This window comes from Ictidomys tridecemlineatus, chromosome 5, assembly GCF_052094955.1.
Source record: "Ictidomys tridecemlineatus isolate mIctTri1 chromosome 5, mIctTri1.hap1, whole genome shotgun sequence".
Taxonomy (NCBI): domain Eukaryota; kingdom Metazoa; phylum Chordata; class Mammalia; order Rodentia; family Sciuridae; genus Ictidomys; species Ictidomys tridecemlineatus.
The window spans coordinates 186943176-187086764 of record NC_135481.1 but is presented as its reverse complement, the minus strand read 5'-3'; the positions used below and the strand labels follow the sequence as shown (position 1 = coordinate 187086764).

Sequence of the window (143589 nt, the reverse complement as noted above, 5' to 3'; positions counted from 1 at the left end):
TCATTGCTAAACGTTTCCTTTGATGCACTGAGAATAAAGGGCACAGGCACAGATAGCCAGGACCTATGAGTCGGAGCAGTATGTCCTTATCCGCCATCTCTGTTTACGCCTCTCCTATTGTGCAGATGTGGATATGTGCCTGTCTTTTCTGCTATGCTTTTTTAGAGCTCTTGATTCTGTGCAGGGCTTCTGTGGTCCCATTCACCCTGGTTATTGAATGCTATCGTGTTCAGGATGCTGGGGCCGGTTGCAGATATTCAATTTGTGGTTGTGTAGATAAGGCAGTGCAGAGGGTGCTTTTCATCTGGGGTTTGAAGAAATTATGAACTTTAAATGAATCTGGAGATCTGCATGTCTCCACTGCCTGTTTCATCTCCCTCTTCATCCCTAGTCGACTGGTTTTGACTTTCAATGCCAGTCATGTCAAACTGTCCTTGTATGGTTACCAAGAACTCCTAACTGGAAATTCAATGGACAGTTTTCAACCTTTGTCTCGTTGACCTCTTAGGAGGCCATGTGTTGTGGGATAAGAGTAACAGCAAAATTTTATACAGCACTTACCAAAGCAGTCTTTCTTCTTGGCACTTGGAGTATAATTATATATTTAATTCTCCCAACAATTCCAGCAATGGATATTATTCTCATTCCCGTTTTATAGCAAGAGTTTGGGGCACAGGGATGTTAAGTAACTGGTCTGATTTAGTAAGCACTGGAGCCAGGCTGCCACCTGGGGACTTGCACTACCATTGTACTCCATTGCACAGGGTGCTCCTTGAGGTGGCTAGCATGGTACCAGTTCTCCATGGACACTTGGCTACTGTTGCCAGCCAGCTGGACTACAGTGAAGGTATGGGCCTGATGGCCTGGAGCCGACCATCCCCTAGCCACAGGCGGCTACTACATACTGAATGTTAGCTGGTTTAAGCTGACATGTGCTTATGTTTTGAAACACACACAAATACAAAATTCCATGATAATTCAAAAATATTTTGGATACAGTAGATTAAATAAAGTACATCATTAAAATCCATTTTGCATTTTATTTTTTACCTTTAAAACATATTTAAAATTATAACCTTGGCTTGTGTTGACCAGGCACTGGTGGGCATGCCCCTGCAAGCTTCCTTGGGCAGATGCCACATGGCAGTGTTGCCGTAAGGTCCACAGGTGTCTGCGGGACAGGACTTGTAGCTCCTGACTTCTCCTTGATTCTTCAATCTCATTACTCACCCCTCTCCCCTTCCCACTTTACAGTCTGGCCATCTGAGTCTTTTGCTTTTCTGCCCGAAATTCATCAACGGATTGAACTCAGGGGGCCCTTAACAACTGAGCCACACCCTCAGCCCTTTTAAAATATTTTATTTAGAGACAAGATTTTGCTAAGTTGCTTAGGGCCTTGCTAAGTTGTTGAGGCTGACTTTGAACTTGTCATCCTCCTGCCTCAGCCTCCAGAGAAGCTGGGATTATAGGCCTGGGCCACTGCACCTGGCTTTAAACTTTTTTTTTTTTTTTTTTCTTTTTAAAAGTGCGGTCAGGCTAAACTTGTATGAAGTTTAGGTAAGACTGGGCAGAAATTGGGCAGAAATGATTTCTGTTTAGCAACAGAGAGTGAAGTTACTTCGAAATTGTCAGCCACTCTGTACTTCTCACCAGCTTACTCTTTTCAAGTATTATTCTCAAATTAAATTTGAGTCATTTGGGGAATCCAAAATATCCTCTGAATTATTGGATGTGGCTGTCAAATGTGTTCTCAAGGAGCCCCTTGTAAATTTCCATGAGCGGCTGTTACCCTAAGTCATATGGAGGCAGTAATCCATCAGAGCTACCCCATGTACACAAGGAAGGACTGTCTAGAATCTAATTTTATCTCTAACTCTATAAACAGCCAAGTGGCACCATTTATTATTTTACATAAATCAGTCCTGAGACCCAATTCTCCTTTAAATGTGTCCTTCAGTCTTTTCCAACGCTGCTCCAAAGACCTCGGTAGCTTGAAACAGCACTAGGGCCCCTGCTTGTGGGAGGGAGACGGGGTCCTGGAGGGGAAAAGGAAACCCCTGTTTGGCACAACTATCCAACAAGGCTTTGGCCTCATGAACCAGAACATCTGGGTGAAAAGCAAAGAACAAAGTTCATGGTGGGCCTCTTCTCAGCTTGGCCAGGTGCCCTTTTCTGTTCTCATTAAAAATGTCTTTTGGCAAGTTAAAAATTGCAGGTCTGCATTAGTCACTGTTAGGAAAACTCGTACAGGAATTCACTCTCTAGTGACTTGGCTTGGAGAACGGCTGGTATCCGTGAGTCCATAATAAATGTGAGTGAGAGATGAGGCCCTAAATGGGCCATATGCTTCCTGAGGCGCTGATGGGAACAACACTGCATTGAGCATAATGGCAATATGGAAAATCCACTTCCTTCTCCCAGCCATATTGTCACTAATATAATACTATAATATAATTCTCTCCTGTTTATCCCCTTATTTTTTATAGTTAAAATTTTAATTTGGGGTTTAAATGTAATTTGAATACTGCCTAGAGCTCTCCAGAGACAAGGTGTGATATCAATTCTGCAGAATGGAATAATTGTAACTTCCACATGGTGTTGGATGGCAGCTGGGGACATCTATGCCTCATGCCTGGGTATTGAAAAGCCCCCCACCATCAGGTTCAAGAGCACCACCAGGAGCAAATGAGAAACCAATAAAAAAACGAATGTTTCTCTCCTCCCAATGTCAGTTACCGGAGTGGAAAATCACTCTGTTATCTTTTCTTGCCATATTTTATAGAATGAAAATCTGGCCTTTAAAAAAACATTTAAGAGTAAATATCCCAGTTTTTTTCTTTCTCTTCAGCTCTGGGCTGAATTTTGGGGCAGGTAAGTGAACTGTGAAGCTTCAATCCTTCCCTGTCTGGGTTGGTTGCCGAGCTCGAGGGCAGATTATATCCTTGCTGTTGTTTTTGTCTGTTTGTCATCCTCAGTCCAGTGAATTCTCCTCTCTGACTCCAATCCACATTTAATTTACATTCCCAGCATTTGACGTCCTTGGATGAGATCAGAAATGGCAAACAACTTTGAGGACTTTATGCTCATATGGTTATAGATGTTTGCCGGCTGGATATTTGGTTTTGGTTCATTTATAAGCTGATATTGGTTTTTTAAAAAATGGGCTTGATTTTTTTTTTTTTAGAGCTGTTTTTGACTCACAACAAAATGGAGCAGAAAGTGTACTTCTCATACCCTCATATTCCTGCATCTGAACAGCTGTCCCCATTAGCAAAACCTCCAGCCCGAGTGACATGTGAGTTACCACTGAGGACCCTGGGCACCTCGTCATCACCCCAGTTTCATAATCTGCATTGGGATTACTCTTGGTATATACCCTGTGGGTCTGGATACAAGTACATGCATCCACCATTGTGGTGTCATTCATACAGAGTACTTCCACTGTCCTAAGCTCCTGGTGCACTGTTAGTCATCGTACCTCCTGCCTAACCTCTGGCTCACACTCATCTTTTGCTGTCTCCATGGTCTGACCTTTCCAGAATGCCATAGCTTGGAGTTGTACCATAAGCAGCCTTTCACGTTGGCTTCTTCCATGTCCTTTCATGGCTTGGCAGCACATTTCTTTTTCGCACGGAATAATATTCCATTATCCGGATATACCACAGTTCCTTTTATCCTACTGAGGGGCATCTTGGTTTGGGCAATAAAACTACTTTTTTTTGTGTATGGCCAAAAGTTTTCAACTCATGGGTGAACACCCAGGTCTGTGACTGCTGGAGCATACAGTTTGTTGTTTTGTAAGAAGTTGCCAAATTGTCTTACCAAGGAGGCTTCGCCATTTTGCTTTCCCACCAGTGGAAAGGAGAGGTCCTGTTGCTGCATATCCGCAGCGGCGTGTGGTTTCACCAGTCCTGAACTGGCCATGCTGACAGGGGTGGAGTGTCACGTTGTGGTCGTTTCAACTCGCCTCTCCCTAACTACACTAGGTGGGGAGCATCTACTCATGGGCTTCTTTGCCATCTGTATGTCTCCTTTAGTGAGGCATTTGTAAAGTCTTCAGCCCATTTTTAAATCAGATTGTTTTCTTATTGTTGACTTTTAAGAGTTCTTTGTATATTTCAATGTATATTTCATTTGTATATTTAAGTTTTATTAAGGTTTACTTGACAAACGAGAAAGTATGTATACAGTGTAACGCTTTGTATATATAAACATGGTGCAATGAATAAATCAACATAATTTGCATATTTATCACCTCACGTACTCAGAATCTTTTTTTTTATGGTGAGAGTATTTAGGATCTATTCTCTTAACATGTTCAGGTATATGTTACACTATTATCACTTAGAGTCACCCCGTTGAACTGTAGATCTCTTTAACTTAAAAATTTTTTTTTTTAAATATTCACTTTTTAGTTGTAACTGAACACGAAATCTTTATTTTATTTATTTATTTTTTTATGTGGTGCTGGGGATGGAACCCAGGGCCTTGCATGTGCTAGGCGAGTGCTCTACCACTGAGCCACAACCCCAGCCCAGTTCTCTTTAACTTATTCCTCCTTTTTAACTGGAATCTAGTACAATTTGACCAACGTGGAGCTTCCCATGGGTTAGGGCTGTCATGCAAATATCACTGATATCTGGGTTGATGGACCCTTGGATTGTGAAGGCAGCAGTTTGCTGAGAAGAGGATGGTGGCCCCTTTTAGGACAAAGTGAGACCAGGAGGCATGAAACATGCTTTCCTGTAGAAGGGACAGGAAGGGACCGTTTGGCTGGAGGGATGAGGGAGAGGGGAGGAGCCTGGGGCTGTTCAGATTCTGGCTCAGGTGCTGTGAGAGGTGGGTACTCTCTTACTTCTGTATGGAGGGGGCTGCCTGGGGTGATGGCCGAACTTCACAGCCCCCGTCTGCCACTCGAGAAGTGAGTGGAACACTCACATCTGGGGAAGAGACTCCCTTCTTCTTCTCCCTAAAAGACTTGCTTAATAAGATTATGATTTCAAAGGATCTTAAGAGACCAGGAAGCAAGAGGCCCTTCTCCACTGGCGAGGCTCAGTGTGTCGTCTTCACATAGAAACTCCCAGGCTCCTCTCCTGTTATGCAGACCCCTATATATGCAGGGTGACATCTGGCTCTCATGTGGTCTCTGTGGGGTGCCGGGCACAGGGAACCAGCACAGTTCTGATGCAGTAATAAGTTGAGCTCTGCTACAGAGACTTATGTTTCCTTCCAGGATAGAGATGAATAACTGTAGAGAGTAGAAACTTTCCAGGTAGTGGGTGGTAGAACTCCCGTAGCCTCTGTGGACATGGCCCTTTAGATGTGAATGACTGTGTTTGACCTTCTTCAAAGTCCAGAGCCAGCAGGGCAGCTCTGGGGCTTTTTTTTTTTTTTTTTTTCCCAAATGGGGAAAGTGAGGTGAAAGGGTTTGCTCAAGGTCAGACTGGCTTCTAGACCAATGCTCCTGCACTGGCAAAGTCTGCCCTCAGGGGACAGCTGGCAGTGTCTAGGAGCATTGTCTCAGCTCTGGGGAGGCTGCCATTGACATCTGGTGGGTAGAGGTCAGGGGTGCTACTCAATACCCTGGGGTGCCCAGCTCACCCTGTGACACATGTCAATGTCACCGAGGCTGAAGGATGGTTCTAGGTCCCTTGTTGCTGGAGTCCCATGCCTTTCTCAAAAACCAATGTGCCAATCATATACGACTGAGAGTACCTGTCGCTGTGAACGTAACCTTTGTGAAGTTTTCCTTTTCCCATAAATGACCCAGCCTTTAGTATAATGTTCTGTGGGATAACGTCTAACTCAGACCTAACTGGGCATGTTCCATCTGTGTGTTTTCTTAAGAGCCTATGGTATAAAATAAAAGGACTGGGAAACTTACTGGGAAAACAGCAGGCTGGGCTGCCAGCTCCTTGGGAAGTGTTCCCAGGAGGGAAGGCTCCTTGTCTCCCCGCTCCCCAGCGCCATTCCCAGTGACGCTGCTGTGGGGAAGCAATGGTCGCCTCCAGTTCTCTTCCCCAGGGCCCTTGGGATCTGGCTGCCACTGTGGGCCTTTCCTCCTGGGTACCGACAACCTCTTGATCCCAGCAGGGTGAAGGTGGACGTCCTTTGGCCCCAACTCAGGACTGCCAAGTCAGGTCCTGCAGAGTTTTTCTCTGTGGACAGCCTGGAGCTCCGGCCTGGTGGCTGGTCAAGGGTCTTGGACAGATGTGAACAAGTGGCATTTTAGGATGTGCCAATGGTTTTTGGCTTCATCCTGGCCTCAGCTTCTCTGGGTCTTACCACAAACCTGCGGTTATGGTTTCATTTGGTTTGTTGGCTTCGTTTTTTCTTCCCTTTTGGTTTTTGTTATGATTCTGGGGTTTTGAGGCTCATAGTAAGAGGGACTAGGGAGCCAAGCGATGGCTCAGAACTTCAGAGGCGGTGGAAGGAGACCCTGGGCCTGGTGTGTGTAGGTTTTTTTGTGTGTGTGTGCTGGCTCCTGCCTCCTCTTTCCTCAGCTCAGGGAGATAGCAGGCACTTCCAAGGAGACAGCGTCCTTCCATAGGATCCTCCCGACTCCTTCTTCTCAAGAGAAGATGCTTTCCCTGGTCCTTGCCCTGGACCCGTTCCCTCCCACAGTCATCCAGCTCCACTCACAAAGCATGGATCCAAATTTATCCTGAAGTCCCCAGGCTTTCTGTTAAGGTCCAAGTGACAATGCTCAAGCGTGCAGTCTAGGTCTGGGCTCTCCCTCCCTGGATGGAGAAGACAGGTCTGAGGCTGGGGGGCCGGGCGGAGTGCCCACAGTCATCCCAGGTGAGGAGATGAGGCCCTTCTGGGTCAGCAGCTGACCTCCTGGGGCCTAGCCTTGCTGCCCTCGCTGGCCACAGCCACCCTTTCATCCTCTCTTGCCATCCAAACACTGTGGATGAATAGTCCAGGCTCTTCTCCGGACCAGGACTCAGCCCAGGATTCTCCTTTCTCTCCTGAACCCGGCACTCATGTATCTGTTGGGGGCACGTGGTTAGGGGTTGAGGTGGTTGTGCAACAGCAATGCCAGCTAGGAGCTGCCCGGCAGGACAGGGCTTCACCTTCCTGCACAAGAAGCCCAAGCCTGGACAGTTCAGGATAGAGTGAAAGCTCAAGACCCAAGGTCCCTGCAGCACTTGTGACCTTTCCCTCCCGCTGTGTTGCATGATGTCTTTTGAAGGGGTACGGGGGATCAAACCCCTGAATACTCTAACACCCGTCCCCCCAGCCCTTTTTAAAAACTCTTTATTTTGAGACAGGTTCTCGCTCAGTTGCTTAGGGCCTCTATATGTTGCTAGGTCCTATCCACAGGTTTCAGCTGAATTGCCCCCTCCCCCACCTTCTCAAAACCATGCCAGCTGTCCCTCTTAGGAGTCCCTATGCATCCTGTCCTTCCTAGCATGGGCACTCTACAGTAATTGCCCATTTACTTGTCTGGATTTCTCGCAGATCACAGGACAGAGGATTCTACTTTGATCCGATTCCTGACCCTAACTTCTGGGGTTAAATCTTAGTCAATGTTGCTTCCCTCTAATTTTTAAGTACCAGTAAACCTTGGCCTCGGATGAGGAGTAAGATGGCAGCTCAGCTCTAGGTAAGTGTTTCCCAAAGGGGTACTTCCCAGGGATGGGTTGTGTATTACCCAGTCGCTGTAAGGCCTGGCTTCAGACCCTTAGGGGTCTCTGGGTGTTGGGGACTCAACCAAGACCCTTTACCTATGAATGCACGTGCTCCTGTTGCTTTGCTGAGCCTGGGACAACGCCCTGTCCACGTGGCCTCTGGATTGTGTAGTGACCTTGAAAGCTCCCAAGGCCCAGCTGAAAGCCCCGGAGACGGTGCACAGGATCATGAGAACCAGGGGAAACGCATTTTCCTCTGGCTGGGCCAGCTCTCCTCAGGACTGCTCCTCATGCCAGCGCCCACGGAGGTCAGCCGAGGGGACAACTGGATGCTTGTCCTTGGCGGGAACCTCCTTCTTTCTTGGAAAGTTACGTGTTCCTGAGCCGGAGCTGCACAGCTGCTCTGAGGTCAGGGCTGTGGGTGAACAGGCTCTGCTGAGGGTCTGGTTGGATGTGCCTTGGCCTGGAAGCAAGTCAGGGGACAGAAGCTGCCCTCATTAACCCAGGATTTTGGCTGTGGTCCGTCAGCCAAAGAAGGGGTGGAGGACTGGAGGTGACCGGTGGCTTCTGTAGGCCAAGAAACTGCAGGGCAAGGACAATCTTTATTTAGCCCCAGTGCTGCAGGAAGAAAGAAAAAGTTGATGATTCTACTTCCAAAATGAGAGCAGAAAGGAGAAATGGCTTCTGGGAGCACGTACCATGAGTGTCCTGTCATTACAACTCCTGGGCTCATCCAGCTAGTGCGGGGTGAGGTGTGGACCCTGTCTGTCCACATGTGTCTCCACATCCTGCTCGCTGCATCCCCCCGCGTAATTGCTGCCACCCTGGCTTTTCAGTTCAAAAATCGTTTTCTGACTTTCCCCACGTAAGCACCCTGTGGTCTGATTCCACTTGTCAGGCTACTGAGAGGTGAATAGAGTGGCACGTGGATGTGCATTTGTCCCCTTGAGCACTGCAGGTTGGGATGCTGGAACTCAGCACTTGCTTGAAAGCCGATTGTTCTTGAGTGGTTGCTTAGAGGCCACAGTGCTTCTGGTAAGCGCATCTCGTGGGAGTGGTGCAGAGGACATCCTTAGGTAACAAAACTAAATGGCAGCAGTGCAAAATCTGTGGACACAGAACATTAAAATTTACAAGTCCATACTTCATAAGCTGTTGTACATTTTCTCAAGTATTTTGACTATAACACACAAACCAATAACAACTGATGTATTAACTTTTTTTGAGGGGTGAGGGTACCAGGGATTGAATTCAGGTGCACTCGACTACTGAGCCACCTCTCCAGGCTTATTATTATTATTTATTTATTTTGGTATTTTATTAGAGACAGGCTGTCACATAGTTGCTTAGCACTTTGCTTTTGCTGAGGCTGGATCTGAACTCATGATCCTCTTGCCTCAGACTCCTGAGCTACTGGGATTATAGGTGTGCGCCACTGAGCCTGGCTTAACTTTTTTAGAAAAATCAGAAGACTGTTTGCTAAACTGTCACAAAAAATGATGTGTGTTGATTTGGACTATTTAATTTTAGTGTATATTCATGAATATTCTGTGTATCCCAATCTTGCACCAATACAGTTTACTAATAAATGATTTTTAAGTAATATTGGTGCAGTTTTTATTAAAGGTTCACATGGTTGTAGCAGCTCAATTCACAACAGCCAAAGCTAAGGAACCAACATAGGAGCCCTTCAACAAATGAGTAGATAAAGAAAATGTGGTATATGTACACAATGGAACATTACTCAGCCATAAAGAGGAATGAAATTATGGCATTTGCTGGTAAACTAGAGACTATCATGCTAACTGAAATATGCCCATCCCCAAAAAACCAAAGACCAAATGTTCTCTCTGATATGCTGATGCTAACACACAATAAAGGTGGCGGTGAAAATTGAAGTTCATTGGATTTGATGAAGGGGAATGAAGGGAAGAGGGAAGGATGGGAATAGCAAAGGCAGTGGAACAAATCCGTCATAACTGTCCTGTGTTCATATATGAGTATACATCATGTACAACCACAGGAATGGGGTCCTAATTACAATACGTTATACTCTATGTATGTATAAGACGTCAAAATACATCTACTATCATGTATAACTAAAAAGAACATACAAAATAACATAAATAAATAAAAAAGAATGAGGAATGGAATCAGAGGTCATCAATCCTTAGATGGCTTGTTAGAGTTTTGAATTCTAAAGAATCACTGTGGTGGATGAAATAAAGCCTATTTAAACCCAGAAAAGAAAGAAAGAAAAAAAAGCTTCACGTGGACTGGAAAAGCCTTTCTTAAAGCTTCATATGGGGACGTGGCTCAGTGATGAAGTAATTGAACTGGGTTTGATCTCCAGCACAGGAAAAAAAAAAAAACAACAACTTCATATAAGGGTTGCACCCCATTTTTTTGAAAAAAATTTGACATAAAGTCTGCAATGATTATATGGCTAAATACTATAAAGCAACTTCTTTGTTGGTCTGGGATCTCTTTGTTCTGTGATAAAAGATTTAAAAATTAAAAAATGCTGAAGACAATTTGTCAAACACTTCCATGGTGAGGGGTGCATGCAGAACACCTCACTTAACTCAACAGAAAGTCCCGCATCACCATGAGGCAGGAGGTCCACAACCCTCCACCTCAGTTGCTACCCTTGAGGCTGGGAGCAGACAGGCCACTTGTTCAGGGTCCCATGAACCGGGACATGGTGACTCTGGGGTCTCTACAAAGTCTGAGCTCTTGCCTCTTAATGCCACCCCAACCCCAGAATTCTTTTGTCACATCTCTAATTTGTCCAAACTGTAACATTTTTTACAGTAAACATCAGACTAGTTCTTGCCATTGGTCTCCTTCAGTTCAACCATGGGTTGAGCAATAAAAAGGTGCATTTTTCTCGGGAGGCACAACAAGTTTCAAAGTGTTATTTTGAAAGAGAAGAAGGCTTGAAACGATCAGGTGTCTGTCCATAGTGGACACGCTGAGCAAGCCACGGTCAGAGTACTGTGCTCTTGAAAAGATGAGATGAATATCTGTAAGTATCGCTGCACGGGGGTCCCAGTGTGCATGGTTGAGCAGAAAAAGCCCCAAGGTGCAGAACAGCGGTGTTCTCTTTGTGTAAGAAAGGAAAGTGTATACGTGTGGTGTAGGAGTTTTTTTAAAAAAGAGTAAAAAAAATAAGAAGATAAGAAAAAAATAAACAAACTGCTTTATATAGCTATCTACATAGGGAGGGAGGGAGGGAATAGAGTAAAAAGGAGATTTGTGAGAATATATCTTATTTTATAGAATTGACCCTGACCTTTACATATTTTGAATAATTAAAAATAAAAATTAAAAAATAGCAACTGCTAAAAACTGTAGTAAATAAATCTAAGTAAATATGAAATTGATGCCAATACACACACACACACACACACACACACACACACACAGTATTTGAATGCTCATCCCTAGTGAAATAATATGCTAAGATTAAAAGAAACTCTAAAAAAATATTAACTTGTGTTCACAAGTCTTATTGCAATAATAATATTAGTACTACTACTACTTGGAAACTATTATATGATAATGTAGGTTAAAGGTAATGAAAATGATGTTAATATCTTTAGGACCAAAAAATTCGGTAAAAATATAGATATATCTATATCTCTACTATATGCATGTGTATCTATCTTACCTATATCTAAAATACAAAGAAGTTAAATAAAACCCTACAGTCTTGGGGCTGGGGTTGTGGCTCAGTGGTAGAGTGCTCACCCAGCATTCACAAAGCTCTGGGTTCTATCCTCAGCACCACATAAAGATATTGTGTCCACCTAAAACTTAAAAATAAATAAATATTTTTTTAAAAAAACTCTGCAGTCTTAAAATTGGTATAAAATGTCAGTATGAACTCATTTTTTTTTCCTCCTTTCAAAAACAAAAACAAATGACCTCTCACCTATTTCTTAACTTTGTCCATGGAGACGTGGTGGAAATAATGACTAACACAGTGCCACTGAGCGTCACAACATCCAGTCTGTGGTCTCTAATTACCATTTCTCACCCAAAATGAACTAGAGTTCCTCAGAGAAATGCACACGTTGGACGTGAGAGGTTTTGTTATGCTAGGGAGCAAGAAAGCTGTGAGTGGTGACTGGGAAGCATGGCAGAAGGCAGGAGCCAACAAAGTGGTGCTTCCACTGCGGACGGTAGGTCAAAGCAAAAAGAATGAGGCAGCTGATGGAAACAAACCAGTTAGTGTCCAGAACCAATCAACCAACCAAACACGACTTATTGGTCACTCTCGAAAGTTGACAGGTACCAACTTATTCTGGAAGTGGAAAAACGAAGGACAAGAAATGAGCATTTCTACTGCCTTTCTGCGCCAGCTGCATTTCATGGCGAAAGGCTGATGAGGGAGGGATCTTTACAGGAGAACTTTAGTTAACGGATGGAGAAGGCACAGGAGAAGCAGAGCATCATTATTTTGCTACCCTGATGAACTAACACCTCTGGGCCACAGTCCTTGTGCTGTTGATGCTGTTAAGATCATTCGGTAGGGGGTTAATGGGGAGTGTACATGGAATGACACAAGTGACAGTGCTTCAACCCACTGGGCCACTTGAGCATCTCAGAAAGCGAGGTGCTGAATGTGACGACACAATACAATGGCAAGTGCCCAGTACCACCTGTATCCCTGCCCCTGCAATTGAACTGGAAGGCCCCGTGCCTGGATGTCATGTGACACTCTTGCTGATTTTGTTATGTGTGACAATAGTGTTGTGGTTATATAACAAAAATCTTCAATTGATATCTAATCTAATAGTGCTGATGGGAGTTGCCTTAACAATGTCAGAGAACCTGTTGGGGGGGCATTGGACAAAACAGATTGGCCAAATCTTGAAGATCTCTGAAGGAGGGTGGGGGGGGGTCATAGGGATTTATCACTCTCTACCTTAGTGTAGGCTTGATCATTTCTATAATGAAAAGTTAAAAACAACAAAATAAAATGGAGGAGTTTTTATAATTTAAAAAATGTCATGACTCATTTCTGTATTCCCTTCATTTGGTGTTCTCTGCTCTAGGGCCTGGCCAATGTGGCCGTCCATGTGGAAAGGAAATGATTTATTAGAGAACTGCTATACCCAAGCCCTGCCAGCCCATCTGAGAGAAAGCCTGGAATGTAGTTCCATGTGAGCTGATCCCCAGCTGAACCTGAGGCCAAGAACTCCTGGACTCTGGACATCGAGGTGGGGCCCTGGGTGCAGTCCCAGAGGGATGTCTTGGGGACTCCCAAGTCTCCGTGCCCATGTTGCTGTCAAGCCAAGCCTCTGGGGCAGCTTCCTTAACTGAGTTCTTTCTGGTGGTACTGGCAGCAGTGGGGCTGACAGGTCCACCTGGGGACCTCTACTTCCTGGGTCCTTTCTAACTTCCTAACTTCTCAGGGCCCTGGAGTGGCCCAGGAAGTAGCTAGAGGGGTCACTACTGGCTACGGAGTTCTCAGGGCAGGAGTGCTGTGGAAAACAGGCCTGGGCCGGGGGAGCAGGTTTCTTGGTGCTCATGGTTGGCTGTGGCCATCAGCCACAGTCCTGTCCCTGAAAGTTTCAGCAGACCAGTCTGTTACCTTGAAGAACTAGGGATTTTCGTAACTATGGAAACATAAATCTAGGCATTAAGGAGTCAGAGAGAAAACTGCTATTGTTGCCTTGACAACGGATGAAACCCCAGGTCTTTGTTGTTAGGAGTCAAGATACTGCACCTTCAAGCTTCTAAATTAATTTGCTTGTGGGAAGGAGAAGTTGAAGTGGGCTTGGGCACCCTCTAGAAGCAGATGATGGGTGACAGCTTTGACAGGGGGTGTGGGGGGTCTTTCTAAGGTCTGCCCTGCTAAGTAGAGGGGCCCAGCTCTGCAGAGATATTCCTGAAAGCCCATACCAGGTGGCATGTCCCAGGAAGGCCTGCTTCTTCTTCAGGTTCTCGTGGTGAACTGTCACCTTCAAGTTGGCTTTGAGGGGACCTGGCTATCCAGGGGAGCTGACACCTTATTGTGATAGGGACAGATACTTCAACAGCCTTTCCCCCTCCATGTTCCTGTTCCTCAGTGTTTACGAGAAAGGGCGAGATGTCAAGATGTGCCGCTTCCAGTGAAGAAAACTGCTCTGAGCTCACCCCACAGCTTCTGTAGTGAGGACATAGCTGCCTCCAGCCTGCTGATCAGTGGTCACAAATAGCCATAGCTCCAGGCCACACAGGGGGTTAACTTCCATGTTCCACTAAGAGATTGTTTTTCTTCCTTAATATCCTCAGAGGATATTGTTCCCCAGTGTGGCATGAAGCTTTCTGAGTTGATGTCCAGATAAAATCTGCAGGAGTGTGTCCCCAAGCTGACTCCAGGGGATGGTGACAGGCTTCCTGCTCTCGCTGGGAACAACGATGGTGTGTCTTTTCAGTGCTGGACTGCTAGCGCTCTTGGTGGGGAAGATGACCCGAGAGATGAAAGGAAAATGGGAGAAGATGCTTTTAGAAACCAATACTTGCCCAGTGTAGGCTTCTGGGCCCCATTTAGAGAGGGGACGTGGGGTGGAGTAGCATAGAAGCACACCCAATGGTGCTGCAGGCTGGGGAGCCAAGCAGGTGGAGCTAAGTCTGCATCCAAAGAATGCACACCTCTGCACAGTGACTGATGTGATCTGTTGACCTGTAGAGAATGACGAGTTGAGAAATACAGAGAAAGTACCCAAAGGGCTGTGCCTTGTGTCCAGGCTTTATCTCCAGACCCCAGGCCTAGATTTCCCCCACAATCTCAGGAATTGCTCCCTCTCTGGGGGCTAATTTAGGGTAGCTCAACATGGTGAATGTGGGGTACACACATTCAGCAGCTCAGGGACTACTTGCTATGACATCAAAGGAGCCTTCTAAGATAGGTTTATCCATTTAGCACTCTGGCAACATCTCCTTCATGCTGAGTGGAACCCGGGATGCAGTAGCCCTTGCCCAGGGGCTTCGACATGGAGAATGAGCCCTGCCTGCAAATCCCCCCACAGCCATTTATCCATAATCCCCTGGGAATTTTCTCAGAGCACTGTGGAACACAAGACAAGGGGACCCCAAGCAAAGCAAACAGAGCCCTAAGGAGCTTTAAACTTGGCCAGAAGTGACCATCATCAAGCAGCTGGTGAAATGCCCCCTGACCATGGGGTGACCAGGCCTCCTACTTTCTTTTATCGACTCAATTTCTTTCTTTCTTTTTTTCTTTTTTAACTTTTTTGTAGTTGTAGATGGACAGAATGCCTTTATTTTATTTGTTTATGTTTATGTGGTGCTGAGGATCGAACTCAGCGCCTCACTCATGCTAGAGAAGGGCTCTGCCGCTGAGCTACAGCCCCAGCCCCTATCAGTTCAATTTCTTCTTATTAAATTTTGACAAAAATGGAGCATCGTCACGGAAAACCAGCAGGTCTGTGAATTAGAAAGTGATCCGAGAGTGTTAAAATCACAGGCGATGGATCAATTTTGACATATTGCTTTTTCGTCAACTTGGTACCCATTGAACTCGCTGCTGATCTGAAGCCTGTTTCAGAAAAAGCTGCTTTATTAACACAGGCCGGATGAGCTTTCTCTCATTAAGTCTTGGCTAAGAGGCGAAGCTGTGCAGGGGTTACACCAGGTGGCAATTTCCAGCCCCTGTTTTTTCACAAATGAGTGAGATAACGTAAATCAATCGTCACTGTCCTGGTGCATCTTACAAGTTGCCTTAAACTAATACAAAGGAAGCTGCGGAGCCTCTGTCCTGGGTGTCCTCCTCTGCAGGCCTCTCGACTTTGCTGGGAGAATCTTTTTTGTCTCTGTTTAAAACATAAAACAATAGGGGTTGGGGACTTGGTGGTGCGGTGCCAGGTGCCTGACATTTCCAGCAGTGGTAGGAGAGCGGGAATTTTGAAGTGGATGAATCACCGGGATTAGCGAGGGGGCCAGAGCAGCAGCAGGTGCAGGGTTCACAGGGATCAGGCGGCTTGTTCCGAAACTCGATACTGGGGTTCTGCTTTCTGAAGGCCAAACAGTGAAGAATAACTGACTCCTGTTGACGCACAGGGAGTGGGGAGCGGGGCGGTGGGTGGCAGGTGCAGATGGTGGCCACCAGCAGATCCTGCTCTCTGGGGGGTTAACCCTTTCCTGGTCTCCGAGGGGACTGCTAGCCTCTGGCCCAGGCCCTCTCTGGTCTTTTCCTGCTGGAACCAATGGCACAGACTGGCTCTCAAGTTCTCAAGTGGGGATGCTGCGCCTCCCCCAAAGCTCTGACACGGAAGAAGCCCATTTGTCACAATCTTTCATTTCCTAGCTTTGCGTATACCCAGCATGCACCAGGCCCTAGGCACAACTGTAGACGCTTGGGGGATCTCTGTGGTGGGGCCAGGACATTCCACTATGAACTGGGATTTTGTTCATATTGGAGGGAAAGAGAAAGATAGGGCTGGTGCCCCAGGACCTCCTATCCGGCCACATGTGCACTCACCTACGGGAGCCTCACCCCAGGTTTCTGAGTCCATCAATTCCTCTTGGAAATAAGCCAGTCTAGACTGGATCTCTGTCACTTGCCACCAAAACCATCGTGAGCAACAGGAAGCTAATGTGTGCTAAGTGAGGCATCCCCTGGCAGAGCACTGGAGAGGGTGCAGCTGTGGGGTTCTGCCAACATCATTGGGCTGCTGGCAGACCCTGCCTGGGCAGTGGTGCTCCATGCGATGCTGTGGAGCTCAATACCTGTCTCCTTGCTCAGGAAGCCCGTGGTCCTGGGACCAAGAGGAAAGCTGCTTCTGCTTCCTGGTCTAGGACTAGGGCAGCTGAGATTTCTCAAATTTGTTTTTAAAAATAGTTTTATAGAATTCTGACAGTTGCCAGTGGTTCACAGAAGGAGGAAGTCTATCTGATAAAGAAATCCCCTCGTTCCTCTTGCTGAAGGGCCGACTGTTGACCAGCGTGGGCTCCTGCTTCTTGGCTGGTGGCGGGGAGGGGAGGACTGCCATATCATCTGTCATTTTGGGCTGCCCAGCACACAACGTCCCTTTTCCTGGTGATGGAATCTCCGTTTTCCTGTGGAGCTCACTGTGTTCTCAGTTTGTGTGGCTCAAGTGGACCGACCAACAGATGCAGACAGAAGCAGAACCCGAGAAAGAGGGAGCCCAGAATACTTCATGGAGGGGGCAGGGGACCTGAGGCTTCTGAAGCCTGTGTTTCATCTCTTCCAAGGCTACTTGGTGGCTACTAAAGCTCAGATCCCAGGAGTTTCCATGGTACAGTATGGGTACATGGAGGGACAGTAGGCTGAACTATTTATAAAAATGGCTGCCAGCCTCTGTCCCTCCTGGTCTTGTGCTCTTAGCAATGTGACTTTCAGCTCTTCCCATCAAGAGGAGACGTCTATTTCCTGGCCACCTGCTGTGTGGGTCTTGGCCATGGGATATAGTGCAGGTGATGCCAGGACAGTGGCAGACCTATGTCTGCTTGCTCATCCTGCTCCTTAGAAACCTACTGCTTCCATGTGGAGAGTCTGGGAACCCTGTAGAGGAAACCCTGATCATTCCTGGTGAGGCTATCCCAATCCAGTCCATAGCTCCAGATACCTGAGAGCTTGGTCAGGATGGGAAGCTTGCTATAGACAGATCAAGTCCTGCTGAGACCTGAAGAACCCAACTTAACTTCAGAGCCATGTGAAGTGCTTACTGTATAATCTTGCCAAGTTTTGGGATTGTTTGTTACTCAGCAAAAGCTGACTGTTACAAACATCACCAGTTAGGCTTATTGGGCACTAAAAAGTTGTCCAAACATAATTTAACTCCACAAGTCCCAGGCTTTGGGAGGTCACTGACTTTGAAAGCACGAGGTATTCTTGTTGCCATGGATACCCCCATTGAGACACTGGAGTGCAAAGAGAGAAACCTAGTGTTGCCTTGACAACAGGCTTGCAAATCCAAGTCTGGGAAAGCAAAGAACTATAAAAAATAGGAAGACTCAGGAGGAGGGGGAAATTAACTTTAAAAAGCACCCCCCCACCACCAACAACAACTTGCCTCCATGCAGTTGACAGTCTATTAGAAGCAAGCGCTGCCTGAATTGGGAGCTATAAAGTGAGCAACAGGAAGCTCTTCCCTTTTCACGGCCCATCCCCACAGCAGGAGAAAATCACACAGCCAGAGAGCAGCGTGAAACGGGAGTCATTAAGTGCTTCCTCTAAGAGTTTGCAATTTGCTCTCCACCAAGTTCCATTCCGAGGATCAGAGCGTGCCCCAGCTGGAGGGGGCTTAACGGCATCCCGCTCCTTGCTCCTTCCCTCTTTCCATGGGGAGGGAAACCAAGGCCCAAGGAAGGAGCAGATTGCTGAAGGTCAGACAGGACGAGAGGATTTGGGTCCAGTCTAGTGGGTCACACTCAGCCTCAGAGTCAGTCAGACCGAGTAAAAGTCCCAGTACATGTCCAGTGCCACTGTCTGGCTCTGTGATGTTATGCAAGCCCCTGGCCTCCCAGACTGTCTGGAAGATGGGGCCGCCGTCACGTCAGCCTTGAGGGTGCCGAGAGCTCCCTGAGCGGCACAGGGCTCGGTGAGCTGAGGTTTGCAGCAGATTGCTCACGATGATTCCCATTGTCATCATGTCATTCTGCCTCTGCTCTTTAGGGTCATTGAAGTCATACTGGGGAGGCCCAACGGATCCCGCATCTTCAGGGAGAGGCTTGATGGCACATTTTAAGGTGCATTTTATGGTTGGATGCAGCAGTTTATAACTTTCAAAGAAGTCACAGCTTCCAAGTCCTCCTCCCTGCAACCTGGCTGGACAGGCAGGAGGGGACACCAGCCTCATGTTTTTCACTTTGTCCGGGGGGAAGCCGAGCCATAGGCCGACGATTTGCCCAAAGTCCCCAGGAAGTGCCTGGCTCTGCTGGAGGGCGCCCGCTCAGCTCCCTGGACTGCATCTGCCCCCGGGGGTGGCACATCCACACAGATGCCAGATGTTGGGTTTCAGGATGCCTGGGGTGTCTGTTTATGAGAAGGTCACCAGTCGTGCAGGGTGTTCCTGCTCATGGTGATGAGCAAATACCCACTTGCATATTCAGAGACACATCTCAGACACAAACAGCTCCAGCTGAAAGGCTTGGGGAGGGGGGTGGAGGAGGTTTTGCCAAGCCTTCATGTGATCAAGGCCTGGTGATGATGAGGAGGAAGGGGCCACAGGCCTCAGGAGGTACCACACTGAGCCAGCAGTGAGGCAGGGCCTGGGAATGCCATCTGGGGAAGCAGAGGTGGGCTCATAGGTCCAGCTGGCATCACCGGGGTTTAATCTGTTCAGCAAGGAGGAAGAAGGATGCAGAAGGGTGTGTGGAAGTGAATTCCTAGAGCAGGGGGTCTTCCCAGTATTGGCCAGAAGCTGTCGAGGGCGCTCACCTTCTGATAAAAGCCTGAGGTGGGCATGTGCTAAGAGCAGCATCTGTGGGTTCTGGTCCCGTTTCTTATTTGCACGCATGAGGTGAACCCCAGGCAGAGCTTATGCATAGTGCATCTGAAGGGGTGCAGGTGAAAGACCATCAAAGCCTCTACTGGAGGGCTCCCTCCTGCTGGGATGCACAGGCCTTTGCCTTGCTATTGTTCACAGAAGGTGAACAGTGTTGGTTCAGGTGTGGGGAGTGGGGAGGGAGGGAGGAAGGGTGTCCGGTGCAAAATAATCTGTGTTGGTGGCAACGTCAGGTGAACTTCCAGCAGCTCGAGAAAAATAAACTCTCCTCCTATGGCTGCTTCCTTCCAGGAGGTTGAGGGAGACAGTGGGCCGGCTGTCTGTTCTCTAACTTCAGCCTCCAGGGTCGTTCCTTAGGCCCCACTGGCAAAGAAAAATGGTTGTTGTGTTGGTGGCCTTGTCTGGCCTCGTGTTAGTACAGGCTGGCTACAGGCACAGCTGGGTATGGATTCTGATTCTGAATAAAATTGTTGCCTCTTTTGTCCCTTGGCAACATCCCCCAGTGCCACGTAGGGTTTGTTTTTGTGTACCCGACTGGCCATCTGTCTCAGGGTTAGCCATCCAAGTCTGTGTTAAGCCAGGCTCCGCAGCCACAGTTGGCTGTGGATCTGGCTTTATCGACCCTGAACCCTCCAGTGGGGACTACAGATGCGGGGAAGCAGGCTCCACAGGGGGGTCGGTCGCCTCTGTGGGTACAGCATGTTCAGGAGTGTCCCCTCTGCCCCTGGATGCACCATCCTGACAAGGAGGCCGTACAGAGGACACGGAGATTAGAGCCAGTCAACAAGGCTCAGATAAGTCACAGAACCTCACCTGAGATAAGTCTGAGAACCTCACCTCCCCCGTGGAAAGGGCTGGCCCTGGGGGTTCTCATTCCTGGCCACTCTTTGTCCTTGCAGGTGGGTGACCTGCCTCCCTCAAGCCATGAATGCATGGAGGGTGAAGCCTCCCAGGCAGGGGGCTCTAGTTAGACGCAGTAGTCCTGGCCATCTCCCTGCTCTGACCGGGGCCAGGGGCTTTTGGAAAATCAACTCTTGAGGAGGGGCTCAGGGCAGAGGTGGCTGTTTCCCTGGGGTGCAGGTTGTTGGGACTGACCCTGCAATGGCTTCAGCCATCTTGGGTCTTTGATAGCCTAGGGGCAAAGCTTGCAGGCTGGGGTACTGGTCTGAAGAGAGAAAGGCCAAGGGTCTCTGCAAGGAACTGTGAAGCCCCTGAATTTGCTATTCCTGGCCCTGCCCTGCGGCCCGACCTCTTGGTATATGAGATAATGAGAAGTCCTTGCTGGTTCCACCTTCGTGGAGCGTTGACTTCGGCTGCAGATCCTTCCGTTCTTTCTAGTGACACTCTTAATCTTGTTAGAAATGTAGCTCTGAAGCCAGGCGCAGGTGGCCTACTCTCGTCATCCCAGAGACTGGGAAGCTGAGGCAGGAGAGTCACAGGTTCCAGACAGTCTTAGGCCACTTAGCAAGACTCCATCTCAAAATTTAAAAAAATAAAATAAAATAAAAAAAGACCTCGAGATATAGCTTGGTGGTAGAGCACCCCCAAATTGAACCCCCAATACTGGAGAAAAAAGAAAAGAACAGAAAAGAAAAAGAAATGCAGATCTGGGTATCAACCCTAGACTTGCAGCCCAGACCATTCCTGCCTTAGATGGGGGTGCCTAGTAGTTTGAGAAGTCTGGTGGGATGTTTTTTTGTTCAATAAGCCTTACTGAGGAGAACCTGGTTTTGACAGTGATGGGCTTCTCTTCCTTCAAGATGAGTAGATGCTGGCGATGAAGGCCCTGGAATCTCATCTATTGCCAAAGAGTTGGGGAGAAGCTCAGAGGGATGGGGGGCTGGCCGGCGTGGCAAAGGAGAATAGGAGAGAGCTGTTTATTAGTTTCTGCTGTCCCCAACTATTGTTCATCGACTGGCATTTGGGTACAGCATTGATTTTCATCTGGAGCCATGAAGACACTGACATCTCATTAATTCAGGCCTCACCAATTTTGAAGTGATAATTGAAACCAAGGCCAGGCTGAGGGCTGGCTGGAGTGAGCAAGCGGTGTTGAAGGGCCTCCGCTCTCCAGGAGATGCAACAAGACCTTCCCATCACAGATGAACCTCGCAGAGACCTGCTTCAGCGGGAACCACACTTGAAAATCAATCCATCAACAGATATTTATTGAGTGTCTCTTATGCTCACATCCCTGGTCTGCACAACACACTTCGTGAGAAGACTTTTAATCACTGGCCATGCTGGAAACCAATATGGATTTCTTTAGGAAGCGCAGTTTTTCCCACCACCTATGTCCCCGTCTTCTGCCAGCTTCTCCACTGCCCCTCCTGCTCCATCTCCAGTGTCAGTCCTCCTCCCAAGGTGTTTAGAACTCACTGTTATTCCCATCAGCTTACAAGAAGCTCTCGAGTTTTGATTCCATATCTTCTCTGCCCCTCCACCCATTCCCTGGATCAACTCTTCACAGGGTTGAGTGTTCCCTTGTGTCCAATAGTCCTCCATTTCCATCTATATCTGAGGCCACTCCTCATCCCTGGAGGATGCTCTTTCCTGGGCTGAGGGTACATGGAACCCTGGGTGTGGTGGAGCTGCAGACTTGTCCTGGCAGGTGGTGATGCTCTTAAGCAGAGACATCATGGTAATATATCCACTGCCATCCCTAACCCTGTACCATGAACAGCCCCTCCCTCTTTATGATTTGTCATTTTGAGTAAGTCACAGACATTGAATGGCACTGTGTGCAAGGCCTCTCTTTCCACTCTGGGTGAAGTCCTTGAGGTGGTCTGCATGTTCACCATGCTTGAGTGCACAGCTCACTGCTCCTTATTGATGACTGTCTGGTACCCTGAGATATGAATGTACCCCATTTAACCATTCCCCTGTGGAGGGACATTTATACTATTTACATTATTAACTAGACTTGGACCTTATGCAGATTTCAGGATGCCTGATGTATGGGGACCTTGAGCCAATGGCCCGCGTACTGGGAGTGTGCATAGAGAGAAAAACAAACCACACAGCCTTGTTTACCCCATTAGTCATTGAGGACCAGAAGAGTCCTTTCTACCTAACATTGTTGTTAACAAGAAAGGGCTGCTAACATGCGGGGGCAGGTGCTAGGAGAAGGTGGTCTTGGGTTTTCCAAGTGGCATGGCATTTACTCGGGGCCTGGACACACAACTCTGTCTCAGCCTTGCTTTCTGCCCTCCCTGTGTTTTTTCCAGTGGGCAGTGAACCATCGTAGCCCTGAGATGATGTGGATCTCCCCAATATGGAGGCCACAGTTTCCAGGGTGTACTGGCTGGTGCTGGTGTCTGGCCCAAGACTGAGCAAACAGCCCCCAGACGCACCTCCTTCCATCCCACATGTTGCTGAGCGAGCGCCAGAAAAATATGTTTGGGGCCTTTGGCTCATTTCCCTCCTAATGAATAAATCGGGCTTTATAATCGGGCTGGTGGAGGCTGTGTGCTTTGGCTCTTTTGAATGCACAAGGGCACTTTTGAAATGCAAGTTGCTTTCTCTTGTGCTGGGAGCTGTTGCAGATGAAATGCCCCAAACTCTTGATTGGTATGAGTCTCTCATACCTTTGGAGTCTAAAGGGGATTATAAATGGCTCTTTGAGGCCCAGGTTTTCTGGTCTCTGCTCCGGGACTTGGGAATCCTGCATCTGAGTGGCATACCTGGCTCTTACATTGGCCCTGTGGCTTCAGTAGTCATCTACCTCGGTGAGCCCCAGTTTTCTCTTCTGAAGCAAGGGTTGGTAATACCTTCACCACAAATTGTGGTGAGCCCTCCCCCCTGAAGAAAACAACAACAACAGGTGTGGACATGCATTGTGCACAATAGGTGCTCAGAAACATGACACCTCATGTGTGGGCAAGGGGAAGGAAATGCCAGGCTCTTGCACTGACCTAGCGGCTCTGGGGGTGCACTGCTTGGTTGGGGTTCAGGACAGACATTCCCTCTGCTCCTCCAACTCTTGCCATCCCCTCCTTCCAGATACAGTGCAGATCCCTGACCACCAGTACCCAAGGTCATCATTTCTATACTTAAAATTCTCCTCTAGAGAGAGTGCTGATGTTCATGAGGGGCAGGACCACAAATTTAGAGATGGTGGTGACTTGTGCCAATTGTCTGCTATGAAGCCCAGGCCTCAGCGGGGACATGGATGTTCACAGGCACTGGCTCAGGTTCCTTGGGAGAGCTGGTCATTAAATCTCACCCCACAGAAGAGGGGTGGCACCAGAAGCCTTGGCCCAGAGGGACTTCAAGCGAACCCTCTCTGCCCTGCACACAGTGGTGGCCCATGGCCCCTCCTTCTTCAATTCACAGGCCTCTGTTCCATGGGTGTCCCTCTGGGGAGGGCTCTAGGTTGGATCAGGGAGGCTGCTTCTCTGCACCAGCAGGAGCTTACTGGGAAATGTGGGATGGAAGGTGCAAGGCAGCACCAGCCGGGGCCTTGCTGCTATACAGAGCCCTCCTCTCCATCCCGCAGGTGGCTTATCTCCTAGCCAGGCGAGGCGAGTTCATCAGACTCGCATTCTTTGTGCCTCATTAATTTCTCTCTCTTCTTAAAATGGAAACTGTTTTTATTGTACTTTTTCTGATTATAAAAATGATACAAGATCATTGTAAAGGATTCAAAGCACACAGGAAAGCATAAAGATGAAAATTAAGATCCCTTTGGTTCTCTCCATGTGGGGGTACCATTCTGGTTACTTCTTCTCAGTGTCTTGCTGCGCGGACACACGCACACCCCATTGTATGAGCAATTTTGCATAAATGGGAACATCATCCTGTGCTGTTCTATAACTCGCTATTTTTCTGCCCAATAATGTGATAGAGACATCTTTCTAAGTCAAAAAACTGTGGTGTCGTATTGGTATTTAAAGTGACTCATTTCTTCTCATTGTGTGGATGTCCATCACTTACCTGGCCATGCTTCTTTTGTTGGAGATTTGACATTTTTTTTTTGGTCATTGTCTGGCTTCAACAGACTACCCTGTACATATATAGTGTGAATTTGTCTGATTATGTTGTCAGGGAAAATTCCTAGGTGATTAATCGCCGTGTGCCAGTATTGCCAAGTTGTTCTCCACAAAGTTCACCATCCGACAGGCTCAGCAGCGGGGCAGGAGCATCCTGCTCCCCAACCCCAGGACCCGGGCCTTGGCAACACCCACGTCATTGTCAGTCTGGTAGAGAGAAACACCGTCCTGATTTTACCTGTTTTCCTTGTGCTCAGAGATATGAAGCATCTTTTCATTTGCCACTTGGACTTTGGCACATCTTCTGGAAACATCTTTGTCCATTTTTCCCCCAACTGGGGTTTGTCTTTTTTATACTCATTTGAAACCCTTGGGTCCCTAAATGGGGAGTTGAGTCCTCTGCATACTTCAACCTGATCTCCAGCAGCCCACAATGGAAGGAGGTGCGCCGAGTGGGTCTAACAGGCTATTTCTCTGGCCTCGCTGGCCCACGAGGGGACTGCCTCTTCTAAGGCCAGACAGCAGCCCCTTATGCTGCTGACCACAGCTGGAAGTGTCTCAACTGATCTGTTAGGGCCTATTCAACCTCTGGTGCCGCATGACTTCCATGGGGTCGCCTCCGGCAGCTGCTATGCTTGTTTTTCCAGTAAGAAAACACACCTCACCTGTCAAACTCTCACCCAAAGTCAATTTTCCAGGTGATTTAAAGCAGCGTATGTTAATGCTGATCTGTGCCTAGGCACTTCCATGCAGTCAGACAGCCCTGCCTGTGGGCGGGCCGGGTGGCCCCACGAGTGCCTCGATTTGACAGTTTCCAAGAAGAAAGAGGGAAGAGAAAGAGTCGATTTACAGTTATGAATGCAGGGCTGGCACACAGCAAGCGGCAGGTGAAGGCTGGCTGAAAGAGAGCAGTTAGCACCCCGTCCAAGCCAGTGGACACTAGGGAGCTCTGCTTCCTGCTTTCTCTCACTCCCCAGCCTGGGGGACAGGGTGGGGCTCATAGCGGGCGATGCAGATTCAATGCAAGGACTTGCTGAAGCCTGCTCCCTGGCTCCTCCTCCTTTATCCCACACTCTTCCATTCTGCCCGCTCTCAGGTCCCAGAGCCACGAGGTATGGCCCTAGCCACTGCAGGATGAGTGGCACTCTGGCATGCAGATAGCTCACATCCCAGAGTTACCTTCATAGTCCCTAGGAAATGTCTCGGGCATGTTGGAAGTCACCTCCCTGCCAGCTTCTCAGTGGCATCCACACTGTCCCAGAGCCCTCTAGTAAAGGTGACAATGCCCAGAATCCTCCCTGACCTTCTCCTGACCCAGATCTAAAAGGTCCTGCCATGACTTAGATATGGTTTGAGTGTCCCCTAAGTGGTTAGAAGTGGGGTCCCCAGGGTGGTGATATCACCTTTACTAGATGAGGCCTGGTTGGAAGAAATTAAATAAATGAGGTCTTGTGGGACCCCCGTTAGTTCTTTCTGAGGATTGTCATAAAGAGCAGCCTGGCCCCTCCTTGGTCTCACCAACTGATCCCTCTTGCAAGTGCTCCTGTCATTGAGATGCCATCCTCTTCAAGGTCCTCATCAGAGCCAGGCCAATGCTGGCAGAAGGCCCTTGGACCTTCAACTTGTGATCTAAAGAAACCTCTCTTCTTCACATTACCCAGCTTTAGGTATTTTGTTACGCAACAGAGAATGGACTAACACAGCCCCCTTCTATCCAGTTGGTCTTGTGTGCTTATTTTGTTACTTTCTCACTCCTTGTCTGTATCTCCTTGCAGGCACCTGATCCATCTTGTTCATCACTATGACCCAGCACCAAGGACAGGGCTGGCATGTAGAGGGAGCCTCAGCTGCTTCCCTGCTTCGACTCTCAGAAAGTTGAAGTGAAGAAGCCGTCAGGCTGTGTGCTCTCTTCAGAGGCTCTGGGAAAGTCTTCCTCCAATATGTTCAGGTTACCGGCAGAATCCGCCTCCATGTGATTGGGGCTTTTGTTTTCTTACTAGCTGGGGCTGGGGGTCATGCTCCGCTACTAGAGGCTATAACCTTGACTCACAGCCCCCTTAAGGCCGGCAGTGGTGGTCAGGTCCTCATGAAGTGGCCCTGTCTTCCCTCCTGTTCTGGCTTGTCTCCTGCCCACTCTTCTGCTTTGAAGGGCTCATGTGGTTACACTGACTCCACCTCGTTGATCCAGAATAACTTTCTTATCTGAAACTCAGCTGATTAGTGACCCCAATTCATCTGCAATGTCCCTTTGCAGCAATGCTTAAAGTTTGGAGGTCCAAAATTATGGGGGGAAATGTGAAGAATTCTGCCTTCCACATTTGCCCAGAAGTAAATGGCAGGGCAGAACCCCAACTCTGTCTTCTGACCCTGAAGCCCAGGGTTCTCTCTGCTGCCCAGATCCTTGGGATGTGTGCAAGTTTACCCTTTAACCTGGAAGGATGTTTTGTGGTAGATACTGTAGCTCCCTTTTGATTTCTTGATTTTTCCAATCTCTCCTTTCCTCCAAGCTTTCATCCTGACAGGTGTTTAGCTCATTCTAAAATGAAATGTTGAGTTGAATCATGTTCTTTTTGACCCACCAGGCTCCAGGTTCCTGGGGTGAACCAGGCTTGGGCTATGAGTTGACCCACACCACTTCCTTTCAGTCTCACAGTGAGCATACCTAGCTGCACAACGTCATGAAGAACAGGCAGCACTTTTATCTTTTGGTGTTGCTGGGATGGAACCCAGGGGCTTGAGCATTCTAGGCAAGTGCTCTACCACTGATCTTACAGAAAAGAAAAAACTTTCCAACTTTTCTTGCAGTTGCATGTGATCTGATGGCTAAAATCTGGCTAAAGAGCCTTGTGCAGAAATGAATTGTGCTGTTTCCGTGTCCAGCCTTTGAGGGATGTGCACACATCCCACTCCTTGTCCATTCTGGGAGACTGTGCGTGCCATCCTTGACCATGTGGCTGGGGCTTTGCTAGAGGGAGCACAGCCAGCCAGAAGTGGCCTGGGTCCTGTGTGGCTCCATAGCCATCCCTGGGACTGCCTGTGTTGTGACCGTAGCATAAAGAGAAGGTAAGCACCCTTCTTGCTTAAGCCACTGTTGTTTTAAGTCTTCATTACAAAGCCAAAACTTTTATCCCAAGATGGGCAGTTACAGGTGGTTGACACATTACACATGCAGCATGCCTTTGATATGTTTTTTTTTTTCCTGAAGGCTCAATGAAGTATTGTGCATAAGATAAAAATGCCTGGAATTTCCCAATATTGTGTGCAACCCGTCTCTCTTTACTGCCATTCACCAGTGAAGTCTGTGTGGGGAACTGTGAGTTCTGAGATGTTCCTTGATGACCCTGGGTCCAAAAAGTGGGTCAACCTCAGATTCCAGCCTTAAATTTCTCAAGCTTTCTAGGGATTTCAAAGCTGAGATGCTACCAGGTAAGCATTTCCTTTCCCTCCCTCTCAGTTAAGTTCATGCAGGGGCTGGGATTCCTGTGCAGAGTGGCAGTTTGAAGCCGCAGTCAACCTGAAGCCTTCCAAGTGGGAATAGTGCCAACAGAGCATTCATAGCAAATGGCACCAGGCAGGGAGCCTGGTACTGCCCATATGTTCTGGGCACAGTTGTATTACTCTAACCATGCTAGGCCCCCTCTGACAAACCCAGCCCTTCATTTTAATGACTAAGTCCTGTCTGTCCCACCCCTCAGTATCAAGGCCCTAGCCCCCTTCTCTCAGGTCATCTCAGAGAAAATCTCAAAGGTCCTTTGGACTTTACTGTTGGTTACCTGTGTTCAGAGAGGCATTATTTTCAAAATCCAAACACCAGGTGATAAATGTGTATCATTTATTCAATGTATTGAATTGCAGGATTAATGCTGTGACACAGTCATGTATTTAAGGACACATTAAATGTATTATTTTAAAACTGTGATTAGCACCGATTTTGGAGCATTTTGGAAGACTAATTAAATGATTGAAAGCCACATTCTGGTATTGTGATGTTTGCTCAACAAAAGCATTTGTGGAAATTAGGTGTCATTCAACCACCTCATTATACAATTAGTTGTTTAATTCTGCCTGCAGACATTTAAGGTCGTAGTTAGGATGAAACTGTTGCTTCCAGGGTGCACCTGGCCTTGGGGGTGGGCCTCCCCACTTTAGAGTGCTATCTCCTCTGCCCACTGTCCTCCCTGTGCACCTATTATGCCCTTGTTTGCCCTCCCGCTGGGCCTCATTTGGACCCAGAGGCTCCTGTGGGCCACTCTTCTCTCTGCCTGTGTGGTCATCATTGCCGCTGTTCTCCGAATATTTTTGGTTCTGCTCACAAGCACGTGGGGTGCACTCAGCTCCCCACCCGCAAAGAAGTTCCGTGTCCTTAGTAACGAAGGCATCGTAGGCAGAAGGGACAGGTGCTGTTTCTTGGCAGAAGGTTCCAGAACCCTGAGGAATATCCCCCTTTCCTTTTCCTTTGCCATGGCAACTGGAGAGCTTCCAGACAGTGGCTTCTCCATCAACCTTGGGTCTTGACGTGAGGAAATGCTTCCTCCCACTTACAGACACGAAGCAGAACTTAGAAACAAACCTTTATGGTCTTAAGCCACCGGGACTTGGGGATTGTTTGTTCTGAATGATCTACCAGCCCTGATGGACAGTCAGGGTCACTTTCCCTGACCTTCCTGTGGCTGATGCTTCTGGAAGGCATTTCCTCTTCAGAAAGTCCTCTTGTCCCTGCCCTACCCCTCCTCACTTGTATGTCCTGCCTTAGGTTCTTTGAAGCACTTGTTCCCTTCTGACATTATTTTATTTGTCCATCTTACTCGCCTTCATTAACTCTAAGATACATTTCCCGTGTTTGCATTTCTGGAATCAGAAAGGGTCTTAGGGGCATGATGTCAATCAGGCCAGGGCATGGTTGGATGCCTGTGTATGTGGACATGCCAGTGATCTGCACCCAGACCTGAAGTTCCATTCGGCAGCGAATGTGTCACTAACATGTCGCAGGGCCCTGTCAGCACACGGGAGGAGAATGCGGGATTGGAGAGTGTGTTAGCTCCTCCAGACATCATGGCTGTGGATCACACGTTTAGCCACTTTGCTGAAAGATGACACAAAGCAGAAAACCTGGACACGATTTTAAAGCCTGCTCAAGAGCCTAGTGCTCACGACCCCTCATCCTTTTTTGGGTTCTGGGAAGAAATGCCACATCGTTGGTGTGCACGGATGAATGCAGGGATGACAGAGCGTGGAAAAAACCCAGTCATTGATGAGTCGGAGCTGAGCAAGCAGCTCGGAGGAGTTGGCCTGGGTGTGAAGTAATTTGAGGAATAACAACCAATTTATTTCACTTGTATTTTCATTTTTATGTATGCACAATAGTAATATGTGATAAAAATCTGTCTAATTAAGTCTCAAAGAACTCTTTCAATAAGTAAAATTAAAAACTCTAAGTGATAAGAAAGCATTGTGTCACGGTTTAATTGGCTGCATATTTTTCTTTCATAGCGGAACAAAAAATAATGGTTCTTCTTGCAAGTGTGCATCTTAGGGCTGATGAAATGTGGCATTTTCGTCTGAGGCTGCCCTGTCACGAAGACATCTGCTGTGTCATTCAATTTAGTTTCAGTTGAGTTTAAACAAGGCCTCCGGCAGGTTAGAGAATTGGCTCGTTTAGACCCAGAGGCTCCTGTGGTTTTAAATTTGATCTAACCTGGACAGGAGAAGAGCTGGTGTTCTGCCTCCAGGACCCATTAGGTGCCTAAGGCTTGGCTGTCCAGAGACTGTGCTCCTGGCTGCACCAGGTCCCCAGCACCTAAAGAAACAGCAATCCCAGACCTCAGGTCTATCACCATCACAATTTTTTCTGTATTCACAAATCACTTGTAGTATTATTTAATATTCTCCTTTTATGAAACTTTTATTTTTCAAAAGTTATAGACCCACAGGAATTTCCAGTACAGAGAGGTCCCATGGATCCTCATCTGGCTTGCCCAATGATAAGGTCCTTATGGAACTAGAGTGTAGTATTTAAGCAGGAAACCAATACGGGTTTAGAACAGTGAGCTGTGGTGCAGAACTTATTCAGACCTGCGTGTGTGTGTGTGTGTGTGTGTGTGTGTGTGTGTGTGTGTGTAGTTCTACAGCACTTTATCATATGTATAGGGTTGCGTGACCCTGGACATTGTCTGGTTGCAGACTTGTCCCTGGGCATAAAGTTGCTCATAAGGCCCCTTTGTTGTGGTACCCCATTTCCATCCCTAACCCTGGCAAGCATACTTATTTCTTTTGTTCTAATTCTATCTTCTGGAGAATGTGGCACACATTGAATTGTGCAGTATACATGATGTTATTTCTCCACTCTGCTCTTGAGATTCACCCAAGTTGTTGAGTTTACCATGGCTGATTGCTTTCTGTGGTGTCCCATGGTCTGGATGCACTGCAGTTTACTTTGTCACCTACCTGTGGAAGGGCGTTTGGGTTGTTTTCAGTTTTGGGTACCAATGGCACCTATAAACATTTCTGTGCATTTTGTATGTGAAAATACATTTTTATTTATCTGGGATATATGCTCAAGAGTTCAGTTGGTGGATTGTCTGGTACGTACATATTTAATTTTATAAGAAACCACCAAATTGTTTCTCAGAGTGACTGTCCCATTTTACTTTCACACCAGCAAAGTGTGGGTAATTGGTTTATCTACAACTTTGCCAGCATTGAGTGTTGTTGGCATTTTCACTTTTAGTTCACCTAATGGGTATGCTGTGATATTTCAGCATGGTTTTTAGTTTGCATTTTTCTGATGGTCAAAGATGTTGAACATTTTTCATGTGCTTTTTGGCCATCTGTGTGTCCCTTTTGGGGACTGTCCTTTCATATCTGCTGCCCATTTTCAAATTGGATACAGTGGGTGTGTTTACCATGGAGTCTTGAGAGTTCTTGATGTATTCTGAATATTAGTTGGATATGTGGTTGCAAATATTTTCTCCCAATTTAAAGTTTTTGTTTTAGTCTTCTTAACAGACTTTGCAGAGCAAAGGTTTTTAGTTTTAATGAAAGCTAATTCAATGATTTTTTTCTTTTATGATTTTTTTTATATATTATGTTGAAGGTCTCCTTGAATCCTAAATCTGAAAACTTTTCTCCTATCTTTTTCTCTTAAATTATTATGGTTTTACATTCAAATGTACGATCCATTTGACTCACGCTCTGTATAAGGAGTGAGGTTTACTACAGCTTTTCTCTTTCTCTTGTAACCTTCCAAGTCCAATGGTTTCAGCATCAATGAAAGGTTACCCTTCCTCCACGGAAGTAACTCTGTCCCTTTGCTAATCAGTCCAGCATCTCTGTGAGGGTCTATTTCCAGGTCCTTTATTCGGTTCTATTGATGCCAGTGTTTAATCTCTTGATTACTGTTGCTACATAGTAAATCTTAAAGTTTGGTAATGTCATTCCTCCAAATTTATTATTTTTAAAAATTATTTTAGCTATTCTAGTTCCTTTACTCTTTTTCTGTAAGTTTTCGAGTAAAATCAATGCTTTAAATTGATGCTTAAAATTTTTACTTAAAAAGGAAACACATGAGTTAGATATATTAGATCTGTACTGTCAAAAGCACATTAACATGAAAATATAATTAAAAACTTCATCTATGAACCATGTTTAATGATTTCATGAATCAGCAACTGGTCTGCTCTTCATCTCCCAGCATCCCAGCTCTGGAAGGTCCTGAGAACTGGCTGTGCCTCTCTGGGGAGGCTCACTTGGCCCTGACCCTTGGCTAGAGGGTCAGTGGTGGCTGGTGCTCCCCCCCCCCCAGCAGTCATCTATAGTCTGGTGGCAGCTACACAGTTGGCTCTAGGAGCCTCTGCCTAACTGTGAGGCTCCATGTGGACTAAGGGAACTGTCAGGCCCTCATTCAGCACAGCTGAGTGTTGGGTAAGAAAGTCAGTGGTTGGCAGTGGGCATGGGGCAGAAGCCACGTGGAAGAAGGACCAAGAGGGAGCCCAACAAGCAGAAAGTAGGTAACTCGCGTGGAGGGAGCAGCCAGTCCTGTGGGTGGGAACAGGAGCAGGGAGTGGCACACTCTTCTGCCCTGGCAGAGGCCTGGGAAGAATGAGGAAGTAGACTACCAGGCTCCGGAGCTGTCCTAGGTCCTGACAGCCTCCTCTCAGGAGGCCTGACGCCCAGGGTTGAGCTGGCTGTGTCCCCTCCCTGTGGACAACTCCCACCTCCTACAAAAAGTGTTGTAGAACAGAAGACCTAGCTCTCCAATGGTGTTAGCCAAGACCAAGAGCAGGTCGTTGGGAACTGGCCCTTCCCTAGTCCTTTAGAAAAAGAGGTGGCCTTGGCCTTAGGACTCTGGGTGAGCCACACCCTTAAGGCTAGAGTATGTTATGTTATGTTATAGTATGTTATGTTTTCATGGTGGGTTTTGATGGTGATTCACCTACCTACGTTTTCCTTCATTGGACAGCACCTAGTATGTGGTAGAGCTTCAAATCACCACCCAGTGAGTGGCGGAATTGGATATTTTTTTGTCGTTATCACTCTTTGATTTTTGACTTTTCATCCTGATTGTGAACTCTGCGAAGGCAGCGACTGTGCTGTCGCTTCTTCTTTACTGACTTGTTCCTAGGGCTCCCTAAAGTGTTGGTCCAGGAGGCCTGCTGGCGTTTTTTCAACTTGCCCTCTTCCTTCCCTCCTGGGCTGGGCCTTGTCCTCACCCCACCATGTTCCCATCTACCAGGGACCTCTCCCACCCAGGAGGGAGCCAGAGTGAAATGCGGCCAGATGGTCCACTCTGGAACGGGGTCATCTGCTGTCACCTGCACCTCAACTCCAGCTTCACGTTCTCTCTTCATTTTCCTCTGATAATTTGCTGTGGGCCGAGGGCTGTGGTGCAGCTGGCTGAGGACTTCCTTAAAAGAAAAAGCCCACCCAGGCTGGCTGCATTAGCGTGGTCAGCGTGACCGTCCGCCTCCTTCAGAGAGAAGGTCAACAAATAATTTTCAGCTTTGTTTAAAACCTCTTTAGTGGATTCTATAAAACGCTCTAATTACAAGTGATTACCTGCCTGAGTGCTGGCAAGCTTCTAGAGCTTTCTTTCCTACACCCTTTCCACTCTGTTCACCCAGAGTTCAAGTTATCTGATGTACTTAAGCAAGAAGAGGCATTTCTCTTTTTCCTTCTCATCCTCCTCCTCCTTTTCTTCATTTATTATTTCCACCCCCTCCCCCACAAAATTATACAGCTTAGAGCATCTATTGGTCAGGCCAGTTCTTTCTCTCCCTGTCTAAAGCAGGGAGTTCTTGTTCTACTTTGTTTCTGTCTTATCACTCAAAAAGAAAGCAAAGGCCATTTAAAGGATATGGAAGTCTCTTTCTTACCAAATAGAAAGTTATTGGTCTTTGTTTTGCATAGAATTCTTGCATGTTGTCTCATATAGGCTCCACGGGTGGAGAAGGGAGCAGACACTTTAGTCTGGGCTTCTCTACCTCAGCACTGGGGACAGTGGGGCTGGATCCTCGTCTCTGGCCGGGCTGTCCTGTGCAAAGAGGAATGGTCAGCAGCATCCCTGACTCTGCCCAAAAGATACCTCTACCTAGCACCATCTGGAGTTATGACAACTAAAATGTCTTCAGACACTGCCCAGTATTCCCTAGGGGGCAAAATCACCTTTGGGTGACAATAGTTGACTTAAGTCATTTTCAGAGGAGATCAAGTCTCATGTGAAGGGGCCATAGCCAAGGGCCCAGAGATGGTGTACTGTAGGACTGGGGTCTGCCAGTCTCTTACCTTGCTTGTGTGGATGGCCCGTGGAAGCCCCAAACCCAGGAGGGGGCCTCTCTGTCTTCACCTCTCCTAGTCTGCTTCCTGCTTCCTTCCTGATAGTCATCTCAGTATGAATGCCACTGTTCAGTAGCTCCCCGTTGCAGCGCTGGTGTCTTGTGTGTCTGCCTCACACTGGAAGACCTCTCTTCTCATCTTCATAGTACCAGGGAGGCCCTTCCTGCTCTCCGTCACAGGATGTCCTATCCCTGGAGGCCCACTGGGGTGGAGAGGAGGCAGAGTGACAGCTGCTGTAACAATGAGAGATATAAACTCCCACATCTTGGTCCAGTCCATGTTCTGTTCATGAACCAGGACCAAAAGTCTCAAGTTCATTGATAACTCCATGTGGCAACCAGTGTTGATGCAAGTGGAGAGTGCCCTGAGGTGTGAAGCTTGCCTCGTTCCCATTCTTAGCAATGAGCTTTTCCTGCCCTCTCTGGGTCACGCTAACATTGGTTGGTGTGTGTTGTGCTCTAATCATTGGTAAGAGGGGACCCTTTCATCTAAGGTCTCCCACATTGTGAGAAAGTTGCATTAAACCAAGGAGAACAAGATTCTGTATTGCAGGACTTCTACCAGTCTTTCTTGGCTGAGTGCTATGTGATGACCCAGAGCAGAAATTGAGGAATTTGACCACAGACTGCTTTTCTGCTATCCATGGGGTACTTCCTTCCACTGTTCACAGAACATTCTTTGGGGAAAGCGCCACATCCAGAAATGAAGGTACACCTCACCCTAGTCATGTTGGCTGGTTCTCAGGTAGCTTTGACACTAGGAAACCTGAAAGAACATCAACTACGGACACCCAAAACCTCTTTGGGTTGGCTGGTGCTCAGTAGCTGGACTCTGGGAGATCCCAGAGGAAAGGGTATCTTCCTCAAATGACTGGACGTTCTCAAAGCAGTGGGCACAGATCTTCAGAACTGACCTACCTATGCATTTTGGTGGCCACAGGGATGGTGTGGCTGGAAAACATGGGCTTGGGGGTCCCTGCAGGGGAAGTGACCACCTTCACTCTCCTCCTCAGAAACTCAAGAAGAGAGGTGAAGTGGAGAGAGTGAAGAGAGAGGAAGGGAAGCAGAAGTTTCCATTTGTACCCAATGGTTTTTTGTTTTTTTTTTTTTTTTTTTTTTATCTGTTTGCAAATGTTCAGTGCAATGGTTTGAAACCCAGCCGTGTAGCTGCTGCCGCCCACACAGAGCTGCCGTGGCGCTCAGCTCCAGCAGGAAAACCATCTCACCAGCGTCGGCCATTACCCCCGAACCCACACCAGGGCAGGCTGCTCACCTACCCCCCGGTGTCCCCCTGCCGCCCCCCAGCGCCCCGGCACCCCCGACACCCACCACCCTCCACACACACGGTTCTTCTTTTTTTAAACCTCCAGCACTCTGTTTTCTCTAGAGGAGGCATAAAGAGAAGGCAGAGATGGGACGAGCAGGGAGAGCACTCCTGCCTCATCGGAGCCACCGGCTTTCGGGAGAGAGCAGCAGCCCCCCCTGCTTGTGGACTGACCACTGAAAGGTGAGAGAGGACTTTGTGATTTCTTTGTGCACCTGGAGGTCTGGGATGCAAGGCCAGGTGAAGGGGTCTTGACCACTGAGCCCGGTTTGCTGCCTCCGAGTGAGTCTATGAGGCAAGCGTGGTGGATGCCCCCTCCCGACACTCGCCCTTGTCTCTGACACAAGCCCCCATGCAGGGCCCGCAGAGCTTCCCACCCGGGGGCGTCCGAACCCCCTCCACCTTCCAGCACAGCCCCCGACACCCAAGTGGGATTGAGGTGTGACCCCGCCTTCGGTTGGACCTGTTGATTCCCAACCAAGGCTGCTGGCTCTTCCTCTCTGGAGTGTGTGGTGACCCACGCCGTGGGGGCCATATGGAATGCTTCTCCATCCAAGGGGCTTTGGGAAACCTGTTTCCCTAGTGGCCCCAAGCCCGGTAATCAGAAGCAATCAGACCCAGCTGTCCAGCTAATCTGTATGAAATAGGCTTCCTTCCTTGTAGAAATCAACAAAGTTTAAAATAGAAGGGACTGTAATCGGAAACGAAGCTATAGAGCTCTCTGTGTGATGCCACGGGCAGAGACATCCGCATGGAAAATATTAAGTACAGATGACATGGCTTACAACCCTGGGAGCCAGGAAAGAAGTGATTTCCTTGCTTATTAAGCATGTTTATGGGTCGGAGGGTAGCTGAGTGGGGACATCACTTCCGGAAGGTTGAAACCTTTCAACAAGAAGGACAGAAAGAAAAGGAAGAACAACAAAGATGGAGAGAAAGGAAAAAGGCCATAACGTAACGTTCATGTAGAAGAGAAGCAGAGAAAAAGGCTCCGAGTTCTGTGCAGTCGGGGGATGAATCAGTTGGCAAAGATCTATTTTTAGTTTCCAAGATCTGCTGCTACATTTTGCCTGGCATTAATTAATGTCACAGGCATGTTCCAAACACGGTTCTGAAGGGCCCTAGCATGTCACCAAAACTGGAGGTGTCCGTCCTGAGCACAGGCATTCCCTGGCCCTTCGGGATCTGGTCTCTGATACAAACACGTGTCCAGGCTGTTCTGCCCTCTGACCTTGTCCTCTCCGGGTGTATCCGTTAATCTCCTGGCTCCAGCCCTTGGATGTCTGGCCACTGGCCAAGGGAGAATTGCAATTGTTATGCTTTGTTTTTCAAAAAGGAGAGGCTGTATAAGCTGAAATTTGAAAAAAAAAAAAAAGACATCAGATCATGGCTTGGAATTAAAAAAATAATTAAAAAAAAAAGGTTTTGGGGGCAACTCTACCACTGCTAGGAAGAAGAATGAGGTCCCCAATCTCCAATCTCCAAACGAGGTTGACTTTGACAAAGTAGATTTCATAACCAGGGAGCATCTTCCAACATAGCTTAGACAAAGAGCAATAGGCTGTTAGCAGGAACTAACTATGTGACTGGGGTTGGGTGGAGGTTGGCTGAAACTGTGTGTGGGGCACCCCCCCAATCTGTTCTTATTCAGAGATTAGGCCGTCAGTCTGAAAAGCAATGTCCAAGAAAGAGGGATCCTAAGCATGGTGCTTTGCTCTGAGGTGAGGACAGAGGTAGTGGCCAGCTTGAGCAGAGAGGACAGTGAAAAGCCAATTGGAAGTCCACACTGGGGCCACTGCTTTGTGCACTTGCATGGGTGTCAGGCCAGTGGCACCATTAGAGGTGACCTCCATACACTAAGATCATTCAAAATAGTCTCCGACTCTTCTAGAGTTACCCGAAGCCACGAGGGTCCCTGGTTCAGTGCCACCCGTCAAGGGCTGACCACAGTCTCATTAGTTCATATGTCACCTCTGTTTGGCCCCTCCAACACGCAGCCTGGACAGGGTTCTGCTCTTCAGAGTGAGCTGGGAGAGTTCCCGAAGAGTCTTGAACCCTTTGTTGGGTACAGAGGAGCTCTGACGACCATTGGTAGAGTTGATTTTCAGGTCCTTGAGAAGAATTAACTCCCCAAATTTAAAAAGTTCTTGAGAATAAGGAACAGAACAGAGGCTGTGACCCAGGCAGGGCACTGACCTTGGGTCTCAGGTCACAATGTGATTCGAGCCTAGCACTCAGATAGCTCGATCTGGGATCCTGAGCCCACCCATCTCAGGCCATGGATCTGAGGTGCACCCTGCCCTTCTGACTGTCCCCAAGTGCCTTGGCCATGGCTCACAGCCTCCGTCACTGGGTGGCTTCATCTGGTGAATGGGCACAGTGTGTGTGGGGTCCTGAAACAGGAGCACTCTGTCCACGAAGGGCAGGGCTGGTAGTTGGGGGTCTCGCCCCCTTTCAGGCTGGTCACATCTGTGGCCACAGATGTGCAGGAGGGGTTCCCATCTTGGAAGACCACACAGGCAAATGGCTTTTAGGCCACTGTCTTTTGTTGGAGGTCTGATGCCTGGAGGCCACTAGGAAGTCAACAGAATATCCATCACTTTCCTCTGTGCCCCAGATCGAGACTCCCTTTTCTGCTTCCTGGTTTCTTCATGCATACGGGAGTCTGATGAACGGGACCTCAAGAAGGAAACCTAATCGCTGGGTCTGGTCTCTGTGGGAATTAGTGTCCCCACAGAAGGTCATACTTGGCCTGCTGTGGCTGTGCAGGGTCTTTCCTCAAGTCCCTGCACTGTCTTTGCAAAAGTTCTTTGGGACTGCCCTCTCCATCACCACTATATAGAACAGAAAATGGAGTCGTACACACTTTACTTTTTGTATTTTATCTTAAAAATACAAATCTGTTGCATTATACTCCACAGTAAAAAGTCCACTGACCTTACTGTAAGACAAGATTTCCCTCTCAAAAAGCTCGCACGGGAAAGCAGTCCCCCCTGGATTAGGTTCAGGTTCTCTGCTGGGGTCATCAACTGCAGCACATCAATATTCAGAAGTACCTGTTCCCCAGAGTGCAGAGCCTGGCAAGGCAGGGCCCTGGAGTGCAGAGCAGATCATCCCCAGAGGTCTCTCACCCCACACCATCTAACACCTATGCTTGGTGCCCTCAGTATTGGTTCCAAATGAGTGGCAGAGCTGGGACTTGAACCCTGGTGCCCAGCTCTGTCCAGCCTCACAGGCCCCCAGTGCAGGCAAAGAATCTGGCAAGGCCCGTTTGCCCCAGTGCACTCTGGGAAAGGTCCCAGTGGACCTGTTATGGCAGGAAGTTGGGCGGTGGGCTGGTGCAGGCCCTCAGGCTGTGGGGCCAAGGCTCTCCAGGTAGACCCTGGCTCCAGCCCCAGGACTGCAGCCGCCTGGCCCACGGGCCCCCCTGTGTGCTCGCCTCTTCCTCTGCGACCCACCGTGAGCCTCACATCCTGAGAGGAACCCTAGAAACGAGCTCTGTTGATGAAAACACACATACCCTTCACCACAGGAAGCGTGGCCTCACGTTCGCAGCGATAACACTGCTCCTCACAGAGACCGGAGGGGAACAGATTTGAGATCTTTAACTAAATTAGGAAACACATGTTCTCTCTGGTCTCCCTCTCCCTCTTTCTCCCCTCGGCAATTTTCAATGTACCTCGCAGGGACCCCCGCCCTCCCTTCCTACCCTGGACTGGGATGTGGACGTGTAGGTAGCAGAGACGTGCCCTCTGAGCGGAGGTACACTCTGCGAGAAAACAGGATGTGCGTGATAACAGAAGCCTCCGGGCCTTGGGTCCAGGTAGTGTGGTTGGACGTGCTCTGGGACTCCCAGTTAGAACTGGACTTTCAGGTAAACAGCAGACACCTTCTCACTGTGGGAGGACTGCACAGGACAGACTTCCCCTGAAAGTTCACTGTTCCCTTGAAATTCACATCCAGCCCTGCGTCCTATAGTTTTATATACTTGCTGCCACTAGTTACCAGAGCACAGGGGACCCTCCCTGTGAGCCTCAAGCATCATCGGGGCATAGTGCTAGGGAGAATTTCTCTGTCTAGCCTTGCTTCCTGCCCTCTGATAGGAATAAACAGCCTACTGTGTGCCAGCAACTGCTCAGCTCCGGCCATGAGCTGGGTTTTGAGCATGAGAAGCTCTCTTTGGGTCTGCCCAGTAGAGGTGTGTTGTTGTTTTTAGTCGATGGGGAGAAACAGGCCCGGGAGGTCCCTGTGAGTCTCTGAAGCTCCACCATCTCTGGGCCTGTCTCCTGGCATAGTATTGCTGGTGGTGGGTGGGGATGCAGCGTGAGCTCGGAGGAGCAGTAATAACAGGTTAGCTTGGAAGTGCTCTGCGCAGAGATGGGAAGGGCTGTGTCAACACATGCAAATTATATGCAAATACACTTGGCCTCCTGGCAAGCTCCCTTACCTGGATGAGAGACCCAGGAGCATAGCTTCCAGCCCAGCCGTCCACGGGCTTCCTGCAGGGGCAGGGGAGGAGGCAGGGAGAGAAGCTGAGGGATGCTGGACCCAGGAGGCCCACGTTTCCCCGTGCACGTGGGCTGGGGCAAATGCACACACGTGTGTTCTCTCGGCGTGGATGTGGAGGTGGATGCAGGAGGCTGTGGGGCGTGTTGATGTGTGCGTGACCTGCCACTGCGATCTGTGTATTCCCAGCAAGCCACAGGGTTTCTGTCTCCTGGGATAACCCCTCCTGAGCTTCTGGCATCTCTCTCTGAAGAGAAGGAAGCATCCTTTTTTTCTGGGCATCCTCCTGATGAGATGCCCCAGGACAGGAGAACTTTGTGAATAATCCTGCCACAATAAAGGCCTTGTCAGCAGTGGCTGGGTATTTAAGCACCTTGTACTTCTTGTACTTAATTCTTCAAGTGTGGGGTTTGGGTTTCCCAGACTTCATGGTTGAATATGCTAAGGTTTGGAAGGTGAAGGCCCTTGCCCTTGACTAGTGAGACTCAGAGCCAAGATGTGCTCCTAGCTGCCACTAACTCCTCGCTCTTCCGTTTGGTCAGTAGATTCGGCGGGAAGAGGCAGGATGAGGTAGGATAGCATGAAGATCAGGTCCTGGGCCTGGGCTTCCTAAAATGGGAGAACCATTTTGAAAAGTCCTCTATGGAGATTTGTAGCAGTTGCAACTGAGAGAGTTCGGGATTTGGCCTATGGGAGTTAGCTGGCCTCCAGCATTGGTGCTGAGGTATAGGGAGATATTCTCCATGCCAGGGGACACCTTGGAGAGGAGCTGCCTTGCCTTCCCTCTTTCACATGCTGCTAAAGGACAGCATGGTTCACTGGTAGAACATGCTGGTGGGGCAAGGTGATCTCCAGTTGAGTGATCTCCTGATGGTCACCTCCACCAGCTTCTTTCCTCATCTGTTAAATGGGGTATTTGAAAGGTGTCTTTCTCTCACATGGCTTGGAGGTCTCACTGGCCAACAAGTATGATTATTATTTGAATAATAATAATTAATAATAATGGTGTTAGCTCTCAGCTTTGATAATCTTACAGTTCAGTGAATCAAGCTAAATCCATTCTAGTGAGGAAGGTAAAGATTCACTCAGAAAGTGTAGCAGAGACTGTGATGCTAGGGTTCAGGACAAGGGGAGATCATATCTAGCTGGGAAGTGCACCCTGAGGCCTTTGCTGAGGAGGCAATCTTTGGGATCCACTTTGATGGATGGGTAGGCTGTGGATATATGGATCAAGGAAGGAAGGAAATGCCACGCTGAACAGCCCACAGATTCTCCTTCATGCTATGTTTATATCATGAAGGAGAATCTGTGGGCTGTTCAGTTTGACTGGGAGGTCCATTCACCATCCATCCATCCACCCACCCACCCACCCACCCATTCATTCATTCATCCATCCACCCATCTACCCACCCATCCATCTATTCATCCACCCATCCATCCACGCACACCTGAGCATGGATGTGAGGCATAGAAGAAGATAGAAAGGCTCCTGACCTTATGGAGACTGCATCATTAAACAACATTAAACAAGCAATGCTGTATCTGATAGTTTACTCGTGATTGTGATGGGCTGGTGGGCTTCTGAGCTGGTCAGGGCATGGTGTCTAGAAGCTTCCCTGAGGACTCGATCACTGAAGTTTCATTAAGAGGTAATGAGAATGCAAAGAGCACTTAGGGCCATGAGTGGGGCTCTCTGGGGACCCTGACATGCACAGGAGTTCAAGGACCTAAAAGGCCAGTGCGCGACTGGGCTGTGTGTGACAAGAAGTGGCTGGGGGGTAGAGTGAGGTTGGTGCACATGAGACCAGTGGGGCCAGGGGACATTGCTTTATGCCAAGAGTAGCGGGTTGCTGCAAGGCTTTAACCGGAGGGGGGACGTGTGCATGTAATCCTGTGTTTGAAAATGTCCCTCTGGCAATGGTAGAAATGGCTTTGCTTAGAGCATGGGTTAAAGTAGGTAACCGCGGCCTGTACACTTTGACCTAAATCCTACTTGGCTACCAGCACTGTCCTCAGCACAACACTCTCAGGGCCTCACTGGTGTCTTGTTTAGACCCTGTTCCTGAGGTCAACATCCCGCTTGGCTTTCCACCACCCTTGCTTCAGAGAACATGTGCACTGGCTCCCGCCCCTGGGCTCTGAGTTCTTTCCATCAGAGCCAAATCCTGAGGAACTGGGCCCAAAGAGAACAGGAAGGAGTCAACAAGATATTAAGCATGCTTAAGACACACTGCCTGACTTTTGAGAAGGTCAGGGCCTGATTTCTGTTTGGCCCTCCTCACTGGGCTGGGCGCATCCTCGTGGGGTGGATCCCTGGGGAGCCGAGGGCTTGGCAGGAGCAGCGGATTGCTTCACTGAGCAGCAAGTGCCAAGGCATACAAGGTGAAGTGCTTAATTGTGCTGGACCCTGCCCAGGCCACCCGGGCCTCCCGCTGCCAAGACCTGATTGCGAGGCTGGAGAGCATGTTTGACTGTCCCAAGGGCCACCAGCACCCGCTAGGAAGGGTGAGACAGTGGGGCAGGGGGCATCAGGAGGAACCCCAGAAGGTCAAAGACAGGGCGGATGAGGCTTTGGCCTTGAGGTCTTGAGAGAGAACCACTGCCCCACTACTTCTTCTACAATCGTAGACTCTTTCTTTGAAAAAGCCACAATCGATTTTTGCTCTCCCAGCAGAGAAGAGATCTCTTTTGGTAATTACTTACCAAGTGCTTACTCAGAGCCAGGCTAAGAAAGTTAGATTTTTGTCTCCTTTGTCAGAGAATACATAGTCTGGTGGGAGAGACTGACACGTAAACCAGTCAGGACAATACACTGTCCTAAGGGCCCCAGTGGTGGAGCATGGGACTTTGGGACCCGAGAGGTGTCTGTGGTTCCCAACACCTGGTGGCTGGGTCATACCCTATAGAGGGTGGAACATTTGAGTAAGGCCTGGGTCTGTTTTTCCCACTTCAGGGCTGGGGAAACAGATGCATCCAGAGCCTGGCACTTCTCCAAGGATGCACACACTGTGTCTCCATGCAGCTCTCGGTAAGCCCCTAGAATGCATACTTCGCCTCTTGGCCAAGTCTCTGAGCAGTTTTCTGTACATTAGATTTGAAGCAGTAAACAGAAAGCCATTTGATAACTCAAGCACTTGACTTGCTTGTATTTCTTGAGCTCTATGAAGAAGCATGATCCACATCAAATATTCCTTAGAGTCTCTTCATCTTAATTTCTTCTTTCTTTCTCCACCCCCTTTTCTCTCTTCTCATAGAATTATGTGGAAAGTTCTTTGGCTATGACCCCTGGATTTCTCTCATGCACTGCCCCACCTCTCTGTCAGGTCCCATGCACTTGGAATCTGATTTCTGTTACTTGTCCCCGGCATCCCCTCTGGCTTCCCTGTCTGCGCTGTCCTCTTTGCTGTGGCCCTACAGACCCACTGACCTTGTGGCCAGTGAGCGCCTGAGACCTCTGTTCTCACTGCTCCGTCCACCTCTCCCCTCTACCCTCAGACATCCCCATGCTGGGTCTTCCTGGTCTGCCAGGGTGGAGAAGGTGCTCTCTCAGACCCCTGCTCAGTGCTTGTCACAGTCTAATTTTCCTCTTGTGCCATCTTTATATAAAATGGAGGGAGTGTCAGCCCAGGAGGGCAGTGACCTCATCATCCCCTTCCTCTTGGTCCTGTGGCCTCAAGCAGAGCAGGGACCTGGGTTGGTAGTTCATCAATATTTGTCCAACAAGTAACTGTTGGACGCAGTTTCCCTGTCACCTGGGAGGTATTGTGACTTCTGTCACTATTTTTTTTTTTTGCTTAGAATCTGCCTGTTTGGCTTTTGTCATTGTTTTTCTCTCCAATTATCTTGATTATGCGTTACACAAAGGATGACAGAACAGTCTGTAAAGACAAAATCCTCTCAGAGGAAGGAAGCAACGGATTGGATAGAGCTGGGCCGTTTCGTCTGCCGGGAGAGCGGGCGAGGCCAGGCACATGATGCTCTGCTGCTCTCGTCCACGTGCACCTGCGCGCATGTGTCCTCGTTTGCTTGCCTCTGCTTGGAACGTGGTGCTGTGAAGAGCAGCAGCTGCACCTTGGTGTTCTGGTGATGGGTTGGTTCCCATCTCGCCCACGAGCTGGTCAGCTTTCCCTGCTCCATAGACTTCAGAACAAAGAGTGGCAAACTGGTTTCAGCTCAGGTGCTAAGCCTCCTAGGGAATGATGGCCCTGGAGGCCCCGGGTGAGGCAGGTCTTGGATGAGCAACTGTGGGAAGAGGACTGTGGCCAAGCAGCCATGTCCACCCTGAGTGTGGGAGGAGGGAGGGCACCACAGTGCACCTGGCCTTGCTCAATTCGATGATCCCTGAAGCAACCTTGGCTGGGATTTCAGGAATGTCTCCAATCTCTGGACACTGGTAAGAGATCAGCTGGGGGCCCAGAGGGAAGAGGAGAATTCTCCCCATCAGGAAGTCTTCATTCAGGGTCTAGTCTTGGAAGACTCGATAGGGAAGCCCCTGCCTGGTGGTGTGAGGTGGATAGACCTGGAGGGTGTGCAGATAAACTTCATCCTTTCCTTGGTGCCAAAGACTTAAATCCTAGCACTGAAAATGGAGTCCTGTGAGAAGTTGTACATATGTAACTGTGGGCAGCTTCATCAAGTCCGTGGGCATCCCCGTCACCCTGGTAACCCCAGCATCCTTTATGAAGATGTGTGGTAAGAACATTTTACATGAGATCTGCTCTCCTAGAAGACTCTAAGTGGTCTACACTATGGCCAGCTCCTGGTATTTGCCTCATAGTAGGTCTCCAGAGCTAATTCGTCTTGAGTCCTGAGATTCTGGCCTTTGACCACCATCCCCTTGCTCCTTGCACTCTTCAGCTCCTGGCCAACACCAGGTTCCTCCGTGTCATCTTGGATTCCACAGGCAACTGAGACCTTCTGAGTCCAGCTTCCCTCACCTAGCACGACCCCCTCGGGGTCCAGCTCTGCTGCTGAGAAGGCAGGTTTCCTTCTGTTTTTTAAAAAGTTGAATAAATACTTCAATGAAGTAGTTTTCAAAGAGAGAGGGAAATAATAAAAATAAAAACAAGTGTGGTTGGGAGGGGGAACTAGTGTCCCTGCGCTCAAGGAAAAGTAGGACGTAGGTCATGCTGGCTCTCTCCTTAGGGTGTGGGTGGGATTCGGGACTCTGCTCTTGGAGGCTTATTATTGGAGCTCTGCCTATTTCCGAGAAGAATTTGAGAGGACTTACGGAAGAAAGTACCCAGAGGACAGACAGCTGGAAATGAAGCTAGGCTGAGAGTCAGAGGACATGCAGAAGAAGAGCAAAGCTCAGGAAGGGCCAGGGTCTTGGGCCAGCCCTTGGATTCGAGGAACAGCCATCATTCGGGTCCACAAGGAAAGAAGCATCCTTGGCTCAGGAAGGCAACTGGCAGAGGCTAATATACAAATCTGGGTTTTAGTTTGTTTATTGAAATGTTCAAACATATTGTTTTCCTGATTAAAAATACATCTAATGGTTGCGGCCGATGTGCCAGCCCCGCAAGCTTCGGGTGGGGCAGGCTTTTCACTTACTGTGTCGTTCCCCATCAGGTCTAGATTTATTTTTTCTTTAAAAAAAATTTTTTTTTTTAAACAGAGAGAGAGAGAGAGAGAGAGAGAGAGAGAGAGAATTTTTTAAAAATTTATTTTTCAGCTTTCGGTGGACACAACATCTTTATTTTATTTGTATGTGGTGCTGAGGATCGAACCCAGCGCCCCGCACATGCCAGGCGAGCGTGTTACCGCTTGAGCCACATCCCCTAGCCCAAGATTCTTTTTTCCTTAAAAAAAAAAAAAAAATAAGAATTGCTTTAGCTATTCTGGGTCTCTTATTTTTCCAAGTAAATTTCATGATTGCTTTTTCTATTTCTATGAAGAATGTCATTGGGATTCTAATAGGAATTGCATTAAATCTGTATAACGCTTTTGGTAGTATGGCCATTGTGACAATGTTGATTCTGCCTGTCCAGGAGCAAGGGAGATCTTTCCATCTTGTGAGGTATCTTCAATTTCTCTCTTTAGTGTTCTGTAGTTTTCATTGTAGAGGTCTTTCACCTCTTTTGTTAGATTGATTCCCATGTATTTTATTAATTTTTTTGAGGCTGTTATGAATGGAGTAATTTTCCTAATTTCTCTTTCAGTGGATTTATTGCTGATGTATAGGAACGTGGTTGTTTTATGGGTGTTGATTTTATGTCCTGCCACTTTGCTGAATTCATTTATTAGTTCTAGAAGTTTTCTGGTGGAATTTTTTGGATATGGAATCATGTCATCAGCAAATAGGGATAGTATGAGTTCTTCTTTACCTATTTGTATCCCTTTAATTTCTTTCTTTTGTCTAATTGCTCTGGCTAGAGTTTCAAGGATGATGTTGAATAAATGTTGTGAAAGAGGACTACCAGACCTTAAACTATACTATAGAGCTATAGTAACAAAAAATGGCCTGGTATTGGCACCAAAATAGACTTGTAGACCAATGGAACAGAATAGAGGACACAGAGACAAACCCACATAAATATAGTTATCTCATACTAGACAAGGTTGCCAAAAACATTCACTGGAGAAAAGATAGCCTATTCAACAAATGGTGCTGACAAAACTGGAAATTCATATGTAGCAAAATGAAATTAAACTTCTATTTCTCACCCTGCACAAAAATTAACTCAAACTGATTCAAAGACTTAGGCACTAGAACAGAGACCCTGTGCCTAATAGAAGAAAAAATAGGCCCAAATTTTCACCATGTGAGCCTAGGATCTGACTTTCTTAAGAAAACCCCTAAAGCACAAGAAGTAAAATCAAGAATCGATAAATGGGATCAATTCAAATTAGAAAGCTTCTCAGCAAAGGAAACAATTAATAACGTGAGGAGAGAGCCTATAGATTAGGAGAAAATCTTTACCACATGCACCTCCAATAAAGCATTAATCTCTAGAATATATAAAGAACTCAAAAAACTTAACACCAAATAATAATAATAATAATAATAATAACAACAACCACCCAATCAATAAATGGGCTAAGGAACTGAACAGACACTTCATAGAAGAAGAAATACAATTAATCAACAAATATATGAAAAAGTGTTCAACATCTCTAGCAATTAGAGAAATGCAAATCAAAACTCCTTTAAGATTTCATCTCACTCCTGTCAGAATGGCAATCATCAAGAATACAGTAAGCAACAATAAATGTTGGTGAGAATGTGGGGGAAAAGGCACACTCATACATTGCTGGTAGGACTGCAAATTGGTGTATCAACTATGGAAAACAATATGGAGATTCCTCAGAAAACTTGGAATGGAACCACCATTTGACCCAGGTATCCCTCAGTAGATGAAGGGATAAAGAAAATGTGGTATATATACTCAATGGAATATTACTCAGCTTTAAAGAAGAGTAAAATTATGGCATTTGCCAGTAAATGGTTGGAGTTGGAGAATATCATGGTAAGGGAAATAAGCCCATCCCACAGAACCATAGGTAAAAAGTTTTCCCTAATATGCAGATGTTAATTTACAATAAGGCAGGGGTGGGTATGGGTGGGTGGGTACTAGGGAAGAATAGTGTTACCTTAGATTAGGTAGAGGGAAGTGATGGGAGAGGAGGGGAGGGGATGTTGGGATAGGAAAGACAGTAGAATGAAACAGACATTATTACTGTATGTATATATGTGACTGCATGACCAATGTGATTCTGCAACATGTACCCTCAGAAAAATGAGAAATTATATCCCATCTATGTATGATACATCAAAGTGCATAAATGCATTCTACTGTCACATGTAACTAATTAAAACAAATTAAAAATTAAAAAAAAAAAGAAAGAAAACAAACTCCTTACTTAGGGCACTTCTGGGGGAGGAGATAGCAGAGCCAGCCTTGGTCATTATAGTTAAAATACGACTTGTTCCTCTGGACTGAAGAATGGACCTACAGAGCAGCGGGCGGCAGCAACGAGCTCAGGCCAGGTGGCAGCAAGGGCTTTGGTTTTAACTCTGGGGTTAAAGGTCGTGTGGTCATGAGCTCAGGAGCCACATCGTGTGTCCATTTTAGGGACACATAATGCCCGGCCTGCCACTGGCTTTCCCGGGGTCACCTGGGCACTGTCAGCACAGGGTGTGCTGTGAGAGCTGGACCCACAGCGGTCACTCAGGAATGCATTGAAGGGGCCCTTCCCAGAGCGGGATGACTGTCAGGCACAAGAAACCCCATCCATTCCCAAGAGTGCCGTGGCCAGGCCTGCTGCCCCCCATAGCCAGCTTGATAGAGCCAGCTCTGTGGCCTGACGTGACAGGAACTGATCCAAAAGGGCCCTGGGGTATTTATTTCCCAAATGGCCTTTGATGTTTTGGGAGAGGAGTGGAGGCAGCAGGGCAAAGAAGGTGAGAGTGGTCAGCTTGGGGGATGCTGTCTTGCAGTCGCAAGGACAGCATCTTGGCAGAGTCCTGTTCGTCCTGTGCCCACTGAGTCATTGGTAAAGGCCACATGGAGCACCGTTACTCAGCTTCCTCCCAGCCTGTCCCATTGCTTAACCTGTCGGAAAATTCAGAGTGCAATCTGGTCCCGAGACTGGTGTGCAAACCCCAGGAGGGCTTTTGTGTTATTGTTTCCTTTTCACTTTTTACCTTCTTTCTTTAACTTGAGGAGGCACTGTTTTTTTTTTTTTTTTTTTTGTCCTCCTTGTGGTCAACTTTATTTTGGAATTCTTTTAGATTTACAGGAAAGCTGCAAAGTGTGTGAGGAGCTCCCACATCCCTTTCACCCCGTGACCCTCGAGGGGCATCTGTCATGGCTGAGAAGTGTAGGGGTCAGCGGCCGCCAGGCTGGAGCGCGTCTCTGTCTTTCATGCATGCTGCCCTTCTCCAGGAGGCAAGCTGGGCTCCCCGATGCCTTTTGATATAGCCCTTTTAAAAGAAGTGCAATACTTACCGAGGTATTTTAATGGATACCACAAAAATATATTATTATCATATCAACTAGTACTACAGCTTGGGGCAAATTAAACGATAAAAGCAAGTCAATTCGAAGGAATGTGTCATAAATATGAATGGAGATGGCACACAGCTGGGCTAAGAGCAAAGCCACAGGGAGCGGAGGGCTCACTTATCACCCCTGCCCCCGCAAGTTAGAAGCAAAGTCCTGGGGGTGTGTAGGGATGGGACGTACAGCCCAGGACCCCTTGTGCCCCTCTAGTGACCCTCTTCTGGCCTGGGAGCTTGAGGGTAAGGCAAGAGGTGGAGAGGAGAGAAACCTCAGTGGGAATGAAGTTTCCATTTCAATTATTCAGCTGATCCTTGACCCCCATTACCATAGACAATCAAAACGTGGCTGGATGCGCGAAGCTTTAAGTAAAAACAAGCATCAGCTGAGTGGCCCCAAGGATGGAAAGTGCAGACAGATAATCGCAGGGGTGCTCATCCAGTTCCACATTTCCATATGCACAGAAGGAGAAGGACAGCCACCATCCGGCTGTCACACCTCTGTGGAGTGCTCCTTCCTGAAGGGGCTCCACAGGTACAACCCCGTTTTTCCTCCTGCAGGGGTGATGGGGAGCCTCTTCTGACAATGGAGGGACCTGTGCAGAGGCCATTAGGGGAACCAGACCCCCAGAGGGAACCAGCTGAAGGTGAAGCTGAGTGAATGTACGTGTGCAAGCAGACCAGCACTCCTCCGTGGAGTGTAGACCAGGGCCTGGAGCCTTCCTGGCCTCTCTCCACAGGCAGGCAGGTTCCACCTGCTGTGTAGGTTCGCAAGGCTCCCCAGGCCTGGTCAGTGAACGCAGGGGCCTGGCCAGGGCTGACTGTGCCTGGCAGAGGTGCGGGGGTTCCTTCAGTGGAATGTGCTGCAGGGCACACGGGTGTGTGCTGGGCAGAGACAGGCGCTCACGCTGCTGGTGAGAGGGTAAAGGGCAAGGGCAGGGACCCAGCAGCAGAGCCATGTGTTGAGCATGGAAACAATGGTTATCTGTCCCGAGAGACTTGGGAGGTCTCAATTCCTCTAATTGTGGCCGTGGCCCCTAGGCACATGCTGAAATGAATAAGGACATTCATCCTCCCCCACCCTGCTCATTTATTTAACACAAACTTTTGAGTCCAGTCTCTGGGGAGAGCATGGTCAGCAGCAGGCTGTGGCGACAGGGCTGAGCCCTGGAGATGTGTCTGACCATTGTCACCCACATGGCTGCCCAGGCAGCAAGAGGTGATACACAGTTCCCTGCTTGCTTGTGAGGCTGTGCTGGGCCCCTTGTCCCAGCTGTCCTTTCAGACATGCCAGGTGGCTCCGTTTGACAAGGCTCTGCTGGTGACTTTCTGCCCCCTGGTTGCACATGTGGCACTGGGGAGGGTCCTGGGACGGAGCCCTGAACTCCCCCCAAAGACAAGGGAGTATCCTGCATCTGCCTGCTGGCTTCCTGCTAGCACGTGGTGTGAGGGCGCGAGGCCTCTGTGGCCTGCCTGAGTGCGCCTTCTTCCCACCCGTGTGCTTCCCAACAGTGTCTGGTGTCCTCTCTTGTTTGGCTGCTTGTCCACTTAGCTGCATCAGAGTTTTGTCTTAACACAGACTGCAATTTGCCAAAGAGCCTTGCTCTTGGCAAGAAAATTATTTATCTTTTTTTGTTTGTTTCCTTAGAAAAAGAGGCCTGAGAAAGCGAGTTGATTCTTTGAAAGTCATTTTTTTCTTCTTTTTTTCTGGTGATTGCATCGTGGTGCTTAGAGACATCGAGGGTGCATTTGTTTAATACTCAGCTGCAACTCACAAGACCATTCGAAAGTGCACCATGTGAGAGTGCAGTCAGTGGTTAGCGAGGCCACACATCCTCATGGTGATCTGCTCCAGAGCCCTTTCTAGAGTCCGGAGGAAACCTGTGCCCTCCAGCACATGCTTCGGCTTACCCCCCCCCCAATGCCCAGACCCTGGCAACCACTGCTCTACCTTCTGTTGCTACAGATCTGCCTCTTGTGACATTTCATCGAAATAGAATCACAAGGTATGACTCTGGTGTCACTTTCTCAAGGTTTCCCTGTTATTGCCTCAAGATTGTCCCCCTCTTATTGCCTCAAGATTTTCCTGCCTACCAGAAGCCCACATTCTTCTTTTCTGGTCCATATTTGATTCTTTGTTTTTAATCAGACCACTCCAAAGTCTTTGTTTATAAAGTAGCTTTGTGCAGGAAACCTTTCCATTAATTCATTTCAATGAAGTACATTCCCAGTGAAACTTAGAAGGAGAGGCAAACGGAAGTCTTTTAAAGTTCTGGAGACAGATTCTTTCCTGAGGATGTCCTTGGTAAAGGCCAGGGAACAACTGGCCAGGCCCTGGGGGGAGTGGGCTTGGCAGCTGCTTGGGAGACCCTGTCCCCACTTTCTGGTCTCATCTCCCTTTTCATAACTCTCTGACTCTGTCCTTTGCGTCTTCAGTCCTTCCAAGGTCGGCAAGTAGAGCCCAGCCTGCAGCAGAAGCAGAGACTCCCCTTGAGAGCCCAATTAAAGGCAGAGGCTCATCCTTCAGATCATAACTCAGTACAAAGTTTTAAAACAGAAATCAATGCAAATAAATTTATATTGAGCACAACATCAAAATTATTAATAAAGCCAGCATCCCAGTGACCATGGCTGCTCCCCATCCCCTGCCTAGCCACCTGCAATGGAAATGCTCATTCTGGGCCCTTGGGAACCTCCAGGGTTACAGTGGAGGCTCTGCTAACCCCATCTCCAGGAAAATGCACACCCTGGCTCTCCTTCTTACTAACCTGTGCAGAACAGTCTCGTCTCTAATGCAATATCTTGTACACCTACCTTCCTGGGAAGCAGCCTCCATTCATAGGTTGTTAGATCAATAGCCACACTTCTAAAGATCTGAGCTGTGTCTGTACTTTTTTTTTTTTTTTTTTTTTTTTTTTTTTTAGGTCTCTGCTTCTCTCTCTTCCTGTTTTCTAAGGGTTGCTACTGTCACATAAAGTAACGTATAGACAATAATTGACTTCCTTTTTCTGAACCCGACAAGTTTCATCTCTGCTCGAGTCTCTTCCAGGTTACCCAAAATGGTGCTTTTCTCAGTTAAACATGGAGTTGACTCAAAGGACAAGCACTGGGAGGCCCTTCTCTTTTATTTTACTTTCTAAGGCTCTTGGAACCTCTCTGTGCTCTGAGATGCTGCCCATGGAGCAGGAACTGGTAGAGAACACCAGATACCTTCTCAGCAAAGAGGAGCAAGTCCCCTGCAGAGTGTGGCAAGGCGCCTGGAGCTCAGTTCTCCTCTGCGCAGCCAGCCTGGGGTCCTTTCTGGATCTGTGGATGTTGTCTCCAGACTGGGCCAGGCCGTCTGGATCTGAATGGGTGTGTCTCTGGTTGGAAATGCACCTCTCTTTATGAAGGTAGGTGACTGCCCCAGGGCACAGATACAGAAGGGGCCAGTTATTTATTTATTTATTTATTTATTTATAACCAACCAGCTCTTTTACCCTGTGTTCTTAATGATATATTTGTCTCCAAACCCGCAGTTAAAAAGAAATGCTACGTGAAACTGGGTCTGACCCAGTTCAGTAATTCTCCTGTGTGCCTACCACCACTGTTGTGTTTGTCAAAATATTTACTGCAATTTATAATGGCTGTCAGAAACCAGGCTCACAATCCATGTTCTACTAAACTCGAAAACATTTGTAAGGAAATTTAGTGCTTTATAAGCTGTATTTTTTTTCCCCCAATGATGGACCTAATTACATTGAAGATGTGAATTGGTTAAAAACATACATTATATTAGCACAAGAGTTTTAAACAGAGTATAATCTGACTATCAAGGTATTTGATAGACATGCTATTTATAGCAGCTGCGCTAATCAGTCACCCAAGGGTAGCATTTTTTAGTGAGATTTACAGGGGCCAAGGAACCATGTATTTATACACATATTTGGCTTCCCAGACTCCAAAATAGCTGAGGGCTGGAGAGAATCTCAGATAAGCCATGGAAGCCAGGTTCTGAGTGGCAACATGTCTCTCCTTTCCCGTAGCAAATCTTTCTGTAAGAGTGACACCAGAGATCTTATCTGCTGAAATGCAGCGAGGACAGGATTCAACCTAGAGGATGATGGGTGGCTGGTGGGGAGACGCAGCGTCAGCGTCAGGGCCAGTCTGAAAGAATGTGCCTGGAACCACACACACTCTGTATTCAGGACCACAGGCTCATACCAGCCGCAGACCCCAGAAGCCAGGCCACGAGGATGGGCTGGGAAACTGGGGATGGGGCCAGTCATGGGGGAGGAGATGCTCCACATGAGCAGCGCAACCTGAAAGGACCTAATTGACCGCAGCACAGCTGCCTGGGGAAATGAGCTCACTGCGAGGGGCCAGGGGTCAGCAGCCAGAGAGACCTTTCTCCTGGCAGGCAGCGCAGCAGCATGTCCACAGAGACCAAAGCTGGAAAAGGGGGTTGATGAGGGGGCAGACTCACGGGGAGCCCGCCCTGTGCCAACAGTCACATCTGTGACTCTTCTGATCTTCAACAAAGGAACGAGAGCCCACTGTGAGAAAAGGGAAACAGCAGGGCGCATAGAAGTGACTTGTTCAAGGTCACAGGGGTTGTAGGTAGCCAAGGGGCAAAGGTGGGTCCTGTCTCCCAGGCCGTCCTTCCAAGGGTGGTGCAGCCGAGGGGCCGAACCATTCTGGAACTTCACGCTGAGAAAATTCTGCAGCTGTGGCTTGGGCCTGGGGCGGGGGCCCTGACCTGAGGGCTGGCTGGCCCCCGTGTGCTGGCTCCTCATGTGCGTCTCTTTAGCTGTGCCTTCTTTGTGATGACTTCTGGTTGGCAGCCGCTCTGAAGCTTTTCCATGTATGGTAGCAACGCAAGCTGCCTTTGAACATAAGTGTATGTGGACAAAAAGTGACTTGGTACAAAGAAAATGGGGTGGAGGAAAATGGCCTGTGAGAGCCGGTATTTCTTCCAGAGGGGCCAGGTGCCCATGGCTAGGGCAGGGTTTTAGGTCTTATGCATCAAATAACATTAACTCACACTGAGAATGTTTTTCTGATTCTGTTTGTTTATGATTTAAAAAAAAATAGCCTCTTTGTTTTGAGATAATTGTAGATTCACGTAGAGGAGGAAGGAAAAAAGCAAAGTCCCCGCGTGTGGGTTTTACACGATTTCCCTCCCTGATGGCATCTTCAAGTTGTAGTCTGATGTTGACAGAGGCCGAGTTAAGGTACAGAACGTTTCCATCACTGCCAGGACCCCAGGGCCACACTGACTTTCTCCTGCTCTTCCCATCTATTCCATCCCCCTAACCTGTGGCAACCACTTACCCATCTGGTCTGCAGTTCTGGAATTGGTCATCTTAAGAATGTTATGTGAGAGCATTGTTTCGTGCGCAGCCCTTGGGCATTGGCTTTTTTCACTGAGCATAATTCCTCTAGAAATCCATTCAAATCCATGTCAACAGCTTGTTCTTTTTTCACTGCTGAGTAGTATTTCACTGTAGGAAAGTTCCGCAGTATTTCAGTGTAGGAAAGTTCTGTTGAAGGACGTCTGGACCGACTCCCACCTTGGACCATCATAAAGCCAGTGCTCTGAGCATTCACAAACAGGTGTTCCTGTGTCCATGTTTCCTTGGCTCTGGGGCAAATTTCCAGGAGCACCGATGTTGGGTGAAGGCGGGCTGCATGTTTAGCTGCACCCTCTTGGGATGGCTGTGCTACTTTACTTCTAGCAGGAACATACCCAGCATGTCCGCATCCTCACTGCCATTCTTTATGGTTGCTTTCTGAAAGGAGCACAGAGATGTCTCGTCTCGTCGTGGTTTTCAGTTGCATTTCCTTGGTAGATAACGATGGTGAATGTTTTTTGGTGTGTCATTTGCTATCAGTTTATCTTCTCGGGTGATTTGTCGCTTATGTCTTTTGTTCATTTCCTAACTGGACTGTAATTGGATTTTTTTTTTTTTTAACTCTTAGTCTTTACTCTTACTCTTAGTTCTTTCTACATTCTAGATTTGCGTCCTTTGACAGATCTGTTGCTGCAAATATCTTCTCCAGGTCTACGGCCAGTGTTCTCTCTTCTCTTATTACAAGCAGGGACTTTTACATAGTAAAAAAGTTTTCATTTTAATGAGGTGAGACTTATCAATTTTTCTTGTGTGGCTCATGCAAGTCTAGAAACTCCTTCTCGTGTCCTAGATTTGGAGCATCTTCTCCTACGGGTTTCCCCTAAAGCTGTGTAGTTTTGCATTTCATATTCAAGCCTGTTTTGCATCTGAGTTAAGTTTTGTGCCTGTGAGGTGTGAGGTTTAGGTGTCAACTCTCAGTTTTGCTTTTGGCAATGGAAGTCACTTGCCCTGGTGCCTTTGTTGAAAGGCTGCACTTTTGCTACAAAAATTGCTTTGAACCTTTGTCAAAAAATCAGTCGGGCATATTTACGCAGCTCAATTTCTCTTTCATTATTATTATTCTTATTCTGCTCTGCTGATCTATTCCTATGTCTATTCCTCTGACAATACCATCTTGATTACTGTAGCTCTATAATAAATTTTCAATCAGGTAGACTGGTTCTCCCACTTTATTATCCTTCTTCAAAATTGTTTGAGTTATTCTAGTTCCTTTCCCTTTCTATATAAATTTTAGCTTTTTAGAAAATCTTACTGGGATTTTGATGGGAATTGCAAGAAGTCTGTATATCAATTTGGGGAAAATAGACATTTTTACTATGTTGAATCTCCTCTTCTGTGAACACAATATGCCTTTCTATTATTTAGGGTTTATTTATTTATTTATTTTTAGTTCATTCATCAGTGTTTTATGGGTTTCAAGATATAAGTCCTGCACATGTTTGGCTAGATTTACACCTAAGTATTTTATTTATTTTTTTGAGTGAGTGGAAATGGCATTGTGTTTTTAATTTGGGTTTCCAATGATTCACAGCTAGCTCTAGACATGCAATTGATTTTTGAGTGTTGATCTTGTACCCTGCTGACCTCACTTATTAGTTCTAGGAGGGCTTCTTGGGGGGGAGGGGGTGGGGATTCCTTAGGACTCTCTACAGGAACAATCAAGTCATCTGCCAGCCGGAGCAGGTTTGCTGGTCCTCTGCTGTCCTGTCTTCCCTGTAGTCTGCATTTCTCCCCACCCTACTGCACTGTCTAGAATTCCAGGGACCGGCTGGATCAGAGCAGGGAGAATGGGTGTCTCTGTCTTGCTGTCATCTCACGGGAGAAGACAGTGTGTGATTTAGCTCCACGGTCATGTCAATGCTCTTTATCACATTAAGAGGATCCCTGTTGCTATTTTTTTCTTTCCTTCTTTCTTTTTTTCTTTTTTTTTAAGTACCAGGGATTAAACTCAGGGGCTCTGAGCTACATCCTCAGCCCAGTTTTTAAGACAGGGTCTTGTTAATTTGCTTGGGGCCTTGCTCACTTGCTGAGGCTGGCCTCAAACTTGCCATCCTCCTGCCTCAGCCTGTGCTTATGGCTATTTTTCAGAGATATTTATTCAGGAAGGGTGCCAATTTGTCAGAGGCGTTCCCTTGTTGATTGTTGCTCTTCACTGGGCTGGTGTGGTGGTTTGTACTGCACACACCCCTGCAGCCCCCCGTCACGGTGTGCAACTCTTTCATATCACAGAATATGAATCCTATGGCTAGTACCTTCTGAAAGCTTTTTCATCTGTGCTCCTGCGGGACATCCGCCTGTGCTTTCTTTCTCATACTGTGTGGTGTCAAGATAATACCTAGGTTCTTGCAATGAACTGAAAGCATTCTCTCCTTCTCTGTTTTCTGGAAAAGATTATATAGAATTGGTGTTGACTCTTCTTTAAAAGTTGGGCAGAATTCTCTATATCGGGGGCCTGGGGACTTCTGATGTGGGAGTTGAAAATCACAGGTTTATCTTGATGAGTTATCGTGCTATTCATACTGTCTGCTTCAGATTAGGTGGGTTCTGGGTAGCTTGTGCTTCTTGAAGGACTGGTCCATTTCATGGAGGCTGTAGGATGTCAGTAGTACAGCGGCTTCCTCCTGAGCCTCCCGATGCTCAAGGGGCTGTAGCTATGGCCCCTGGCTCGTTCCTGCTATCGACAGTCTGTGTCTTCTCTAATTTTTCATTTGTCTTTGAAGAGATTCTGAATCAATTTTATCAATCTTGCCCGAGAACAAGCTTTCTCTTTCATTGATTTTTCTCTATTATTTTTGTTTCAATTGTATCGATTTCTCCCCCATCTCTGTTATTTCCTTCCTTCTTCTTGCTTCAGGCTTTTCTTTCTTTCACTCGATGGGCCCAGGGCTTGGAACTTTGACTGGAAACTCTATCTTTTCTAAGGTAGGCACACAACGCTGCGTCTTTCCCTCCCCACCCTGCTTTAACTGTGTTTCACGAATTTTGAGTTGTTGTACTTTTGTGCTCCTACACCAGCGTATCTTTTTTATTACTCCTGAGAGTTCTTCCCTGACCCATGGATTATTTAGAAGCATGCTGTTTAGTTTTCAAGTATTCAGAGTTTTCCTGTTATCTTTCTGTGATGGATTTCCAGCTTGATCCCACTATGGCCTGAGAACACACTTTGTGAGATTCCCATTCTCCAAATTTGACTCTGTTATTTGACGACCTGGGTGTGGTCTGTCTTGGGGTAGCTGTCTAGATCCCATCAGGAAGTTGAAGCTACACAGGAGTTTAAGCATGATATAATGATAAGAGTGATTAACCACACTAAAAGTGACTATGAGAAATGGGAAACTGCACTTGGTACCCCAGGATTGAGAGCGTACCCAAGGTGAATGTGGAAGGAATTCAGATCTCAAGGAAGAAAGGTGTGATCTGCCACTGGGTGACTGAGGATTGGGTCAGTTTGTCCAGACTGAATTTCGTGTGGCGTTGCTGGGCAAACAGTAGGCAACAGTCTTGAGGGGAGGTAGGAGCCAGCCCTCTCGAGTCCTCAGAGCTTGCAAGCTGCAGGACTGGGTAGTGGGGCTGGTCACTAAGGATGCTCCAGCCCTGGCAGGCGCCATGGGCTGCTGGTGTAGCAGAGGAGGGTCAGATCCCCATGGAGCTCTGGGTCACAGGCGAACAGCCAGGGCTGCACGGGAGCTCAGGTTCCGTCCTGCAGTGCTCCTCTGGCATCTTCTGTTGGGAGGACTTAGCACTATGTTCACTTTAAGGAGAAGAGCAGAAGGAGTTGCACCGTTTACTCCAGGTGCGCCCAGGTATAGTGGAGCAGGTAGGAGATCTACCTGCGAGGGATGCAGTCGGCCCTCCGTCCACTCAGCAGCAGGCGCACCCTGTTCTGCACGTTCAAATCACCTTATGGCCGCAGAACGGCTCTCTGCTTCTACCTGGCAAGAGCAACCATCCTCCTGCGAGTGAAGACTCTCTCATTGTCCTCACGATGAGAAGACAGTCCCTGTGTCCTGTGGCAACTGTATGCATTGCTCTTCCTACTCACTCGCAGTCTCGCCAAATATTCTGTTCCCTGAAGACTAAGTTGTAAAGTGAGCCTCTGACAACTTATGTGTAAAACTTAAAAACAGGAAGTAGGAAACAGGAGAAAGGAGTGGAGACCGAGTCGTGTAGGTAAATAAACTCATTCGTATGCCATTCACAGAGAACATGTGCAAAGCGGCCCCGGCGGCCTTAACGGCTGTGTGATTAGATGTGAGGTCGCAGTTCACGTCTCTGGCCTTCTTTACGTGCCATCCCGTGTGGACCTTGCCCTCAGGCAGAGCCCCAGCTGCTCTGGCTCTTGACCTCTTCGGGCATCTGGTGATCTGTGAAGACTCCGAGCATCTGCTTTTCCTCCAGTCAGTCATCCTGGTGTGTGGCCGCCGGTCCCTCAGGGGGGCGTAGAGGAAGACAGACTCGCAGTGTGTCCTGGTGGTGCCAGTTCAGGGTCCCCCATCAAGGGGATCTGAGCTTCCCTTCAACCCGGCGCCTGCAGGTCTGCGAACTGGCTTGGCTCATTTGTTCCTGCACTGAGGAGCAGATAACTGTGTAGATGGAGTGATGTCCTGGTGGGCTGCCCACCCATTCAGTCCTAGGGGTGTCACGGTCCTTCAGCTGTTGTTGAAGGTGTCGGTGAGCCGGGCAGTCTGATTGCTGTCACGTCCGCATGGCCTTGTGGCTGACGGGCCCATCTTGCCTTTGACAATGAGTTATGCTCCTTGATCCTTGCTATTCTAGGATCCCCGTACCACCCTGAAACGAGGAAGCCCTTCTCCATGAGGACATCCGCTGTGCCCTCCTGAGCCTGAGGAAGGAGCAGACACACAGGTTGGGGAGGTGGGCACTTTCCCCAGTGCTCTGGGGAAGAAGGTGCTCCTGGGTCTTCCTGGGGGTGCTTTCTGGGGGTGGAGGTGAAGGCTGCGTGTGATGCTTCTAGCCCAGTCCTCCTGCAGAGCTCTGCCTTTGGATTACCACCTTGGAAGCCCTGGCATGTCAGTCTCATTAAATGAAGGTCACCCTCACATCCAGATTTCTGCCAACCCACCTAGGAGACCCCTGAAGCCATCTGGCACTGCACAGCTGTCGCATGAGACTGAGGCTCTGGCAAGGCGCCCACACCAATTTTGACGTCTTATACATACCTGGAGTGTAACTTATTTTAATTAGGATCCCACTCTTGTGGTTGTACATGATATGAAGTTTCACTGGTTGTGTACTCATATGTGAACATAGAAAAACAACGTCTGATTCAATCTACTGTCTTTCCTATTCCCATCCCTCTCCCCTCCCTTCATTCCCCTTTGTCTAATCCAATGAATTTCTATTAGTCCCCCCCCCGCCCCCGCCAACATTGTGCATTGCATCCATATATTAGACAGAACAGTTGACTTTGGTTTTTTGGAACTGGCTTATTTCACTCAGCATGATAGTTTCCAGATCCATCCATTTACCAGCAAATGCCATAATCTCATTCTTCTTTATGGCTGAGTAATATTTCATTGTGTATATATATCACATTTTCTTTAACCGTTCATCTATTGAAGGGCACCTGGGTTGGTTCCATAGCTTAGCTATTGTGAATTGAGCTGCTATAAACATTGATGTGCCTGTGTCACTACAGTATGCTAATTTTAAGTCCTTTGGGTATAAATTGAGGAGTGGGATAGCTGGGTCAAATGATGGTTCCATTCAAAGTTTTTTGAGGAATCTCTCTACTGCTTTCCATAGTGGTTGCACCAATTGCAGTGCCACCAGCAATGTATGAGTTTACCTTTCTCCCACATCCTCGCCAACATTTATTGTCACTTGTATTCTTGATAATTGCCATTATGACAGGAGTGAGATGAAAACTCAGTGTAGTTTTAATTTGCATTTCTCTAATGGCTAGAGATGTTGAACATTTTTTCATATATTTGTTGACTGATCATATTTCTTCTTCTGTGAAGTATCTGTTCAATTCCTTTGCCCATTTATTGACTGTGTTATTATTATTTTTTTGGTGTTAAGTTTTTTGATTTCTTTATATATCCTGGAGATTCATGATCTGTCTGAGATGCAGGTGGCAAAGATTTTCTCCCATTCTGTAGATACTCTCTTTACATTCTTGATTATTTTCTTTTCTGTGAAGAAGCATTTTAGTTTGATACTATCTCATTGGTTGATTCTTGACTTTACTTCTTGTGCTTTAGGAGTCTTGTTAAGGAAGTTGGGTTTCAAGCCTACATGATGGAGAGTTGGGTTTACATTTTCTTCAAGTAGACACAGAGTCTCTGGTCTAATGCCTAGGTCCTTCGCCCACGCTGAGTTGAGTTTTGTGCAGGGTGAGAGGTAGGGGCTCAATTTCATTCTGCTCCCTATGGATTTCCAGTTATTCCAGAACCCTTTGCTGAAGAGGCTATCTTTTCTACAATATATGTTTATTGCACCTTTGTCTAATATGAGATAACTGTGTTTATGTGGGTTTGTTTCTGTGTCTTCTATTCTGTTCCATTGGTTTTCATGTCTGTTTTGGTGCCAATATTGAATGGTGATTTTAATTCAGCAACTTGCACCACTAAATTTTGTGTTTGGGGTCCAGCAAAGTCAGTCCTGCAGGTGCAGGAAATGCAAGATTCTTTCAGGGCTGTCACAGAAGCTGTCTGATTTTCAGACTGTGATTTGAGGTGGGAAGGGACCTGAGCCTGTCATTTTCTCTCTGAAAATGTTCAAGGACTCTCCAAGGAATCCATTTCACACCACAGTTCTTACAGTCGTCATCACTGTGGTCCATGGGAGGAGGACACGACCCAAGGCATGTGCCCCGACTGTGGCTTTATCACAAATGACTGAAAGTGGTAGCTGGATTACCTGTGATATTGTGGCATGCCACGGGTCCTAAGCTGCGTTTCTCATTGGCAAGGAATTCAGCATCATGCTCAGGTGCAAGAACAAGGCCAAATCAATCCCCAAGCCCCATATTTAGAGGGACTGCTCCCAGGATCAGGACTGACCCTGTCTGTGTCCAGTTTGGAGATGTAGACTGCATGGTATGTTGTGCTGTGGAAGAGTAGCGTAAAAACAATTAACCATAACAAGAGAATAACCTTAAAACACAAGGACACCCTGTGCAGTGCCTGGGATCAAGGGAGAGTGTTCTGGGAAGGACAAACTTGGGAGGGGTTCGGTTCTATTGGAAAAGCTGAGCCTTTGATTACCTGAGCTGGTCTGGAGGTGCTGGGCGAATGGCTGCCAGCCTCTGGAGGGCAGTTGGAGAGCAGACAGTGACAAGTGGTGATGGGGTGTGTACCTGCAAGTCTGGGCACCAGTGAGGTCAGAGGGTAGAGATCCCAAGCTGCACGGAAGGGAGCGGGCTGGTTGAGGGGGCAGTCGCCATGTGGACTCATGGCCTCAGGCAGGCCATGTCTTAGCTGCAGATAGCTTGTCACATTTTAGGCTGTGAGTTGCAGAGGGATCCCCTAGGCAGCTGGGGTCCAAGCAGCTTCCACAGGATGCCCTTCCACCAACTGTGTAGTTGCTCTACTGTATTATATCTACAGGTTCTGCATCTGTGGAATCAATCAACTGTGGATGGAAAGTATTTGAAAAACGTTGTGCCTATATTGAGCACTTACAGACTTCTTAGCATCATTCCCTAAACAATACAATATAACAACTATTTACCCAGCAGCCACGTTGTACAGGGGAGGATGTGCATAGATCTTATGCAAATACAATGTCATTTTGCATAATATTTTTGGAGTTTGGTCTTCTTGAGGGGTCCTGGGAACAATCTCCTGTGTATACCCAGGGATGACTTGGTGTATAGGTATGTGACTTATCCCTGTCTACTGGGTCATTCTTTTACAGCTGGGGTGAAGTGTAGAAATTGCACCTCTTTTGATGCTCCCACTTAAATGATCTTGAATATTCAATTCTCTTAAACAGATCCTCTCCTTACACTTAGAGCTATATCAGATGGCGTTATAATTTTTTGTTTCAACCACCAAATATAATTTAGAATCGTGAAAGGAAACACTGTTTTGCCCCAGTCTCCACTTTCTTCTTCCCTTCTGAGGTTCCGGGTCACCTCTATTATGATTATTCCCTTTGTTTTGAGAGCCATTCCTTGTGGGTAGTAGACCTGCTGGTGACAAATTCTCTTTATTTGAGAACATCTTGGTTCTTCTTCATTCTGGAAGCAGATTTCTCTGGATGCAGAACTTCGCACTGATGTTTCTTTACTCTCAGCCTGTGGGGCGCATCGTCCCCTGTCCTGCTGACCTCTGGTCTTGAGGAGGAACCTGCTGTGGCCAGCGCCGTCTCCCCCATGATGGAGGTGCCGCCTCCCTCTCTGCCCTCAGGCCATGTGTCCCTGTGGGTCTCTTTGGGCTCATCCTGGTGGGAGTCACTCAGCTCCCTGGAAAGGTACTTCATGTCTTTTGCCAGTTGTGCTTTCTGGCCTCCTTCTCCGTCCTTCAAGGATTCCCGTGAGGCGAGTGTCGGCTCTTGGCTTGGTCTGGTAGGTGCCTGAGGCCCTGCTCAGTCTTTCCCACCCTGGTCTCTGTTGCTCAGACGGGTGGCTTCTTGTCCCGACTTCAGTCCCTCTGATTTCTCTTTTCCATCCTTTCCACATTGCTGGGAAGCCAATCCACAGATTTCTAAACTTTTTGATTTTGGCATTTTTATTTTGAAATTTCAGTTGCTTTGGCCTTCTGCTTCTTGGATGGCTCCCCATTTTTCATGTATTTTGAGTGTGTTTGTGCGTGTTTCCTGAAGTGCCGCCTCCATGGCTGCTCTCCTCTGCCACACATTCCGACCTGGGCACCTCGGTGTGGGCAGCAGTCCGTCTGGTCTCCTTCTCTCCCCGTGTGACTGGCACTTGAGTGTGGGAGGCCGGGCTGAGTGAGCCTTCTGTTTTAGCTTCCTGGGACTCTGCCCTGGCAGGGGAAGGGGGCTGTTTGAGCTCAGATGCCCACTGGGCCCCTGTTGACCCCGGGCCCAGGTCCTCACTGCTGCCTGGGGAGGGTAGTAGCTCTGGTAGTCCCAGTTGGCCAACATGGATGTCTCTCTGACAAGACAGAGAAGAGTGCCCTGTCCTGTCCCCGTGTGCCTGGCCCTGATGCCCAGCAGGTAGGGAAGTGGGCAAGTAGAGTGGACTGCTGCTGCTCACGGCAACCTGGGGGCTCCAGGGCATGGTCCTAAACCACAGGAGCCGGCCAGAGCCGGCTGCTTTGTCCACAGTGCCATTTTCATGACATCTTGAAAAAAGCAAACCTATAGGGCAGAGAACTGCTCTGTGGCCCCAGGGTCTGGAGGCGCAGGAAGGGGCCCACCACAGTGAGGCGTGGGGGGAAGTGAGGTGACAGTGTTCTCCTGTCTTGATCGTGGGGCTGCTTGTTGAAAGTCATTCGACCATACACCAAAGGAGTGCATTTTATTGTATGTAAATAGCATGTGAAACTAGTGTCAATGCAGGGTGGCTCTGTGGAGATGGAGGGGTTTGGGGACCTGATTGCTTGCCTCTTTCTGCAACTAGAGCGTCACCTTTTGTCTTAGTTGCCTACCTTGTAAGTCTGAAACCCTCTGCCCCAGGCCATGGGTATGCATATTGTGATGAGGTGCACACCATCTTTGCACAGAGTACCCATCCACACCTCATTTCTGAAGCAGGGGTAGCACTGGGAGTCCCGTCAATGTCGGGGATGTTTTTTTCCTACCTTTCTTTGAATTCAGCATTGCATCTGTTTGCTGTTTTCCTAGCTAATTATTGTAATTATATGAAGCAATCACCATCACAATACAATATTCTGAATTACATTATTTCACATTGTAAACAAATCTGTTTATAGCCCACCAGACAATTGTGAATTGGGGTGTTGTGAAGCATTTTTATATTATGTGTTCCGAGCTGCAAGGATTGGTGACAGGCCTTCAACATGGCCAGGCTGTAGTGGGGAGATCCAGCCTTGGGATATGAGACAGTCCCTCCAACATGGTACTCAAGGAGGAAGGAGGGCAATCCCGGGTGGTGGTTCCCACCTATGAGTTAGCCCTGTCTTCCAGAGCACAATTAGGCCTCGAGCCTGTTTCTCCACTTAGCGTAGAGGAGAAATCATCACACAGTAATCAAGACTGCTCCTGACTTGTCATCTGACTAAACATGGGGCTGTAATTTCAGGCTGCTTCATACTTGGACTTAATTCTCCTCATTTTGCAGATGAGGAAGTAGAAGTCCGGGGAAATAAAAGTTGCCTAGAAAGAATCACAAAATACTGTCGAGCAGGTTAACATCTCTGAATGCAGTTCCTTGAGTTTAAGGATTTATGCCCCAAACATCCAGGCACTTCCCCCTCAGAGCCCTTGCTCGGGCTGTTGGCATTTGCCTAGGTCTTTGTATTGCCTGAAAACCTGAAGCCCTTTCCTCTAGGTGCCAGCGGGACTTACCCCATCCCATTTATTTTATTTTATTTTTTGAATTTATTTTTTCTAATTAGGTATGTATGACAGCAGAATGCATTTTGATTCATTGTACACAAATGGAGTACAACCTTTCATTTCTCTGGTTGAACACAATGTAGAGTCGCACCACATGTACAGTCATACATAGACCTAGGGTAAAGATGTCCATTTCATTCCACCATCTTTCCTACCCCCCATGTCCCCCTCCTCTCCTCCCCTTTGCCCAATCAAAGTTCCTCCATTCTCCCCCCGCCCCCTCATTATGGATCAGCATTCGCTTATCAGAGAGAACATTCGGTTTTTTGGGATTGGCTTACTTCGCTTAGCATAATATTCTCCAACTCCATCCATTTACCTGCAAATGCCATAATTTTATTCTCTTTTAATGCTGAGTATATTCCATTGTGTAATATACCACAGTTTCTTTATCCATTCATCTATTGAAGGGCATCTAAATTGGTTCCACAGTTTAGCCATTGTGAGTTGAGCTGCTATAAACATTGATGTGACTGTGTCTTGTAGTATATTGAATTTAAGTCCTTTGGGTATAAACCAAGGAGTGGGATAGCTGGGTCAAATGGTGGTTCCAGTCTAAGGTTTCAAAGGAATCTCCACACTGTTTTACAGTATGGTTGCACCAATTTTCAGTGCCACCAACAATGTATGCATGTATCTCCCCCCACCCCCCGCCATCCTGGCCAGCACTTATTATTGTTTGTATTCTTCATAATTGCCATTCCTACAGGAGTGAGATGAAATCTAAAAGTAGTTTTGATTTGCATTTCTCTAATTGCTAGAGATGTTGAACATTTTTCCATATATTTGTTGATGGATTGTATTTCTTCTTCTGTGAAGTGTCTGTTCAGCTCCTTAGCCCATTTACTGATTGGGTTATTTGTTTTGTTGGTGTTAAGTTTTTTGAGTTCTTTATATATCCTGGAAATTCGTGCTGTATCTGATGTGTGTGTAGTAAAGATGTTCTCCTGCTCTGTGGGCTCTTTCTTCACGTTCTTACTTGTTTCCTTTGCTGAGAAGAAGCTTTTTCGTTTGAATCCATCTCATTTATTGATTCTTGATTTTAATTCTTGCACTGTAGGAGTCTTATTTATGAAGTTGGGGCCTAATCTGACATGATGAAAATTTGGGCCTGCTTTTTCTTCCATTAGGCAAAGGGTCTCTAGTTTAATTCCTAGGTCCTTAATCCACTTTGAGTTGAGTTTTGTGCATGAGGAGAGATAGGGGCTTAATTTCATTTTGTTGCATATGGATTTTTCAGTTCTCCTAGCACCATTTGTTGAAGAGACTATCTTTTCTCCAATATATGTTTTTGGTGCCTTTGTCTAATATAAGATAACTGTAGTTATGTGGGTTTGTCTCTGTGTCTTCTATTCTGTACCATGTCTGTTTTGTGCCTATACCATGCTGTTTTTGTTACTATTGCTCTATGATGAACCCTCTGAATGAGAAATTAGGAAAACTACCCCATTCATAATAGCCTCAAATACAATGCAATATAAAGCAATACAATACAATGCAATACAATACAATACTTGGGAATCAATCTAACAAAAGATATAAAAGACCAATACAATGAAAATTACAGAACACTAAAGAAAGAAATTGAAGAAGACCTTAGAAGATGGAAAGATCTCCCATGTTCTTGGATAGGAAGACTTAATATTGTCAAAATGGCCATATTACCAAAAACATTATACAGATTTAATGAAATTCCAATTAAAACCACAAAAGCATTCCTCATATAAATAGAGAAAGCAATCATGAAATGCATTTGGAAGGATAAGAGGCCCAGAATAGCCAAAGCAATCCTTAGCAAGAAGAGTGAAGCAGGAAGCATCACAGTACCCCATCCCATTTAAAGTTGCAACCTCTGCTCCCTTCCTGACCACACCCACATTCCTTCATCAGAGTCCCAGACTTCTTCACCTTGCTTGTTTTATTCCATGACAACCATCATTTCCCAATATATTACAAATTTATTTTTTACAATTTCTTGTCTGTATCTCTGACTGGAATATAGATTCTGTAATACAAACTTTTTATTTACTGGTGTCCTGTACCCCTAGGGAAGCTGGCTCATCCTAATTTCCCCTGGACTTGACTGGTTTAAAAATGTAAAGTCTGGCATTCAAGGAAGTCTCTCAGTTCCAAGCAAAACAGGACCCAGCACCCAATAAGTGCTCAGTAAACATTAGAATGAATTCACAATACATTTTCAATAGGTGGGAACGAAATGGAAATAGTCACCATGCTTTTGAAAAAGTTATATACTCCATTTGGTGTCATCCCAGAGAGTTCTGATTCATACTTTCACTTTTTGTTTGAAATAATTTACTAAATCAAATGTAATGCTCATCAAAGTGAATTCCTGAGCATGCCTGCATATTCCCAGCTAACGAGATCCAGCATGGCAGGCAATGCCGTCCGGAAAACCCTGTGCTGTGAGCTCTCTGGGTCACTGGGAGCTCTTTGGAGCTACTCTGCCATCCAGCATCATGGGGCATTTCTCTCTCTCTCTCTCTCTCTCTCTCTCTCTCTCTCTCTCTCTCTCTCTCTCTCCCTTGCATTCTAGCAAAAATTCTGGCCTAAAATTGATGTCAAAAAGCATGTAAGTGCTTAGTGGGACTGACCCAAGAAGCAAAGGAAGATACTTTTGCTATGTGTTAAAATAAAACCACTGCTGAGGCCCTCCAAAGAAATGGCTGAGAAAACAGGAGGTAAAGGCCAGCTGAGGGAGAGGCTGTCCTGGACAACAGGCCTGAAACAGTGACCAATGATTCTGAGGGAAGTTGAAGAAACTCATGGTGGCTTTAGGATCTTGGGATATCGGAAGTGATGGGAAGGGTAGGGCCATGTCCAGAGGGAGTCATCAAAATGATCTTAACAATTTCAGCAGACCACTGCCATCTCACTGTGGTAAGTGCCATGGAATGATGTGTTCAGTCCTCCTTGACCCCATTTTGCAAGTGAAAGATCCTGAGGTTAAAGGCACTTACTGAGCCATGTGGTGGGCCGGTGGCAAAACCAGGATTTGAACCCGAACTTTCCCTTTAACCTCCCCAGGGCTCCAGAGGGCCCAAGCCGCTGTCATCAGGCTTTTCCTCCAAACATCTGCAAACTATCGACCATCTGCAGGGAAGCCACATAATTAGCATGTAGAAATCAAGCAACTGCACGAGATGCTTTGACTTGCTCAGACTTTCTGCACATCATGTCTTTGTAAACTCTCTTCTGACCTCTCAGGGTCTTAATTTGTTTAGGCAAAACATGACTTTGTCACCAAGTGGAATTATTTTGGGTGAAGTTTTGGTGAGAATTGCATGCTGGGCACCTGGGACATGGACCCTGCATCTAGAACCAGGCCGACTTACCCCTCAGAGAGACCCTCTGCTGTGGAGACCCCTCTAGGCCTTTCTAGAATCAGAGAAAATGAGGGACACTCTTGCCCTATGGGAAAACCCACCCAAGTGCACCACGTAAACTGTGATTTCAGTCTGAGTCCTGGCAGGCCAAACATGCCCGGGCTGATGGAGGAGAGATTGACGGGGGGGCTTTCCATAAAGAGTGGGTGTGAGCAGTGGTGGCAACCCCGTGGCGGGCCTGAGGGTGCTACCAACCACAAGACAGAGCCGCTTGCGACAATTAGGCCTGGAGAGGTCCTCCGGTGGGTGTGTGGCCTTCACAGAGACAATGGCATCAGAGGTGGCCTCGATGCCTCCCCTCAGTCCTGCTGTGCAGTGCTTTACGTGCTGGACGCCAGACTGGCCCAGTCATGGGCTTCCAGAAGGATGAAGGAGACCACCTATCTGAGAGGTCTAGGCCAAGGGTGTCCCAAATTAAGGTCTTAAATTAGAGAGGTGGTCCTCAATGTAGGAGACCATATAAGGTGGCATCCAGATGCATATCTTAAAAATTTGCCAGAAGCAGTGGCACATGCCTTAAATCCCAGCAACTCAGGAGGCTGAGGCAGGAGGATCACAAGTTCAAGGCCAGTCTCAGCATATTATCAAGACCCTAAGCTACTTAGTGAGACCCTGTCTCAAAATAAAATAATAAACAGGGCTCGGGATGTGGCTCAGTGGTTAAGAGCCCCTGGGCTCAATCCCCAGTACAAAGCAAAAACAAAAACAAAAAACATGCATTTCTTTGCTGGTGAGCATGAACGTGTCCTCTCTTTTTAAAACTTGTTTGAATTTTAGAAACTTTTTAAAGTTTAGAGACTTAGTTCTTTTAGAGCAGTTTGAGGTCTATAGAAAGTGCAGGGACAGTGCAGCGCTCCTTGGTGCCATGCTGACCCTGCCCTCCATGCTGCCTCCCACCGGAGTGGTGCATTGGTCACAGCTGGTATCACACTGGTGTCACACTGGTGTGTGGCTGAAATCCACACTTTGCATTAGGATCGCTCTTCTGTGGTACCCTCCATGGGTGTGGTGCATGTGCGGTGACTGGATCCCCCTCCAGCCTTGTGCAGGTGGCTTCACTGCCCTGAAGACCCACTGCACGGTCTGCTCAGTGCCCTCCACACCCCAGACCATGGATCCCTTCATTGTCTCCCTGGTCTCTCCTGCTCCAGAGCGTCGCAGCCTTGGAGCCACGCAGCCCTCTGCTTCTCAGGCCTTCTTCGCTCAGCACCAACACTGAAGGTCCATCTGTGCCTTTTCTGGCTAGCTAGCTCCTTTCTTCTCATTGCTGAATAAGTGTCCACGGTCTGGGTTTCCAAAGTTTGTTTTTCCATTCATTGACCCAAGGACACCTTGGTTGTTTCCGTGTTTGGGCAATTATGAATAAGTCGCTATAAACGTCTGCGGGCAGGTTTTTGTATGGATGTAAATTTCCACTCTGTATAATGACAGTCCCCTCCTCTGTACGTACTTTTAAAACTTGGGGTTAAAAAAAATTGACATAAAATTTACCTCTTTACCCATTTTTTTAGCGTCCCACTCAATGGCATAAGCACTTTAACACTATCATGGGCATAGTTCCCTTTTAAAGTGATGGTATTCTAGAAAGACAGGGGCTTATGCAGGGATGGGACAAGCCACAGCCTGGTGAGGAAGCAGGGGACAATGGTGAAGAATGACCTGAGGCCTGGGAATCTTGTACCTGCAGCTGCTGTCTCCGCACCCTGTCTGTTCCTTCCCAAAGGCTCCACCTATTCAGGGAGTTTCTCCACATCCTTCTCTTCCAGGACCCTGAACACATATTCCCAAAGCCTATTTGTGGCATTTCCTTGTTCTCTCCCCGCCCAGGCCCACCTCTGAGTTGGATTTGATGAAGAAAGCTTGGGAAGGTCTCTTCCTTCCTTCACATTTCTCTCACCTCTCTGCTGACCTCTCCTCCATAAAGCTGCACCAAAGAGCAGGACCAGTGTGCAGGAGGTTGGGGGAGGGGTGAGCCTCACGACTGTAGAATAAGGGGCGTCTCAGGTAGCAGCAGGGTAAGTGCTTGTCCCTGAGTCTAAGTGACTAGGATTTTTGCCCAGACCCTTCCCTGAATCTCACCCTGTCCCTCAGTTTCCCAGGGTTCCCACAGAGACACTCTGCCTTGCCTTCTCCTTGGTTCATTCACAGTGACCAAAATCAGCTGTGGCCCTTGGAGTTTTCTTGACCCACATACCCACCCCCAGGAGGAGGGTGTCTGTGGGCTCAGCATCTTGCCACAGTATCAGCTGTTACTAAGAGGCCTCTGTGGGGCTGGGATTGTGGCTCAGTGCAGCGTGCTTGCCTTGCATGTGTGAGGCACTGGGTTCGATCCTCAGCACCACATAAAAATAAATAAACAAATAAAAGTATTGTGTCCATCTACAACTAAAAAATATATTTAAAAAAAAAAAGATGCCTCTGTGTGTTGTGAGCACAGGACAGGCTGCAGAGGTGGCTGGTGGCCATGGGACCTGGGGTCTGGATGCAGGCTCCCTCTCTGCAGCCTTCCACCCTGCAGCCTCAGCCTTCTTGTCACCTACAGGGGCCCGTGTGCTGGCTCTCAGCTCCCCTGGCAGGTCCTGCCTCAGGACCCTTCAACAGTATCTCCTCTGTCATCTTCTGGTCCTCCTGGGCCCCTCGTGGGTGCTTGGGAAGGCACCGTGGGGCAGCACTCTGTGGGTAGCCTCCAACCCTTTTGCAGGGACTGGAGTGTGGAGAGTGCTGGCCCTGTTCTTGTGGGCTGCTGGGGACTGCTCCCAGAGACCTCTCCCTCTGCTCCCCTTGGGGCGCAGGGGAAGTGCCCCTCCCTTCCCTCTCTGCTCCTCCCTTCACTTCCCCTCCGGCCTCTGGGAGCCTGGGCATTAGAAGAACTGGCTGCGGTCCATCAGGTTTCCTTCCTCAGGCTCCTCTGCTTGCCACAGGGACTCCAGCAGCCCCGCCCATCTGTCCCCTCAGTCAGTTTCGGAGCCCACTGTGGGCAGCCTTTAGGGCTCTGGCACTTTTCAGGCCCTCCGTGGTCAGGTGGGACTGCCAGGACACCTACTGGGGCCCTCCCCTCCCCGTGGGACCAGCCCCAGCTGCCCAGGTCGGGGTCTGTGGCACACTTGGAGATGGCCTTCCCCACTCCCCTCCTTGCCGGGGTCCCTTCCCCCAAGAATGGAATCCCTTTCTCAGGAATCCAACCTGAGACTCATCCTTTCCCAGAGGTGATGGAGACTGGCGCAGTGATTGACGGGGGAAGAGACAGGGGTAGGAGGAAAATAGGGTGGGGGAGGATCCATTATTTAATAGTTCAAAATATTATGGCGTGTTATTGAACACTCAAATAAATTGAGAACTTATCCTGTGCCGGGCACAGCACTCCGGGTTTTCACATGAATGAGTTCATCTTCCCAGTGGCTCAGCCCTACTCACATGGTTCTTAGAGCCAAGGAAGCTCTTCGTTCCTCAGCCTGTAGAAAGGGCAGCATCCCAGGGAAAACTTTATCCCACTCCATCAGCTCTGCCGAGTCTGGTAGCCACCTACTAATCTCTGAAGACCTTTTCTAAGTCTTTTCTTCAAAATTTATAAGCTCTCCAGTCTTTTGAGGCCACGTGTTCTTGCAGGTGATATGGTGCCGTGAGATCCCCAACACTGGGCAGAGGTCCATGGGAGGGACAGAGAGTGGGTGCTGTTCAAACCACCTAGTCTAGGATGTTTTTGTGACAGAAGTCCAAAGTACTTGCTTTCATGACCACTTTTATCTGATAGAGGGAGTACCTTTTAAAATGTTTGTATTCAAACAGGACCTTTTTCTATTGAGGCAAACCTCACATGACCTTAGATCCACCCTCTAACTATCTTAGGGTGCACCACTCAGTTGCATTTAGTTATATACAGAGTTTTGTGCAACCACATCTACCTCGTTCCTAGTTTCATCACCCTTAAAGGAAACCCACTAAAATGGTCTCTCCTCATTCTTCCCATCCTCTGGCAACAACTGTGATTTGTTTTCTGTTCCTAAATATTTTCTGATTCTGTTTTTCTTTTCTTTTCTTTCTTTTTTTTTTTTTAAACTTAGACTCACACTGCATGTGGCCTTCCGTTTTCTTCACTGGACGTTTCAAGCTCCCTCCTTGCAGCAGGTGTCACTTTTGTCCTGTGGCCGAGTGACACTCTGCTGCATCTGACCTGCCCACTCCTCAATTGATGGATGCTGTGACACTTTCCCCCTCCGTGTGGAGTGGAGCTACCAGGAGCGGGCACTCTGAACAAGCTTTGTTTTGAATGCCTGTTTCTGATTCTTTGGGGCGAACACGTTGGAGCGGAGATGCTGGGTCACGTGGCAGCTCTGTTTAGCTTTTTCAGGGAATGCCAAACCCGTGTTCCTCAGCAGCGATGGCATTTGATGGCCTTTGGCAGCGTTTGGGATTCCCATTTCTCCAAATCTATACCAACACTTGGATTTGCACAGGGCTGTTTTTCTATTTTCGGTTTATGGTTATTACTAGTCACGCTAATTGGTGTAGAGTTATATCAGACTGTGGTTTTGTTTTTATTTCCCTAATGACTAATGATATTCAGTATCTTTTCCTGTGCTCTTGGGACAATTGTGTATCTTTCTTGGGGAAACGTCTATTCCAATCCTTCGCTAATTTTACAATTGGGTCATTTGTCCTTTTGTGGCCGAGTTTTTTATACATTCTTTATGTGTATGAGAGTTCTTTATACATTCTGCCTATATCATATGGATGATCCGCAAATATTTTCTCTCATTCTGTGTCTTTTTCACTTTCTTGATAGTGTCCTTCATTTTGAATCAAATTTACCAAGTTTTTTCTTTTGCTGCTTGTGGTTTAGGCTCTACCTTAGAAACCTGTTGCTAGATCTGAAATCAAGATTTTACCCTGTCTTCTCTTAAGAGTCTTATAGTTTGAGATCTTTCTTTAGGCCTATGATCCATTTTGAATGAATCTTTGCATATGGCCCCAGGTGGAGGTGACTTTGCTCTTTCGCATGTAGACACCCAGTGGTAGTATCTTTCTTGTTAACAGAATTCACCTAGTTGTAAGCTTATATAATTAGACTTCTAATTAGGGCTGTGTTTGACAACTGGCTTGCAAGATCTCTGAAAAATGAACCACTGTTGAGCTCGTGCTGGTGTTAGCTGGCCCACCCAGTGGCCACGTCCAACACACGTTGCTCAGACAATCTGCCTGGTAAAGGCTGGAATTGGGAGGTTTGAGGAGCTGAGCTGGAGATTGGGTGCTTGTGGGGCTCCCAGGAAGTAGAAAGCCCCTCGAGCATCCTCCAGCCACCATCCCTGTACACCTAGCTTTCCCTCGGTGGTTTAAGAGCAGAGTTAGCCCCTCTGAATCCTTTCCCTGGTGTTTGCTCAGCTGCTCCTTCTGCTTAGAGGGAGTTGACTCTGTCCCATCTAGATTCGAAGGGCTTTGGAAGCCCCTCCACCTCTGAGCCTTTTCGGGAGGCTGAGGAGTGCTCCTTTTCCCGGCATGTTGCCAGGTCAAACACAGGGTGCCCAGTTATGTTTGAATTTCAGGTCAACAATCCAATTTTCAATACAAGCATGAACCATGGAGATACTTATACTAAGAGTAATTCTCAGGCACATTTGGGACATACTCATTATGCATTGTTCACCTGAAATTCAAATATAACTGAGAGTCCTATGCTTCTGTTTGGGAGATCTGGCAAGCCTCCACGATGGCCCACCTTTCTCCTTGTTGTCTTCATCTTATATCAAAGACTCAGAGCCCCGGTGGGGGAAGGACCTGATTCCCCGTCCATTTTACAGATCTGGAAATTGAGCCCTGGGTAAGTCATGCAACTTAATGACTGTGGATGTCGAGGACCTTGACTTATCTCTCATGAAACTGGCTCATTTTCCCAGTGTCTCCTCTGCCAGGGGGTGATGGTGACCAGCCACCATGGGCCTAAAGAGGGCAAAAATTGGGGGTCCCTTGGGAAATGTTAAGTAAGACCCAGGCTTCAGAGAGACCAGGTTGATGACCCCTGTGCCATGTGTTGGTGGCATGATGGGACTGCTCTTTCCTACCAGGGGACAAGAGTACTTGGGGACTGTGGTCAGGGTTCAAAGGGGTAGGAAATGCCCATGGGGTTAGGGAAGGGCTTACTGATGGAGAGAAGAGAGGTTCCCATGGTAAAGTGTGGTTGTCACCCACAGGTTGCCCAACATCCGGGCCCACTCAGAGATGTGGAATGGAGGCTCCAGAGTCCAACTGTTCTGCCCCAGCTGCCAGGGACCAGCCAGTTCCTGCACCTGGGCCTCCAGGGCCCCCAGCTGGGCAGGCCTCACCTCACCTGACTCTGAGTCCTGTCATCTTGCCACCAGAGCAGGGCCTGCCCTCCACCGTGCTCCTGAAGGCCCTCCCCATCCCACTGTACCACACGGTGCCACCTGGAGGCCTCCAACCACGAGCCCCTCTAGTGACAGGCAGCCTGGATGGGGGCAGTGTGCCCTTCATCCTCAGTCCCCTGCTCCAGCCTGAAGGGCCTGGCCCCACCCCGGCAGGCAAGCCAGCTGCCCCAACATTGACAGTGAACATTGTGGGTGCCCTGCCTGTCCTGTCCCCAGGCCTGGGGCCCACACTGGGCAGCCCAGGAAAGGCACGGAATGCCGGCAGGTACCTCTGCCCACACTGTGGCCGGGACTGCCTGAAGCCCAGTGTTTTGGAGAAGCACATCAGGTCCCACACGGGTGAGAGGCCCTTCCCGTGTGCCACCTGCCATATCGCCTTCAAGACCCAGAGTAACCTCTATAAGCATAGGCGGACACAGACTCATCTCAACAATTCCCGGCTATCCCTGGAGTCTGACGGGGGTGGGAGCAGCCTCCCAGAGGAGGGGGACAGGGTTGGAGATCTCTCCACAGCAGATGGCAGCGGGGAGAGTCGGAACCAGAGGATGGGTGAAGGAGCACCAGAGACACCCCTCTCCCCAGATGCCCCTCTGTCCCTTGTTGCCAAGAACCAAGGTGTGAAGGCAGAAGCTGCTTCCTGTCCAGGGTCCACACTTGCCCACAGAGAGTCCTCTCTGGACTCCACCCAGATGGCGTCACCTGGGATCTTGGTGGCCAGCATGCAGCCCCCGCGGAAGCTGCCAGAACTGAAGACATGCTCCCTGCAACGGCAGCAGGAGGCTTCCTCCGAGAAGCCCTGGGAAGCCAAGGTCCCGGAGGGCCGACTGAGGAAGTGCGAGAGTACCGATTCAGGCTACCTGTCCCGCTCGGACAGTGCTGAGCAGCCGCCTGTCCCCTCCAGCCCCTTGCACAGCCTGTCGGAGCATAGCGCCGAGTCCGAAGGGGAGGGAGGCCTGGGCACGGGGTCTGGGGGCACCAGGGCTGAGCCAGGAGTGCCAGGGAGCAGCCTGGAGCTGGAGAAGAAGCGGCTGGAGGAGCGCATTGCCCAGCTCATCTCGCACAACCAGGCTGTGGTGGACGACCCCCAGCTGGACCACGTGCGGCCCCGCAAGACCGTCCTGTCCAAGCAGGGCAGCATTGACCTGCCCATGCCCTACACCTACAAGGACTCCTTCCACTTTGATATCCGGGCGCTGGAGCCTGGCCGCAGGAGGGCGGCCCTCAGCCCCGCCCACTCGACCTTCACCCCTCTGGACAAGTTGCGGCCCCTCTTCTTCCACTCTGTCCCCACTCAGCTGTCCACCACTGTGGAATATGTCCCCCTCACGAGGAGCAATTCACTGCCTTTTGTTGAGGGCTCCAGGACATGGCCAGAGCCGCGGGCCCTGAAGGATGCCTGCCCCAGGACACAGAAGCCCCTGAGCCCCAGGCCCACCCCAGCCTGGCTGGGCTGCCGCTCTGGGCTGACCTTGGCAGATGTCCCCAGTGGCCACCCCCGGGCCCTGGTCAGACAGGCTGCCGTGGAAGATGTGCCATGTGCCCTTGCTGGAGACACCTCGGCCCCCACGGAGGACCCTGGTGGAAAGAGAACCGACACGGCCGCAGGGGCAAGCTGGAAGGGCAGAGCGACCAGTAAGAAGGGTGGCCAGCGGAAGCTGAAGATGTTCTCCCAGGAGAAGTGGCAGGTGTATGGGCACGAGACGTTCAGGAGGCTCTACCAGAAAGTGAAAAGCAGCCACCAGGGAGGCCAGAAAGCCAGGGAGGTGAGAGTGGGCCGTGGGACAGACCCGGCCCTCCCTGCCCAGGAGGAGGCAGTGGGCGGTGAGAACCTAGTTTCATCCCAAGACAGCAGGACTCCCATCCTTGAGGGCATTTCTGTAGAGGCCAAGCCAGGGTCTTGGGGAAGCCTGCCAGCCCCTGAGGGCTCCTTGGAGACTGAGCCTCCTCAGCAGAGAAAGGCAGAAGCCAGAGTAGGAGGCAGTGACCAGCCCAGGGCAGCGTCTTCCCCAACCCTCAGTAGCAGAGAATCACCCCATTCAGGCAACAGGAGCCCTCTGCTTCCTCCAAATGAGGGGCTAGAAACAGGATGGCAGCTGCCCCCAGCACCTGGGCCACTCCAAGGAGGTGACCTAGGAGTGCCCAGGCTGGCTTTGTCAACTTCCAAAGTGGAAGGGGGCATTCCGGGTGCGGGAGGCATGCAGGAGACTGGTCCTTGCACCCAACTTGTCCTGAGACGGCCCAGTGGTAGCTCTGGGGAGCCCTGGCCTGCAGAGGACAAGCATCCCTCAGAAAGAAAGAAGCTGAAGGTGGATGAGCAGGGCCCCCTGGAGCAGCCAGGACCCCTAGGAGCAGAGACCTCTGGTGGCCCCGTGCAGGCTTCCTCCGTGCCATGTCAGACGCAGGATGGTGACCATGGGGAGATGCCAGGGGGGACACATGGGAGTGCCCAGCTGGTGGCTGAAGCCCTGGACTCTTCTGATGCCTCCTCAACTGCTCCTGTTGCTTCCCCAAGCTGGGCAGGGCCAGGGGACAAGGAGCCCACATCGCTTGCTGCTGCTGAGGACCGGGGCCACCACTCCCAGCTGGGTGCTCCACCTCAGGCTCCTGGTGTCCTGGCTGCTCTGGCAGAGGGCACCTTTCCCCCCAAGTACCTTCTTAAGGTACCTCAGGGAGAGAATCCCTCAGCACTGCTTGCCACCCAGAGGCCACAGCAGGGTCAAGACTCTCTCTGCACAACTGGGCCACCTGAGGAACAAGCATCCCTTGTTGGACCAGGACTGGGGACACCCTGGTCCCTCAGCACAGGCTCAGGCCCAACCTCAGGTGGGGCAGATGGCATTCTGGAGCACCCCAGCTGGTCCAGGCCAAGGGATGGAGGACAAGAGTCTCAGGTGGGAAGGGAGAAGAGAGAAGGGACAGACAGCAGAGTGCCAGCAGCCAGGGAATCTCCTGGCTCAACCACAGGGCCCCCCTGGGAAATGACCTCCTTCCCGGACACCCCCTCGTGTGATGCCCACGTGGCCCAGGATGCAGGAAGTGAGGAGCACGCCATTCATCGTCTTTGCATGGGCAGTACGTTGGCAAGGTCCAGGACATCTGAGGGTGTCCTGAATCTGAGGACTCCCAGTGGGGACCTGAGGGGCCCTCATGAGGATGCCCCAGAAGGCCTTTCTTCAGAGCCACCGGCACTGCGCACCCCCTGCTGCTCCCTGCAGCCTGGTTCCTTCCTCAGGGCTCTCACCAGTCCCCAGGGTATGTCTCTGGGCCAGCCAGAACGGGCCCTGTCACTTCACTTAGGGACGCCCAGGAGCTGTGGGGCCCAGAGCCCCTTCCCCTCGCTGAGAGCTGAGCCCCGGCTCACATGGTGCTGCTTGAGCCGCAGCCTGCCTCTGCCCGTGGAGCAGAAGGAGAAGGCCGCTTCAGTGTACGAGGCTCTCCACTTCCCTGGGGGCAGGCTCCAAGATGCAGGTCCTGACGCCCTGGCCGTGAGCAACCGAGGAAGGACCAGGAGGAGCCCTGGAGGAGGAGAGCTGGTGCAGACACCTCAGGTAACTCCCAGCTTCGCCCTGGGCTGGAGGCTGACGGCATGCTCCGTAGACAGGGTCTCTAAAGAGAAGGGCGAGGGTGAAGCAGCCCCTGTCCCTCCTGCAGCAGCGCTGTCCATGATAATATCTTGGCCTGCTCCCAAGGGAGGTGGGGCTGCCACACACAGGGCAGGAAAGAATAAAGCCCCCAGTGCAAGCAAAACAAAAGAAAGTCATAAAAAGATAAATTTCAAAGTGAAGAATCACTATACTGGAGACTGCAGGCTTGCAGCCAGCTCTCCTGCCTTCTGGGTGGAGCCTGGGGTGGGGGGTGGCATCTTTGTCACCCTGAGGGTGCAGGTCAAGGAGAAACATGTTGGAACTGAGGAAATCCAAGGTCCAGTCTGGCTCTTCTCCTTCCCATCGGTGTGAGCGTTCCGAGGAGAAGGACTCAGGAGGGAAATGGGCCCTGGTGGCCCCAGGCTCCATGTGAAGCTAGGCTTTCCTCTGTGGAGTCAGCCCCGGTGGGTTCTGGAAGATGTGTTCAGGCTCATGCTGCCATCACCTTGTTGAGTCCCCATATAAGTCAGGCCATTTGTCCATGTAGCATTTCTGTGTTTCATGTCCATGGACAGACGTCCATCTGCAGAGAGAACCCCTGAGGGCTGCCCATCACGAGGGCTTTGAGTAATGTCATGCCAACATGCCTGGTATTTTCAGCTCTCCAACCCAATAGTCCCAGGGATGAGGTCCCAGGACCAGCCATCTGATCCAGAAAGGAAGAAAGGACTGTTTCGCAGGAGGGTGAAGACATCTCGTGGGAACAGCAAGCAGAAAAGGCTGAAGATCAACCCCAAAAGGTAGGACTGTGGCCTCCTCCATGCTTTCCGCACATGCCCCGAGTACAACACAGTTAAGCTCAAGGAGAACTTGACATGGGACTCAGAGAGCATCTCTGTGCTCCGAGAAAGAGCTCCAGCTCCACAGGGCCTGGAGCTGCACAGTTGAAGGACTGAGTTGTCCTCCCAGCAGCCCATATACTTTGCCATCTGTATGGTTTTCAGTGGTGACTTTCTAAGACCAGGAATATAGCAAATATCTGAGATAACTGGGTTGGATACACTTCCATCCAATTTAAGTCCTGAAGAGAAAGCATGTTAATTATTTATAGCTTTTATTGTTTTCTAAAAAATTATGCAAACAATGTATGGCCTTTGCAGAAAAAATTAGAAAATAAAGATAAGCAAAGGGAAGACAATAAAATAACCTAGTTTTCTTCCCTGGGAGCTAATTGCTGCTCATGTTTGGGAGTATGCCCCCAGCCTTCTCTTCGAGGCATATCCATGCACACACCCACCAATGCAAGCCTGAGGATGGCAGGTTCTAAGACCACTCTTCCTTCATCTCATTATTTGGTCATCTTGCTCCTTTGCTCAAAATCCTTCCCATTCCATACAAGGTCAAAAGCAAGCTCTCTGCCAACTCCAATCCCCTCTCTGTCCACCCCCTGAGGCTTCCTGGGCTCATTGTTCCATGATCTCCTTTTCTCCCATTCCCTGTGACCAGGTCGACCTCTGCCCTTACTTATTCTCAAAGCCACCCTCTGAACCAGGACCCTAATACCTATATGACAGGTCCCTCCCTTGAATGCTCTGGGCCTTCTCTGATCTAACCAAACTCAACCCCCAGTCTATGTGCTCCTCAGCAGTGACTCCAGCTCCTAACTCTCCCCCACACTGCTGGAACCCTCAGGGGCTGGGGTGCTCAACTATTTCCAGTCATCTGCAGGACCACAAGCTGGAGTTGATCCAGGCACAGTGGCTCGGTGCACTCATGCCTTCTCCCTAGTCCTCCTCGCCACACCTCGAACTCTAGGAGACAGGCTCATTATTAGCCTCACTTTCTCAAGAGGAAACCAGAGAGGTCAGATTTGAGCTTGCCAGTTGCCTGTTTTCTGGAATTTTCTTGCAGTGCTAAGTAGAACCCAATAGCTCTGGGGAGTGCCTCAGATTCTGTATTGCTAAAGGGTGATGAAGGTGACACTGTCCCTGGAGCCTGCTAAGAGGATGGAATCTCCATGCTGTGCCAATTCACGACCTGTCCTTCCCAATGTCCATCATTTTTTGGACACATCCTTTATTCCATGGGTCATTCAGGCTCTTGTGATAGAAGCCCAAATCAAAGTAGCCCAAACAACAGAAGGTCCATTGCCTTGTGACACAGGCTTGCAGGCCTAACCATGAGCCGTGACCTAAATGGGTGGACTGAGGAGGGGCAGTCCCCCAAGGGAAGATTTGGATGCTGTCCTCAGAGGAACGGGGAGTGCATGCTGATGGACTGGAGTAGCTGCCTGTGGGTTCCGGGATCTCAGGGATGCTGGCACCTGGTTGTTTCTCTACTTGGCTTCTCACTAACATGTGTGTGACACTGACAAGCCCAAAGTCTGAGGCAGCAGCAGGAATGCAGAAGATGTGAGGAGAGGAAGCGGGGGAGGGGTCTCCTGGATGGCTGTACCTTCCCAAGACTTCAACCCATCAATTCCACAGTCAATGTGCCCCTGCCAGCTGCCCACATGTGGATGCTCCAGGGGGAATTCCCAAACAAGGCTGGGAAGCCCCAGATTGGTGCCCCCAGAGGCCTGGAGATGTCTCTCCAGGATGCCTGGCAGAGCCAGAAGCAGCTGTGGGGCCAAATGTTATGTAAGAACCTCATTAGGCCAGTTCTGACACTTTTTAGCTACATAGTAAAAATCTAGTTTCACACAAAAGTCTGGATTTCTCACTCCTTTTGACTCTTAGAAGCTCTTGCATGGTGACAGCTGGCTGGGGCTGAGCACTGGCCGCCCTTGGTGGGAGAGAGCTGTGCTTTCCAGCTTGCCGCAGTCCCCACCTCTCCCCACTGTCATCTCAGTTATATTGTCTACCTGGCCCTCATAGGCATTTGGGTTTGCAGATCTTGCTCTAACAGTTGGCTTTGTGAGACAGGGAGGTCCTCAGCAAGAGCCTGTGGAGGAAACACGAAGGGACAGGGTACAGTGGCACAAGGAGGTTTTAGTGAGGACCTAGAGCTCCATCCGGCAGCCCCCGACTATGTGGAATGAGGATGGAGATTTTTGTATCTACCAAACATTATTGGTTAACCTTGAGTCACTCACCTCTATTCCTTTATTGGCTCGTGACTGTCCTTTCATTTAATTCCAGTTTGGGGGCCATCGTGCTTGCTGGTTCCCCTACCTCTACTAGCCTGCCTGCCTCTGGCTCCTTGCCTGCTGCCTCACCCTGTCTCAGCAGCATAGCTGTGCCTGGGCGGCTCCCTTCTGCTCTCCTACCACTATCAGGCTGGAATTTCCTTCCAGCATCCCACTGTCTTCGTTGGCTTGTTTGGATACCCACTAGCTGGTTCCCAACAGAGCGTGAGCCTTTGTGTCCCCGGCACTCAGAGCAGTGACTGGCACTAGAGACTGTTAGATATTGTGTTCAGTATTCATTGAACTTGGTGAATATGGGTTGAGAGCTACCCGAATTCTCTATCGCTATGTAACAAATTACTCTAAGACTCAGTGGCTTTGAACAAGAAAGCCTTATGATTTCTCAGAATTTCGGTAGGGCTGAGGATTTAGGAGTGGCTTATCTGGTGGTTCTGGAGTGGGGTGACTCATGGAGGATGCTGTCAAGGTCCCCACTAGGTCTGCAGGCTTCTGAAATATTGATGGAGGCTGGAGGACTCATTTTCGACTGGCTCCCCCAGGGTGCTGGTTACCAGCAGGAGGCCTCAGTCTCCCACCCCATGTGTATTCTCTCCATGGATAGCTGGGGCATCCTTCCAGCATGATGACCAGCTGCTTAGAGCAAAGATCAGAGAGGGCATAGCAAAGCCACAGGGCCTTGGAAGTCACATTCTGCTGTTTCTGCAATATCCTATTTGTAACCCAGGCCAGCCCTATTCCTCATAGGAGGGAAGTGACAACCAGAAGGAGTTGGGGACCATCTTGGAGTGTGCATGGTAGGATATGGTTCCTTCTTTCAAGGTGCTCCTGGTCCAGGAAGGGAGTGAGGGATGAAGGTATATGGAAATCAACAATGAAATAAAGCAGGCGGGGGTTAGAGGAGAACTGTGGGTCCCAAAGTGAGCTGGCTACAGAGACATGAATTCCAGTCTTAAGCAGATGGCCCCATGTGCAGGCCAATGTTTTATATTCTTCACATATAATAATTAACCCATTTAATTCTGAAAATAGCCTTGTTGGGGTGTGCAGGAGGCAGAATTCTAAGATGGTCCCTAAGGTTACCACCGCCTAGTGGGCACACACTGAATCACCCTCTTCTTGGGTATGGGTAGATCTAAACTAACCAGAGAGAGTCTGAAGATCAGAAGTAGAAGAGATCCGAAAACCTGGAAGTGCAGTTGTTGCTCTCCTATTGCTTTGAAGGGGCAAAGTTGCCTGTTGGTGGAAATGGCGGGTGGCCTCAGAAAGCCGGGGCAGCCCCCCTCTGATAGTCAGCAAGAAGATGAGGACTTCGTTCTCACAGCTGCAGCTGAGCAGGTTGTTCTAATAGTCAGGGAGCATACAAGGTGACCTTGAGCTCTGGGAAGGCATGTGGCCTGGCTAACCTCTGATTTTAGCCTTGTTGTATCCTGAGCAGAGAATGCAATTAAGCTGGGTGCAGACACCTGAACTTCAGGAGCTGAGAGGTCATGGGTGGTGCTGTGTGTGGCTGGATTTGTGGTAGCATGTCGTGCAACACAGGGAACTAAACACACAGCTGCCATGTTCACATCTGAGAACGGAGACCCAGAAAGTGGAGGGACATGCATTGAGGCCACACAGCTAGTTAGGGCAGAGCTAGCCCTCAGGCCAAAGCATTGGCATGGATGGGAGTTAGATTGAAGAGGCTCCTAGTGAACCAGGTTGGACCCTTCACTCAGGCCTGTTATGTGGTAATGACTCGGTTCACTGCTGTTTATTTTTCGGTTAGAAGGTGGAACCAATGCAAATCGATGCAGATCGATGATGCCTTCATTGTGCAGGTGGGGAAGTGAGGCCCAGAGAGAAATACAGGCTTGTCAAGGGTCCTGCAGTGAGCCCAAATCTGGGGCATGTGTCTACACCCCACAAGACTATTGTTTTGCAGCTCCAACACCAGCAAGAAAGGGAGACCTCGGGGCAGAAGGAGTGGGTAGGGATGACTGTCTCAGGCAGAGGCTGCCACACTGGCTCCCAGTGAGGCCAGATCCCTCAGACAGGCATGAGATGGCCTGGGCTGCTGGCCTGATCTCACAGGGAGCGCTGTGCTATAGGGCAGCACCTGGCAGGTCATCCACCTTGAAGAAAGCACCAATTCTGTGGTCTTCCTTCCAACAACTTTGGACATTTGGAGCAGATTGTAAGAAGCTTTTTCTTGTTTGTATTCCTTAAAAAGTTTCTCTGGCAGAGAGATTTCCATTGTTCCTCCTACAGAGCTGTGTGGTTCAGAGGATACGCTGGTTTCTATGACAAGTTACAAGTCACCACTTTGGGCTTAAAATGGCACCCATTTATTACCTCAGAGGCCTGGGCATGGTTCAGTTGGGTCCTCTGCTGCAGTCCTACAAGGCCCGCATCGAAATGTGGACTAAGCCATGCTCTCATCTGCAGGCCCGACTGGGAAGGTTGTAATCCCAAACTCCATCAAATTGTGGGCAGAGGTTGCAGTTCTGAGACATGGGGTTCACAGCAGCTGGCTTCTTAAAGGTCAGCAGCAGAGACAGAAGGTCTTTGCAGCCTCAGGTCTCTGATCTCTAAACTCATTGCCGAAGGACTCACCAGAGTAGGCAAAGCCCTCCCAGGGACTTTAATTACAGCAAATTGATAAGGGACTTCCATTACATCAGCAAGGTATCTTCACCTTTGCCATCTTTTATAGGCATCGAGTCACAGCTTCTCCCACCCTTGAGGAGAGGAAGGAGAGGAGATCATACAAGAGGAAGTGTCTGCTACAGTGGCCTCCCCAAGCTCACATAACTAGCGGAGAGAGGATCATGCCCAAGTGTCTCTATCCTTGCCACTCAGAAGCAATGCTGAGACTTATGATGTTAATGTCTGGACAGGGTCTGGGAGATGGCCCTGGGTGGCGGGAAATGATTCTTTACACACCTCTCCCAAGGTGCTGGTTCTGTCTCACTTGGCCTGTGCAGATGTGATCAGGGAGCTGCCGTTGTTGGACTCCCAGAAGCCTCAAGGGTCATCAGGTTTCTGGTGATGGAATTGCCTGGATGTCAGAGCCTCTCAGAGAAATGGCTGTCCTTCAGAGGGCCTGGAGCTGGGGCCCAGTCCTGGGTGGTAACGTTGGGATGATGCTGAAAGGAGACCCTCATCTGCCAGTGTGTTGTACTCCATGCTCGAGGCCACACATGGAGTAGCTCAGTTCTGCTCCCCAGAAGGGCTCTGCATGTTGAAGCCAACCCACTTTTAACATGGTAGTTTATGACTGATTTATAAAGAAGTCAAGAGTGACACAGGAGTTGTTTCATATGCACTGACTTTGTGGATAACCACACAGGAGTATTTTCCTGATGAAGTCTGGGGCCTCTTTGTACACCTGCTTGCTTGTCTGGGTGAGTTTTCTATGGCTGATATAACACATCGCCAGACATAGGGTGTTGTTTTAATGACAAACATTCAGTAATCACTTTAGAGTTCTGAGGGACAGTATTCCAGCATGGAGATTGCCGGATCCAAGTTGGAATGTCACAGGCTTCACCCTTCTGGAAACCTCTCGGGGAGAATTGTATCTGTTGGCTTGGGTTGGGTACAGGATCCAGCCTCTCCGCTGGTAGCTCAGGTCTTCCTTCTTGTGCTTCATCCTCCCCATAGACACAATCCTCTGCCTCTTTTTTCATTGATAAGCCCTCATGTGAATACCTAGATTAGGCTCAACTGGAAAATCTGGGATAATCACCAGTGTGAGGTCAGTGCCCTTTAAACACACCTGTAAATTCCCTGTTGCCATATAAGGTCATGTATTCATAGGTCTGGGGACTAGGACATGGACACCTTTGTGGGGGCATTATTCTGCCTGTCTATCTATCCATCTACCACCCCCATGTCTACAGGTATCTATCTATCCATCTCTCTATATCTGTCATCTATTAATTATCTGTCTGTATCTCACCTACGTATCATCTATTTATCTAATATTTATCAATTATCTATCATCTAGGATTCTGCCTATCATCTATCAATCATCTGTCACCTGTGAATCCAGCTATCACCTGTCTATCATCTGAATATCTGCCTATGTCCATCAATCACCTCTCCATCACCTATGGATGCGCCTATCGCCGATCAGTCATGATCTGCCACTTGTGTTCTCTCCTCAGAGAGTGAAAGAACCTGTGTCTCGGGTCTGCGTATCTGTGTCTGCCGTTTCTGCTTCAGTTGTCTTAATTTCTATGGAAAATGAAATCCTGCAGCAGAGATTTCCCAGTGGGCCAGAGCTCATGAATGATAAAATTCATGCATCAGAGTATCTGTTCTCTTTTTCCTTTTTTTTTTTTTTTGAAAAATAAAAAATATGGGGAAGTTCAGAAAGAAAAAATACCAAACTTCTGGCAAATGACAAAAACAAAATTAACAAACATTAACATCATTTCACATTTTCCTCCAAGCCTTAAAATAAAATAAATGAAACTTTACAACAGGTATTATATATAATATCATAAGTAAATAAAAAATTGAATATAAATAAATAAATAATTACCATATCCATTATATATAATATGTAGAAAAGGAAAATAAAATCGAAAAAATAATGAGGTAGTTTCATGTGCTTCACTCAAATCCTGTCAATCCATGATTTCATATGTCATCTAGAAAGCGATGTATTCATCACCACCTAGAGCATTGCTTTGTGCATTTGAAGCACATCATAGACCTGCAGCAGTTAGGATCCATCAGCCTGACTTTCTAGCTCAGCATTATGCTTTTGAAGATCCTATGGTGTGAGGACACACAGGCCACCCTCCACTTGTCTTCGCTGGGGATTTCCACCCCTAGGGTGAGGTCCATCACTGCTCACTGGAGCTCATTGTTGTCAGGTTTTGATGATAGGCATGCTTCACAGGGTCCTACATATGCCTCAGATTTGTACGGGCTCTTTGCCTGTTGGAGTCACTAGGTAGGTTTCCTGTGTGTCCACTGTGATGCGCTTGTCTGTACTCCGCATCTCACCCTCTCACTCTGTTCTAAACTTGAGACCTTCCTTCTGGGAATGTTTCCTTCTGCCTAAAGCATATCACTTAGGGTTTCTTGAGGTGAGAGAGCACTCTCTGTTTTTATTAGCCTGAAAATATATTTATTTCATCATTGTTGTTGAAAAATATTTCTGCTGCTTCGTCTGGGCACATCAAAGCCGTCATGGTGTGGCCCCTGGTTTCCATTTGGTATTGGAGGAGTCAGCTATTACTCAGCTCTCAGCCACGTCTCTGCTTTTCAAAGTCTTTTCTCTCTGGCCACTTTTAAGATCTTCTTTTAATCTTTGGTGTTCCACAGTTTTACTTTGATGTGTATAGGTGTACATGGCTTTTTATGTATTCCATTAGGAATCCAGGGAGCTTTTACGGTTTGTGAATTCATATCTCACTAGAAAAGTCTCAGCTGTCAGTCTTCAAACACTGTCTCCCCCCCACCCCCCATTCTCTTTCCTCTGTTTCTGAAGCATTGAAATAATGTATCTTAGACTTTATCTTTCATCTATCTCTCTTTTACTTTTATCAACTTTATTTCTTTCTGCTGTAATCTGGATACTTTGTTCAGAAGTATCTTTGAAATTTTGCTAGTGTTCTTAATCTACTGAATTACTTTTGGTAAAGTTTTATTGAAATATAACTGAGAAAAAAGAAATATAATTGACTTTTAATAAATTGCATCTATTTAAAGCATACAGTTTACTAAGTTTTGACACATGTATACACCTGAGAAACTAAAAATACAATAAAGATAATGGACATAGCCATTCCCTCCCAAAGTCCCCTCATCCCCTTTGTAATTCTTCCCTCTTGCCCACCGGCTGCCTCCCATCCCCAGTAACAACTGATATACTTTTTGTCATTATAGATTAGTTTGTTTTTCTAGACTTTATAGAAATGGGAATACATACACATATATGTATACACTGTATACTGTTCTTCTGTTTTGGCCTCATGGTTTTCAGTCGGCATGATTATTGTGAAACTTGTCATGGGTATGTCATTCCTTTGTGTTATCAAACAGTGTGCCACTGGGAGGACATGCCACAATTTGTTCATTCACTTGTTGGCAGACATTGGTTTGTTTCAGTTTGGGACTGTTACAAAGGAAACTCTGCATGCCCATATTCAGATTGTATAAGCACACCTGCTCTAACCTCTCTGGAGGAAGCTCCTGACTCTGGACTGGCTGGGCCACATGGCAGGGGCACCGTTCCCTTTTCCTGGCACATGTGAGGCCCTAGGTTCCATCCCCTGCTCTGCAAAAATAAATAAACAAACAAACAAACAAACAAATAAGAAGCAGAAGAAGCTGCCAGATTGATTTCCAGAGAGGCTGTGTGGTTTCATATTTGCACTGGCAGTGTGTGAAGGAGAGTGCCAGCTTCCTTACATCCCTGGTGATGCTTAGCATGGCCATTCTTTACAGTTTTAGTCATTTTAATAGGTGTGTAGCAGTAGCTCCTTATACTTAGAATTTGCTAACGATATTACGCATCTTTCCATGGACTGATTTACCATTTGTCTATCTTCTTTGGGAAAGTCTTTGTTCAAATCTTTTTCCCATTTAAAAAATGAGTTGTTTATTTTTTTACTGTTGATTTTGAGAATCCTTTATATATTCCAAGTCCTTTCCCAGTCATGTGATTTGAAACTGTTTTCTTCCTGTGCCTGGCTCCTCTTTCTCTCTCCAGTGTTAAAGAAGTTGCATGCATCTTTAATTTGGATAAAATTATTTTTTGTTGATTTGCTTTCAGTGCCCTGACTAAAAATGTGTGTCTAACCACGGTCACTTCTCCTGTTTCCTTCTAATGCTTTGTATTTTTAGGTTTTATATTTAGGCCTATGATCCATTTTCACCTGTTTTATATAATTCTTAAGATGTCAGATGGATTGTTTCAGCACCACTTGTTGATCTATTTGCCCATTTGAATGTGAATACCATGCTGCCTGGACTAGGCCACCTGATTTTAAGGCTTATTATGATGCTAAAGTAGTCAGGACGGTGTGGTATTTGCATCAGAATAGACCAAGATCAATGGGATAGAATAGAGAGTAGGGAAAGGAACCACAAGTATGTGGTCAATTGAATTTTCACAAAGGTTTAAAGAGGAGTGGTGGGGACACACCTGCTCTTTCCAACAAATGCTGCTGGACCTAGAGAGCTTCCTCACCAATGAGTGGGGCCTCTGAGGCATACCTCACCTGCTCCTCTCCTTTCAGGGACTGCTTCAAAGCCACTGGCCACCCGTTTATGCAGTATTTTATTTGGGGTGGTGGGCAGACTGCCATTATGCATCTTAAGCTCAAGTCACCCCAGCCTCTATTGCAACAGCCTCTTAATTGACACCCCTGCTTCTATTGTTCTACTGAGTTTTAAATTCAGTTGTTAGTGGATAGTATGCTTTATTTCCAGAAATTTCCATTATTTTCAAATCTGCTTGGCAATTCTGATCTCTTAGTCTTTACTCTTATTTTCAATTTCTTTTTTTAAACACACTTACTGCTGTGCGTTTGTTAATGCCTACATGGGGCATCTCCGCACGTGGGGCTCGGCTTTATGTATCAGCTTCCTCTTAAGGTAACTTGGTTCTTTGTCTGTTTGGGGGTTTTTGAACTGTGAGCTGATGTTTTTGGAACTTTGACACTGGGTTGAAGATAGATTTCTGCGGTAAATATTTGTTTTGCTTCTGCTAGGTGCCTCGGGGCCCTACCAGACGCCACTTTAAATGAAATTCCTGGCTTTAGATATTTTTCCAGTCTTCTGTGCCTTGTGAATTCAGTTGCAAGCCCATGTGCGGCTGTTTTATCCTTCTGAAATCAACAAGAGAGTCTTCTCTCCTACACTCAGTTGAAGGTCTGATTTGGGAGTGTTTTTGAGGTCCGCTGGGCAGGCAGTGGGGTGGCAGTATTTAGCCCTAGTGTACCCATGGGTTGGCGAGGACCTTCAGAGGGCTCCGCTCTAAGCAGGAACGGAGGCTGTCTTCCACTCTACTCTCACCTGGGCACATTCTGGGCTGATGATAGACAAATGCCCTCCAAGAGAAGGCCAGCTTGCCCATCCAGGTCTCAGTTTTCCCTTTACCTTCTATAAAAATATTTTTTTAAAAAAATCAATGCATTTAGATGTTTACAAAATTTTTACAATTTAATCCGCATTTTCATTTGTTTTCAATAGAAGGGTGAACATGGGGGGTGATATTCAATCTGAGTACTGATACCGCTGTTGACTGGTGACGAGTCCTTGCTTCCCCAATGTTGAAGAATAACACCAAAGAAGCATGCAGAGGCAAGGTCAGAGTAGAGATTAGAAGTTTATTAAAGGACAGCAGAGAAGACTTCTCCCGGAGGAAGAAGGGGACCCAGGAGGTGGAATCCGTGGAAGTGCGGTTGTTTCCCCTTTTTATAGTTTTGGTGATGGAATGTAGGTTGGAAGGCCCGAGGGGTGGGACACAGGTGGGCCTAATTATCACCTTTTGGGATGGGATTATCACTTCTCTGGGATGGGCTATTTCGAAATCTGTTAGGGCTGTTGGTTAACACTTCTTTGAGGTGGACTTTGGCCTAGGGCCTTTTCAGGACTTCATAAACATTCCATGAGTTGTCCTGTTTTCCCTGAGTCATTCTCAGTATGGCTTCCATTTTAGATTTCACTCGGTATTAGACCCGATTTACCTAACTACTGACTACCTAACTTTAAATCTGGCTTCAGTACTTAGCTCACTCTACTGTTGGAAATGGAATTCTTTTTAAAATCTTGCCTATGATTCTTTTGTCATTAAGAAGTTGTTGTGTGCTTTGGTTTCCTTGTTTTTTTTTTTGAACTGAATCTCACTCTGTTGCCCATGTTGGCCTCCAACTCCTGGGGCTGACCCGGTCTCCCGGGTCAGTGTGTATGTCACCACGCCTGGCAAGAAGTCCTGCACCTTGATGTGTTCATAGGGACTGGCATTTTCCCTTGTGACTGTTAGTTTGGGGTCTTAACTAAGAAATCTCTCCCTACTCGCAATCTCCCTAAATCACAAATATACAAATATATTCTCTTCTGTTTTCTTACATGAGTATATATGCATTCACACACACACACACACACACACTTGACTAATATATATATATATATATATATATATATATATATATATATATAATACATATATGGATTTATTTTTATTTTTGTTATATAGACAACTATGGATTGTGGGTCAATCATGACTTTTGATCTATTTTTACATGTCTTCATAAGGCATGGTTTTATGTTTTTAAGAGGACATATACATATGCACATATATATATGAAAACGAATTTGTACAGAGATCCTACGTGGCCTGCTAACTCTAAAGTATTTATCTGGAATTTGCTTGAAATGCTTGCAGACCCTGCTTGAGGCTACTTCCTCTCGTGTATTTGCTACATTTCGGCTTCCCGTTTATACTTGGAGTTTATTTCAAGGCCTTCCATTCTGTTTCATTTATCTCTTTGTCTTTTGCCAACTCCAAATACCACACTGTAATGAAAATGGCTGTTTTCGTTAATGAAACTACATGAGTTAAAGGAAGGGGATTAGAAAATGCAGGGTACATTTTCAGAGTGGAAATGGAAAATTTATACTTGGATTCCTAATTGCCCTGACATTCACTAGAGGCATAGAGATTCAGAGTGTTCACAAAATGCGTTTGCCGTGCCCCAAGCAAGCGCTGGACCATGGAATTGGATTTTATTGATTAATTTGTAACTGTGTACAGTGCCGTACGAAGCATGAAACACTCAGAGATTTGTTCCCGGAAGCTTCCAGCAAATGGAACAATGAGCTGTGGCGCCCCAGGTGAAGGGAAATGAGTGCGGGGGTGGCTGGAGGTTGTGTGGGAGAAGGGCACACTGCAACCCTGAACACCCAGTTGTCGCCAAAGGGAGCATGATGGGGAGAAGCCAGGCCCCAAGCACAGTAGGTCTGTGTGGTGGGTTTCCTTCCAGAGAGACGTCTGTCTGTCTGAGCCCAGGGCCTGTTCTTAATCATGGCACCATTTCCTTATCGATGAGCCTGCACTCTTGACAACGAGAGCACGGCCTCCGAGGCGATGTGAACTGAGGCCAGCCCTACAGACGTGGCCTCAGTTCACGTGGCCTCTCCACCTGTGGCTGCGTCCTGTGTCCTGCTGGCTGCACAGCCCAGGTGCGGCTGTGTGGGTGCAGGGGCTGGGTTGTGCACCCTCTACTCTACTCCTTGGCTTTCGTTGACCCCGTGGAGTCCAGAGAGGAAGCGAGAGGGTGAGAACACCAGCTTTCCCCAGAGCACATGCGTGTGAGTCAGGCCTGTGTCCCACCACGCCTTCCATCTGCCCTCCCTAGAGAGTAGGGTAGCAGCATGGCAAATAGATTTCAGCCAGTTCCAAAATCCCAACAGAAGCCTCACTTACCTCCTTTCTTGAATTTCCCACTGAACTCCAGTCAAAACTGATGTCCCTGACCTGGACAGCCTGGCTGACTAGGCTTCAGGCCTCTGCTGGGCTGACCGGGCAAGAAGGCTCGTTCCTGCTCCGTGTCCATGAGGCCTGTGAACAGAGGGGACTCCTGGGCTCCGGAGGGCCTGTCACGTAGGCTCCATCGGAGACCTATAGGAACACAGTTAAAAAAGACTTAGGTTACTAAAGAGCTCAGAGTGGCAGATTAGACGTAAACTCAAACCTGCATTGATCTTAAAGCAGTGAGATAATGTGAGAAGCGGAAGGGACTCTGTAGTGCAGTGTCACCAGAGAAGAGGCACTTGCCCACCTAACAATGCCTCTTAAGCAGCCCAGGACCAGTTCTTTGAGAAATAGAGTTCACATTGCGACACCTGAGGCTGGGTTCCTGGGACCTGGGCCAGGGGGCTCTTAGGAGGCCTGGGAGGTGTGAGGAGGCAAACCTGGGTGAGTCTGAGGAACAAAGGCCTGATCCCATGGGAGCTTGGGCGCGAATTGCGCCATGCCAGCTTTTTGCTCAGAGGTGAAGAGCTGATCCATTGAGTCCTGCAACAGTTGGTCAATGGCTTAGAGTCTTCCATACAAACTCCTTAGGGGGGTAACACTGGCTCACACTGGCCAAGACAATCCTTTTGAGGCAGGGGCAAATATGTCCCCTGGACAACAGGGGGACAGATGTGCAGCCTGGGGAAGGCGTCTGATGGGTCACCAGCATTAGCCATGCCTTGGGAGTCTTGCTTGATTGTTGATGAAGGCCAGTGTGCAGAAGTTGCCTGGCCAGGCTGGTGTCCCCAGCGGCTGCACAGAGAGCCTTCTGAGAGAATCCAGAAGAGAAAAAAAAGACCCTGTCTGAGTTGAACCAAAATACTGCTTAGAAAATAACACCAAGGTTCACCTTTCTCTCCCCAAGAGCAAAAGGAAACAAATTCCACCTTGACTTGATGTAAATTCAGGGTGGAACTCTCCACCTTGATTTGATGTGGATTCAGGTGGGACTCTCCTTGCAATCTCCAGTTACTCTGACTGAGCTGAGTCCCTGTGGCTCAAAAAATCATTTTTTTTCAAATGATTTTTTCATATTTATTTTTTTAAAAATTTGTTCTTATTAGTTATTCATGAGAGTAGAATGCACTTTGACACATCATACATAAATGGAGTATAACTTCTCATTCCTCCAGTTGCACATAATGTACAATCACATCAGTCATGTAGTCATATATGTACATGGGTAATAATGTCTGATTCATTCTACTCTCCTTCTTACCCCCATATCCCCTCTCCTTCCTTTACTCCCCTATACCTAATCCAAAATAACTCTATTCTTCCCTACCCTACCCTCTTTATTGTGAGTTAGCATCCGCCTATCAAGAAAACATTCGTTCTTTGCGTTTTTGAGATTGGCTTATTTCACTTAACAGGCAAATGCCATTATTTCATTCTTCTCTAAGGTCGAGTAATATCCTATTGTGTATACATACCACATTTTCTTTATCCATTCATCTGGTTCCATAGTTTAGCTATTGTGGGTTGAGCTGCTATATACATTGATGTGGCTGTGTCACTGCAGTACGCTGATTTTAAGTCCTTTGGGTATAAAGGAGTGGGATAATTGGGTCAAATAGTGGCTCCATTCCAAGTTATTTCTGAAGCATCTCCATACTGCTTTCCATAGTGGTTGCACCAATTTGCAGTCCCACCAGCAATGTCTAAGTTTACCTTTTCCCCCACATCATTGCCTACATTTATGGTTGCTTGTATTCTTGATAATTGCCATTATGATTGGAGTGAGATGAAATCTTAGAGCAGTTTTAATTTGCATTTCTCTAATAGCTAGAGACGTTTAACATTTTTTCATATATTTGTTGATCGATTGCGTTTCTTCTTCTGTGAACATTTCAGTTCCTTTGCCCATTTATTGAATGGGTTATTTGTTTTTGGGGTGTTAAGTTTTTTGAGTTCTTTACATATCCTGGAGATTCATGCTCTATCTGAGGTGCAGGTGGTAAAGATTTTCTCCCATTCTGTAGCCTCTCTCTTCACGTTATTGATTATTTCCTTTGCTGAGAAGAAGCTTCTTAGTTTCGCGTTCCTAATCATCAGTGATGATTTAGGAAAATTATAAAAACTCTACTATTCATAATAACCTCAAAAAATAAAATAAAATACTTGGGAATCAATCTAACAAAAGAGGTGAAAGACCTCTACAATGAAAACCTCAGAATACTAAAGAAAGAAATCAATAAAGATCTCAGAAGATTAAAAGATCTCCCTTGTTCTTGGATAGGTAGAATTAATATTGTCAAAATGGCCATAGTCGCAAAAGCACTATACAGATTTAATGAAATTCCTATTAAAATCCCAATAACATTTCTTACAGAAATTGAAAAAGCAATCATGAAATTAATTTGGAAAAACAAGAGACCCAGAATAGCCACAGCAATACTTAGTGAGAAAAGTGAAGCAGGAGGCATCACAGTACCAGACCTTAAATTACACTACACAGCCACAGTAACAAAAACATCATGGTATTGGCACCAAGACAGACATGTAGACCAATGGTACAGTGTATAAGACACAGACACAAACCCACATAAATACAGTCATTTCATTCTAGAAAAAGGTGCTAAGGGGCTGGGGTTATGGCTCAGGGGTAGAGCTTTTGCCTCATGTGCATGAGGCACTGGGATTGATCCTCATCACCACATAAAAATAAATAAATAAAGATATTGTGTTCATCTACAATTAAAAAAATATTTAAAAAGAAAAGAAAAGAAAGGAAAGAAAAAGTGCCAAAAACATTCACTGGAGAAAAGATAGCCTATTCAACAAACAGTGTTGGGAAAATTGGAAATCCATATGTAATAAAATGAAATTCAACCTCTATCTCTCACCCTGCACAAAACTCAATTCAAAGTGGATCAAAGACTCAGGCACCAGAACAGACATCCTGTACTTAATAGAAGGAAAAATAGGTCCAAATCTTCTCCATGTTGGCCTAGGATCTAACTTTCTTAACAAGACTCCTAAAGTGCAGGAAGTAAAATCAAGAATCAACAAATGGGGTCATGATTATACAAAATACACGTATGAAGATTTGAATTTGGTGTCAACATACCTTATATACAAACAGAGATATGAAACATTATGGTATATATGTGTATTAAGCATTGTAATGCAAAAAAAGAGTACATGTATAATGGCATAATTTGGCGTGAACATATTTTATATACAGAGTTATGAAAAATTGTGCTGTATATGTGTAATAAGGAAATGAATAAGGAGTGCAATGCATTCCACTATTGTCGTATAATAATAATAATAAAAAAAAAGAATCAACAAATGGGATGGATTCAAACCAAACTATGCCATTCTTTAATACCCGCAGGAGTGTGGCAGTCACCTGTTGACTCAGGCAAAGGTGACTTACAGCACAGAATTCTCTGCACATGACTCACCTCCCTTTTCCATTTGTCTCTGCACCACTTTGAAATCACTCTCTACTCATCCCTGCAGAAACCCCAGTTGGATTAGGCTTTGTGATTAACCTCTCCTCCCAATCTGGCTCAGAGAGATCTTTCTGGAACCTGTGGTCTTGACCAGCAGGGAAGCCTGCTTCAAAGAAGGCTAAATGCCCTGGGTAGTGACAGTTCCTGCCCTAGGCAGGGGAGACAAGCTTGTCCCATAGAAACCCTGCAAGTCTGGACACAAAGCCACTCTCTCATTGTTGCAGCCAGGAAAAGCCAACACACAAGACACATTCTGCATATCTTATTTAACATTCTACAGGCAGCCCTGGGGATCAGGAGACTGTGGCCACATCCAGGCAGCAGCTCAGCTAAACAAAGGCAAGTGGCCATGCAAGTTTCCTCGCCTTCTCCCTAGCAGGTTCTGAGAACCATGGGAGTCTAATTCTTGTGAACTGAGATTTGTGAACAAAGCGGGTTCTTGTATTTGACCAGGGAGCTCGAAGCAGTACACAGATCTTTCAAAAGAGCTTAGAGCACGTGGCAGATACTCTTCTCAGTTCCTTTGCCTGCAAGATGGGGTGCTTCACTAGATGGTATGTTATAGGGTTGCACATTGCTTTAAGTAGATTATTGTGAGCCTGTATCCTAATAAGTACATATTTGTTCATTTGCAAATTATGCAAACATTTTCCTCTATGTCACCATGTATAGCGTGCATCTCAGAAGTCTTGTTCCAGTGGGAATGATGAGGTTCAGAGGAGGGTAAGTGTGAGTAGAAGCCCTGGATTCTCACACCTTCTCCCTCTGGGAGGTGAATACTTTGTTTGGGGAATCACAAGATCAGATAATCCAGAAGAGCTCCTCCTCATGGACCTCTACATGTGTGCTGTCCGTTGTGGTAGTCACTGCCACTTGTGTCTATTTAAATTAATTAAAATGACAAAATTTAAAGCCTGATTTCTCAGACACACTGACTATATGTTAATTGCTCAACAGCCACAGGAGTTAGTGGCCATGACACTGGTCAATGCAGATTACAGAACATCTTCATGGGGGGGTCTGTTCAGCAAGAAGGGAGGCGACCAGTTCAGGGCTTCCTCATAGCAGCTGACCTTCCCAAAGTCTGACTCAGCCATATGGGAGCTTCATGAAGCACTATATGGCTTAGTCCCTCCCATGTCCTGGATGGGGATGAGGGCTGCGGGTAGCAGGGTTGCTCCAACCTGATTCAGCGAGAGTCCAGCTGAGTTCTTCCAGGGTTGTCCCTGACTTGTGGGGCACGTGCTCTCCAGGCTGGTTCCTGCACGTGTGCTTCTCTGTCCTGCAGGTACGAAGGGAATTTCTGGCAGAGCCGTGCTCCCTTGAGAACCAGCAGACTGCGTAAGCCCCCATGGGTGCCAAGAAGAAGTTGTCCCCGTCTCCGACTGGAGGGGCCAGAGCCACATGGGATCCTCAAGAACTCAGGTAAAGCTCCCCTTGGAAGTGAACCTAGACTGGACAGATGGCTGGGATGTAGGCTGCACAGCAGCCAGCCCAGCTCTAGCAGGGGTCAGTGCATGAGGGACAGTGTCAAAGTGGATGTCTGTGAGATAATGAGAGGGACCGTGAGGAGACAGAGCCTCCCACACTAAGCAGTCCATGCACATTCTGGAGTCAGGTCCTTACTGGGCAGAGTCCCTCCAGAGCCTGGGACAACAGGAACCAGACATCTGAGTGGTTCTGCGAGAGTCACTGCTGAGATTGTAAAAGGGAGCGTCGAAGAAAGAGACCACACAAGAGACTGACTTCATGCAATTGGCAAGGGGGATTTATTGGGGATCCATTCCAGTGCACTGGCGCTCCGTGCTCACTCAAGAAGGGAGAGCAGCCCAGAGCCCAGAGCAGAGGTCAAGCAGAGCTTAAGTACACTTTCTGGAGAGGGCGATGGGCTTTGCATACATCAGAACAAGTCATCATGAGGCGCGGGAAAATTGAACTACAACTCTGAGACATGATTAGCATATTCATTGGCGGGAACAATCTGGGCAGGGGTGATTGGTCATTTCTAAGCGGGGTACACATTTAAACTGATTGGTTTTGGAGCCTAGATGCTTACGTGCCAAGCTACCTAGAGCCCTTAGCTATTAAACAACCAGGGAATCAATGGAGATATTTACTGGGCAGTTCCAGCATTGTCCTAACAGCTACAGAGATTACACGTTCAGGGGGTAGCAGAAGAATTTTAACAATACCTAGTCTTTACTTTTTAGCCCAGGCCTTGCCATTTAGAAGCTTTACAATGCCCAATCTTTTACACTTTAACTCAAGCTTTTGCAGCTTAGAATCAGCTTAGAAATTTTACCTTTACAAGATGATTGCCTGGGAGGCAGGGAGAGCTGCCCTCCCCACTCCCAGAAGGAAAGTACTGGAGCTCCAGAGGCTGCTTCCTGGAAGGGGCTTTTCTAAGCTGCAAAGGCTGAGAACCAGGGTAAGTCACTTACCTTCTCTGGACCCCTGTGTCCCCTCCCTTTCCCCTCTTCCAAGCAGCAATGAGACCAGCCTGGGCCTTGCTTGCTGAGGGTTAACTGAGAAGATGAAGACCATTTGTGAGAGGCTGTAGGCCCCCTCTGGCCAGCAGTGACTGAATTACCATCCTTCTGTGACTGATGTTTACCTCTTTGGCTCAAAGCCTGCCCCGGGACTATGTCTGAAGACTGAGGTTTTTGGTCTTGGGGACGTGGTGTATGGAGCACCTTCTCTTCTACTTTTGGGCAGCCCCAGTGGCCCCTGCAGGCAGAGGGCACTTGCTCCCCTTCCTTCCCCCATTCGTCAGCCCCCAAACCCTCTGTGGTGGTGGAGGATGAAGACCAATGTTTTGTTACCCAGAATTTAAATCAAGGCAGGCATTTGCTCTAGTAGTTGGTTGGAGAGTTGTAAAGGCAAAAGGAATGTGAAGGTCCTTATTCCCATGGGGAATAGGGTGAGGGGAGGTGGCAGTGCACTCAAGGTGCCCAGCGCTGCTCTTTCTTGCCCTCATCTGCATCGTGTTGCTCCTTATTCCATGGTGCTCACACTGGGCTGTGCCTGGTGACCCCTACCCCAATCACGGAGATGCCTCAAGGCCAAATGCTGCTCTGCACACCAGCCCCAGACTGCAGGCTCCCACACCAAGCACCAAAGAATATAGTGCAACTCTTTGCTTTGTCATGGGGCCTTCCTGTGACTGTGGCAGGTGACATCAGTGTCACCTCTGTGCTTTCTAGACACTACGCGTGCCCACTTCCCTCTCCCTCAGAGCCTTTTCCACCTGCACCTACCACTGGGCATCCAGGTCCAGCCTGGCACTCTGTGAATGGCAGGTCACAGCTCAGAGCCCCTGGAAGGTGGGGAGTTCTGGGGCATGGGGGCCCCATGTGTGAGGGGAGCCCCATGGGCATCATGGTCCCTGCGGTGAGCTCCTTGATTCTCGTCTCCATGGACCCTGCCCTCACCTCTCTTCCATCAAGTCCAGTTCTTGAATCTTCTGTTAGACGGGTGTGGAACCATAGTGACAGCTGTGGCCGGTCACCTGCTGAGGCACTGGCAGGGTGGCGGGCACAGCTCTGTAGGTCATGGAGCTTTCCAGTGGGTACCAGTGTGGATCTCATTGGACCACCTGGAACTCTGCCAGTTGACCCAAATGATGGAAGTCCCCCACCCACTAGCTCCCTTCCCAGCACCTTAAAGACAGCTTCATCCAGGAAACTCCTGCGGCCTCTGTTTCTATTTTTGGACTCTTCACTGTGCCCCTGAAGGGGAGGGAAGAAGATAATCCCTGCTCTGATGAATGGGATGGTGGGTGAGGCCAGGAGAACCAACTGACTCTCCTTTGCTCCCATCTTACTGAGAATGACATTGTGGCCAGTCAGCTTCCATGTGGGGTCTCTGACGGTATGGCATTGTCCCCTGTCCAGTGCCCCAGCCATACAGTCAGAGACCAATGCCGCCTGTGGCTCACTGAGAGGTCAGGGGAGCTGTGTAACTATGCTGAGTGCCGTGCCCAGTGTGACGCGTGATGATAAGGGTCCTTGCTGTTCAGTGGAGGATCAGGCCACTTGTGGATGTATTGGGGGAGAGACACGCACAGGAAGTTCTCTTTGGGGACAGGGGTTTCTTCTGGAGAGCTGAGTGTGGGAGAACAAGGCAGAGGCTTTCTAGATGGGGATGGGACACACACAGGCTCATGGCCAGAGGGGAGGATTCTGGGGAGGACACTAGGGAGGGAGCAACTACTGGGCATTTCTATTGGGGTTCTTAGGTTGCTGTAAGAAATCACCATACTCCTGGTGGCCTGAAGCAACTAAACCTTATTCTCTTTGAGTCTGGAGTCCAGGAGCCCCCCAGACCCTCCAGGGGTTCTGAGGAGGACACTCCCTTCCTCTCCAAGTTGGCTCTGGGCGTTCCTTGTTTTGTGGTCACATCATTCCAGTCTTGGCTTCATTTCCACATGGCTTCCTCCCTGTGTCACCATGGGTCAGACCTCCCTTTGACTTTTCCTGTGTCATTGGATTTAGGCTGCACACTAAATCCCACTTGGTCTCATCTTGAGAACCTTGAATTGATTCCTTCTGCAGAGTCAATCAACCAATCATAGAAGTGACCTTTTGCCTAGTAAGGCCACTTCTGCAGGTGCTTTAGGTTAGGACTTGGGGAGGGGCACTATTCAACTTGCTTTATAATTTCTCCCCATCAAAACTAGGGGAAATGATCTTAAAGTGTGTTTCTAAACGAACAACACAGACACGGTGTGTACAAGAGTGTGCATCATCCGGGCTCTCGATGTTTGTCAGCAGTGTTTGCAGAACCTTAATTATAAACCTAAACCATAAAAACAGACATGTTCTTGCCCCCTGCAGGACATGTTCCACACTCTGGGAAGTGGTAGTCCAGGTAGCTTCTCTCCCGATGGCTGTGGGACCCATCAGTTCCCATTAGGGAGAAGACCTGTGGCTGGCTGCCCAGGCATGTCAGGGCCTTTGGTGTGGCTACGCACACAGCTTTACCCCCTGGCCACAGCCATAGGACGGGGCTGGGCCAAAGCAAGTGGTGCCTGCTCTGTCTGCTTCTCCTGGGGGGGGGGGTAGGCTTCTACATGGCTTCCATTGCAGGCGCTGCCTCTTCCTAACAGGTGCGCACACCTGGCTCGCTAAGGGTGACCTAAGAACCCTGAGACAAGCAGATAGGCTTTCACTGTTTTTTCCTCCCTTCTTCCCCTTAAAAGCCTCAGGGCAGAGTCCTGTGTCCACCTAGCAGGGCCTGTGGAAGAGCCCCAGAGGTCCTGAGGCTCCCCGCCTTTGGGGGAACCAGTTTCTATACATTTCCTGTCTTGATACCAGCACTTCATGGCTTTGTCACTCCATGATCCCAAGATCAAGGTGGGGTCCTAGTGAGGAATGTGTCCAGACTTCAACAGAAATAAAACCTGAATATAGAGATACGAAAGCAGGGGCCAACCATCGCCAACTCCTGTTGGGAGCATAGGTCCCCCTGCCCACGCAGGTGACAATGCCCAGGAAACAGCCTTCAGTGGTGACAAATGTCTGTGCTTTCATTTTTATTATTTGAGCAGCAGGTTGAGCTAGAAGCCTGTGTCCCTGGTGCCCCTTTTCAAAGGCCTCCCACCCCAGCAATTATAAAGGACGGGGAGAATGGGCATGGAGGGGCAGGAGGAGCCTGCAGATATGTTGGAAGCCATGGCCCGGGGAGTATTAATCACCTCCCATTCCTTATTGAAGTGTCAGAGGGGGACTAGGGAAGGCTGATCGTGCCGCCTGCAAGCTGGGGTTCTACAGCTCGTGATGGACATGGAGTCCGAGGGAAAAAGAAAGAGTGCATCAAAATAAATGCCGCCTGGAAACCAAAGGGGCCAGGGGAGTTTATTGCCACCACCTGCCAATATCAATATTTCACAGCAGAGTGACAGGCACTCTGAAGGCTCTGGGTTTTTGAAGACAAAGTGTTGTGACTTCAAAGGAACCTAAAGCTGGGCCTTGGTTGCCCCCATTTACAGACAACTTGCTTGGAGCTTCTTTGACCTGGCAGGTCCTGGAGGGGAGATCAGAGCCGACCCTCTGCTGGAGAGTCCCTTCACTCTGTGTGTGTGTGTGTGTGTGTGTGTGTGCGTGTGTGTGTGTGTGTGTGTTTTGGGGTGAGGGAGGATGACGGCTTTCCCACGGCAGGACAGGGAGGTGTGATCTGGCCTGGGTGACCCGTGATGCTGTAACTTGGGGAGCTTGATGGAGTTCAACAAAGATATTGACAAGGACCTTTGGGGAAGGGGATTGGCCAATTAAAAGGTAGGAAAAACATCCATCTCAGCCCGGATACACCAACAAGATGAGGAAGACATTTACAAACAGTGCTCAGGAACATCTGTGTCCAGGGGCTGCAATATGTCCTAACCAATTTTTTTTTTTCTGGTCTTCTCTATGTTTTGGAGACTCTTCCTGTCAATAACTTAGGAAGATGAGAGAGAGGATGTTTTTTAAAAAAATTTTTTTTTTCAAAAGATGTTTAATTTCTCTCTTCTCCAAACTATTCCAATAGCTTGGTACTAATCATTGGAATTAACAGATGGCTCGATGGTGAAGTCATCTGCAAGCAGAAGGCCAGAGGAGTTATGAAGGATAAAGACCTAATTTATGAGATTTTACATTAATTAGAGCCCATGAGACACTCCTGAGAATGTGTTCTCTTTCTTAAACCTAAACCGAGTAGACCATCCCGGCCAAGTCTCCAACAAGGGATCCGACGGGGCTGACTAGAACTTTCTGTTCAGTTACGAAGCACTGTGGGCTCACCAGGCACCCCAGCTAAATGTGGAATGTGCAGGCATATCATTGAATTTTCATATCACGGTTTCAAAGAACGCTGTTCATTGGCTACATTCACTGGAGTGTCAGGCTATGTGTGCACTGGGGTGGGGGCCACTCACTGAAGGGACTGGCTCTTGTATATGAAGCCATTGAATGTCCCAAGGAAAGCAAGCATCTGCCTTAGACTCTAAATTGTCTGTATGGGATACCCCAGTTGGGAGGTGTGCCAGCTAAACCACGGCGTATGAGGCCCTTATCTAAATTCAGTCCTCCTCCACTCTCTCTCTGCTTCCCATACCATCCATACAAGCCCTTCACATTAATTTTCACGGTGTAATGTGCAGGAGTCCCCTCTGACCCACAGCTCTACTCTCCACTGTTTAATTACCCGCCATCAACTAACTGTGGTCTGAAAATGTTAAATGAAAAATTCCAGAAATAAGCCATTTGAAAGTTTTAAATAGCTTTTATTCAGTCTGTTGCTATTGTGGTTCTATTTCGTTATGTGTTATTATGGTTGATCTCTTAGTATGCCTAATTTACAAATTAAACTTTATGGTAGGCAGGTATGTATAAGAAAAAGCAGAGTTTTTATATGGGGCTTGGTGTTGTCTACAGTTCCCCAGCCACTGGGCTCCTGCAAGATGTCCCCTGTGGATAAGGGGCTGCTGTAAATTGGCCACCAAATGTTAAGAGACATGAAGTTGATGAACTGACCATTGGAAACCTGTGTGATTCACACTCGTTGGCAGAGTCAGACTGGGTGACAAATGAACAAGAGAGAACGAGGCAGGGTGACAACTCCAAGAGGGAGGTAGCTGCCCCAGGCTTAATGAAAAGTCCTTGGAAAACCTATGAAGTGCTATAATGTGTTTTTTGGTAAAAAAAAAAAAAAAAAAAACATCCTTCTTGAAGTTCTTGCTATGAAAATAAATAGGAAGTGAGGTGCCGCCGCTTGGACCACCTCACAATTTTGTGTAAAAATGTACTCTGTCCTCATCAATGCGATGAACTCTAGTTGATCACAACAATTAGCTCAAAGCTTGCCATCAGAACCTGAGGCTGAGGGTTCATTTTGATTTGATCTTTGTGGGCGTGACAGCTTATTTTCACAACTTTTGTTTTCATTGATTTTTTTTTAGGACAAATTCTCAGATGTTAATTCCCTCCTACTTATTGTGGAATTTTGGTCCCCAATGTGGATGGGTTAATTTTACCTAGTGTCCCCTAGTTACAATGATCTGAGTTAACTAGGACACTGTTTATCAAGTTGACAGGCATCTCTGCTGCCTTGTACCCAGGTTGCCCAGCTGACCTTGTAGCTTATAGAATCGCCATCCTCGATCTTACAGATCATCTGATGCCACCCCAGTTTTGTAGACGAAAGCTCTGGGGAGATGAAGGTAGCCCCGAGCATGTGTTTTCTAGCCCGGAGTCCTCTCTGACATTGGAGTGGGACCATGTTTCAAAGGTGGTGGATCTCATTTCCAAGGCCAGCCTGTAAGGCAAACATCATCTGGAGTCACAGTTATCTTTGAAAATCCCGCAGATCCACCATCAGGGTATGTGTGCAGAACTCTAAACAGAAGTGTTCACACACACACTATGTTTGAGGCCCACCAAGATAAAAGGAGGAAAGCAAAAAGGCCGTCCATCTGAAGAGGAACACGCCTCCCACAGAAGAGGACCGTGAGATTCTCAAGTGCTCCTGCTTTGCTGCCAGGCAGGAGCTATTTGGTTTTAGCATTAAACCTCTAAAACTGTGTTGGCACCCTAATGGATTGGGTTGTTGTGCTGGGGATTGAGCAAAGTAATGGAGTTGTGTCTGCCTGGGTCAGGGGAGGGCCATGGGACCCAGGGGGTTTCTACCCTCACTTAGAACACCAGAAGATACCTGCCTGGGCATGGGTGTGCAATTCCCCGCCTCCATGTGAGTGCTCCATGCCAACCTGAGCCAGCTGGCACCAGGTGGCCAAAGACTACCCTTTCGACCTGCTGGGGAAAGTCCCCCGCAAACCTTGCCTTGAAATGTTCTTTTCACTGTCTCTAAGGGTCTCACTGGGGAAAGCAGCCTTGCTTCTGTGGTGCACGTGCCTGCGCCAGCTCACGTGCCCTTGTGTTATTTTTCCATTAGAGAAAGCCACTGAAATCCCACAGATCCTCACAAAGAGCTGACCCCACCTGAGCAAGAGCCCCCACGACTCTCCTTTGTTGTGGGTACACGATTCGGACGAGGCCACTGCTCTGAATTGAGTGTTCTCTTTCCAGAGCGTGGGCGGTGGGGTGAAGGCCAGCGTGGCAGTTCTCTGGGACCAGGAGGGGCAATGTTCTCTCTCTGAGAGCTCAAAACCCCTCTGTACACAGCCTCGTTACCGTTCTCTTGACATCACAGTTATTGACCCTGGGCTGCAAAAAGAATCTCATAATTAGGTTTGCCCTGTTTTTGTGTTTGAATGCACATCTCTTTCTGGCTGATGACCTACCAGCTTTTTATTATTATTATTATTATTGAAATCCCTGTGTTAAAAGGACCTGTTCCATTAACTGAGACCGGTTCTATTTACTCCGATGCTGGGATACATTAAAACATTCCGTGGTATAAAGAGTGCTCTTATACATTTCCTTAGAAACGCATTTTGTGGAACTGAACAGAGAACATTGATGTGGTTGAGGTTAATTATTTGGGCTTTTGCTGGGCACACTGGAAGTCGTGCCGCTTCTCCCGGTACACAGACTAAAATTGGAACACTGAAGAAGAGCCGAGCATGGCCCTGTGCCCGGATGACACATCTGAAGTCATATTGATTGAGGGAGATGTTTTATTGAACGATAAGAACTCCATTGAGTTTATGGTTTTGCAATTTCCTGCAGCTGGCGTGGCTTATAACAGTAAACACCGTGAGGTTCGGGACCACAGTTCCAAGGGAGGTTTTCGAAAACTCTCAAAAATCTAGGAAGCTCATCCACATTTCACCCCCTCACAAACTTGTGTAACTTTCATTCTCGTTGTGCAGACAGACAAACTGAGGCTCAGAGAGGCGTTGGTGCCTGCTTGGTGAGTGTGGTGGTCGGTGGCGTGGATTCATGTCACTCACGACCCCCTTTAGCAGCCCCGTTGTGCCCATCGGTCACTAGCCTGCGAACTTACTCACTGTTTTTTTTCCTACTCGGTCACTTATAGAAAGCTAAAATACATAAAATAAATGTTTGCCACCATTAAAAACAAAAGCCAATACCTACTGCCATGAAGGGAACGTTACAAAGGTTAAAACACCGCAGTGTACCTGAGTCAATAAATTCCAGTGGGAATCTGTTGTGAACTAAAGTCCATGAACTCTAGGGACATTCCCTTTGCTAGAAAGAGATTGGGAGAGCCAGGGAGACCTCACAGCCATGTTGGTGTCCAGTTAAGGCTTCCTTCTTTCCATAATCAGAAGAGTAAGATAAAATTGGCAACTGTGCCATTTAGATTTATTTAACTCTGTGCCTGTGAACCACCTAAGATCATGCCTCTCTCTGGCCCCCTTGGGGTGGTCCCTTTCCTGGGGCTCTCTTGTTCCTCCATGTCCCTTTTTCTCTGTCCAGAGGATGGTCCTGGGCTTCTTTTGCTGATCTAGTATCCCCTTGGCTCCAGCAGAACTTTGCCTTGCTTGGTTTTAAACCCTACCTTCAACACAGCTGATGGCAGAGGTCACAGGGACATCCTGCCAAGCCCTCCTTGAAGAGTCCTCTTTCTTGGGCTCACTGGGGTGGCATTCCCAGCGCAGCTTTGGAAGTGCAGGTTCAAGTTCTGAGGTACCGTGTGGGTGCCCGCAGTAGGCGAGCTGCCCGTGCCGAAGTGGTGGTATGTGCCCGAAGGTGAGAGGTGACCTGTGCAACCAGAGCTTACAGGTTCTGGGGGCCACCTGCAGGGACCCCAGGCCTTTATGGGGGCCTGATCTTTCTCCTGAAATCAAAGGGGACCCAAGGCACCATGAGGGCAGGGACAGATCATCACATTTGGGTTTTGCAAAGATCACCATTGACCACAAGGTACCAGGACGGTGGAGGACAGAGCAGGAACAAGGAGGCTGCTGATGGTGGCCCAACCTGTTCACCCTTAAAAGGAGCTTGGAAAAAGTGGTGCTCCACCCAAAGGAACAACACTTGTGGTCACGGACAGATCTTTTTCCAATACATTGTAATATGGTCGGTGAGGTTGGCGCCCACCGTGGCCCCATCTGCAGCCCACCACCCTCTTCAGATAGAACTGCTCAACCTACAGTGGTGGAACCCCAGGGACCCCTGTGCATCCCATTGAACAATGCACCATTTCTACTCAAAGACACTCCATACCACTGACTGCCCATCTACTTCAAGCTGGGGACCAGGGACGGAGCCTCTGGGTGGAAGGTTTTGGGATGTCACTCTTCTCTGCTGACTGGGAGACTGGGTGTCTCCTGTGCTTCATTCTACATGAGGTAGATTTAGAATGCTTCCTATGGCCTCAGCCCAAGCAGACGGTCCCTCTGGGGAAGACCCTGGAGGAGGATCACTGTGAGAAGGGGGTCTCTGAGTACCATGTTGTACCTTTCTTATAAGACTCTGAATTGGTCTCAGATTTTAGCTTCTTCTACTAGAAGAAGCATTAGAGCACCCCCTTTCCTCAGTCTCATGGGGCTTCATCTTCTGACTCCACGATGGGAGGTGGCCTGGGGGCTGCCCACCTGCTTTGCTTCTCCCGGGGTCTGCTCCTCTTCTGGTACAGGCAACATCCAGGGAGAGAGAACATGAAGAGTCGAGGAGACTATTTTTCTTTATAGTTCACAGAGAAGTTGAGTTTCTCTTGACCAAACTTTAAGTCCACTGGGCACAATTTGATGTTCTCTCCAAATATTAATAGATTTGTTCCTCAGCAGAGGCACGATGTCTCAGCCTGCTCCGGGAGAGTCTTGTCACTGTAAAGGACACAGAGCCACGCAGGACTTCCTCTGTGCCTAGCCAATTCATTAGAACCGGTTAGCAATTTGCAAAAGAGATTAATTGATTTGCAGGCTGCTGAGCCCCGAGTGTTACTCAGTTACCTCCCAGGAAGCTCAGAGAAGCCTGGCCTCCTGGGAACTCAGAAAGCAAACAGCAATATGCGAGCTTTCATCAAAGGCTGAGCAGCGTCCTCATTCCTCATGATAAACAGAAGCCAGAGAGATGAATTTCTCAGCACCTCCTGGCTTAGGGTGGGATTTGGGGCCACAGTCTAGACTCCCTGGATAAAATGAGAAGGCTCACGGAGCTGTGACTATCAATATGATAGCATGTTTCTTTTTTAAAGCTTTTATTATTCCCAGATACCCTGGTTGTTATCTTATTTTGAAATGTTGCTCTGGAGGCGGAAGTTTAAGTCCTTCATACCTGTGTTATGAAGAACTCTTTGGGTTGGGAAGAAAAGAGACTAAATTCAAATTTGCCTGGAAAAGAAAGAAAGAAAAGTAAATAAATAAATAATTCTCTCACATAACAGAGAGTGAGATGGCTTCAGGTCTGGCTGGATCCAGAGTTCCCTTGGATGTCAGCAGGACTCAGTTTCTCTCTGTTTCTTGGCAACTCTCGACCTGACCTATCTTTCCATATTTATGTGAGCTGGTCACTTTCCAAAAACCAAGTCTCCAAACTGGCCCTTGGTCCTTGAGAGGCCTGGCCTGGGATATCCTTATACTGAGGGAGGGGTTGGGGCCACCTCTGCTATAGCCACAAGGAGTAAAGGAGCAATGATCCCCAGCAGAACACAATGAAAACTGAGAACTGTTTCTTTCTGCTGGTTTAATGTAATGAAGCAAGTACATGGGAGCAGCTGAGCCCCTACAGCCCCTGAAGAGAGGAACAAGTGAAGGAGCTTAGGGACTGGCTGCGGACCCAGAGTCACCCAGCCTGAGGTTCACGGGCAATTACTAGGGCCTCTCTATGCCAGGCAATGTGTGGGCGCAGGGGACAGGAAAATGGGGACATGACATGGCCCCTGTCCTCTGGGAGAGCCCAGCCTGGCAAGGGGAGCCCGCACAGACTGGTAAACAAGTCATTACAGATGCGGTGCAGTGAGCTCGCTGATATGATTAAGCTTCCAAAGGAGGGATGCTGACAGGGCCAGCTGCGGGGAGCAGGCAGAGCTGCCTAAACAGGAACAGAACAAGGAGGGCCCGCGCTCCCAGGCTCCCAGCCCGAGGCCCCTCGCCGGCCCGCCCGCTGCAGGGGCAGCATTATGGCCTGCAGGGACCAAGGCTGGCACTCTCTGTCTTCCTTGTCTCCCTCCTTGGATCGTAAAGAATTTTTGCCATACGCACTAAACTGCAGGAAATGGAGGCACACAGCACTTAACTACTATTTACTTATTTATCTAAAATGCTAAGTGTTCCCCTTGGCAATTACTAATAGATTCCTGTAGAAATGGAGCAACCCATTCAGAATTCTGATTTCTGTGCCCATAGGAGGAGGGAGGGCAGACCGCCTGTGCCCTGACGACCCTCAGCTGGGCAGTGGGTGCACGAGGTGGGAATGCCATTCACAGAGAGGTGGAAGGATGCTGATTTGAAAGATTGATGTGTTTATGTTAAAAGAGAGTTTCTACGGTGGTGGTAACATCTTCAGCCCCAAGCCTGAGATGAGGGGGAGTCTCCTTTTGAAAGAGTTTCTGAAAATGATTTTCACCTTTGGACTGGAAGAGCCCCTTCTCAGCAGAGAGCTACATATGAAACCTGAGTCTTGTTCTAGAATTTTCCTACGTGAGCTGCTGGAGACAGCTGCTGAGTTCAGGGGACAAGGCCGGATGGGAAATGTGGATCTCAGGCACAGAGCCAACAGGCTTGCCTACTGGGCACAAATGGGGAACATTTTCATGAACCATCTCGAAAAAGAGAACAGAGCTTGCTGTCCCCCACCACCACCTACCACCTGTTCCTCCTGGGGGCAAAACCCTTTGGTTTTGGAGGAAGGTGAGACTTTAGGATTAATCCTAAAATGAGGCAGGATGAGGTGACCAATAGTGAGTCCGGGGGTGGGAAGTAACCCCAGGTGGTACAGCTGCCTACCTTAAGTGACAGAAGGCAATTGGCATCTCAATCCCTTTAAGCCTTTTGATGGCGTCATGGAGAAAGTCTCAGCCTGATGCTAAATATGCATTTGGCACCTGTCTACCCCCTTCCTAATCTCCCTTTTAATCAGGGAGAGGTTAGGTCTCAACCTCTACCTAGAATTCGAGAACATGGTTCTGTTTATTTCATTTGTTTTTACAGGAGCATCTGCTCCTTCTAATGCCCAGTGCCTCAAAGTCTTTGCAATCAATTGGCGCAGCTGACTTTGCAAAGCAAGTGCCCCTCTCAACTTCCGTCAAAGCTGAGGGTGGTCCGGGGCAAGAGATTTCGAGTGGGGATTTAGAAAAATTCATTTGAGTCCTGACTTTTCCTAGTTTCTCAGGTCTTCATCTGTAAAATGGGGGTGCAGTTCTGAGTCCATGATTATTTACTGTGGCCCTTGGAAGGCTGGTGAAGCCTAGCTCAAATGCCCCAGAGGTAGTTGAGAGGCCCCCCACGACAGGAGTTGGGGTGTGAGCTCACTGTGTGAAGCATGAGGGACACTGAGTGGGCAGGGAGGTGCGCTCAGTTTTCACCCAGGAATTGGAGAAGCCAAGGGAAGGGTGTTGGTGAGCCCTGGAGGAGAGGATATTCAGAAAGCTTGGGTTTCAGCTGTAGGCACACTGTGCTGTCCCTCCTGTGGGAGATTGGAACCAGAGTGGCCCTCTGAGCTGCAGCCCCAGCCCATCCCAGCCTCCCTGAAACCTGCTCTGCTTGGGGCCCTCTCTTCCTCCAGATAAATGCACGCCCCCGGCCTCTGCCCCAGGCTTGGATGCTGGCGCTGCTGGGGCATGGAGAATCTGTTCCAACAACAAGCATGTTTCCTGCTTCCACATTTTGAGTTTCCTCCAAATGTTTTTCCTCATCTGATTTTCAATATGGCCCCAGGGGTCAGGAGGTGAATGTCACGGCCATTCCCCATCCTAATTAGGAGTCATGTCCAAGTTCATACGTTGAAGAAAAGAAATGCAAGTTCAGTTCCAGGATTTTTCCTCTGCTAGAACTTTTCAAATCTTGGCTGCTTATTTAACTTCAGAGACATGAAAAAGTGATGTTTGTACCACCCTCTGCATAGACATTAGCGATCATTTTCAGCTTTTCCGTTTTTGCTATGAGGCACCTGGCGTGCCGGGAACGGACAAAAGCCATTTTTCTAAGTACCAGAGTTTGAAATTATTAAGTGTTCATTAAGCACCCCCGGGTGCAAAGCACTCTCCGAGATGTTTGTTTCTCAATTTTCTATAATTTCCTTATTTTTCTCCCCTAGCTAAAGGCAGATTGAAAAATGAACTCGGTGCGTTTGAGTCTCTGAATCATAGTTAATGCATGACGCCCCCTCCCTTAACTGCGTTGTTTTCCTCCTGCCTCCTCTTGTCTCTTTTCTTATCAATCTGATAAAAGTTCTTCTTTTTCTTCTTCTTTTTTTTAACCCTTACTCACGGACTGTAACTTTTGCTTTATTCCAACCTACCCTCAGGGGGAAATGCGAAAAAAACGCCTTGAGTAGCCCTCGCCCCCGGGACTGCGGGCAGAGAGCCGTGGAAAGATCGAGAAAGCAGCCGGTAGCCCGGTAGCCCTGGTGCAGCACGGCTCCTATGCGGCATCTTGGTGCCCGGGCACAGTGGGGGCCCTGGGCAACCGCCCGCATCCCCCCATCCCGCCCCCGGCCCCGCAGACCCGCATCCGGGGGGCTGGGGGGCCGCAGCTCTCTGAGGACTGTTCTGGAAAAACACAAAGCCCAAGCCCCCCTCCCATCCGCCTTCTCGGCTCCGTGACTCCGGCTCTTACATGAGCTGAGAAAAAGGCTGTTTTTCTCTTTTCCTTTCTTTTTATTTTTTTGACAACAACCTCACATAACCTCAAAAAGTTAGCCATGAATTTACCAAAACTTTTTATGAAACTATTTTAACCTCTGGTGGGGGTTAAAAAACAAGCTCTGTGAATTTATTACCCGGAAAAAAAGCGAAGCATGACTTTGTATTTGATGTGAAATCCTCTTTCAAGCTTCAACGGCGCCCCCTAGCGCCGTTTGAGAGAAGGGCAGCCCGGGCTCAGCCGCTGCGGACCTCGCGGCGGGTCGGGGTCTGCGCCCACCGCCGAACCCCTCACCTCCTTTTGTGTTATGCCCTGGGGAGTTGGGACGGCCACAGGAGAGACAGCTGAAGCCCGCGCCGGGAGAGCCGGGAGTGGACCCCGAGCCTCGGCGCTGTTTGACTTGGGCTGGACCCCTGCCGAACGAGCGACCCTGGCCGCGTCTCAGCACGCAGGAGACCCCCGCCCGTTTATAATGTTTATTGCTCTCAAGTGCATCCCACCCAGATGCGCGGGAGGAAGAACCAGTTCCCGCAGAGGAGGGCGGCATCCCGCCGGCACCAGGCGCGCCAGGGTCTCGGGGAGGCTGGGACAGAGTCAGGGGGCTTATTTGAAATTGCAGGGACGAACATAAAAGATGGGGGAAAAGGAAAGGAAGGGCAAGCGGGCTGTGGAAGGACCCTTCGGGGCCTCGCCGCCTGGGGAGACGGCGAGGTGCACAGCAGAACCCAGGATTCCGCCGCAAGACGCGGGTTCCCGGGCTGTGCGCGGGGCGAGATGTTTCTATGCCCTCCGAACTTGGAAACACGCTCTTTTTCTCGTTCCAAACTAGCCATGTTTTTTAAAAGCACACGGAAAAAATATTAAAAAGCAGATGTTCCGAAGCAGACGGGCGGAAGGAGAGCCGTGGAGCCGGAGAGGCTGCTGTATTTCGCACGGAGAGGACGCTGAACCCGGGAAGCCGGAGAAGCCGGCTCAGGTCCGAGTCCTCCCACCTGTCGTCTCAGAGACGCGTCTCAGCTCTTCCGTGACTTAGTTTCCCCGTCTGTAAAAAGGGGTGATAATAACGGTGCCCCCAGAATATATAATTTGAAACAACATTTTTGCAACATGTAGCTCTCGGGTTCTGGGTGGTAGCAGGGTGCCAGCTCATGCTTACTAAGTTCCCTCGTAGAGGAGCCGGGAACAGAGCTTTGCATTAAGTAAAATCTCCCGTTTTTTACATAAGGGTGATCCATGCGCACCTGGGCCCCAGCACAGCTAGCTTGAGACCCTTCCCCTACCAGCTGCCAGCAGCGTAAGGGGAGATAGGGGCGGGGGAACACGCAGAGGGGGCTGCTACCTCTCCCTGCCCCCAGCGCCCCGGGGAGGCTCCTTGAGCCAGGTGTGGAGGCCAGTGTGACCGCAGCTCTGTGGGGGGCGGGGGGGGTAGATTGGATGTGGGAAAAACAAGTCTTCTCCCTCCCTGGGACAATACCGAGGGCTTCTACAGCCGAGAGATGTCTTCTTCTTGTCTCTGGAGGCTCTGCCTCCCCACCCCAGCTGAGTGTTCTGCTCACCCAGCAGCCCACCAGCCCATGCACTCTGCTCCCCTTGGCTCTCCGAGGCACAGTGGGCTCCCCATGAGTCCTGGAGGTCCACTGCTGCTGCCTCCTCTCTCCAGCCCTAACCCGTGCTGCCTGGGTCCCTCCTGATGATACCCTGATGCCCTGACACTGTGACTCCAGTCTGTTCTTAGTGTCCCATGGCTGCGGTAGACCTGATTGCCCGTGCCTGGCACAGCCCTGGCGGAGGGAGCTTCCTCCACCCAGGCCTCCATGCATCTCCTGGCTCCTCACCCGGCACAGGCTTACGTGAGGCTTCTGAGGGTAGACCAAGCACATCTCCCTGTGTTCCCCTCGTGTCCCAAACCTCGCACCTTTAAAGGGCCTCCAAGTTTACAGAGAAAACAGCAGAAACCACTCACTACAGTGATTCCAAAAGCCAGCACCACAAAGACCCCCAAGGACCGAGGACGTGTGTTCCCACTTCCTTTTGGTCAATGCATTAAATATGATGCTATGGATCTTTAAAAATCCACACGTTAATGATTCAAAAGAAATTGGTTTTGTACATTTTAATATGAAAGCCATTGTTTTCCTTTGAAAATTGCTCCCTGTGTCTGTGAGGTTTGTATTTCCATGGGTTTCTCTTTCTTTCTTCAGTCGGGGAGAGTGCTGCATACTGCCAAGCGCAAGGGAAAAGCTCTTTATTTCCACTCATTAATCCCTGCCTGTTGTCTTCAGTTGTGTCTAATTTTAATTAATTTGGATTCATTTAAGTAACATTTCATTATAGATTCAAAGCATAAATATTGTTGATTTTTTTTTTTTAATTAAGAAGTGGGAAACATTTTAGTCAGTTGTAAGATACTTGGCATTAAAGCTCAGAGAGGGCCCGAGGCCTGGCTTGTTTCACAGTCTCCTTAAAGAGCCTGAGGCGACTCTCCATTTGTTTGGTTCTTTGTTTGTTTTCCTCATCTCTTCTCCGATCTTCTGCTGCCAGTTTAGCAGGACTGCCTTCACTCCCAACAGCTTGAGTCTCTCGATGCTTCTGAGGACACAGGGCATATTTCTTTTTTGCTTCCTGCTTTGCCACTCAATAAATTCGAGGTGTCACCAAGCAGTCATCTGGGTAGTTAGATAAGGAAGGAAACAATGCTTTCTCCATTAGCTTGCTGAGAAGAATGGGGACTAGATTAATCAACGTGGGTGGGCAGTGCCTCCTTATGAAAAGACTGGCTTCTTCCATCAAAGTCATGACTGCCTCTCCAATGTGGGCACCTTAGATGCCGTCCAGGGTGGAGGAGCAGATGATCGAGCCTTGAATTTTAAGTCTGTCATCGGTTGATGACATTTTGCAAATCTTTTATTCTACTTTTAATATGGTCCCACTCAAGCTGGGAGTCAGCAGACCGCTGGGGGCACAAGGAAACAACGATGTCTTAAGAGCTGAGAGGATGTTTTGGTATCAGTCACAATTCTCAGTAGCAAGGGACTAAAATCCAACTCAAAAAAGATTTAAGCACAAAAGAGAATCTGTTTGCTCCATGATGAAAAAGCCTAGGGTAGCTCCAGCTGGATCGGGAGACTTCAGCAATATGGCCGGGCTCTGAGTGTCACTTCCCAAATCTGAGTTGACTTCCTTCTGAGTCATCTTCATCAATAGGCCCCTGGTGGTCCCCAGTGGCCCAGGCTTATACCCTACCCACTCAGCAAAGATCTCTGATCAGGGCTCCAGCATCCTTTGGTCTAGTGAGGTTTGGTTTTCACAGCTGGCTCTGAATCAACTCCTTGGCCCTGTGGGTAGAAATCATGCACTCTGAGAAATGGGGTGAAGGCTCATCACCCAGAACTGAAATGGGACCTCCGACTTTTGCAAGACTGAGGGGCTCCATTCCAAAAGCTAAAGTGGGATGCTTTTGGATCCCACTTTGGATGCTCCTTGCAGGGGCACTGAGGAGGGAGGCTGAGTCCATAGAAGAGCACAAATGTCTATGTGAAGCTACTCATGCACATCCTCATGCACTACTCCTCTATGCCTAACTTCTCCCCATTCCTCTTTCTCCCTCCAAATTCCTCAAGGAGGATACCTGTAAGACATTGCTAAAACAGTAACCCAAGAACCAGTTGCTTGTAAATCACAAAATGCAGGTATTTACCACTTAGGTCCAGCACAAGGCTAGCCCCTTTTCAGCACAAAGATCGGAAAGTTTGGGGCACGTGTCTCCTCGTGATGTTTGGTACATTAGTCTCGTGGCCTACGTCTCTTTAAGTCACCCATTACATAAACCATTAGTTTTGTGACACCTTGTATTCTGCTGTTTCTCACGACACAGCTCCAGCTGAACTTGTAATGAGCGTCTTTGATAACGTCTTTGTCATCACTAGAACCACTGGTCTGAGTCATCTAATAGGGTTTTCAGAGCACGGCATTTCACTCTCATCCCGGCACTTTGAGACTGAGTGCATTTGGAATCCAAGCACGATGCCAGCTCAGAACTGTTCCATGACATTGGGGCAGTGGCTTTCATTTCTCCAGGAGGGGCCCCTTTGCAATTTCCACATGTAAACACATTCTGCTTTGCTGTCTTTAAGGGATTTATTTACAACATCTGGTGCTTGTAATTGTATCTCAAATGCCCGAAAATGATGATTACATGTGTGTTCAAGGTCCTGCCTGCCTCTCCTCCTCCCTTTTTTTTTTTAGTGGTAGATGGACACAATACCTTTATTTGTTTATTTATGTGGTGCTGAGAATCAAACACGTGCTAGGAAAGTGCTCTACCACCGAGCCACAACCCTAGCCCTTTCCTTGCTTTTTTTTTGAAAATCAATTTTGTCAGTCTAGGAGAGACCCAAACCAGCACTGATTTCAGGCTAACGTACTTTCCTAAACAGTGTTTTGCAATTCAAAAGAAAATATGGATGCTCCTCAATTTACCATGAGATTTTTCTCCTGGGAGACCCACCGTAAGCAGAAAGTACCCAAGGTCCAAAATGCATTGTTACCCCCAACCTGCCAAGCAGCTAGCTCAACCATCCACAGGAGAGGAGGGGTTGTTCCCTGCGTGAATGCAGATTGCTGCCACCCAGGATCCTGACAGTAGGTACCGCAGAGGGATCCTGGGAACAGACTCAAATTCAAACCTGCATGCATTCCCCTCTCACACCATTGTCAAGTTGAAACATAATTGTCAAACCATTGTGTGATATTGGGAACTGTCCCTGCACAATGGAGACTTTGTATGGGTTTGGTTATAGGGCAACTCTTTTTTTCTGAGGGATTACTTTGGGGGGAAATTTTTTGGTGTACCTGTCTTACACCAAGACTTTTCTGCTCTGAGCGCCAGAAAAGAAACTGAAATGGGACCTCCGACTCTTGCAAGACTGAGGGGCTCCATTCCAAAAGCAAAGTGGGATTTGGTTGGACGTGGAGAAGGTAGACTATTTTAATATGAGCAGAGGGAGAAAAGACATAGAGTTGAGACCCCCAGGAGTGGTATGCTCACTGTGATTTGTAAATAAACATGGGGCCAAGGCTCTCATGACCCAGTCACTTCCCCTCTAAACTCTCTTACGTCCTGTCACACGTGAGCCCTAGGGAGACACCTCATTTCTGAATCATGACATGGTATGACATCTGTTGTATTCTGCTGGCTGAGGTCGGTCATGAGGCCAGCACAGATCCGAGGTGTGCGGAAATCGAGTCCCCCTCCTCATGGGAGATCTTGAAAGTCCCACTACAAAGGGTGAGAATACACAGTGGTGGAGAAGTAAGGCTGGGTTTTACTTTTTGTTTTTATTATTTTATTTTATTTAAATCCTTCAACCATGCAGTCCCTTTGGTGCATGTGTAGCCACTTGGGCAACACTTGCAAGGAGCTAGTAACTCACAAGGGACTCGCTGATACAACAGGTGTCTAGGGACAGAATCCCCCCTGTCCAAGGACCTCACAGGTGACCCAGGTTCCTCTGCTCTCCTGCTACCCTGCCTTCACCCTACACCATTCATTCTGTGGGAAGCATGATGGCTGCAGCACAAGGGGCAGGGAGGAGAGTGTCAGGGGGACTGTGAGCAGCTGGAGGGGGGGAGTGCAGAGGCTGTGCAGTGTCTGCCCAGCAAGTTTACAGCTTCCATCCAAGGCCATCCCAGTTAATTAATTAATTAATTAATTAAATAATCTTAATTAAGCAACAAGGAGAAATCATTAAATGTTTTAGGTGATGCTTGTCTGGGACTGGGGTCAGCGAGCTGTTTCAGTGCAGTACCAAGCAGGGCTGTGCAGAGACAGCTCTTGGCTGTGCTAAGCATGCACTTCCTGTTGCAATGACTCAACTCCACCACTGCGGGCAGAAAACATCCGATATGTAAATTGACAAGCGTGGGTGTGTGTCAAAAACTTCATCTGCAAAAACTGGCCTGGGGGGCGGGGGGTGAGGTTTGTCCTTTGTCATTTGCTGATCCCTGGTCCTCATAACTTGCAGATATGGCAAAATGGTGAAGGCTTAATGCATGGTGGTCAGCAGGTCTGGACCATTTGCCAAGGTCATGGGGGATAACCAACATTTAGAAACTAGGCTAAAGTTTACGCTTTCACATCAAATGTTTCCCATGGCAGTGGAATGAAGTATGATAAAGTTTAGGTTTCTCTCATGAAGACTGAAAATAGCAATGGGCTTAAAAAGATTTATGAAGTTTCATAAATAACCATTGGGTGTAAATCATCTGGATCTCATGTGTGGCTCTGTGGTGTGTGGGGACCTGGGTTCCTCCCATCCTGGTACTCTGCTTTCTTCACCCTAGGTTTTTCTTTTGTGTGGTTCAGAATGGTTGTTCCAGCTCCTATCATTAGATCTGCATTTCAACCAGTAGAAAAAAGGGAAAAGGAGGGTATACACTTTCCCTTGAACGACATGCGTTGGAAATTATATTTATCACTTCTTCTCACATCTCCTTGGCCAGAACTGAGCTACCTGGTTATGCTTGACTGCAAGGGAAACCAGGAAGGATAGGTTTTAGCAGAGCAGCAATGCACCCTGATAAGAAAGAAGACTTCATGTTACTAAGAAAAACGATCAGAAATAGGTATGAGGTAAGACATAAGCAAGGCCTGTAAAAAGAACAAACTTATTTCCCTTAGAATAATTTAGTCAGTATTCAGACCAGCAATGCTATTTTCCAGGTACTGTTTTAATATTAAGTCTTCTGTTTGTGTCTTGACCAGGCACCTTTCCAAGCAGCAGGGCGATCTTATCCATTATTGCTCTCCCCAGCACAATAAAATGTAAAATTTAAAAAAAAAAAAGATAGAATTTGTAAATTCAAGTTTGAAGGAAGCTAGGGCGTCCCTTCTAGAGTCACAGCCAATTCACATGTTGGTGTCCATCAGCCAGGGAAGGTAAGAAACTGCATCCCGGCCCCTCCACTCCGTGCATACCCCCACCTGGTGGTAGATGAGGACCAAGGTCTGGCGTGAGTGGGGAGCCTCCAGGCTGAACCTGTGCTGCTGCTCTCCTGCCATCTCTATGGAGTCCTTGCTGCCTTTCCATGGTCACCCCCGAAGAAGCCTCTTGTTCTACGCTGAGCTTTGGGATGACGCGGAAACTCTGTGCTCTGGTTTATACAAAGGCACCACCCCACAAAGTTGTGTGAGCCTCTGGTAATCCACATACTCCTATGGTGGCCTCCCAGCAGCCCCACTGACCCCTGGGAAGAGCATGTGGCTCTGCCGAGACACTACTAGAGTGGACCTTGCAATCTATTCCTTCCTGAAAGTGCCTTCAGACACAGGGTCTGGTACCTTCATGATCCATATTTAGCCTTTAAAGAAAACTACCTCTTTAAAGAAGAAAAAAAAAAAAAACCCTGATGAATGCAAATTGACATTAAATGGAGTTTCAAAAAAAAGATTGAGGTTTTCAAATATGATTATAATCAGTGACAATAGTGGAGGGGAATCACATCATTATTGATCTCACCCATGGGGGTGGGAGGGAAGGACTGCTGGGAATTAATTGGAAAAGGAGCATTTCTGTTAAGCCATTCCAGCTGTGAACTCTCCCTGAGTGGCTCCAGACCAGGGACCTCTGAGATGCTGAGCTGTTGGTCACCTTGTGATGACTCTCCCACGGGATCTACAGTCGTGCAGAAGGGGACATCTCCAAGCAAGTGTCCTGTATGGGATTTTGTGGACTGGAGTGTAAAGGAAACCTAGAATGCAGGCTTTAGGATCAGACTGACTAGTTTTCAGGCACTAAGCTCATTGAAGAGATTTTTAGTGAGCACCTGTTATGTGCTGTATGCATTGTTTTAGTTGTTGGGGACACTGGTGGTTGGGACAGGCCACTAGTGAAGCTGATGGTCCTGCAGGAGGGCAATGGCCCCTGTGCTGGAGCCTGCCCCAGATCTGAGCTTGGTGCTGTGGTATCCACTCTCTTCACTTCTTCAGCCTGCCCTGTTGGAAGGGCTGGGATTCAGCCCATTGTATGGATGGGTACCGTGAGATCCAGTGAGGGAGTGACCTCTGCCTGGGCACCATTGTCCACAGGTGGCAGAGACAGGACTTGAGCCTGGCAACTGGCTCCAGAGCCTGAGTGCTGGGGGTGTGTGGGGTCAAGGCCCCCGCTTTGTTTGACCTTGTCCTGTTTCTGCCTTGAAATTCTAAATAAGGTTGAATAAAGGCAGCATGTCTGGGTTTGCAGGGGCTCTGCTTGCAGCTACTTTGTCTTGAAGGCATTATGTCCCAGTGACTGTTGAGGAAGTGGGGATGAGAGAACTGAAACACAGGTGTGCTCATTTCAAGGACTACTGAGAGGGAAAAGATCCTCCGTGCAGAAGAGCCCTTAGCCGGGGGTGAGGTTCTTAAATCAGTCTAGGTTTTGAGACAGCTGTTCCTGCACAGCTCTTCAGTCTCCCTGGGGGGAAGAGGGTGAAAGTGTGGATTTCCAGAAGGTTCTTAAATCAGTCTAGGTTCCGAGACACTCCAAGCAATAGAAGTGAAACACTTGGTCCCCGGAAGTCTCCCCCAGGAGAAGGGAGTCTGCACGGAGCTTCCAAGAACACAGGGCCTTGAGTGGGTTTTTATGTTTCAATAAACTTCTAATTTTGCAACATTCTTAGGTTTACAGAAAAGTTGTGAAGGTGATAGAGAGTTCCTACCTACTCCACTCCAGTCCCTCTTCCTGGGCATCTGAGGCTGATTCATACCCCGATATACTCACTGTTGATACATTATGGCCAAAGAAACTTTGTGGTTTATTTAGATTTCCCTAATTTCCCTCCTGAGCTTTCCTTGTCCCAGGACCCCCAGAATTCCATGTGACATTAAGCTGACATCCCTCGTGGCTCCTCTGGGCTGTGACTGCTTCTCCACTGTCCTTTCTGACCACAGTTTGGAGGAGCACAATGGAGCGTCCGGGGGTCTGTGTGGTGTTCCTCTCACCACTTGGCGGGGTCTGTGGGCATTGGGGAGGGGGAACGCAGAGGGCAGGTGCCTCACCACACCTGCCCTCGTCCCCCGCTGCCAGCTCAGCTCGTGGCTGATGCTGCTGACCTGGGTCACCTGTTGGTGAGCCCGCCTTCTCCTCGGTCAGCTTCTCACCCACAGAGTTCTGCTTTTTCTCCTGGAAGCATCCAGCGACGCCTCCTCTGCTCCTGCACAGCTTTCCCTTGGAGGCAGCCTCTGCCCTCTGTCCCGGGGTCTCCCCGCTCACCCACTCGCGTCCCTGTGATGCATGGTTTAATTAGCGTTTCTGGAACACAGTCAGGCCAGGCCCTTTTAGAGCTCAGTCCACCACCGTCTCTGCCATTATTGGAAAAGTAAATTACTCATATTTTTCTTGAAAATACTTGATAGGCACTGCATTAGAATCGTCACTGAGAAAATATACCCTGAGCCTATAATCAGAGGAAAGATGTTACCTATAAAAAATAAATAAATAAATAAATAAAAGAACCATAGGGTTTGTTTCTGCACAGAAGCCTATTTTAAATTTTATTATTTATCCTGGAGTATTTCATCAATCCCACCCGCTCTCGGTATTTATTAGCAGGTGAGCCCGGCTTTCTCCCCCTCAGAGAACCATCATAACCGAGGAGCAAGTTCCAGGTTGTCTTCCGGCAAGAGGAGGCTGCAGAGGCTCCGCGTGGGAAGACGGATGGCCTTGGGTCCCCCTAGGCAGGGAGAAATATTTCTGAGGGAAATAGACTAATAATTTTTTAAGATAGAATTTTCGAGGGCTGTTTTTGCATAGTGAGGTTAAAAATGTCTCTGATGGGAAGGACACTGGAAGCCAATTTTTCATGCAGGCCATCGGTCAGTCCCTGCCCTTCTCAAGATGTGTCTGGGCCTCCTGAGTCCCTTTGACATCTTTATAGATTTTTTCCTTCTTTGGGGCCTGTCCGGGATCCTCCAAAGAGGCTCTGGCCATGTGGCGGTAACTTTCTCTGTCTAGATGCAGCCACGGGGTGACCCAGGGCCTGTCTGCCATGGCCCAGTGTGAGCCCCTCGGTCCACTCTGCCCCTCTGGTTCCTGCGTGGTCCTCCAGGTCCAGGAGGAGATAAGGGCATGGAAGGCTGTTCTTCCCGCTGCGAGGGGCTGTGCTTGGCGGGCCCTGGGCCTTCCAGGGGTCCGCAGAGATGTTCCTGGTGGAGTCAGCCCACTCAGCCCCTCACGGAAGTCCGCCTACAGACAAGTTGAACAGTGAGAGCCAAGATGGTGCCCTTTTGTTCCCTTCCAGCTTAACAAGAGAAGAAAAGGTTTTTTTCCCCTTTCTTCCTTTTTTTTTTTTCCCCTCCGTTTCACAGATCTTGAGGGAGAAGTTAGGAGCATAACAAAACTCTCATCTGGAAAATGTCCCTGAACCTGCAATTATGGGAGAGTGGCGCCCTGTTCAGAGCAGAGGACAGCCTCAACACGACGCCTCTTCAGAGGCTGTTGTCTGCACCAAGCCACCTCCGCTCCAGTGTCCCTTCCCTCTCGCATTCATCTGAGGCCAGCTCAGGTTTCTCACCCAGAAACAACCTTCAAAATAATGAACTCGACTTAATAGTCTTTCCTAGTGGTTACGGACCATTTGGAGAGAAAAGGGACAGCCTTGGGTTCTCGATAATGGAGAGAGCGGGAGGGTATTTTTGAGATCAGATGGACGAATAATTTTTCAAAATGGACTTTTTGAAGATTGTTTTTCATGGTTGTCCTAAAAAGGACGGAAGGGCCGTGGGAGGCTGTTCTCTCTTTGTACCTTTCTGTCTCGCCTTTTTCCTGTAATCTTTGTTCCCAGAATCTCTTGGAGCCCCCATAACTTATTCTCTTGCGAGGGCTTCAGGATCAACCTCATGTTCAGGATCTTTAGGAGATGACCCATCCCCTACAGGAAGGTGTCTTTATTGGTAGTAATTAGTAATCCTAAATCAAGGCTATGCTCACAACCAGCCCTGGTCAACAGCCCCCAGAGATACAGAGCCGGAGCCAGGAAGAGGCAGAGTGACAGACCTCCCTAGGGCTTCCCTGCCCTCCACCCTGAGGCAGGGTGGCCAGGTTTAGCAGAAAAAAATGCACACTCTCAGTTAAGTTTGAATTACAGATAAACAATGGAGGCATGTATTTTTTAGCATAAGTCTGACCCAAATGTTGCATAAGACATGCTTAAAATGAACCCTTGTTTGTCTGAGATTCAAATGAACTAGGCACCCCCATCTTTTACCAGGCAACCCTTCCTGAGTCCAGGCTGTGGAGGGGCTTATCACCCTTTCGGTCATGGTCCCCCTCGGGGGATTCTGTATGCTTCATTTCAAATCTGATTTCAATTTTTCATTCTGGTCAGTTTGGGTTCCTGCCCATGCCTGCCCAGCTGTTCTGGGGCCCTTCTTCTGATTTCTGGGCTGTTATTTCAAGACTAAGCTGGTTGCCCCTTAGAGGGACGATAGTTCCCACCCACTGGGCATCCTGAACCTAGACCGCGTGTGCCTAGAATCTGTGCATTCTGGTTCCTTTCCTTCCCTGCACCTGACTGCTGGGCTCAGTGAGGCACTTCCTTCCCCAGGCTGTGTCTCAGTGGAGGTGAGGGGAGGGCAGTCAGGGTCCTGACTCTCTATTTTGCCAACCTTAAAAAGCCACATTTATACTCCTTCTTTCCAAAGCCAATATGTGGAAGAAAAGGGGTTAATTTCTTTCCTCTCTGAGACTGGAGACAAAGCATCAGAGCTGCACCCTTCTGGCTTACAAAATAGACGCAGGAGCCACCATGATCTACATGAGCCTCTGTGCAGGGCACATTTTTACTCTAAACCCTATTTTAAATTTTATGACCTAGCTCATGCTATTTCGTCTCTTCCCGCCCTCCCCCTGTATTTATTAGAGGTTGGGTATGGATTTCCTTCCCCGAGAGAACTTCCATAGTAATGAAGCGCACTTGACAGCCGCTCACACAGGGCAGGGGATCTGAGGAGGTTCTGCGAGGAAAATGGATCGCCTTGTTTTCCTCTGTGGAGAGAGGGATGCACGCTGCACGCGGGCTAAAGCCGACTCCTAGCTTCTCACTGTAGAAGTTTGAAGGCTGTTTTTGCATAGAGACAGCTAAACTCCGGTGCGTGCGTGGCTGTTCCAGTGACCATTTCCTGCCACGTGCTCCTTGCCTGTTCCCAGGTCTACCTTGGTTCATGTTCACGAGGGGCCCAGGGGCCTGAGTGACAAAACTGAACGGAATGGTTCCCTGCAGGCTGTCAGGCCTCTCTCCTTATTCTCCTGCCGTGGGGACAGCGTGAGGGACTTAAAACCATCGGCTTGGTTTACTCCGTGATCATTTAAGCGGGGCTTCCCTTTTCTGATTTGGAATTAGTAACAACATGTTTTAAAGCTAGCTGGGGAGGGGTTCCTGACTAGACAGCACCTGAGCTCCGCTGTCGCCTGGAATCCCTCTTCACGGGACCTCGGTTGTTTACACTTGGTTTAGTTTGTCTTTCTGTGAGTGTTTTGAGCAGACCCTGGGGCCTCCACTGAGAGGAGATCCCGGGAAGGTTATCCCACATGCCCAGCTGTCTCTCACTGGAGAAATCCCCGAAGCTGACAGTATCATCAGGTTGGGTGCCCATGGCTCCAACCACTGGGACCCAGACCATGCTGAGTGGGAGCCTAGGAATTGCCAAGGAAGGGGTGACCTCTGAAGTGGCCTTCCTTTCCCTCCAGGGAGGTCTGCATCTTTGTTTTCCTGCCCCCACCCCCCAACCCTGAGCTTCTGGATTCATCTCTCTCTCTCTCTCTTGCCCTTCTGCAGCCTTCTCCCCTGGGATTTTCAGGGTATGTGACCTGTTTTTGTTCTTCTGCAGATGGGAGCGAGAAGCTGCCAACCACAGTTTCCTCTCCTGTGCTTTTGTAGGACTGCACAGTGGACTCCTTTTGTGAGCAGAGGGGTAGAAACCATCAGGAAAGACCTTTCTAGATTTTACATACCTTCAAGTGGGGCATTCTAGGTGGTTCTCCTTGGTCAATTGCTGCTCTTAGAAAAAATAGCCCAGAACTCAAGAGTTCCCGATGCATTTCATAGGCTACAGGTGATCTCCGAGGCGCCTGTTACTTTCTGGCCCTCTCCCCTTCCTCCGCCTTGTTTGTAGTCCTACTGTTCTTCTAGGTGGGCTTCTGGGCTTGGGGGGAGTTGAATTTTAATTTCCAGTGCGCTTTCACTTTCTAGTGTGAAGACACCGGGGTATGGTGTCAGGCAAGAGTGCTCCTGAAGCGAGAATGTTCTCTAACTCCAGATCCGTATCACAAAGGAGACCTCTTCCAAAGCTGGTGTGAGGACAAGAGATTGTAGGCTGAGGTCCATCTCCTCCTATTGACTCTCTCCCCTTTGTTCCTCCCACCTCAGCTTCCAAGTTGAGTGTGACCTTGGAGTTCAAGTCCCCTCCACTTTCTCAGCAGGGTTGAGCTGGCAGCCGGAGATTTTGTTCTCTGCTTCAGTCTGAAAGAACTCAAGACCGTTTCCGGTATTTCTTGTTGGAATCCTTGGAAACCATGTCCAGGCTTTTTCTAAGAAAACACCACTCCAGACGCCTTACTGAAACTTTGCGGGCGCCCAAGGACTCTTTCTTTTTTCTTTTCTTTTCTTTTTTTTTTGGAGGTGGAAATCTTGAGCAAAGATGAAGAGAGGAGAAAGCACTTCAAATATCCCATAGTCCACCCCATTGACTTTCTTTCATTATTAAGTAAACCGCACTTCTAGAATAAGTCAGTAGATTTTGGTATGGATATTTTCAAAGAGTAATTTTGGACCATGTTCCCCCCCCCTTTTATCTGGGACCCCTTTTGTTCAAGCAGTGTTTAAACCTTCCATCCCTCTACATTGCTAGGATATTTAAACTGGCTCTTCCATTCATATTGTTTGGAAGAAATGTCTGAATGGACAAAAGTGTTCAGCTTCCCAAACCTTCCCCTACCACGCAAAAGGGAAAGAGAACTCCGGGGCAGGAGGTCTGCAGTGGGAAAAGCCTCCCCGAGCTCCACCAGATCTGTACCTGAACACGTTATGGAACCGGAATAGCCCCCCCCCCACACCGCCCCATCCTCTTGTCTGGTTTTCTTAACAAATTAAGCTTCATGATTTTAATTTCAGGTTGAGTCTAGGTTCTCCCTCGGCGTTGACCTTTCCATGGAGGCTGAACCTAGAGGGTTTTGGTCTCTTTTTCCTAAGTTGATCAGAACCCCAGATTTGGCGAGGGACCCATGTTCTCTTTCTTGTACCGTTTCTCATTTGACAGGAGTCTACCTCTCCCCCTCTCAGGATTCATGAGAAAGTACAGGGAAACTCCTTCTTCCCAGCTGTCATCAGTGAAATGGACCGATTTCTCCTTTTGAAGGATGCAAAACTTGTGGAGGAATGAACCTTCCCTAATACCTCAATCGCATTTGGAGAAAGGGGCAGTTGTCTCTGGATCCAGTAATGAGAAACATTGGAAATGATAATTCAAAGATCAGATACTCTTGATTTCAGTTTTGGACTTGTAGATTTCCAAGGACACGTGAACGTGTGGCATTATTTTTCTCTTCATGGGTCTTCTTTGGCTCCTTAAGTTTCAGGAACAGGCAGTGGTTCAGGCACAAACTAACCTGAACTTAAGAATTGATTTTTGAATGTGACTTTCCACTACCCAACTTTCAGGAAGAGGAAAAAAACAAAACAAAACAAAACAAAACAAAACAAATCTCTGACAGGGAAATTTTAAATAGATTGCCTTTCGCCAGAGAAAGAGAAAAGAACTGAGTGCCACTAAGAAAAATTGTTTCTGAAATAAAATGTGTGGTTACTTTGAAGAGACAAACCTACAGAGAACCGCACTGTGGAGAGATGCCCTGGCATGTAGCTGGTTTGGGTGTTTTTCTGCTCCTCTCTGAGGCCTTGGGACCTGCAGGCCATTTTAGAGATTCCTCAGGCTGTCCACTTTTGACACTCCAGCCAGATTAGGTGTCCTTGAGCTGTGATTCATAGCCCATTTCTTTGCAGCATTTACTGCAATACCAGTCATTGTATAATTATGTGCTAATTTTTCTCTCTTTAGCTAAGTGTGTACTGCGTCAACGCTATAGAATCGAGCTCCTTAAATGATTCGCTATAAACCTGTGCTCAATTCCAGGGCAAGGCCAGGGTGGAGGTCTTTGATTTTTTTTTCTCACCTTGCCTCATTTATTTTCCTTCTTGCTGGAATCTCTTTTTAAAATTCTGCACATAGTTAAACTTTTAAATGACTGAAATATTTTAACTGGGCTCCTCCCCGCAACATAGTTTAGGGAAAATTCCTCTGAGGCTGAAGCTTACCAAAGTAGCTGTCTTTTGTTAATTTTTTTTTTTTTTTAAAGTAAAAAGAACTGTTCCAACAGGTCCTCCTAGAGGTGTAAGAGACAGAGGACCTAAACTGGTGTGAGATGGAGGTATACTTCTTTAGGAGTAACTAGAGGAGGATTTCTTTCAGACTTCACAGTTGTGTCATGCTGCCACCAGGAGATGGGCAGGTGGGGTGGGGGCCCCCACTCTATCCCTGTGTCCTGCTCTCTGCCACAAATCACCTCAGAATTTTTTCCCAGGGAAAAACAAAATGGCAGCCTGAACTCCAGGGCTCCCTCTTCCACCAGCTCCCTCCCTACCTCTCCGACTAGAGCTAATGGCTCTGTACCATTATTTTTCCTGTCAGAATTAATAGGGAGATATTCTTTTCCCAGAGCCATTAGTTAAGTAATATTGCTTACAGAATTGCTGAAACAGGATAACACCTCCTTCTCCAGGGTGTAAATCTTAAGAAATGATGAGGCAAGTGCTTAAACACATCAATTATATTCCAAAGCCTGAACTTTTCTCTTTACAATTTTCATTTAGATTAAGAAAGTTTGAAATTAATGATCCATAAAGCAGATTCTCTTGATTTAATTTTGGCACTAAAGAATTCAAATAATATTAGCTTTCCTCCCTTCATTTAGTTTCCCTTCTTCTTCACAATTTGTCCTCTCTTTAGTTTAGAGCATTCTCTTATTGTCTGGGCATGATTAAAGTTTTGAGAACACTTTTCCACTAAATTTTTTTTTTTTTTTTAGAAGATGGTAAGTGAAGTGTTCTCAAACTGATTGCCTTTCATCAAAGAAAGAGAACAGAAATGAGAACCTTAGAGAAGAGTGGTTTCTGAAAAAGAAGATTCAAATGATTACATAGAAGAAGGAAAACTCAAAAAAAAAATGGAATTACAGAAATACTCTAGGTTCAGCTAGAGATAGAAAAATATCTTTCTCTTCTGTTCATGGGCTTCATAGCTTTTCTCTGCCAAAGAAACTGAACTTTAGTTACCAGTGTGTGGAGACTTATCTCCTTCTATCAGCAGTTTTGGTAAGAGGACTGACTGAACTTTTTTTTTTTTTTTTTTTTTTTTTTTTTTTGTGATGTTGGAGATTGAACCCAGGGCCTTGTGTATGCAAGGCAAACACTCTACCAACTGAGCTACATCCCCAGCCCATCGCTGGACTTTAGCTTTGCCTGAACATACTGGACACATCCTGGGAATTTGTTTTATTATTTACAGTCCAAATTTTGGAAGCACTATCATAAGTTGTCTTATTTTTTTCTGACCCACTAATGGTATCAAGTAATACCATGCTTGTTGCAGCATAGACAACAGCACAGACATAGTAAGAAAAGTCTGACAACTCTCTGTCACCCGAGGCCACCAGAGTTAGGTTGGTGCACATCCTTCTACGCCTTTCTCCACATGCAAGCAAATATGGACAGACTATTTTTTTTTTCTTTTGTTTTAACAGAAAAGGATAATGCCCCAGTAGGAATCATCAACTCTTCTTCAAGAACCTCGTAAAAAACTCTCGGCCAACACATGCATAGATCATTTTAGTACTGGCATAAACTCCCACAGCCTGGCTATCTTGTCTTTCCTTTCTCTAGCCTTTCCTCTGCTGACAGATGATCATGTTGATTCCTGCTGTTTTTTGTTTTTTGTTTTGCTATCGTTGCAGAGAACATTCTAGCTCAGTTTCCCAAGGAACAATTGATGGATCAATAGCTTTATCCTTATTTTTTAGCTCATCTTGTAAGGTATTACCAAATTGCTGTTCAGAAACAGATTCACTCTCCCATAAATGTTTTTTAAACAGTATTTAAAAAAATATTTTTAGCTGTAGATGAACACGATATCCTTATTTTGTTTAGTTTTTTATGTGGTGGAAGGATTGAACCCAGTGCCTCACGCATGGTGGGCAAGGGCTCTACCACTGAGCCACAACCCCAGCTCTTAAATGGTATTTTGAAAAGGAAGCTTTACCTCAGCAAGAGGGGAGAGCTCTGCTCTCAGCGTCACTGAGGCACTTGAATTTCCTGAATATCAGTGGGTAACCTACTGGCCTCTCATTGGCCAAATTCAGGACACGGAGATGTCGGGTAGCACAGTTGTTGTGGTGGTTTTGAAAATTAGCTATTAATATTTAAAATCACATCAAATGTCAATGTCTAGTTAGTTTCTCTTGCAGAGTGGACAGCTGTACTGAGCAGGAGGCTGGGTCCCTTTACCACCTCTCTCAGGGGCCCCTTCAGTCTGGGCATAAGGATGCTCCCTACCTGCCCCCAGAGTCCCCCAAGGGTGGGATTCACCTGGCTCCTGCAGCATCCAAGTCGGTCATCTTTGGGGCCAGAAAACTCAGTTGCATTACAGGATATTCATCAGTATCCAGGGGCTCACCCAGGAGAGGTGGAGACACCCCCCACTCCCACACTCTGAGTCAGGACACCCAAAAAGTCCCCAGACATCACTTTGGGTTATATCAGAACCCCCAGTTTGAATGCACTTTCCTGGGTAAATTCTGAGATTAAGCTAACTCTACAATGTCTCTGGCCAGCCCCCTTCACCAAGCACAAAACATCCAGAGGACGAAGTGGTCCAAACCTGCTCCCCTCATCTGCAGCGTGGAGATGCAGGACAAGTGGATTTGCAGGTGGTTCTGGGGTGGAAGCTTCGCCTAGTCTCTCTCTCTCTCTCTCTCTCTCTCTCTCTCTCTCTCTCTCTCTCTCTCTCTCTAACACACACACACACACACACACACGACTTGGTTTTCTAAATACTGTGTGAGGAGTACCACGAGTCCCTGGTGCAAAGGTAGACAACACCTTTGTTTGCTGCATTTTTTCTTTTGCAGGTGACCAGCCACCTGCCTGCTGCCCCGCAGCTCCCCGCACAGGGGTTTCTGGGGCCAGCAGTGGGCTGCCAGGGACCCCAGGCTCCCCTTCTCTGTCAGGACATCTCCATCTCCTCTAATGACCTCCCTGTATCTTTTCCCGTTAGAATTAATGGAGAAGTATTAATTCTTTCCCCAAAGCTATTAGTTAAGTTGCAGTGCTTGGAAATTGCTGAAACAGAATAATTTCTCCTTCATCCCAGGGTGTAAATCTCGAGGAATGATGAGAAGCTGTTTCAGGGGCATCGACTATATCCTAGCAAAGAGGCCCACATAGACAATTTTCACCCAGCAACAAGAAACTTTTAACATGATGACGCATGACACAGAGTGTCTAGGTTCAGTCTGGGCATTTCATGCTTCAAACAGTATTTCTTTATTGTCTCCATTTTTCTTTCCGTGATTTGAGAACCCTTCTCTGTCTCTGTGTTTTAAGGCCGTGCTCTTATTGTCTGGACATGATCAAATTTTTAACTTAGAGCAAGATTTAAAATACCATTTTGCCCTCAACACAGTTTAGGTTGTTGGAGAGGGAGAGGACTCATTCTTCTTGCCCTTCATCACAGGAATAGAAAGGAGATGATGAGAGTCACTAAGAAAAGTGGTCTGCTGAAGTGGAAGATTTGGTCATGATTACTTAGAGGCAAACTTTCCAAAGATCACATTAGGGTGGCGCAGAGTGCCCCAGGCTGCGTGGGTAAATGTGCTCCTTGGTGCTCTTGGGGCCTGCCCACCTGGGGCTCTTGTCCGGAGCTGCCTCCATGGCCCTCCTCCGGGCACTGATTGCTTTCTGATTGTCATGAACAGTGACTTCATCCTCCTCCCCTGAGAGGAACAAGCCTCTCTCTACCATTCTTCCTAGTCATGTTTTTTTTCCTAAATAGGATTTATAAAAAAATTGTAACAGGATTGCAGAAACCCAAGAGCTTACTGCCAACTGTATGATAATACCAGGTATACAGAGGGCACTTACAGAAAAATGGGTAGAATAATCTCATGAACACATGATTCCGGCTCAGGATGATTGATGGCGGTGTGGCCAGTGTGGTTTCCCTCCTTCCCGAAGGTATAGGTTGGGTCGGGACCCTCTGGTTTTCCCTTCATAATATTCACTATATTTGTTTGGTAGATTTTCTGTGCAATTCTTTGCTTCCTGAATCTCTTCCCCATTAGAGGGTCGTCTCTTTGAGGGGGATCTGAGCCTCCTCCACTGTTGAGCTAGCCCCCTGTGTGTTTCCTGGCACCCCATCAACATTCCATCAAGGTTTAGGCTCAATAATCAGGGTCAAAAAGGGGCTTCAAAAGTATGGGCTTAACAAACGAGCTCCATAAATATTTGAACAAATAAGCAAAGTACTGTCGACAGGGTGATTGCTTTTAAAGACCTCCCGGCTCTCTAAGTAATCGCACTTTTTAATCGCCAGCGAGCTGTCATCCTTTAATGACAGGAATCCTTCTAAACAGGTTCATCTCCAGTTGACTGACAGCCGAGGAGATGGTGCCCACTTTTGTGACCATGCTGGCAGCTTTCTTAGAAGGCCGATGCCAGGCACCCACTTTTAGCCCCTGCCAACTCCATGGTAATGGAGTTTGGGGTGTATGGGAACAAACCCAAAGAAATGTTTCAAATGACTTACATTTTCAGATAATGATACTTGAGTAGTTCATGGACTAACATTTTAGCAAGGCCTAGAATTCTGGCAGCTGAAAGCAGGTTTGAGCCGGAGCGGGCAGCGACGTCCCAAGCTCTCATCCTTTCTTTGCCACATTTTCTTTTTAATTATCTTACATTTCCTATGGCCCTTTCAAGAGGGCTAAATTTACAATTGCTGTAATGGCTGAAGCCGTTGCTTCCTCCTGACGTGGCGTGGCAATTATTTCTGAGAGACATTATTAAAAACGCAGCCTTTAATCAGGGGAAGAACAGAACAGCAGCGAGCGGCAGTGAGAGATGGCTCCTCTAATGAGATCCACGTAATGGTGTAAGAGCAGCCGGTGCTCCTGAGATGGCAGGGCGACGCGGCATCTGTAATTTCTGAAGACGCAGGAAGTGATTCATGCAGTGTGATTCTGAAGCTGGCACAGGAGCACATTCTGTGCCTTCGGATGTGACCAGGGCATGACTGACTTTTTGGAAAGGCCATTCGTTTAAAAGCAAGTTAGTGTCCTGCTTCAATAATCCAAATTAGTTTAACACACTTCGGTGACATTATTTCAGCATTTTTCACAATTATTAGAGATAACTCACTTTTCTCTGTAGACTGTAGGGTCAAAAGCAAATTAAATCAATGGATTTTTCTTCCCCCATGCTCTCAGATGAGCCAGAAGTTTTCTGTCTGACTTGCTCTGCCCTTTCGGTTTGAGCTTAAAAACCCAAACAACCTGTTGGGGAGACATTGCCAATTTGATTACTTTCTCTTTGCTAATTAGTTTTGCCTTCCTGTTGGATGGAATGAATGGCCTGGCCATTTTGTCACCGTGGGGACAGAGCTTAAGTGGAGCAGTTGTCCTGGGAAACTGTGGCCACAGGAACGTCCCCATCATTATTACTGTCTGGAGATTCGTCCCCTTAATTAATTCTGTCTGGAGATGCGACGCAGGCGAGAGTGAAAATCTATCTTGACACCATCACTTTCTTCACCCTTACTTCCTTGCTATGATCAAGTCACCCCATGTGGCCCCAGACCCCAGCAACCCTCAGGGATGCCAGGCACAGCCAGTCTAGCAGGGGATGAGGGACCTGCCCAATGGTAATCCTGCCATGGAGCCCCATACCTCCTCCCCAGCCTTTGACTCGGGGACATGCAGCCTGCCTTGCACTTCCTAGGCAGCAGGTAGGAGGACCCTTCGGTAAAGATCCAGAGAAGCTTCAGGGCTTCCTATTTCCCCTCGGGGCTGGGGGATTGCCAGATGCTGGGGCCCCTGGTTGAATAACTGCACCCATGAAGTGCTAGCACCAAATAGATTTTTACAGCCACTTCTTAAATATGGGCCAATATTGAAGATGGCTCCTTCCCTCAAGAGAGCCTGTGACAGGAAGAGAAAGACAAAAACACAATGAAACAAAAGAACACGGGAGAGAGACCCCTGCAAGGAGCAGCAGGACCCAGCAGCCACAACAATAAGCTGTCATCTGAGTTGCCAGGGAGAAAAGGGAAGGTGACAAAGAACAGGATGCAATTTTAGAAAATGGAAAAGGACCTTAGAAATTTGAAGTATGACAGCAGAAATAGCAACTTATGAGCTGAATGTAAAAATGGGCACCCTATGGAACCAGTTAGGTGTCCATCAGTGGACTCACAGACAAGGAAAATGTGGTCTATGTACACAATGAAGTTTTATTCATCCATCAAGATGAACGAAATTATCTCATTTGCAGGAAAATGGATGAAACTAGAGACCATCATGTTAAGTGAAATAAGCCGGACTCAGAAGGTCATGTTTCCCCATATGTGGAAACTAGAGAGGAAAGGGGAAAAACAATGTGGGGGCAGATCTCATGAAAATCAAAGAGAGATGAGTAGAGGAAAGAGACCAGGGGAAAGAGGAGGAGAGGGAAGGGGAAATGCAGGGGAACAGTATTGGCCAAATTATATTGTTCTATGTGTGCATGTGTGAACAGGTAACAACAAACCCCACCACTGTGTATGGTTGGAATGCACCAATGGAAAAAAATGTGGAAAAAAGATGATGGAATTCTCCCAAAAGAAAACAAGAAGACAAAGATATAGAAAATATGGAGGAAAAAAAGAAAAAGAAAAGATTATAGCAGGAGGTACAATAACCTAACAAGAGAAGTTCTATAAAGAGAGAAAATACAAAATAGAAGGAAATCAAAGCAATGGCTCATAAGTCCAAGAGATCTTTCAAACAACATAGGGCTATTGTTAATGGCAATGCATTATATTCTTGAAAATTCCTGAGAGTACATTTTAGGTGTCCTCACTCCACACCCACAGAAAGATAAGTATTTGAAGCAATGCATATGTTAATTTGCTTTATTTAGCTTTTCCATAAAGAATAGATAGTTAAAACAAAACAATTTAAAAAAAAAGAAAGAATGAACCATATTTTTCTAATATCAAAGGACAAGGTTTAGATGGAAAGGACCCATGGCACGCCAGCAGGTGCCTGAAGACACCAGGATCTGCCCCCCACCTTTCTCTTTCCCTTTGCTCTGTAGTCTCCACATATGAGAAAACATGACCCTTGACCTTCTGAGTTTGGCTTATTTTGCTTAACATGATGGTCTCTTGTTCCATCCATTTTTCCGCAAGTGACACTGGGCATGAGGGGAGCCACAGAGCTTCCAGAAGAGGAAGCACACACCATTGCACCAGAGGATGGCGAACCATGAATCATATTCACACAGAACCCGACAGCGCCGCACCATGGGTTCTGGTTCTCTTTCCGTCTTTCCCCCAACGAGATTTATTATGGGCCCAGAACATGGGAGTGTTAGACTCTCAATAAAGATATTTCTAAAGAAATGAAATGAAATCTTATCACTTAATTTTCTTAGGGGAATGATTTTAGTAATATGTCCATCGAAAGCTAAGCAAAAGAGAAAAAAAATATATTATTTACTCCCAGGGAAGCAGCTTGGGCAGGAGGTGCCCAGCCGTGAGGGTCAAAGGTGTGCTCCTAGACACCGTGGGCTTGACATGTTCATTTGCCCAAATGAAGCCGGCTCAGGTTGCAGAATGGTGGGCAGAGGATGAGAAGCGTGGTGTTGGTGGTGGGGCGGGAGAGTGATGTGGTGGACAAGGGAGTGGGAAGGGCTGACCTCTGATGGGAAGTCATCAAGTACACAGGGTGCTGTCATCCATAGTCTAGCCTGAAGCTTCTACTGGGGCCACCTGTTGTATGGCAGATAAATCAAGCTGATCTGAAATGAATCTGAGCAAATATGGCCAGGAAGATGAGTGGTGATGGCGGTGCAGGGCGTGGAACGCCACATGAAATAGCCTTTACAATGAATGGGGAACTGTTTGGGGAACTGATGCTGCTACTTCTGTCCTCCACAGAAGTGAAGTCGACTTATCTGAGTGTGGACTGGTCAGAGGTAAAGGGAGCTAAGTGACGTGATGGGAGGTGAACCTGGCAGTGACAGGAAGGCAAGGACCAGCTCTTGGGAAGTTGTTTCTTGTGCCTTTGTAATTCCAGATGTCTATACTCGTGTCTCCCCGTCTTCAGGTCTAAACCTGCAAGGAGACCTTGCCATTTCAGAATTTTCTCTTGGTTATGGGAATGAAGAAGAGAAGGAAGATGACTGTGGCCGCATCTCAGAAGACGCCTCTCCTAGTTCAAGTTCAAGGACCGTCAGGGAAAGAGACAAATTAACTGCGAAGGTGGGGATCATGACTTCGAGCTATCTCTGCCTGCCCATGGTCTAGAATTAGGGCTCCCCTTTTCCCGTTGTCATTTGTTGACTGTGGCAAAATGAGCTGGGCCCCCCATTAGAGCTCCCTGGCCCTGAAACACAGGGTGACTCTGCTTGTGAAGCAGTTGGGATTATTTCTGATGGTTTATTGCAAATGCTCAGGACATTATTAATTCATACCTGAAGGAAGATGTTGCCGTACATCAGACAGTACTGGGACAGGAGGTCACCCCTGGCAGATCGTGGGGCCGCATGTTGAAGACCACTAGCATACAGACCCAGACCACAGGTTGAGCAGTGCTGATGTGGATCCACTGAACACACTGTGCCATAAAATCACACGGCCTTGTGTGAGCTGTGGGGACGGCCAGCAGGAAGCTCAGGCCTGGGTGGATAATTGAGTGGTTTTGTTTTTAACACAGCCAGATAAAAACACATAGCAATCTCAGCAGCTTATTTTGTATCAATAAGGAGCCTGACTTGAGTTAATGCTCCAATTAGTTATTAATGGAAACTTATTGAGGGCATCACATTGAAGTTCACGCTCAGTAAAGAATCATTAAAACCTTGAGACCTTGTTTTCATTGAGGACCACGTTCCTGACTAGTTTTTTTCTTGTACCAATTAACCTTTTCTCCCTCTTTTTTTTTTTTCCCTTTGCGCTCTGTTGCAGGATATTTCTCCATCTGCTGGCAAGCATGATAGCTGTTCTCAGCAGCATGACACTGCTGCCCTGTCAGGGTTATCCCTGCAAGTTGACACCTGTGTGGCAGTGGCAAAGGATGACCCTACGTCCCGTGGCAAAGGTCTTGAGGCTGGATATCCGGAAGCTCAGCTGCCACCATCCCAGGGCTCAGTCTCGGGAGATCCCAAGCCATGCGTTTTCTCTGATGCTCAAGAGCTTCCTTCTTATGAGTCCAAAGGAACCTTTCCCCACCATGACATTGCTACCTCTGTCGCTGCCATCTGTATTTCTGTGGGGGCGGTAGCAGGTCACACAGTGCTGGGCATTCACAGTGCAGAGCCTCAGGAGCACAGCTGGGCTGCAGGGGAAACTCTGGCCCAAAGCTCCCCAGACAGAAGAGCCATCACCGAGGGCATATCACAGACACCCCTGCCAGCAAAACTTGCATCTGGACACAAGACTGTGGGCTCAGTTCCCCTGGGCTCAACTGGAAAGGTTCATCTTGAAATACCAGCTTTAGGACCAAGTTCAACTTGTTCACACCAAGAGGAAGGGAGACACCAGGTGGCCTTTCCTTCCAGGGGTCAATATGGGTGTGGGGAAAAGGCCATCCCCTGTCCCACTATCCCAGGAACCAACAGTGGGAAATGCCAAGCACCTGGATTGATTACTCGGAAGGGGGGCTGTGTGGTTTCTTCTAACCCAGGGCAGCCCTCAGAAGTCCCTGAGGCCCCTTCTAGATCTGTGAGGAAGAGGAGTTTGGAAGGAATGAGAAAGCAAACTCGGGTGGAGCTCAGCGACTCCAGCAGTGATGATGAAGACCGCCTGGTCATAGAGATATGACACCTCTGTGACAAGATGAAGTCCCTGGCTGAAGACTGTTGATGCTTCACAAGTGAATGTCCTTAAGCTGCAGAAGCACTGATGGCACTTGCAAAACACCTGCAGACCAGAAAGCCATCTGGGCTCCTTCCAAGCCAGCTCCAATCAGCTCCAAACCCCAGTTGGCTGCACCCTTTCCCGGTTCCTATTGGGCAGGCCTAACAGGCTCCTCCAGTGCACGAAGCTCGGTCTGAGAAGGCTCCACGTACACAGAGACGGGCCTTGACTGCAGCCTAAGCCCAGAGTGGGTCCCACTGCCTCACTCTGAGAGGAGCACATTCACCCAGGGAGCCACAGTTGGCCCACTGACCAACTGGTGGACCTGGGGTCTGGCCACTGACTTCTCCACTAGTACGTGGAGGGTTTGCTTCAGGTAGTGAGCACACCTGGGATGATGTGGGTGGGGGCTTCAAAAAAGGGAGTGTGACTTGGGCAACGTTCTGGAGACAAAATTCAGATTTACTGAAAAACTGATTTGGTCGAAGTAATTTGCCTCCTTGGTGGAAGCTGTAAATATACTTCAAAATGCCCATGGTCTGGTGAAGTGCTGATATCCTTTAATGTTGCACAAATGGTCAATGCTCATTTATGGTCAAATGACGCACGCACTTGCTGCTCTTGTACCTGGTGCCTTTTCTGTGAGACCCCTGAGACCATTAGTTTTTCCAGCTCTTTGCAAAGGAACGCTGTGTTAAAAGTCAATAGAACAGTCTTTCTGTAATGAGTCATTTTTTGAGGGGGAAAAATTCACTTATTTTCCTCTGATTCTTTTTGTCATATTGTGCTCTGAGCAATTTCAATTAGAGGGTTCCATTTTAGTAATCTGTGCAGCTTGAATTGATGCCTGCTCCTCGTGACGGGAACCTTTCAGACTTCCTCCAGAAGCTTCAAGGATACAAAACTAATTGGAGTTTTGACGCTGTTTTACATCTCAGTAATTTTATTTTGGGGGCTTGGTGTTACTTTGCTGTCAAATTAAATCAGCCTCTGTATTGTGCAAGTCAGAACAGCACAGATAAAATTCCCCAGTATTCCAAGCCAGCGCACCCCTATGCAGAGGAAAATAGCAGGTCTACGTCAGCCAGCCCACTGAGCAGAGCCTCAGATTTCCTGCTTCCTCTCCCTCTCCTTAAATGGGAGAGGAAAAACTTAAAGAGGTTTATACTGCTGCCTTTCAATAAAATTTTTATACTTGCTTTTGGTATGATTTTGTACAATTTGAAATTTATAGCTGAGCTCTTTTGGCTTAACTTTGATGTAATGATGTTCATATGACATCTTGTACTTCAAAGGCAAAGCAACAATGCAAACCATCTCACACATGTGAACACACTTTGCCAAGCCCTCGCCTGTGACCGTGTGCGCTCCCATCTCAAGTCTCTTCATGTGAATTTTCCAATTCTGTTGTTATTCATAGAAAACTTCAATGAAGGGCCAGCTTCCCCTGGTTACTTAGAATATGTCAGTGGTCATTTCATATGCATTCATAAGTAGCTCAGTGATCACAACCTCAGAAGAAGGCATCAGAAGGGAGGTGGATAGGTGCTAGACATCAACGGAGGGTAATTTTTAAGCCAAGCAAAAGTGCTGCAGTGGTCATCAACTCCCGGGAATGGCCTATGCCACTTCCTGGGAGAGGTAGTGTAGGGAAGCAGTTGGAGCTCTGGACAGAGAGAGGTAAATTCCCAGCTTGGTCTTTAGCTAGGAAACGTTGGTGAAGACCCTCTCTGCACCTCCATTTCCCTAAATGAAATTAAGAGAATTGGACAAGATGAGCTGAGTGTGTTTCCAGATTACAAACCTGGGGAGAGTGGATGACAGAGAAGCTGTCCTCTCCTTAACATGCCTGGGCTCCATGGTTTGGAGATGTTCTCCATGGAAGCCTTGCCCTAAGGATTCTGCATGTGAAAGTTTGGGTGACAATCACGAGGAGCAGAAGCAAAAACCTCTGGTGCGGTAGTGCTGCAAAGCTTCATTTAATTCTTTCCCAGAGCTCCGGATTTTGGTGTGATGTCACCAATCTTATAAATGTTGGTTTATAATCCAAATACTAAAAAGCAAAAGCAGAACACTACTGTGTGAGTGGAAGAAAACCTATTTGTTGTCCAAATTGTCTGCTTTGTCTTGGAGGCACTTGATAGGGGAAGGGAATGATTTTCCAGATCCTTCCTTCCTGCGTGGCTGCTGAGGTGTCAGCTAGATCTTAGGACCTAGTAAGCTAAAAGTCCAAATAGTACTGGCCACAGGATCGCAGTGGAAGCTCTGTCATTCTGTGAGCCACTGAGAATGGCTGTCATATCACAACCTAGATCCAATATGGCGGAATGCTGATTTCATCTTTTTAACTCCCTGTATGTCCCTCAGAGGTAGGCAGTTGACCAAGTAGTTCTGTTTCACAGGGTCATTTAGCTAGTTGGTGGCAGTGTTCCCAAGTATACCTTACTTTGTATTAGCATGAATTTGTAAAAAGTTCAATGGATTTTTTTAAAAATCAGAAATGTTTTTTTGAATGACACTAGGAGAGCTGGCTATTGAAGACATCCTAAGCTGAGTTTTGATTCTTTTGTTTACAATGAAGAATTCTTTCAGAAAGCAACAAACCGATCTCTGATTTTTAGAAACCCAATTTTCCTATGGGTTTTCTTAAACTGAAATGCAACCATGGGAATACATTTTAAGGGTAACATCAACAACCTGTATTCCAGTTTGGACAATTGAAAATAAAAATTAAATATTGTCAGCTGATAATTATTTTCATATTGAATGGGTACATACTGCATGATGTTCAGAAAAGATAAGTTTATTTCACCACAATGCAAACTCAAGTATGAAGATCAGACGTTTCTTTTTCCCCCTAGTGCTGTGCATTTATTCTCAAGTAAGGGTCTTAATCAATTGGTGCCTCAGCTTCCTCAATGGAGAATATCTCTGGGGCTGCTGGCATGGGCTGAGGTGAAGGGCACTTCAGATTCTTTGCCTTGCTCTCAGGCAAGGTAAGCCAGGGCTACAGCTCCTTATGCTTGAAGTGTTTACCAGTTCATTTCTTTAACTCTATCTCCAACCCAGCCACGTCTCCCTTCTTCAGATGTTTAAAGGAAAGGGGCCTCACCTCCTCCCTTGGTAATATAAATTTTTACCTGACTTTTAAATTCACATGTTTTTTGGTGGGCAAACTGGATCCTCCTTGTTATAAGCTGTGATGAATAGCTCATCCCTCCTGGTAAGGCCAACCTTCGGAATTCTAGATGAAGTGAATCCTCTTTGGTTCACACTTCACAGTAACCAGGAGGACATGTGATTCCTTTGCCAAGAAATCAAAATAGAAGGGGGGAGGGTGGCATCTCTGAAATCTAGCCAAAATATGGCCAATACCTTTATAGGTGACCTAGAGCAAGTTACAATTTTCCTTCCTAAAATCCCACTTCTGAAGCTGAGATCAGAAGAGTAATCTTGAAAATGCATTTTGACCACAGTCCTTGGCATGAAAGAAACGATTTGCAGTCTTATGCCAAAAAGTATTTCCTTGCATTTACATTCATTACTTAGAATGATCACATTATTCATTTTTTCCCCAGCATAGAAATTTGCATTTTGCACAAAATTTGCCTGGTGCAGCAGATTTTTATAGTTATGGAAACTGTCATCATGATGGGAATGTGCTGCTGCTCAACTCCCTAGACATAATTTAATATGGGGAGGAGAAAATGGCCTGCCTGGCCTATGGGCGATCATATTTCTACTACTGCAGCAAGAAAAGCTTGTGTATCTTTCCTCATTGCAGTGGTTATTCCCATAGTTCGTGCGTGGGAGAAACTCTGGATTTTGAAACACTACATTTCTTGTCCTTATCTTTCAGAATTCATTAACTACCAATGTCAGGATCTAGAAAACCTTGTATGGTTCTTTGCACCCATGCTTTGTACTTACGTGGGAATGTGCATAATTTGGTCTGAAGAAGTATAGGAATATTTGAGCACATTATTTCACCACTGGAAGAAAAGGAGTCAGGGAAAACCATCAGCCCTTGCTGTATGGAGTCCTGGAGGATGACTCACTATCTTACATGCATAGTAAACTGTCAGGACTTAATACTCTATTGACTGTCCATAATCAGGGAAGCGATTGGCTTCTTGGTTGTTTGTTGACATTTATTTCCATCTTTATATAGTTAAATTATTTTGTTTTGATAAAAATAAAACTTAAAATGAAAATGTTTTATCTGTTTTGTTAATATTTTAACTGAAACCAGCACAAGCAGTATCCTGTATGACTTGGACATCTGATTATGTCCATCAAGTTGGCCAGACACCCTGTCCGCCATATTGGTATTCCATTCCACTCAACAAAAGGATTAGATAATGGTGAATTATTACATTTTCTTGTGCTGTTTCTTTCTCCCGTGTGTCTCATTTGTCATTATCTGCCATATTTTATAGTTTGTAACTTAGAAATATGTTTTTAAACTCTTAAATGTAGCTAAACTTTGAAGCCACATGAGGGCACTATCCACAGTGCAATAATCCAAAACTTTCCCCCTCGGAATTGGTGTTTTTTGGATATTTAATTTTATTCATCAACAGAGAAAACATCCTTACATCAAAATTATGCCTCCTTGCAAATATAATTCATGTACTCCTTGCAAGAATAAGTAGGCTTATTTTATATCCCAACACAATATTCTTCTTCTGGGTATATATCAGTTGAAACCACTTGAACCCAACAGGGAGACGATGCATTGGGAATAAAAGTGGAAACTTGGAAGGAACAGATACACTAATTGAGGACTCTTAATTGTTTTTTTATTTCCTAATCTATCAAATTATAATAGTAATAAATTAATCCATTATTTCCAAATTTCACTCATTTGGGAACCATCTTTTGGCCATATATATCAACAGACTATGTGTAGTCATATTATTTACTTAATACTCTTATTCAAATAATCTCTGTTAATGAAGAGATTATTGCTGTCATCAAGAATATCTGTGAAATCTCAAGTTTAATTTGCTAGTTAGGTATATTTTCTAGTTTGTGTTATGATCCATTAGAACTATTAGAAATTGTTTCTCCATACACCACTTCAGTATCATCTTCAGACCACTGTGGTTTACTCACTACATTTTGGGGAACATTGAATTCATCTGGAAGTTACATGTGTTATTAAATTCTCTACAATGTTCTATTTCCTAGTAAGCATAGCTCTGCCTCACTTTTTCTCCAAGTCAATAGAGTTGCCGACAACAAGTAGAATGGTAGATATATAGATAGCTTTCTTGAGTCAAAATTTACAGTTGAATAACTAACATTTCAAATCAAAGGATTATCTCATTATTTAGTCTTGAAGTAATACTATAAGGTCTCATCGTGTGATTTTTTTTTTTTTTGCTTTGTTTTTGTTTTGACTTTTTGTTGGTTGGCCGTTGGTGAACACAGAACAACATACAGGGATAGCAGATTCATGCACACACACAGCTATCAATTCTGTTGAAAGACCCACTTCCATATTTTAAAATGGGAAGCAAATGGATTTGGCTGCACTAACAGCCACAGAGAGCAAGTTTCAAGTCTCCTCCTTGGTGACAGCTTGTTGATCTTCAGGCTGTGAAGGCAGAAAAACTTGCTCTGTGGCATCTGGGGCCGTTGTCTCCAGCTGTGACAGACACGTTTTCAGTTTCCCTCAGTTTCTGCCAGAGATACACTCAATGCCCTTCACCAATGAGCAACCTGGGATTAGTTCATGGCCATTTCAGCCCAGAAGTAGGTAAATTATCTTTCTGTGTAAGTTGCACAGTGGATGGATTTCTATAGGGAAATGGAGATTTTATTTGTGCAGCTTCTGGTACAGACAGACTAAGCCCTATCCTTGACCACAGAGATCTGGCTGCCTCCAGTGTGTGTACCATGTGCAATGGGATGTAACTCAGCAGGACTGAGGCCTTGCAACTCCCTTGTAAATTAAAGGCCAAATACCCAGTCTTGTTTGTCTATATGATATGTGAACCACAAATGCCAGTGCTCTAGTCAGACATATTTGCTTGAAAGTAGCCCTTTAAACACACACACACACACACACACACACACACACACACACATACACACACAAAGATACATTGAAAAAACTTACTCAAAAAGTTTTTCTCTTATTAAAATAAAAAACTGGGTGGGCTGGGGCTGAGGAGCTAGGAAATAAAACAGCTATGATTTGGGCCAGAAGGGATCTCCTTGGGAGCAAGGGCCATGGTCTCTTCATCTTGGTGCATCTCGTCATCGGAACAGGGCTCTGCTCTTAGCATTAACTCATGTTGCTAAGTAAACAAATGGAAATGGCTCATCAGGAATCAAAGGAAGGAAAGAAAGACTCTTAGAAAAGTAATTTAGCTTAATCCCTTTTTTCCTGAAGACCCATCTTATTATCACAGACGGGGCAAACTCCCCACTTTCACTACTTTGAGAACACAGTGGCAATTTCCCATTGACTACTCCATCTTCTTGTTCTTTGAACACAGGCGAGAGTCTAAGTCTGGGATAGGCAGGAGGATGCAGGAGTGAAGAAGACGCATGAAGGAGGAAGGGACACTAGGAAGCGCTACCTTTACCCTGATTCAAACCATCCCTACTTAACAATGACATGATTCTATATTTAGAACACCCAAAAAACTCTACCAGAAAGCTTCTAGAACAAATTCAGCAATGTAGCAAGGTATAAAATTAACACTCATAAATCAATTGTATTCCTATACACCAATGATAAATCAGCTGAAGGAGAAATCAGGAAAACTATCCCTTTCACAATAGCCTAAAACAAAACAAAACTTGGGAATTATCTAACAAAAGAGGTGAAACACCTATATAATGAAAACTACAGAACACTAAAGAAAGAAATTGAAGAAGAACTTAGAAGATAGAAAAATCTCCCATGTTCATGGATAGGCAAAATTAATATTGTTAAAATGGCCATACTACCAAAAGAGATATACAGGTTTAATGCAGTTCCTATTAAAATTCCAGTGATGTTCTTCACAGAAATAGGAAAAACAATCATGAGTTCATTTGGAGAAATAAGAGAGATAAGAGGGCCAGAATAGCTAAAGCAATCCTTAGTGAGAAAATTAATGCAGGAGGCATCACAATATCAGAACTTAAATTATACTACAGAGCTATAGTAACAAAATGACATGGTATTGGTACAAAACAGAATTGAAGACCAACGGAACAAGATGTAAGACACAGAGATATGTAGGACCCACTTTCCATCATGTAGGCTTAGGAACTGACTTCCTCAATAAGACTCCTAGATTGCAAGAAGTAAAATCAAGAATCAACAAATGGTACAGTATCAAACTAAAAAGCTTCTTCACAGTAAAGGAAACAAGATCGTGAAGAGAGAGCTTACAGAATGGGAGAATATCTTTGCCACCTGCAGCTCAGATACAGCTTTTATCTCTAGGATATGCAAAGAACTCAAAAAACCCTATCCCCCCCACAATAACCCAATCAATAAATGGG

At 47.4% G+C, this 143589-nt stretch overlaps 1 protein-coding gene across 1 annotated transcript; it reads left to right on the top strand.

Annotated features, from left to right (window-relative positions):
- The first annotated feature begins 35176 nt into the window (after positions 1-35176).
- Znf831 (zinc finger protein 831) lies at positions 35177-137279 on the top strand. The gene is made up of 6 exons (XM_021727673.3): positions 35177-35442; positions 74261-78003; positions 78700-78839; positions 96459-96595; positions 134330-134484; positions 135190-137279. The coding sequence occupies exons 2-6, from the start codon at positions 74296-74298 to the stop codon at positions 136042-136044; spliced, it is 4995 nt and encodes a 1664-aa protein (XP_021583348.3). The 5' UTR covers positions 35177-35442; positions 74261-74295; the 3' UTR covers positions 136045-137279.
- The last annotated feature ends 6310 nt before the right edge of the window (positions 137280-143589 follow it).

Coding starts and splice junctions, on each gene's coding strand:
- Znf831 (XM_021727673.3), top strand. CDS start 74,296: ATGGAGGCTCCAGAGTCCAACTGTTCTGCCCCAGCTGCCAGGGACCAG. Junction 78,004..78,699: donor AGCTGGTGCAGACACCTCAG/GTAACTCCCAGC, acceptor TGGTATTTTCAG/CTCTCCAACCCAATAGTCCC. Junction 134,485..135,189: donor GAGACAAATTAACTGCGAAG/GTGGGGATCATG, acceptor GCTCTGTTGCAG/GATATTTCTCCATCTGCTGG.